The sequence below is a fragment of the Pseudorasbora parva genome, chromosome 5 (genome assembly GCF_024679245.1).
Source record: "Pseudorasbora parva isolate DD20220531a chromosome 5, ASM2467924v1, whole genome shotgun sequence".
Taxonomy (NCBI): domain Eukaryota; kingdom Metazoa; phylum Chordata; class Actinopteri; order Cypriniformes; family Gobionidae; genus Pseudorasbora; species Pseudorasbora parva.
In genome coordinates, this window is record NC_090176.1 from 35,723,231 (window position 1) to 35,840,543 (window position 117,313).

At 38.3% G+C, this 117,313-nt stretch overlaps 6 protein-coding genes and 1 long non-coding RNA gene across 14 annotated transcripts; 2 read left to right on the plus strand and 5 right to left on the minus strand.

The window, feature by feature from the left end:
- Positions 1 to 10,193: 10,193 nt before the first annotated feature.
- Positions 10,194 to 36,617, minus strand: olig2 (oligodendrocyte lineage transcription factor 2). 5 transcript variants are annotated; one of them, XM_067444050.1, is made up of 8 exons: positions 36,349 to 36,617; positions 29,523 to 29,603; positions 28,428 to 28,579; positions 22,520 to 22,664; positions 19,745 to 19,764; positions 17,522 to 17,640; positions 12,394 to 12,611; positions 10,194 to 11,971 (listed from the first exon to the last, which is right to left on the minus strand). In XM_067444050.1, exon 8 carries the CDS (start codon positions 11,927 to 11,929, stop codon positions 11,111 to 11,113), a length of 819 nt encoding a protein of 272 aa, XP_067300151.1. In that variant the 5' UTR covers positions 11,930 to 11,971; positions 12,394 to 12,611; positions 17,522 to 17,640; positions 19,745 to 19,764; positions 22,520 to 22,664; positions 28,428 to 28,579; positions 29,523 to 29,603; positions 36,349 to 36,617; the 3' UTR covers positions 10,194 to 11,110. The 5 variants fall into 5 exon arrangements, with proteins under 5 accessions (XP_067300151.1, XP_067300149.1, XP_067300152.1 ...); XM_067444048.1 differs by having other exon boundaries at positions 19,419 to 19,764; XM_067444051.1 differs by lacking the exon at positions 22,520 to 22,664 and having other exon boundaries at positions 19,419 to 19,764.
- Positions 36,618 to 37,072: 455 nt separating this feature from the next.
- gatd3 (glutamine amidotransferase class 1 domain containing 3) lies at positions 37,073 to 41,020 on the minus strand. The gene is made up of 7 exons (XM_067444053.1): positions 40,840 to 41,020; positions 40,152 to 40,204; positions 39,599 to 39,712; positions 39,353 to 39,472; positions 39,064 to 39,156; positions 38,029 to 38,185; positions 37,073 to 37,664 (listed from the first exon to the last, which is right to left on the minus strand). Exons 1-7 carry the CDS (start codon positions 40,942 to 40,944, stop codon positions 37,536 to 37,538), a joined length of 771 nt encoding a protein of 256 aa, XP_067300154.1. The 5' UTR covers positions 40,945 to 41,020; the 3' UTR covers positions 37,073 to 37,535.
- A 189-nt stretch (positions 41,021 to 41,209) lies between these two features.
- LOC137075472 (interferon-induced GTP-binding protein Mx) lies at positions 41,210 to 48,865 on the minus strand. Its single transcript, XM_067444047.1, has 12 exons — positions 48,674 to 48,865; positions 47,975 to 48,200; positions 47,742 to 47,879; positions 47,457 to 47,611; positions 47,038 to 47,176; positions 46,723 to 46,921; positions 46,361 to 46,439; positions 45,743 to 45,865; positions 45,515 to 45,656; positions 42,892 to 43,050; positions 42,467 to 42,762; positions 41,210 to 42,134 (listed from the first exon to the last, which is right to left on the minus strand). The coding sequence occupies exons 1-11, from the start codon at positions 48,686 to 48,688 to the stop codon at positions 42,548 to 42,550; spliced, it is 1,590 nt and encodes a 529-aa protein (XP_067300148.1). The 5' UTR covers positions 48,689 to 48,865; the 3' UTR covers positions 41,210 to 42,134; positions 42,467 to 42,547.
- Positions 48,866 to 50,439: 1,574 nt separating this feature from the next.
- On the minus strand, positions 50,440 to 80,137 carry LOC137075477 (interferon-induced GTP-binding protein Mx-like). Of its 3 annotated transcripts, none has more exons than XM_067444058.1 (13): positions 79,844 to 80,137; positions 66,302 to 66,362; positions 64,864 to 65,089; positions 63,214 to 63,360; positions 62,948 to 63,102; positions 59,853 to 59,991; positions 59,537 to 59,735; positions 58,973 to 59,051; positions 58,691 to 58,813; positions 58,339 to 58,480; positions 53,221 to 53,379; positions 52,733 to 52,935; positions 50,440 to 51,235 (listed from the first exon to the last, which is right to left on the minus strand). In XM_067444058.1, exons 3-13 carry the CDS (start codon positions 65,078 to 65,080, stop codon positions 51,002 to 51,004), a joined length of 1,797 nt encoding a protein of 598 aa, XP_067300159.1. In that variant the 5' UTR covers positions 65,081 to 65,089; positions 66,302 to 66,362; positions 79,844 to 80,137; the 3' UTR covers positions 50,440 to 51,001. The 3 variants fall into 3 exon arrangements, with proteins under 3 accessions (XP_067300159.1, XP_067300157.1, XP_067300158.1); XM_067444056.1 differs by having other exon boundaries at positions 50,441 to 51,235; positions 52,733 to 53,013; positions 79,844 to 80,136; XM_067444057.1 differs by lacking the exon at positions 66,302 to 66,362 and having other exon boundaries at positions 50,441 to 51,235; positions 52,733 to 53,013; positions 79,844 to 80,136.
- On the plus strand, positions 66,932 to 70,723 carry LOC137076121 (uncharacterized). Its single transcript, XR_010905204.1, has 5 exons — positions 66,932 to 67,847; positions 68,253 to 68,325; positions 68,665 to 68,759; positions 69,282 to 69,360; positions 69,623 to 70,723. It is a non-coding gene; the product is annotated as an uncharacterized lncRNA (long non-coding RNA).
- Positions 80,138 to 81,483: 1,346 nt separating the features above from the next.
- hpxa (hemopexin a) lies at positions 81,484 to 86,714 on the minus strand. Its single transcript, XM_067444059.1, has 10 exons — positions 86,573 to 86,714; positions 85,957 to 85,985; positions 85,426 to 85,548; positions 85,163 to 85,320; positions 84,903 to 85,056; positions 84,593 to 84,805; positions 84,396 to 84,497; positions 82,404 to 82,528; positions 82,159 to 82,306; positions 81,484 to 82,056 (listed from the first exon to the last, which is right to left on the minus strand). The coding sequence occupies exons 1-10, from the start codon at positions 86,632 to 86,634 to the stop codon at positions 81,827 to 81,829; spliced, it is 1,344 nt and encodes a 447-aa protein (XP_067300160.1). The 5' UTR covers positions 86,635 to 86,714; the 3' UTR covers positions 81,484 to 81,826.
- Positions 86,715 to 92,984: 6,270 nt separating this feature from the next.
- On the plus strand, positions 92,985 to 107,208 carry ankrd50l (ankyrin repeat domain 50-like). Of its 2 annotated transcripts, none has more exons than XM_067444061.1 (6): positions 92,985 to 93,387; positions 95,528 to 95,790; positions 96,654 to 97,363; positions 100,778 to 101,025; positions 102,298 to 105,903; positions 106,141 to 107,208. In XM_067444061.1, exons 3-5 carry the CDS (start codon positions 96,894 to 96,896, stop codon positions 105,900 to 105,902), a joined length of 4,323 nt encoding a protein of 1,440 aa, XP_067300162.1. In that variant the 5' UTR covers positions 92,985 to 93,387; positions 95,528 to 95,790; positions 96,654 to 96,893; the 3' UTR covers position 105,903; positions 106,141 to 107,208. The 2 variants fall into 2 exon arrangements, with proteins under 2 accessions (XP_067300162.1, XP_067300163.1); XM_067444062.1 differs by having other exon boundaries at positions 95,532 to 95,790.
- Positions 107,209 to 117,313: the final 10,105 nt, after the last annotated feature.

Genomic DNA, 117,313 nt, shown 5'->3' on the forward strand with positions numbered 1-117,313 from the left:
ATGCAATCATGTTAAAATGTTTTTCATCTGCCCTCGTGCAAATTAAAATGGAAAGCAAATGTTTTTTTCATTAAAATATCTCTATATAACAAGGATTAGATTGGATTGCTGTAGATTACCACTGTAATACCATTACAGTGGTATTACAGTTGTTCTGCTTATATATATATATATATATATATATATATATATATATATATATATATATATATATATATATATATATATATATATAGTATATAAGCAGAGTTGTTCTATATATATATATATATATATATATATGTAAGCAGCTCCAGAGACCCAGATCAGGGACTGATCACCTTTTCGGTCCTCTCTTCTAGCCCTCCCTCTTTTGGTCGCCGTTTCTTTTCACACACACGTTCACAAACATACAGCTGATGAATATATATACAGGGACAAGAAATGGTGGAGCCATATATGTGGTACAGTAATTACAGTATATACACTGTAAAAAAAAAAAAAAAATGTCTCCAATTGAACATTTTCTAGTGACTGGTCACATCAAAAATTTTCAGTTGACCAAACTGAATTCCTGTGAATTGATGCAATTTAGTTCACAGAAATTCAATTTGACCAACTGGAAAATTTAGATGTGATCAGTCACTAGAACATTTTCAATTGGAGACCTGATTTTTTTACAGTGTATATACACTCACCGGCCACTTTATTTGGTGCACCTTGCTTTTGCCTTCAGAACTGTCTTAATTCTTCAGGCAGAGCTTCAACAAGGTGTTCAGTGGAGATTTTTGTCCATATTAACGTAGCATCACGCAGTTACATCAAATTTGGAGGCTGCACAGCCATGATGTGAATCTCCTGTTCCATCACACCCCTTCTCTGGAATAATGGAGTTGAAGTATAGTGAAATAATTGTTATGTTCAAGAAACCAGCTTGAGCGTTGTGACATGATGCGTTATACTACTGGAAGTAGCCATCAGAAGATGAGTACACTGTGTTTATAAACGGATGGACATGATCAGCAACAATACTGCGTTTAATAATGCTCGGTGCATGGGTACTAAGGGGCCCGAAGTGTGCCAAGAAAATATCCCACACACCATCATACCACCAGCACCAGCACCATCCTGAACTGTTGATACAAGGTCGGATGGATTCATGCTTTCATGTTTTTCATGCCAAATTCTGAACCTTCCATTGAAATGTTGCAGCAGAAATCAAAACTCATCAGACCCACTTTTCCAATCTTCTATTGTCCAATTTTGGTGAGCCATGTGAGAATTGTTTCCTGTTCTTATAACAGGAGTGGCATCGGTGTGGTCTTCGGTGCGGATTAATGTGTTGTTTGTTTAGAGATGCTCTTCTGCAGACCTCGGTTGGGTCTGGCTATTCTCCTCTGACCTCTGGCATCATCAAGGTATTTTCGCCTACAGAACTACTGCTCACTGGATATATTCTCGTTTTATGAACTTTCCCTGTATATGGTTGTGCAGGAAAATCCCATTGATCAAAAATTTCTGAAATATTTAGACCAGCAACAACGCTATGTTCAAAGTCACTTAACTCACCTTTCTTCCCCATTCCAGTGCTCTGTTTGAATATCAGAAGATCGCCTCAACCATGTGCACAAGCCTAAATGCAATTTTTGTTTTTTTGATTCGCTGATTGGATATTTGCATTAATGAGCAGTTGAACAGATATATACACACACTTTAATTACCTAACCCTAATTATTTTTTTTACTGATAAAAACTGAAAACTATTAAATATGAATTGTTAAAATGGTGTTAAATTATTTTTAATGATCTATTCATTATTTACATTAAAAAGTAAAAAACAAAAGTTGTAATTTAAATTTTTCACTTAAACATATTCGCTGTGGCAACCCCTGAAGGGAACAGCCGAAAGAAGAAGAAGACTTAAACATATATATACCCTCTGAAGTCATATGAGCTACAGCATTATTCACTTCACTTTCTTTGAAAAGAGATGACAGGACAATTCTGAACATTCTCCCCTTTATGATTTACAGAACAGATGAGAATTGGTAGGAATGACAGATATCATTTAAATTGTAAATCATTCTGAATACTCATTTAATCTTCTGGACTTTCTGTAATTAATTTCCAAGTTTCCATGTTATCGGCATTTCATTTTGTAAAAAATTCCCCTATTCTTGTCTATATTTCTTGTGTTTATGTGAAGGGAAACAAGGATCGGGCAGCACAAAGGCAGTCTAGGAGACCAAGAACAAATCTGTGCACCAGCAGAAACATCACAATACCTCTGTGAAAGACACCTGCACTCAACTGCCCCGAAACAAAACCACAAACAACAGGGAAACATTGGGCATAAAAGAAGTTGGACTACCTGTGCTAACTTTGACAGCTTGCACTGCTAACTGTTTTTCGTGATGTGGAAGGTCACAACACAAGCTGATGCAAAAAATCAGCAACATTGAAATGGAGAAGGCCTGCTTCCATATTCATTACCAGACCATGGACGCCGAGAAACGTCTGCTAAATGCCGAGCGTGATATTTCAACCGCCGGCTGGCCAGCCCTTCGCCAGCTTGTGTCCGTACTGCACGTACTGCGGAGCTGTCTCGCACACCAACAAACCTGCATAAAGAAAAGTTCTAATGAGAAATTAACAGATGTCACAACTTTATTCTCTCTTTCTCTCCCCTGGAGGGAAGCAGGTGTGGAGGGCGAGACTGAAGGGCCTCAACCTCCTTCAGATGATTTGCGTTCTTCACAAAGTAGCTTCTAAAAACGAGTGCGTATCTGGTGGATATGCTGTAAAACAGTTGACATGGGGGAGGTGAGCTGTCTAGAGCTTCAGAGCACTGCGAACCCTGCTTGACGTGTTGCTCTGGGCCGACGGCCATGGATATGAGAAGATTACAAGCTGTTAATAGGGCGGAACCAATGAGCTGAAGGCTGGGTATTGTGACTCCCAGCATGCTCTGGGAAAGGTTGGCCTGGACAGAACGGTTGGCTTCTCAGATGGATGAAGCCAGGCGAAGAGTCACCCCATGGGCCTTTTGTCAAGTTGCCCGAAGAACAGTTGACACTGTTTCAAAATCATACACAGTCACTGACGTCCAGAGAGTGTTGGGATCGTTCTTTAAACACACGCTCCGAAGCGGTCCTGCTGAGGACACACTGATTATAGCTGTCACGGGCTACTCAGTGCCAGCTGCCATGTGTGTCACATTTCACTAATAAGAGCACTCTCTCTGACACGTCACATTGAACATATGCATTGCAGAACGCCGTGCCAAAAGGCCTCATGCAACAAAACAAAAAAGTAAACCTTTTGTGAGGCAGATTTCCATTTCATGGTTTTTAAAGTTTTTATTCATTTATAGTAAATGCAAAGACCGTTGAGTCTGTCAGTTCGCTTCATCATTTGCTTCTTTATTGATTTTGACATGTAAATTGAGGGGTGAGGTAACAATTTCTAGATCAACTCACACCACAAGTCCTTTCTGAGCTTTCTACGAACCCTGCTGTTGCTTCAGTCCACCATTATAACTGTGTGTTGCAAAGCTTCATATAGATTGATATTCTCATTCATACTCAGGTATTATTAGTTTCTGTGTTTTACAGATGAACAAAATTCAGAATTGAAGAATTGCCATTATGTTAATTTGAGTTGAATTGGCCAGGGCTGTAGACTTTTGAGGGGGTCCTCTCGAATAATCCCATATGGCACATACTTCTTGTCTCCGCAATATTTAATATTTTTGAAGCTGCTCTTCTACACTGCACACACACTCTAATTCTTAGTTATTTTTTTAGGATGGTCTGTATCTGCAATAGTCGGATGCACTCAACAAAATGATTGAGATTGAGAAGGTGGGCTTTACTCACGGAAGCCAAAGATGAAGTCCAGCATGATGATTCAGTTTTAATAGTGAAAGAGTGCAATAAGTACATTTAATATTTGTCCTAATGTTTCAGGACAGAAATGTTAAATGACCCTAAATAGTATTCAATAATGCAAACTCCATATTTTGCCACTTTGTAATTGAACATTCTTTTAGCTTATTCATAATTTCATCTGACAAGACAACAAACATTAACTGAGCCATCTTCATATTTTAAAATAAAAATATTATTTACAAATAATTAAAATGAATGACACCGTACAAAAAATGGCCAGGAATTAAAGAGTATTATTTTTATAATAAATAACTTGAGTACTGTAAATTTACAATGAAATCACTGTCATAACTGCTCTTGTTTATTGTAAATTCACATTACATGCCACTATAAAAAATGAGATTGTTTAGTACTGTAATTGTAAGTGTGTTTCAATAGCTTGGGCTCTTGGATCTTGTATATTCATATTCAAATTTCTGTCAGATTAGTCAAGTCAGAAGTATGACAAATGAAAACATTTGTTAAAACAATGACATGCTAGAATATAAAATAAGCTAATTGGTTGATTTTCATTTTAATTTAGAAACGATACTATTATTAGCATTAATTCCGCATAAAGATTTACCGATATCTTATTTAAAATGAATAATTACAATGGTAAAGCTGCTGCTCAGATTTCTCTTTGAAAGGTGTGACAGCATCTTTCAACACATTTTTTTCTTCTATTACCTTATGCACAGACATCAAGACTCAGCAAAACACAACAATGGTGACACTCAACAAATATTATTATTACAATTCTGAACATTACAAAATAAGTCAACCAAAATACGTTCAGCAGCACAAATTCAAGAATCTTGAATCTTGAGTGCATTGGCTTTAAATCATAGACGTATAGAATTCAAGAACAAGAATCAAGAAATTCCACATCATAATCTCTTCATGCCGCACTGGATACCTTCATAGTACATGCACTGTAGAAATCTGATTTTACAATAAATTTACAAGAGTGTAAATAGATACAAGAGAAGTCCTACTGTGGAATTACTGTGAAAGTCATGCACTTGTTAATAGGAATATACTCTAATTTCACACAGAAAAATGTAACAGTACAATGAATTTTCTTTTACTCTTTATTCCCCTTTATCCTTTAAAATCCACACCAAAAACTGATTTGGTCATCAATTGTTGATTCGGTGCTATTGAAACTTAAGCATTATTACTTTTGGAAGAATTTCCTTCTTTTTCTATGCAAGTCAATGTCTAGCCAGGGCCATTACCAAGACGGCTGACAAGATGAGCTCATTTGCTTTAAAAAAGACTTTGAATTGAACATCCCTTCCATAAGGGAACGTGAAGGCTCATGGGATATGATAGATGAGTTGACATCACATTAGCTTCCAAGAGAGGACTCCGTGACTAGCTGAACAGACGACAGACAACATGAAAAGCAATAAGCCAGAGAGACAAAAAAGAAAAAACGGAAGCACACACACACCCACTGTCAAGACCATAGGCTAAAGGGCAGAAAGTCACAGGTGGTAAAAGTTTATAGGAGAAAAAGATTTATCCGATCAAAATTATCAATATAAGCAACAAAGCTTTTGTGATGTTCCATTGTTTGATAATGAACATAGCATTCGTACAGAGTAAATTTCACAGCTAATTTGGCTTTTCAGTGTTGAAACTTAACTATAGTGCTGGTCTGCCGTCCATTCAGGCCTGATGAAGGATGGATTCTCAGATGCTTGTCAAGGCGGCTGAAAACGAGTGAAGATAAATGAGAGAAAAGAAGAGTCAGGCGACCCATGCAAACTGAGAGCGGAACACCTCTATCACCCAACCATCCATCAACCGCCCTGACACATGCACACACAACACACACCATCTTAACCCAGCGATACGAGACAGAGCACGTACTTGAAAGCGTGTGTGTGGCGACAGAAGTGGGCAGTGAAAGTTTCTCACTCCATAAAGTTACTAATATGATTTTGCAGAAGGAGAGAGAACAAGAGTGTGTTCCCAGTGGATTGAAACGGAGAGACATATGCCCGGACAGGATCAGATTGCAGGACCAAGTCATTTAGAGTTTTTCGGGTACACACACACACACACACACACACACACAGTTTTTCTGAAAGGAGGAACACTGCTCATAAGATCATGTCTCTGAAAGGATTCAGCTGGACAGCAACAAAGCCACAAACAAAAGGTCCAACAGCCACAAACAGCTCCCATGGTGCTCTTTGATGTTAAGTTGTCCTGGCCCTGTCCTCTTTTCAGAGCGCATCCACACTCGGCCAGTCATGAATATCCAAGAGTTCAGCCCCTTACAGGATTATCCCCTCTTTCTTTAACGGCTCAAACAATCCTAATGCACATCTTTCTATCTATCTTACACTCCTTTGACTCTCTTTTCTTTCTCTCTGTTTCTCTGCTCCATCTGTCTTAGTCTCTTTCAGTAAACACATTGACTCTTTCAGTAAACACATTGATTCACGCTGTATGAGAGTGCATTGGCTTTAAATCATAGACTTATAGGTGCACACAGCACCCCAGCTCATGACCTGCAAACAAACACACAGTCGCACCGCATACATACTGGCTGTCTCGCTCCCGGAGGCACAATAGCACTAGTTGCAACAGAGATAACTTGACAAACTGGCAACACTTTATTTTACAGTGTCCTTGTTACATATGTACTTACCATATAGTACTTACCATGTTACATGTACTTACCATAGCAAATGTGGGTCAAAAATGGACAAACCCAACAAAAATTTTATGAAAATGTAATTTTTAAAAACCAACCCAATGACTGGGGTTGTCCATATTTGACACAAATCTGGATTGAAACAACCCAGCATTTTTTAGAGTGTAGTGGTTAATTATACATAATTACAAGTAACTAAATCCAAAACAAACCCTAACCATAACTCTATAGTCAGTACATTATTATTACTCAGCACTTAAATATATAATTACACTGTAACCATGACACCTTAAAATAAAGGGTAACACTTTATATTACACTGTCCTTGTTACATATGTTACATCTACTTACCATAGTAATACCAGTAAATTATGCATAATTACATACCAAACCCTAATCCTACACTAACCCTATAGTTAATTAATATTACTCAGTACTTAAATATGTAAATACACTGTAACAATGGCATCTTAAAATAAAGTGTAAGGGTGTTTGTTTTTTGTTTGTTTTTTTGTTGCCCAAAAGCTGGATTTAGTCTGTTGAGTTATTTTGCTGGGTTCTTTTTTATGTTTACCCAGATGCTGGGTATATAATCTTAAAAATATAAATATAAAAACTATGTTATTTTGATGTTGATGTATATATTCTATAGCAAATCTAAATTAAATTAACATATAAATGAATTAATTTCCCCAAGCCAAAAATGAATAACCTAAATACATTACACCAAAGCAACAAACAAAACGGTAAAAGTCACACAGCTCATAAAGGTCACAGTTGCAGGCTGCCATTGCCACAGTTTTGATAAATGCTTTGGATTTCTACTGTCAGTTTTGACGAAAAGGGGGAGGTGAATCACAAGTATTGATGCAGCAGAATGTATTCAGTATAGTCCCAATATATATATATATAAATGTTTACTAATCAGACTGATTAATTATGTAATGATCAGATGACTTTCCTAATGAATTCAATGAACTAAAATAAAAATCACAGCGATGTCCTCGGCTCCATGGGGCGTGTTACATAAGGAAGAACAGATGATGGAGGGCGAGATAAACACTTGTCCCCGGGGAAGTGTGGTCTCATATGGCCACTGTACAGGTCCTCAAATCATCCGTCTGCTCCTCCTCTAAAATGCACTTCTTGGAATGATTATGTGATAAATGACTGACACTTGCTATAACGATGATGGATCAATGAAACTGAGAGGCTGAAAAGCACATTTTAGGATTGAAGGATAACTTTACTTCTCTCCGCGTCTCTCGTTCTTGTTACTTTCTATTGTCCCACTATGCTACAGATGTACTTCGTTTATTTGTTTATTTGGCTGTTTTTTCTACATTATTTGTCTTTTTCCACCACCTTTGATGCATCTCTTCAATCCTCTCCGTCTAATCCTTTGGGCTAACAAGGCCCAGTGTTTGCGTCTGAATAGCCCCACATCTGTGCTGAATCAGAGGATTTGAGAATAGTTTAAAGATCTGAGTTTAAAACCCACCACACGCACACATAAATATTAAACACTAAGGACAATCTGTGAAAATGCTATGCATGAGGCTGCTGTAGTTTGGCATGGATAAATGTTATAGCTATCTATTCAAAAAGTTTAATTTATATAACTTTTTCTAGCAGTTGCAAACATTTTGTTTGAGTGAACAGATCTGTTAATCAGTATTCAATTATATTGGCACTTTAGGTAGAGTTGCTTTGCTTACCGGTAGTTTATTAATGAGTGAGGTCTATTAGGATCTATAAATACAGTATGTGTCAGTGAGTATGAATAGACCTTCGTTAAGGTGTTCTCTGTTCGGTGGCTCCACGGGGGAGGTGCTGCTCTGATTAATTTGGAAACGTGATAGCGTGTAATTCTCATTACCTTTCAGAGTAATTGCATTTTACGCGGAGCAAATGGGCGAGGCGGCTGAAGATTACTAACAAGCAGATGTTAGTGAAGGAAGACAAGACATCAGCAGCCTGTTTGCTTTCATGGACCTCAATCTGGGGTCGAAATTACTATTACACTGACTGCTACTGCATGGTGGATGTAATACTGAAACTTCTTTCCCATTGAAACTTCGAAACTTACATAAAGATTTGTTGATGTTCATGAGCCCTTTTTTTGTTGAATTAGACTATTTAGTTGTGACATGAAGATGTTATTGAAATTTCCCAAAATGCAAATCAAATGCTAATTAAGCAGTATATAAATAAATTATCTTATAAAATAATCAGTTTGAAAAAAGTTGCCTATTTTGTTGTACGGAATTAATACGATGAATTATAATAATAAAATATAATGAATTTTAAAGCAAATAAACAAGCAAATATGAATATTCAAAACCAGCTTCCTCCGTATCGTTCCAGCTCAAAAATCCCTCGGAAAACATTGCAACAGAAAGAGCAATCTGCCATCCAGCTGCTGGCGTTTAGTTATGTATTCCACATAATACTCCTTTATTTATTCCCTCCATCTCGCATCTCCTTCTTTTTCTGCATATTTTGTGTAATGCAAGACTGCAAATGCGTTTTTTTTTTGTTTTGTTTTTTGCATTCTAAATAAATGATCCCCCCCCCTGGAGGCTTAAAAACATGAAGCAATTTTATTTTCATAAAAGTTAAAAAGGTCTCATTTGGAAAGCTGCCCAAAGCAGCAGAATCATTGGCTTTGACAGGTAAGGGTGTTCATAGGTAAGGGTCTTTACATAGATGTGCCAAATTTTGACACATTCATCATTCTATCACGATCAACCTGTTTTCTATCTGACTATAGCCTGGAATTATTTTTCTTTTTTCTCGATTATTGCTTTTCTCCGTTACTGGGTTAATACATACATTTGTAATTTTAACCAAGATGGACAGTGGCAAAGGCTATTTGCGCAAAAGTTGAGCATGCATTCGTTTAATTTCGTTAATTGGAATGAACAATAGCCTACATTTAATTTATTACTGTTATTTGTTTTTAAAGAAAAAGAAACTCAGTATTCAGTTTAGTTTAATTTGCCTGTATACTTTCTGATAGGATAATGCTTAAATCATACAGGTGCACGGGTTTAATAAAAACTAAAAAAGTATAGAACTTATCAAGCATTAGTCGTCACCATACTAAATGTAACTATATAAAAGAAAAGATAAACTTTTAAACCGTAAACTATGCTAATTCAAATAAAATCTGTCTCACAGAGACAGCGTCTCTCAGAGTCAGTAATCTCGGGTCAAGTTATTAAACATCCTCACTCTTTTTAGGCCATCTTTGTTCCAGTTTACAATAAATAAATGGTGTCGGTCTGAGCACTCTGTTCTCATAACAAGCGAATAGAATAGTTTCAGAAAGCAACTTATTTAAAAATGTTAAAAAAAATTGGTCAAATTTATTTATTTTCTTATATGTTTAAAGGTTTAGACTATTAGATAGATAGATAGATAGATAGATAGATAGATAGATAGATAGATAGATAGATAGATAGATAGATAGATAGATAGATAGATAGATAGATAGATAGATAGATGTGTTGTTTTTCCTTCATGTTTCCTTTCATTTTGAAAGTACTTTTTGTATGTCAGCTTGCATACTGAAAAAAGAAACGTGGGTTAATTGATCAACAAATGCATCATTTTAAAACATTTATTTTACAATTATGACTCAAACATTCACCGCACATTAATTTGAAAATACCATCAAAATAAGTAAATAAATATCATTTTGCACTTTATTATAAAAAATAAAAATTGATCATTCTTCGCATCGGCAATGACGGGTAAGCTTGTGCAGAAAGAAGTAAATGACAAATTAAAGATGGGAAGCCCGAAAACTAAAGGGAGAGGGAGAGAGAGAGAGAGAGAGAGAGAGAGAGAGAGAGAGAGAGAGAGAGAGAGAGAGAGAGAGAGAGAGAGAGAGAGAGAGAGAGAGAGAGAGAGAGAGAGAGAGAGAGAGAGAGAGAGAGAGAGAGAGAGAGAGAGAGAGAGAGAGAGAGAGAGAGAGAGAGAGAGAGAGAGAAAATCTTTTCTGTTACAGACAGCGCTTCGCTTGGCAGATGAATTCTGACCCCAAATATAAACTGGGGAAGGTAATATAAAATCTCTCAAACTGTACAAACGCTATCTACATATTTACACCGTATACAGTCCTATTATATTTTTTCAAAATCATAGGACTTTTTAATGTATCATTTCGTCTAATAATAATGAAACTGTTCAGCTCTCTTTGACTAAATCATGAATTGGCCGGATTGATTTTATTCTTAACTCTATTTCACATTAAACTTGTTCAGAATTTGAGGCTATAAAGGTATGCCATTTTCACAAACTTTATACACAGAAATGCACATGGATAGTTAATCCTAATATCTCTAAAGTGTTAGAAAACTCTATGTTAGTGGCTTTGATCCATTCTCCTTCGCTTCAGATCTATTTGTGCTTTCCAAATTTTTCAGCCATAAACTGATAAACACAAGATGATAGTTTTTTTTTTTAATATATAAAAGTCTATGGTTCCTTCTCAGAGTTCTTTTTAACAAAGTTCAGTACTTTATTTTGAGTCACTGGTCAGTCGTGACATGGTGACGGTGCTCATACCGGACACATGAGGCGGAGGCACCTGGCACATGCTACAGGGACACGGGATCCCGGCACCCCAGTGCTGGAAACTAGCGCCGAGTGGCCCTGAGGTCGATGGTGCCTTGAGGAGTCCATGATGCGGCCTGACGGCTGAGAGACCCGGGCCGGAGAGAGATGCGGCAGTGGAGACTGCTGGTGGTAGCAGAGGATGATGTACCGGGTGAGAGGAATGCGAGACAGCCGCAGGATGACCCGATAATGGAGCGGCCGCCGCGTGCGCAAGGGTGCCACAACCGGGCGGGTGGAAACCGGCGTGATGGGCCCCGCTCCCTCCGCCGTAGATCTCACTCACGAGCCGTTTCATCTCCTCCAGCGAGTTGCTCAGCATAAGGATGTAGTTGCGCGCGAGCAGCAGGGTGGCTATTTTGGAGAGCTTGCGCACGGATGGCCCGTGGGCGTAGGGCATGACCTCCCGGAGCCCGTCCATGGCGATGTTGAGATCGTGCATTCGCTTCCTCTCGCGGCTGTTGATCTTGAGGCGCATACTCTGCAGTTCGGTCTCGGATAGAAGTTTACGGTCCTTTTTGGAGAGCATCTTCAGAGCCAGTGAGTCCTCGTCGGCGCTGGAGAGGCCATGCAGATCTGAGCCTCTTAACTCCGGAGGAGAATCGCTCTGCGTGGAGGAGACGGCGCCGGAGAAACCCACGGACTTCTTGACTGCGGACAGGAAGAGATCATCGCCTTCAGGAGAAGAGGGTCGACTGGACACTCGGCTCGTGTCGGAATCCATGATGTTCAGTGCGCGCTCAACTTCTCGCAGATGTCAATATTCCTTTAAAAGAAGGTAGGCTAATGATTAAAAATAGGCTATAGGGATTTTTCCTCCCACAAGTAGGCTATAATAAATATAACAAGAAATGATAATGTGTTTATTTAAATGCAATACAGCAAATTGAGAGTAGCCTAGCCTATAGGTTATGTTCTAGAAATTCAACTCAACTCCATAAGTTTCCAAAAGGCAAAGCTGTTGAAGGTTGTTACACAGAAAAATCACACTATAGCAATATATTTATGAAAACAGTTAAGAGATCATCTACTAGTAAAATCATATAGTAGACTTTAAAATTGCTAAATCATTGAAAGGAGAAAATGTAATCTTTAAATAGTGCGTGGCGTTTAATTGTTAATTGAAATATACTCTTATAGAAAGTAATGAAATAATTTAATGTATTTTTTATATATTTTCAAGCTTACCGGTAGCAGGTGCAAGTTGGTGTAGCTTTGCAGAATTCCCTCGTTATTCCAGTTCACTCGTGCACTGTTTGTGTTTGGCACGCCTGAGAGTGACGAGGGGTATTTTATAGTAGGTCCCTCCTCCCCATCACCCGGGGGCAAGTCACCGGGACAATGTCAACGCTTTTCCGACAGCCCGTCAAGAACCAATGAGCTCCAGTGGGTGGGGGTCCGAAAATCTGATGTCATTGCAAAAAAAAAAAAAAAAAAAAAAAAAAACCGGGCTTCATTAACTGCATTAGACACACTTCACATATGGTGCATCCTCACAGAACATCGTTGGGTTTAGATTACAGCGAGTCGGTTGAACAAACTTGTGCAATCTGTACTTAAGCTTGTTAGCCTAGTCAGGTGGTGCATGGGTCCAAAAGTAGATGAAACACTTCAGAGAAATGTAATTTTGTAGGCTAATTAACTGTTTTAACTCTAAATGCACTGCATATTTGTTGGAAAATTAAATTGCAATAAAAAAGGCTGCACTCAACAAATCAATATTCACATTAGACTATTGTAATCAAGATGCATTGGTATAAAGAAGAGCTTTTTTCTAAAGATCTATGGTAACTTAATTATGTGGTGTGAGGATGGATGCCGATGCAAATTTTTCCTCCGTGATCATATTTCCCGCAGGCTTGAGCGCGGTCTGTTGCAGACACTGTTTCGCGGTTTGAATGCGCTCATATTGTTTTAACCCGGTGACCCCATGCGGGCGCCTGACAGCTGACTGATTTCAACCGTTAAACGCATTTAAAACGTTAGGAAACGAGGCGTGCAAAATGTTTTCAACGGTTATGATCTGAAACATTTCAATTAGGCCAATATGGACAAACAAAAGTTTTTGTTTGGGTTAGAGGAGGAGGACATAAACATGTATAGCTGGCTACAGCTAGAGCACATTATGAGACGTAGCCTACGTTTCTCTATAGGCTTGAACATGGCCTACATAAACATTTTTTTGACACTAGGCTATGATAGATAGATAGATAGATAGATAGATAGATAGATAGATAGATAGATAGATAGATAGATAGACAGACAGACAGACAGACAGACAGACAGACAGACAATGTTCAATGTCTGCCACGTCCATGTCAGTTGGTGTCTCCTCTGAATTTGCCTCACCGGCAGGTCATCCTCAATAAACACATTTCCAGCGCAATATAACTCCGGTCTTTCAAGTAGCCTATTCTTGTGTAATCGAATCCTATATGAACCCGTCTCTTGCGTGATACCCAAAATTTAGAATATTCCTATCTAATATGATTTATGCCTTGCAGGGTTGGCAGAATAATAATTATACGCTGTTTAATAGGCCAGAGGAGAACTGGCACCCCGACTGAGTCTGGTTTCTCCCAAGGTTTATTTTTCTCCATCATGTCCTGATGGAGTTTTGGTTCCTTGCCTGTCGCCTTTGGCTTGGCTTGCTCAGTTGGGGACACAGTTATGATCAAAGTTAGGCCTATTCCACTAAATATACAAATTAAATGTATTAATTAGGTCATATTTAATTCTATAAACTATTCGAATCAAACTAGCCACATAATTTTTTTTTTGCAATATTGTCCTGTTTAACACTGTGAAGCTGCTTTGAAACAATAGTCATTGTAAAAGCGCTAAATAAAGTTGATTGATTGACTGACTGACTGACAGACAGACAGACAGACAGACAGACAGACAGACAGACAGACAGACAGACAGACAGATAGATAGACAGATAGATAGATAGATAGATAGATAGATAGATAGATAGATAGATAGATAGATAGATAGATAGATAGATAGATAGATAGATAGATAGATAGATAGATCTTCAAAAGAGTCTGTTCATGAGTTTGTTCATCTGACTCCACAGGTGTAGATTTAACAGAAGCATCAGTGAGTTTAGGAGAGACATCACCAGATCAAGGTCTTTAACATATTTTCACTGAAGCATCTATGAGCTCTTGTTGTTTGGTTGTTTTCCCCGTGCGGACAGTCCCGTCTGTCTGTTTGCTTGTTTACTCTCGTTAAATACGCTTATGCAAATGAGTTGGTTTAAACCGGCAGTGTCGGAGAGAAGTTGTAGTTCAGTTCCTTCATTATGAATTCCGGTAATCTCACTTGTTAAGTGTACCAAAATGGTAATATATGCCGCGACTGTCTGGATTAGAAACGAGGGGACAGAAAGAGCCCTATTGTCAGAGCTGCAGTTTATTCCTCGCGCATATAATTATCTGAAATGTCACCCGGGGAAGAACGCAATGCACACAAATTCACACACACCCACACAACACACACTGACTGACAACTGTCTTGGGAGCAATTACACAGAGAGAAAGACAGGGGTTGGTCTGCCCTCGATTCATCCCAACTTTGGTAACTGTAGTCCGCTGAGAATGTTGCCAATTAAGGCTAATTAAGAGCATGCATGACTGACGTCATTACCTCTTGATTTAGATTACATTGAGCCAATGACAAAGATGTACACTCATTCTGCTTAAAAAAGACTTAAGGCATAAACACAGGCCATATTACAGAGTGATTACATAAGTACAAGCCTAATGAGCAATGTTCTTAATTGTACGTTTCTGTGGAGCAGTTCATAATGCACACTGTCATTGTTGCAATTGTAATTATTTAAATGGACACTGATGCAGTGATACTTTATAATTTTTTTGCATGTCTTTTTTATATTTTTTTATATTGCAAAACATTTCAATTAACCATTTCCCCGAGTTTTGACATATTTGCATCAGTGCCAGTTTCCAGACAGCATTTTACAGCTTGTTCAAACTTCACAGTTCAGGTGCAGAGAATTAAATCAACTGAAATGACAGAAATAGAGAACTGGCTACATTTTTTTGTCGTTCAGTCGTTTAATTAAAAGCTATTTGTTTAACAAGGGCCTGCCTCAGAGAAAGAGGGGAAGAGAGAGAAATGTTAGATGAGAGCTTTTGCCACCTCAGGGTGAATGAATGTTAGCCTGGCGGTTGAGTGTGGAGGGAGACTGAGTGCTAATTTCCGCCTGTTGGCAAAGCCAGACTCTTCTTTTCTCATTACCTTTATGAGATAATGATGTGTTTGTGTGTGCATTCCAATAATGAGGTGGGCAGAGGTGTGTATATGTGTAAGAACTGTTAACCCCAAGAGCTAAATTAGCCAGTGCTGTAACTGCAGTCATACTTAAGTTAATGAATCCAGCTGGAGTTCACTTTCAGCTTTTTCTGCAAAACCCAAAACTCATCATAAGCACAGTACAACACTTTTTACATCTTAAACATTCTCTGCAGTACAGTTAAACAGAGGTTCTTTTAGATCTATTTTTTATAGTGTTTATTTTATTGTTCATTTTCATAAAAATTACAATGCCTAGTGAAACCACTTGTGAAATGCTTCTATTTGCATATTTAAAGGGTCCTTTTCGCATTTCTGGGGTTCTTAGACATGAAAGTCGTCATAGTTGTTTAGTGGTGGAAATTACAACAACCCCCATTTGCTCACAAGAGCAAATTAATAAATCTACAATTGTGTTTCTATGAGTTTTCAAAAGAGGAACAACAACATCAAAAAAGATTGATTACGGTGGTCATAAGTGTCAAATTTGCTGTCACTCTCTCTGCCATTGTGTTAAAAACATCCACATAGTGGTGATAATAGTTTAGTCCCAGACTAAAATGCATGTTTTAACTGAAAGCAACTTTCACTGACATATCCTAAAATATGTAAGTGCTGTCGTTTCGTCTCAGTTTGCACAACAGCCTAATGTTTTTTTTTCTTTCTCAGACATATTTATAAACCCTTAAGGTCAAAATAATTAGTTGGTTTGAGTAGATCCAACTCAAATTAAACAAACTAGTTCAAACAAATTAACTTTTATGAGTATTTAGAGATGTATTTCTTTTGAGTTCACAAAACTGACAGATTGTAAGTCATCTGAACTGTTTCATTGTTTTGAGTTTCTTTTAATTTAGACTAACTTACATTTAACTGAATCTGGGCTGGGATTTCTATTTCCCAGCATGGTGCATGATACTCAAAAGGGACAGTAAATGTCCAAATTAAGCGTTATATTATGTTGTTGTTTTTCCCCCAAGATCTACGTTAAAGGGAGTCTGTACAGAAAAATAATGCTGGAACTAGATTTTCTTTAAGTTATAAAGGAAGTTATAAATGTTTATTAATAATCATATGACAGACCCCAACCATACAATTATGACACACAACATAGGGACAGGCCAGGATTAGAGAGATCAACGATTAGAGGAGACAAATTGAGTTGTTTGAGGAGAACCAGCGAACAGAGCAGGTGTCTTGGTGAGAGAGCAGTGTTGGCTTATACACATTAGCTAATGATATGAACACTTTGCTCAGATCACAGAACTGTACAGATTATTATTATGTATCAGGCAATAGCAAAGCTGGTATTGGTCCTCTAGGAGTATTGATACTTACCAATAACAGACACTAATAAGCTTTAGTTATTTAGGCAACTGATTGCATCAATTATTTTGAGTTATTACCTAAATGTCCTAATTGAATTAAAGCCTAATCCTGGCTAAATCTTAGCCCTGTTTGTGAAAACCAGGCCATAGTTTTATAAATGTACATTACATTTTTAAAATAAAAATATATATAAAAAAATGATAGAATTGCAATAGTAATAACTTTAAATGCACTGAAAGGGTCCATTAAAACATTTTGTTAGCCTGAAAGTGAAAAATTTATTAGAAAAATACATTTAATAATTTAATAGTATTTGGTACTTTTACAGTCAAGCTGCATAAACTCCTACGTTAAAGCTGATCCTGAAAGAAGTTAACATGATCAATGTCACAAATTTGCTTAAATTTAACTCTTATCCTAAAACAGTTTACTTGCAGTTTATTTATTTATTCACTATCTACTGAGGTCTAAGACTTCCTGCATCTCTTTAGCTATTTTCCATCATAAACATTTCTTCCGCACCCTCATCCATCCTGATTTCTTCCTCTTACCATCCAACAGTTTCTCTCATTAAGTAGACTTTTTTCTTCCACAATTATTCCAAACAGTTTAGATTCAGTGTAGCAATGCTTTAAAATCAGAAGAAAACTTTCACTTTCAGTCTCACCCTCTACATCTCTCTTTCTCTCTCCGTCTGGGTGGCAGTTGGGCTTATGTTGTGTTGAATGCCAATAGTGAAGAGCAGCATATGTGAGCCAGTTTTAATCCTGCTAATCTTCCCTCCAACTGAAAAAGAAAGAGAATGTGAAAAGAAAAAAGAATGAAAAAAGAAAACCTTTTCTCTCAGGTTTCTGAGCCCAAATGGCTTTCTAAAGAAAATCAAAGTACATGCATCTTCTTTCCTTTCTATCTTCTCATCCACACACTTCATATACATAGTGAATATATGTGTGGATGACATTTTTAACATATGGACATCACAAATTTCTGGCCAAAAAACTCAATAAACAGTTCCCCCCACCTTTTCCTCTCCCTGCCTTTCTCCTCTATTACAGGAGTGTAAGTTGTTGGGGTCTACACAAGTCTTTTGTCCCTACAACAGCCATTAGTAGGTAATTAAGTCTTAACATAGCCTCTGCTCCCCTGGCTACTATTACACCCTGCTCAAATGGAACGGCTTACAAGCTCCTTTACACGGCTGGACAAATTGAATGGTGCTCATCAGGCTCTGCCTATTATTCCTGCCACCCCATCTGGCTGCCAGCGGATAAAGGGGGATTTGCAAGCGATGGTGAGGGGCATGCAGACCGCTGTGCACAGACTGAGAGCAGGAGAAAGACCAGGGGCTTCACTGGAGAGGAACACCCCCCACCCCCGCCCCCCTTAAGGTGGCTGCTTCTTTTCAGGAAAAAAGCTGTGGGATTTGCTGCAGCCAAATGCTACAAATGTTACCACAACCTGCTCCCCTGATCCTGCAAGTGGGAAAGATAAAAAGGAGGGATGTTTGACTCGTGTGAAGGAGAGGGGATGCCGAGATGGACCCTGAAAATGAGATGATGTCAATATGGATATTAATCAAGAAAATCTCATTTGATGAAATCTGCACCTAAAGGAACCATCCACTTCAAATTTTAATTCGTTTCAGCAGTTCAGTTTTCCCATAAGTACTCACTCATGTTTATGCTTATGCTCATAAGTTTTTTACATTTTTAATATCCATAAAATTAAATGGATGGTGTACAGTGTTGTTTTATATATAACATATATATTATTTTGTGTTGCACAGAAAAAAATTCACACAAGTTTGGCAAGACATGAAAGTGAGTATGATGGCAAAATGGTTGACCTATCCATTTAAGTCAATATTACAAAGATTTAATTGCATTTTTTTTGGAGTTTTAAAGTGCAATTGAAACTTGCAAAATAAAATAGTGCATTATAATATTGTGTTACTCCCTTTAAAAAAAAAAAAAGTATTGGTTGCATTACTTTTTCTTACCTGGGCTGGGTTTGTAAAGGTGCTTTCACACCAAAATGTAATGAATGAGGCTAAAGGAAATGCAAATTCACACATGTACTGTATAGCGGGTGCAGCTCAAACAAACCTTTTAGCTGTGCTGCCAGCCTGGATTGCAAAAGAAAAGGATGCAGAAGAAACAAAAAAATCAAGTTATTTTTGCTTATGGTTTAACTGAATCATCGAAGGTCAGCAGCAAGTACATTGGTCAATAAAGTGAGACGAAATGTATAAAAGTAATTTTTTATTTGTTTTAACAGAACACCTCTGCATTTCCTTCTGATTTCTCTCAACATGGGGACATGAGAGATGTCAGTCAATAAATGGGAAAAAGTGACTTGTGTTACTTTGAAAAGTAACTAGTTACTTGAAAAAAGTAATCTGATTACGTAACGCGAGTTACTTGTAATGCGTTACACCAACACAGTTACCACCTGTATTATGATGATGGTTATCACTAATAAACAGCTTAGAACCAAACATCACTTGAAAGAGAGCATTCCTGTACTATTGGTTCCTGGTCCTTCACTCAAACACATGCACTTACCCTCGTGATGTCTAACGAGGGGGCTGGCAGCTTTATTACGAGCATCCCCTCCCACAGGCAGGCTGAAGCAGTAACAGGTTGGGGTTTTGTTTTCAAACGAGGAGAGTTGTTGTGGGTGAGAGCTGCCCTCTGTGTCACCCTTCTGTTCCCCAAGTGTCTGTGCGCTGTTCTATTGTCTCTGCTTAGATTCTTTAGGAGGTATGCATCTCTACATCCCTCCTCTACATCCCAAACTTTCACAGCAGCCAGGGGTCGAGATCTACGTCAGTCTCACACAAAATGTTCACCAAAAACCTGAACACCTTCAAATAATTGGTGGAACTTACTGTGGATATTCTAATGGAAGCTGAAAGAGAGAAAGAAAGAAAGGTGGTCAAAGATTGTGTAGGACAGTCTGAACCTTTACATCACTTACATTTTTAATGACAAGCTCCACACTGAAACTGAATGACAATCTACATTAACTTTTAAAGACTTTATGTCTAAGACTTTACCAGGCCTGGAAATGACCTGTTTGAAATGACCTGATATTTATTATAAATTTGTTCCTGCAACAGCACATTCATGGGTTCAGTTCCAAGGAATATATATATATTAAAAATAATGAGGTAACATCTATATTCAAATCTAACAGTATTTTACAACACAGAATCAATATAAATGCCATTACTAACCCTAACATAAAATATTTTCTCTGAAGTATTACCTGGAATTTTAAATTAATACTATAGTTCAAGTGTTTTATTATCACTTTTTATTTTCTAAAAATGATACCTTTTCATGATTTAATTAATTATAAGCTTATAAACTCGCGAACCCTGCAGTTCCCCCAGGAGTTAACAAACCGTTTATTTGGAAAACTTTTCCATACCCATAGGTTATGCCAACAAAATATAATTTGTGACTTATAATGTAGAAACAGCCATATACTAATAAAGTGCATCTGTTTAATGAAATTAAAATGAAATAAAAATTCAATATAAAAATGGATTACAATCCATCTGATTATGGAAAAGATTTGTAATGGCATCTGTGGCATCTTTTGGCTGAGGTCAGTGATCATAATAGTGTTTTTGATGCGTCTGTGTGCGGATATGAAGGAATGCCGTTGAGTTCTCTCCCCTCTGGCAGCGTCGCTCATTCAATTCTTTTGCCATTACGTTGTCATCAAGCCATTTGGCTGCTCTGGCCTCACAAGTGCGGCACAAGAAAAGAGCTAGTTGATTCAATTAAAGCCATACCAATTCAACTCCACTGAGAGCCAGCCAAGAAGGTTCTTTCAGAGAGAAAGGAGAGGGAGAAAGCGAGCAAGGTAGAGGAAAGCCTTTTATTTCCTCTTGTGTCGGATTTGAGTGCACATATTTAATGCCGTCTAAATGTGTCTTCTATTGTGCGTTTTGTAGTAGTGTTTTTTGCTAAAATGGTTTAGCAAAGTCACACACCATGAAGCAAAAATTGTGTTTATGTGATGGTCTGTCTGTGCATGTGTTTGTCGTAGGGGCCAGCAGTGGCCGTTTGTCACCGTGAATAGGCTCAGGGTGGTTCACATCATTGGGGCATTGAAGGTGTCTCCTCCCCTGTTGTAAAACAAGGGTGTGTGTCACACGGGGACACAGGAGGCATTGTACTCGTTGCAGAGGCTACCGTACCACCCAGAGTGTTCCCTAAATCTAATCCCCCCAACACCTCCCCACGACCCTGTCCGGCCCATGGCCACAACCCCATCCTGACCACTAACCGCACAGGAGAGCGGGATGGACTGCGAAGGTATAAGTCAGAGATGGACACTGGGGCTCCGATGCATACATATATAGAAAGAAAGAAAGAAAGCGTGGGATGAGATTGAGGCCTGGAAGAGGCGAGGGGGCGTGACTGTGAGTTTCCCCTAACAAGATAGGTCAATGGGATGATTGATGGCTGCAGAAGTAGGAACAAAACAAGGGGAGGTGATAAAAATCAGAAAAGAGGGGAAAGAATGGAGAGGGAACGAGGGTCTTGTATCCGAGTTAGGGACGTCTGTGCGAGTGTGAGAGTGTGTGGGAATATTTACTGCCCCGCAGAAGTGGGCGGCTCTGACTTGTTGCTAATTAGCGGGGAGGCATCTGAGCTCAGTGTACTGTGGGTGTATGGAAATGGCAAGTATGCAGGGGTAGAAGGAATACGACAGGATATTTGGGCGAAAAGAATGGCTGCACTGACCACCAAAGATGACCCCCCCAAACACTTGCATATACATATCTACAGATACACACCCCTCACTACTTTCACCCGCCCTCTACAAATTGATGTAAATGAGCAGTGTTTTTAAAATAAAGGGAAATAATTTACGGTCAACTGTCAGTTTCCGGAGTCAGAAACACACACAGACACACACACAGACACAGGCGACCAGCAGGGCTCTTAAACTGAAGAGTTAGGCTTGTGTTTTTAAGAGGGGTCCCTTGTCATCTGAAGTACTCTGAAGAGGATCTGCAAACTATCGCAAGCAGGGACACGGGAAAACAATTAGGACATGCACTCATAGGTACAGTATGCCCAACACACAAGCTGTTCCTTATTTACCAGAAATTATTAGAATTAGTTTCTTGGTGCATTTAACTGGCAACACAGTCTTTGACTTCAGAGTCAGAACTCTAAAAATCTGACACTTTTTATATCAAAATAAAGGCATTCTCTTTCTTGTATTTTTGAAAAAAATAAAAATAAACAATTTTAAAAGACCACTTGAAGATAAATATCACCGATTACTTTGGACTGATATCCCTTTCTTACATTCTTTCAAGCATCCATGCTTCCAACTTTCTTCCATATTTTAAATTGCTCTTCTTTTCTTTCAATTCCTTCGAGATCAAACAAAAATGTTGGACATCAATAATCTTCAAGAACTTAGAGAATAACTTTTTTCATTTGAAAAAGATCAAACAAAAATGACACCATTAATAACAGTAAAGTTTCTGGTCTTTCAAGGGAATGATGCATAAATTATCACCAGTGTCCGTAAAACACTTGATCCCAGGTTATTCTAAGGGGTATTGTGCCTGTAATAAAAGTAATAAGTTACTTTGCATAAAAATATCTGATAATATAACAAACTTTCTTACCCTTTACACAAAGATAGATCTAAAACATATATTCTGGTACATCCAAAATTATACTCCTCTCAGGGCTCTTTTGCAGCAACTTTTCTTTTATTCTCTTCTCTCACCAACCCATCTGCTCTTCTTGGCACATTCAATTACATTTCACCTTGAGAAAGAGAGTGAGAAAGCATCAGGCTCTAGTGAATTGCAACAATTTACGATAAACAAACCCCCATTGCTAAAGGCTGCACATTACTCCACTGCGGAGAATAACAGGTACAAAGGATGGCGATATGGAGGGATGAGGATTATTAAAAATAAAAACATGATTATGAGGTTGGAAGAAGTTGAGAAGTTGATACATAAACACAATTTTTTTTTCCACAACACACACAGACACATAAGGTCAACACGTCTAACAGTTTTCTACCATGTTTTGGATTGGCTTACAGAGCCAACAGCTCACACAATGTCATCAGCGAGTTAACACCCAACTCTCAGTGGTCACGCTTGCCAGGTTGAGTGTTTAACTGACAGGTGGGAATGAGGGAATTGTATATGTGTGTGTGTTTAGCAAGCAATCTGTAATGAGGGGGCAGTGTGTGTTTAGGCCTGTAATGAGGTGTGAGAGAGAAGCGAAGACCTTAATAGGCAGCAATTACTGAGTGTGTTGTCATTGAGCGAGTCTATTTGTGTTTCGGTATGTGTGTGTGTTTGTCGTGTTGCAAAGGTTACTTTAACACCTACTCTCTAGCAATTCCAGCAGAGAACATTTGACTGACAGCATATCAAAGACATACATCCTATTTCAAAACAAACCTTTGCATGTATGGTTGTGTGCATAAGGGAGGAAAAATGTTTTTTGATATAATTCGTTATAATCTGTTAATTGAGAAACAGGAGCTAGAGCTGTGTAACAGTTGGTCATATTAGAGTCAGAATTTATAAATGTCTGTTGTGCTGCAAAATGTCTGTATTTTTCCTGATCCCACTTCCTCTCTCTTTCTTTCCACGTAAATGTATTTCTTTTTAAAAGGCCATAAACAAAGAAAAAACAACAACGTCAAAAACATGAAGAAAAGTTACACTACGTCATCTCTCTCTGATGCTCTTTGACTTTTAGATGACCGGGTGATGACCTCCTGGGGACACGCTGGTTTTGGGATAGTCCCCAGGATGACCTCATCAATTAAGATGACTGAGTTCAACAGCAGTAAGCCACCCCATCACCATCTTTCTCCCTCTCTTGCTGACTCTGTACATCCTTTGTCTCCATTAGTTTCCATCTCTCTGTGTGCATTCCTTCATTAGACACATCTCTCGTGATCTCTGTCCCTATTGTCCCTTCTTTGACATTGTCTCACCCTTTCAACTCATTTGAACTTCCTTTGCCCTCCATTACAGTAGTTCCTCCATTATATTCCTTCTGTAATTTTTTCAAAAATAAAATGATAATTATTTCTCTCCATGTCCGGGTGATACATTTATTTGTGGAGACACAGGTTCAAAAGTCCACACTGAAAATATGATCAAACATTTTAACCAGGAGATAAACTAATAACTCATCAAACAAATACATTTCTGACCTGACCATATTAACTTTTTACAAAAGGTCATGTTCTTGCTTCAAGCTCAAGATGCTCTTTTGATCATTCTCAAATCATGCTAGAGAACATGATCATCATATTATATATATATTATATATAGACACACACACACACACACACACACACACACACACACACACACACACACACACACACACACACACACACACACACACACACAGACACACACACACACACACACACACACACACACACACACACACAACAATAAAACACCACACATATATAACACACATCACACATATCATATAAGCAATTTAACACACCACATAACATCACACATATAACACCTCTCACGTATATCACGTATAACAATGCTATCTCACGAACAATTTGTACGAGGTGGCCAATTCGTACAAATTCATAAAACCTCACTCGATTTGTCTATACTGCAGTGGTGGGTAGTTTAAGGGGTCGGGTTTAAGATGAATGTATGATTTAGCAATAATCTTACCAATTTGTACGAGTGAGGTCATACAAATTTGTACGAATTAGCCACCTCGTAAAATATGTACAAATTGCCGTGAAATTGGGTTGTATATATTATATATCAGAAAACAACACAGCCAAACAGGGCCTATCTAACTCAGACAGTTAAGTAAGACATCTCAGCATGTGTATGCAAGACAGAAAGAAAAAGAAGAGAGAAACACGAGAGAAAGAGAACATAGCTCTGATCTCTGATGAATATGTAAATCCTGATAGCGGCCCGCTCTCCAGGGGACCCCCTTCACCCCTGCTTTCCCACCCCACACAAGAGACGAGGGACCGGGCCGCACTGAAGCTTAGCAGCCCGAGATCTTCACTCCCCGGATGGTAATCCCACTGTCCAAAGGCACGGATAACGAGAAGAGGACCATAATCCTATTGTCCCTCTGTGTCACATATGTCGCTTAACACACTGTCTCTCCATCACAAGACTTCATCCAGAGCTGCAACAGATTGGCACCCTCCAAAAAAGTGCTTGTCTTTCTTACGGTCCCCCCTTCTACCTCCAAAAATGTCTCGTGCACGAAAACGTAACCTAAACAAACTAAGACCTTTCAAAAAAATCACATAACACAGCATCGTCATCAGCAACTCCTCAGGCTGGGTTTGGATCAATGTCGCATCTCCATATTGCTGTGTGGGTGGCATGCGGTGGGGTGTGTGTGAGAATATATGCGTGTGTGTGGACATCCCAAGTTAAAATGCACCCCTCGTCTCGCCCGACTACCTCAGCCCCACGGCGCTTTGTGTCCGAGAGGACCTGTTGGTATCCGCCTTTGTCATTGAGTGTGTATGTCTATGGGCATATGGTTGATCCACCTCCAATAGGTTCATGTAGGCAGAAAACAGCCATTCATACGCCTATTCAGTCAAGCTGCTAGAGACACAGATTACTATGTCATAACACAGAGGGAGGGAGAGAGGGAGGGGTTTGAGTGATAGCGAGAGAGAAGAGCGAGAGAAAGAGAGATTACTTCATAAACTTACTCTGATCTCTATGTGTGTGGCGCTGCTGTAGCGATTGAAAGATAGAGCCATTGTCACTCTTTCAGGCCTCGACTTCAAACACCTACATTTGTTGCACCAACTATGCCGAACTTGAGGAAAAAAGGATGCCGTTTGAATGCAAGTCTGTTTTTTTCTGTTGTGAATCAAACACCTTAAGGCTTGATGGATTTGCACAAAAATGCTGAAGGGTCGCTAGTGAACGCCATTCACATTTCAGATTTGAGGAACAAAAATGGCAAATATTGTAAGATCGAGATATCCATTCACGAAACCTAGCATCATAATTCAGCCTTCGATTTAAGAGTTTATCGTGTACAAGAGTTTTGCTGTCGGAAAGAGTGGGAAATATGTTCATGCCCAATTTCCAACTAGGAAACTTATGTTGACGATAATTCCGACAGCATGTGAAGGTAGCATTACTAATTGATGCATTTTTAGAGACAATTTAAAGTAGCATATCTGTAGACTAATTTTCCTAAACAGTGTAAACTTTAGAGTTAAAGCATTAAAAGCATTCCAAAACCTGACTGACTTAATCTCTTCCGTGGAACATATAAAAAAAGAGAGCGAGAGATCAGGAGAGATCAGGCAGGTTAAGTGTTCGGGAAACCTGTTTGAAACCAATCTATTATTTTAGCATTTGTGTTTGCTGCTGTTAAAGGCACAGACATCACGCACAGTGACAAAGAACGACACGGAAAAGTTTCTGATTACTCAGCGAATATCCTTCAAGTGTCCGGTTTTCTCTTTCCAAACCAGTATTTATATAAAGTTCACTTGTCATGACCTCTGCACTGTCTACTTGTCTAACCGGCTTGTTTGTCTCTCTCTCACAGCTCAGTACTGTCTGGGTTATTCTCTGCGTGTCCATCCTCGATCACCTTTTCTGCCCTCCTAGGACAGAAAGCCTCTCCTTCTGACAGTAACGGCCATCACTGTCTCACTTCCTATTATTCTGATGACCTCTCGTTCTCAGGCCCAATCACTTGCTCGCCAACAGTGTCAACACTGTCATTAAAGGCACATTGTCCTTATTAATTAATGAGTGCTGTTGTTTTTTCCCCGCTCTCCTTCTCTACATACTTATTCGGGCAAATGTGGATTAACATATTCATGAGTCGGCCAGCTTTGCAGCAGCTTGCCCGCGAATGGGGCGGCTCTGTTTAGCCTCTGTGTTTTTGTCTTTCTCCATACCTAACCTCGTTTGCTGGGCAGATCTCTGAACCATTAAAGCTCATGATCCCTTTATGCCAGCGAGACTCAGACAGGAGGGTCGGGTTATGAACCCAAACGCTGCTGTTTCACGCACCAGTGAACACACCCCGGATAATAAGGCTCAAATGCTAAGTGTTACAAACTGATTAAAATGTCTGTGTAACAACTTTATCTAGCCACAATAAACAATGCTCCTCCACGAGAAACTGCGGAGCTTTTGATATTGTCCCAGCTGTTCAAATGTTCCCAGCTCTGGTTATTTTTCACTTGTTTATTTGTTTATCATATATGCTGGAAGGTAACATGCACTTAAACATTTAATCATTAAAACTGAATGTTCAAAATGATTATTACAAATATAAACTAATTATTCACTATGAACATAACCTAGGAATCCTTTTTTGCAGTTTAATTTTAGTATGCAAGGTCACTGTATGAGTATGTTTGATTGAGGGATACACAATATATCAGTACCGGCCCATATCAAAAGTTTTCAATTTATTTATCAGTATTGGTTGATGTTGGATATGTAATCGTACATGCTGATTTGCTCCGTTACATTTATTTAAATGACATTTGCCATCATGTAATGTTAATCTTTAAAAACAATTTAATATTAAATTTATCTTAAAATAAACATTATTAAGTAATTTTTTTTGAATGAACAGTAAGACAAACAGGGCCCTAGCTTGGGTATCCGGGGCCACAGTGCAGGTTTTTGCTGTGGGCCCCATTGAAAACGCGTTCCAGTTGAAATCGCAGGGCACCCCTATAAGGCCGGCCCCTAAAATAGGCACTGCTTTTCAACCCACTTTCGACAGTCCTGAAGATAAATTACTATGGAATAAGCAAATAATTATCCGCTTACAAGTATCAGCCAGAATTTACCGTTGGTGAATCCCTAATTTGATTTATATACAACAGTCAATAACCTCAAACAAAAGTTTACACTTTTCTGTAACATGATTAAAAAGTATTAGCAATTAACATGTACATTAATATTGAGGATACACAAGATATTAGTGACCATATCGTCCAATAACGTTTTCTTTCATTTATTGAGGCTGATCTTGGGAGATGGTAAGATCAGGGCTTATTTATTTTATTTATTTATAGATTAAATGTTTTCTTTAAACATTTAAGTTTATTTTTCATATAAAAGCTTTCATTTTAATTTAGCCATAATGTCAGAATGCTGCAATTCAATAAATTAAATAAACTAATTAATTGAATAAAAATGTCAGTAGAAAATGTAAAACAAAAACTGAAAATAGTGAAAGGGTCTGTTTATTACAAAGTGTTTTGTAAGGAAATTATTTAAAAAAAACGGCAAGGTTTGTCTGCAAGGTCCATTTTTTTAATCTTCCTTGTAATTTCCTGAGAAGCGAAAGCAAAAACCCCTCTTATTAGCCATTATTGGTTGTATCCACCACAAAGCCCTGTTAACTGCTAAACATTTACCTTACACACACACATACTGAATTTCTCTCCCTTCAACTCACTGCCCCTGCTTATACATTCACTCTCACACACTAAAAAACAGCCACTATCTCCAACTCTCTCTACACACACACACAACTAGCACTCACCAATTTGTAGCCTGCACAGTCACATTGTTTGTTGAGGCTTGCAGTGCAGGCCGCTTCGTTAGCTTGGCCTTTAACGAGCTGCTTAATTGAGCTGTCTAGCGGGCCACCTGTCGCCCTGCACCTCATTAGCATACTAATGCTCCTACATTGTGCTGTAGTGACAGCCAGAGAGAGAGAGAGAGAGAGAGAGAGAGAGAGAGAGAGAGAGAGAGAGAGAGAGAGAGAGAGAGAGAGAGAGAGAGAGAGAGAGAGAGAGAGAGAGAGAGAGAGAGAGAGAGAGAGAGAGAGAGAGAGAGAGAGAGAGAGAGAGAGAGAATGAGAAAGAGATGTTATGATTACCCAATTTTTTACTAAAAAAGGATATTTAGGTTTGTTGACCAGAGAAAATTCGGCATATTATCAAACATAAGAAATCATAATGGTCTTTGCCAGAGAAGATTTACTGATATTATATCAGGTCTTGCTGAATATTAAAACTTAAAACGTAAATAAGGCAAATGAAATGACATGAAAACCATCTGTAACTCTTCCTTTTTTTACAGTGTCGTTGTTACACGTTATATGCAGTAACTATAGTAATAAATATACATTATGCATAACTACATAGCCCTAAACCAAATGGTTAGACTTTATTTTAAAAGTGTATTTTTACTGTGAAAATACTGAGTAATATTAATTAACTATTTGTATTTACTATAGGGTTAGGGTAGGATTAGTTTGAGGGTTTGTGCATGTAATTATTTATAATTTACTGTTATTACTATGGTAAGTACATGTGACATGTAACAAGGGAACTGTAAAATAAAGTGTTACCAACAAGTTAATGTAGTAACTTAATATTACTCTGTACACATTACAATGTATGGAGTACAGTGTACAATAAAGTAAAACCAAAGCATCTTTACAATGTCTGAAATTGTTACCACAATTTTTTATATATAAATATACTGTTTACAATGTGCCGTGTGTTGAGCAAATGATATGGCTTTTAAGAGCCAACATTAATTGAATAATCACAGATTCATTTTATTCTTGAGCTGGATGCAATTGGGCAATGCTGCAATGATCGTGGAAAGGATTAATAGGCTTTTTCACCTTTTTACTGGCTGCACACAGTTGCTCAAGTGCCTGCTTTCATTCAATTCATGACATGCAGCTGCAGCACCAAAGATCTACCTGCCAGAGAGAGAGAGAGAGAGAGAGAGAGAGAGAGAGAGAGAGAGAGAGAGAGAGAGAGAGAGAGAAGTGCAGCGTTTTTGTGAATGGTCAAATGGCTTGACAGGTATTGTTGTGTGTGATTGGAGCATTCAGTACAGCCTTGGGCTAAACTCGCCTCTAAACACTGTAAACCGAAGAGGCCTTTAGACCTCACACAGGACACACATGGACATGTGATTCACACACTTGTTCTGTCAAACACGGACGAAACTTTTGAAGACAAGCTCCACACTTACAGACAGGTTTTAGCCCTGACCCTCAGAGGCCGAGTCCCCACCAGATGGAGAGCCGTCCACCTCAACCAGATGACCATGAACTTTGACCTGCAACAGGCTGACCACTCACACTGATCGTCTGACAGATACCCACAAAATACACATCGTACACAGTTCATACGATATTCTGGCTATTCCTCTGGCTAGGGTCTGCCAACGGTTCATTAGATTGCTTCCACTTACCCATTGCAGCAGGTGTGAATAATTGCTCCAAAACATCCCAAAGAGACACTCAGAAAAGCAAGACAAACATGATGACACTTACCAAATCTGTTTGAAAGACCCAAAACAAAAAAATACTTCCTGTTTGCAAAGGAAGCAAAAAGAAAGCTAAAAGTCTAAGAGTACCTTTGCATGAGCTCGTGCATTTGACATGCACTAATGCGACAGTAGAAAGCTGGCACGGGGAAACCAGCACACAAAAGATCAGAGGCACCACACTGGGTGACCTGCTCTGCTCTTTTTCAGTCCCAGAGAAAAGTGAAAAATACTTTACCTTACTGCGAGAAGACAGAGGCACAGATGCCTGATCAAGTAAAACAAATACAATTTAAAGTAAAAATATTTTAAATATAGATCAAAGATTATAATTGAAATTATAAATAAAAACATAATTAACACTTTATTAAACTATTGCCAATACCAAAATGACAAAAAAAATGTTTTGCAAGATTTTATAATTTATTTTTAAATTATAGATTTTAAATTATCTTATTCAGTTGTCATAATTTTTTTTAAGTAAATAGGTTTTCTAGTGGACCTATTAAAAAAAATGTTTTCATTAGCGGCCTATTTGTCGAGATTAAAAGTGTCAGCTAATCACATCATTCATCGCTGGACAAGACTGATTTTAAGAAAGAAAAAAAATCCGGCCTGGCAGTTGATAACAACCTTTTTATTCTACATTCACACAATTGAGAAAGAAGGCAGAAAAAGGCAATGGCCATAGAAAAGAGGTAAGAAAAGAGATTGAAAGGTGAGGGGGTCTTTCAGAATGGGGGAAGGCCATATCTGAAAAGGTGGCTGTGGAAATTTAGGGGGGGCAAAGTCACATCCATGCCGCACACGCATTCAATTCTACTGGTAAATACTGGGTCTGGACAAACCACCATATGCTAATCACCACAGCATTTACACGTCAAAATCAGCATCCCTGTCCCTCTTTCTTACAAACTCATTCTTCCTGCGCTTTCTTTCCTCTTTTACCCCCCGCCCCCCTCACCCCTCGTTAATTACCGTATGTCTTTCGCTTTGATAAAGAGTCTCTTGCACAAATTAGTACAATATTGCAGTCCCCTTTAAATCCCAACCCCCCAGCCTCCCCTTCTTCCCCCCCATCTTGTTGGATTGGGCCACCTTGTGCACGTATTGGTACCGGGTTTCTCAGTAGAACACTTGTCAGTGGCATGCATATGGAAATGTGAGTCTCCATTTTAGTTGCTAACTCTGCATCCTCTATGGCCCCTTGCTGTGTGCCCCCCACCATCACAACTAGGGGATACTGGGACCTCATGCTGGGGGCAACAAGGCGTTGTACTATTGAGGGATGGACAGGGGTCAGTGCAGGGGTACACTAACAGACAAGACACGCTTCTCTGGTCAAACACCAGCCCACCCCTATGTTCTGGAGCTGGAACGGTTCGGCCAGACACTGAACAGCTGTCATATTTATAAAGCAGTTGTGGTTAAAGTATGAAGTAGAACTGAGAGTTAATATCTGAAATAAGAATAAATGTATTACTGGAGAACAGACTAAATAAATGTTATGATTTATTAATAAATTCTAATTTTTACATTTTAAACCTTTAACAACTAACTCTTTCATGGATCAAACAATTATTTCCAACAAATGTATTGTGATCTTTAATGCAAGTGGTATGAAACTTAACGATTATCCTTCTTATGTCCTAAAAATGACAAAAACATCATTTAAATGGCGTAGGACAGGGGAATATGATGTCATGAGAAAAAAATCCCCTTTCATTGTATGGACTAGTACGACCTCACTGTAGTAAAAAAAACCTCTCAAGAACATAAGCCAATCAGAATAAGAATAAAAGAGAACACAGAACCTAATCCGCAGCCTGCTATCAAACAGGCCTCTTCTGCACAAGTGTGAGTGGTTGAGAAATGCTCTCTCCGGGCGTACGTGTGTGAAAGCGAAGGTGTTTGTGACAGAAAGCGAAATTACAAGTGTGGGTGTGTGTGTGTGACGGGCATGCTCTTGACCTGCGGCTGTATGCTGCTAATCCTCTGATCAGGATGCCAGGAGGACTGCGGGGCCTCAGGCCTTAGGCCGGCCCCTGATAGGCTGCCCCACTCACAATAATACACTGAGACCTCAGCCCATTTACATCCCACAGGCTGTCAGAACCGCTCACACGGTCAACACATTTTATCTCAGGACAGATGGAGCCCAAACAACTACTGGAGGAAAGTTGCTTATTTCTGTACTATTCCACATAATTGTGTAGTACAAGTAGTGGGTTTCCACTAATGCAACTATATGTAGCAAAAAACGACCATTCAGATGAATAGCCAAAATGAGGACAAGACCACAACCCGAACTTTACAAATGTCAGCTGAATGCTTTACATCACATCATGTGTGATTTAGGCCTTAAATAGTCAAACTCGCGTGTTAAAACAAATGGCAACAAAAACACAAAAAATAAGCATATGAAAAACAATTTCACTCTGTAGATTAGTTCCATGTAGACCAAAAACAAACTACCCTACTACAGCTTAAGAACGGGAGGAAAGGTAGAAAGATAGAACAATTATGATTAAGGAAAAATTGCAGAGAATGAAACTAAGCCCAAGTGAAAGTATATTTTTGATGCCTTTGGATGATCTGCTGGAATGCTATTACTGGCACAAATGGGTAAAACTGGTTGTCCTAACTGAACAGCATAGCCATGATGAAAAACCTGTAAAAACCAACATCAAATTGCTAAAAACTTTTATATACTGGTCAATGAAACCTTCTTATCAAGTCAAGGCCATTTTTTCACAGTCAGCATGAAAAACCAATCGTCCGAGAGAGTAGAAAAAGCAAGCCAGTGTGTGTTTATGCGTAGAAGGGGGTGGGGGTAAGGAATCTCAGACTGCCAGGCAAATACTTGCCATTTGTCTGTATAAGAGTGTCTGCAGGCCCCCAAATCCCCACGTTTTGTACGAACAAATTGGCAGAACGCGGGGTCTTGTTTGCCCAGCCTCTTTGGATGGCTGTGGGAAGTGAGTAAGCTGATGAGAGGCGGGTGGGAGAAATCTTCATCAAAGAGTGCCGTTGCTGGGAACAGAAAAACTAGATGCCCTGGTCTGAGAACTGGCCTACGTCAGAAAGAGTAAAGTAACCAGTGGGGAGACTTATCTGCCTGGCCTGACCTGACCTGACCCGAATACAATTTAAAAAATTGTCACATCACAACAGCAGCGGAGACAGTGAGAAAGGAAAGGAACATTATATTATAATTAAATAATTTATATGAAAAATTATATAATTTGTCATACACATTAAATTGATCAAAAGTGACTGTAAAGCCCTTTATGTTACAAAAGATTTCTGTTTCAAATAAATGTTCTTTTGGACCTTCTATTCAACATATAATCCTGAAAAGAAAATCAGTTTCCACAAAAATATTAAGCAGCACAATGGTTTCCATCATGTGACACTAAGGACTGGCATATATATACATATACATACAGGTCCTTCTCAAAAAATTAGCATATTGTGATAAAGTTCATTATTTTCAATAATGTAATGATAAAAATTAAACTTTCATATATTTTAGATTCATTGCACACCAACTGAAATATTTCAGGTCTTTTATTGTTTTAATACTGATGATTTTGGCATACAGCTCATGAAAACCCAAAATTCCCATCTCAAAAAATTAGCATATCATGAAAAGGTTCTCTAAACGAGCTATTAACCTAATCATCTGAATCAACAAATTAACTCTAAACACCTGCAAAAGATTCCTGAGGCTTTTAAAAACTCCCAGCCTGGTTCATTACTCAAAACTGCAATCATGGGTAAGACTGTCGACCTGACTGCTGTACAGAAGGCCATCATTGACACCCCCAAGCGAGAGGGTAAGACACAGAAAGAAATTTCTGAACGAATAGGCTGTTCGAATAGTGAACGAATAGTGCTGTATCAAAGCACCTCAGTGATAGGTCTGTGGGAAGGAAAAAGTGTGGCAAAAAATGCTGCATAACGAGAAGAGGTGACCGGACCCTGAGGAAGATTGTGGAGAAGGACCAATTCCAGACCTTGGGGGACCTGCGGAAGCAGTGGACTGAGTCTGGAGTAGAAACATCCAGAGCCACCGTGCACAGGCTATCAGGAGATTTTGGAGCACTTCATGCTTCCATCTGCTGAAAAGCTTTATGGAGATGAAGATTTCGTTTTTTCAGCACGACCTGGCACCTGCTCACACTGCCAAAACCACTGGTGAATGGTTTACTGACCATGGTATTACTGTGCTCAATTGACCTGCCAACTCTCATGACCTGAACCCCATAGAGAATCTGTGGGATATTGTGAAGAGAAAGTTGAGAGACGCAAGACCCAACACTCTGGATGAGCTTAAGACCGCTATCGAAGCATCCTGGGCCTCCATAACACCTCAGCTCTGCCACAGGCTGATTGCCTCCATCCCACGCCGCATTGAAGCGGCCATTTCTGCAAAAGGATTCCCGACCAAGTATTGAGTGCATAACTGAACATAATTATTTGATGGTTGACTTTTTTTGTATTAAAACACTTTTCTTTTATTGGTCGGATGAAATATGCTATGGAGGGGTCTGAAATTGTCATTGTAGGTTCATGTCCACTGTGAAAGACATAATCTAAAAATAATTTAAATAAATCCCGAAATCATAATATTTGATTCTTTAACTATTTATTTGTATGATACAGCTGCAAATAAGTATTTGAACACCTGTCTATCAGCTAGAATTCTGATCCTCAAAGACCTGTTAGTCTGCCTTTAAAATGTCCACCTCCACTCTATTTATTATCCTAAATTAGATGCACCTGTTTGAGGTCATTAGCTGCATAAAGACACCTGTCCATCCCATACAATCAGTAAGAATCCAACTACTAACATGTCCAAGACCAAAGAGCTGTCCAAAGACACTAGAGACAAAATTGTACACCTCCACAAGGAAAGGGCTACAGGGACATTGCCAAGCAGCTTGGTGAAAAAGTCCACTGTTGGAGCAATCATTAGAAAATGGAAGCTAAACATGACTCTGAATCTCCCTCGGACTGGGGCTCCATGCAAGATCTCACCTTGTGGGGTCTCACTGATCCTAAGAAAGGTGAGAAATCAGCCCAGAACTACACGGGAGGAGCTGGTCAATGACCTGAAAGAGCTGGACCACCGTTTCCAAGGTTACTGTTGGTAATACACTAAGATGTCATGGTTTGAAATCATGCATAGCACTGAAGGTTCCCCTGCTTAAACCAGCACATGTCCAGGCCCGTCTTAAGTTTGCCAATGACAATTTGGATGATCCAGAGGAGTCATGGGAGAAAGTCATGTGGTCAGATGAGACCAAAATAGAACTTTATGGTCATAATTCCACTAAACGTGTGAATGATGAGTACCATCCCAAGAACACCATCCCAACTTTGAAGCATGGGGGTGGTAGCATCATGCTTTGGGGGTGTTTTTCTGCACATGGGACAGGGCGACTGCATTGTATTAAGGAGAGGATGACCGGGGCCATGTATTGCAAGATTTTGGGGAACAACCTTCTTCCCTCAGTTAGAGCATTGAAGATCGGTCGAGGCTGGGTCTTCCAACATGACCATGACCCGAAGAACACAGCCAGGAAAACAAAGGAGTGGCTCTGTAAGAAGCATATCAATGTTCTGGTGTGGCCTAGCCAGTCTCCAGACCTAAACCAGAGAATCTTTGGAGGGAGCTCAAACTCTGTGTTTCCCAGCGACAGGCGAGAATATATATATGTGTGTGTGTGTGTGTATTACCATAAATTGTTTCTTATATAAATGAGACATCTTTGAAAAAATATCAGCAACACTTGCAGCCTTTATATAATGTACCGTATATTAAAATGAATGCATTCATTATGCCTTGTAATGCACTTTTAATGCATTGTATGGTCTCATGAATAGTTGTAAACAGTTGGAATAGATTACACTTTTCAAAGTATAATGCATTAAAACAGGACAAAAAAACAACTTCAAGGAATCTACAAATATTATAATGAATTATAAAATTTGACATTCGACAAGCCTTGAGTAACGTGTTACCAATCCCAATTTTTTTGAACAATACAGAACAGTGTTAAGTGTTACAGCTTAAGCGTATATACACATATTTTAAGTCATGACCAAATACAAGCGGTTATATAATAGGATTGTGTTTGTGTGCACTGCCTATAAAGCCATACCTCAATAAGATGTGGGTGGGTGCTCAGGAAATGAGTCTGTGTGGGCAGACCACAGTCTCTTTGAGGTGTGTGTAGCCTTGCGTGATGCCATATGATCAGTGCCTGTAGCTAGTCGTGTGACTAATCCTGTTAGTCTAAACACACCCGTTTCCTTTTTTCCTCGCTGTCTTTCTGCCTCTCTTCAGTTTCCAGGGCACACTTCTCCCACCACCTGATTTCCTAACCATAGACAAACACTTTACAAATTAACATGAACATTTAAACAGCTGTATGTCTGATGAAGCAATGTAATAACGTTTAGTTTCTTCTCTTTAGGCTATGAGAGAATGGGTTAAGCTGTGACACTTTTGACATCATACTATAGGCAAAGAAAAATAAGACTATTATGGATCGCCTTCCATTAAATTTAGCATCAAACTCAATGAACAAGAAATGTTCAAAAACATTTTTTAAACATCGCACTGATCTCAAACTTGTGAACGCTAGTGTATATTCACATTTGAATTGCAATTCTGCATCCTGTTTGTTAATTCAAATCATATTTAGAATTGAAGTTTCATTTAAAATGTCTTCTCAACTCAATTCTGAATGACACACAACCCTGTCATAGTTATAGGGCACTTTGGCAACTATTGAAGAAAACCTTGAGTTTGAAATAATTTGAATTACACTACATGACATTACTGCTTTTAAGTGGTGATTAATAAATGACTAGCCACTGATCTTTTTTATAGAAAATGATTTACTTTATTTTCCAACACACACCAAGTCTAACACATTTAAAGAACACAATGACACATCAAGCTTTTATTAGTGCACTGTATTAAGTTAATACTATGAAATCTCAAGGTCAATTTCAGTTTTTTTTTTTTTAAAGATAAGTTTTCCTTTACATGGGAAATTCAATTGAAGTTTTAAAAATTGAAAAATCATAGTGCTACATTTAGTTCACATTTACTTTTTCAAGACATAGAGTGCCCTCTGCTGGATATTCCCCAGAATACCATTTAACACTATCAGGCAGATACATGATTGATTAGTAATGTCTGTCAGTTCTTTCACAGACTTTTGCAAATCACAGCAATATATAGCCTACTAATTTTTAATTTATGCAGTCTGATACAGATACTATTTGAGTAATGAGCTCTATGTAGTGAACATGAAGATACTGATGTACTGGTGTACTTTTACTTCTTGCTGAGCTTTAGGACGTCTTTCACCATAGCACCAATCCCATCAAAAATGAAGTGCAACTTTGTTTCGCACATGAATGCAGGTGTAGTCACCACCTTATTCTTCTGGTCCACATGTGATTCGTAAGGATGGAAGGTCAAGGTTAATTCAGAAAAACAAAGCTTTCATAACATTAATGAGACATAAATTAACAAGAAAAGTCAAAATTGACATTAAAATATTCTACTTTTTAATCTCAATTATGAGATAGACTTAGTATGATTTATCATCTCATTATGAATTAGCATGTAATTATTATGACTTATCTCATGATTACGAATTGATGTCATGAATTACTTTTTAATCTCAATTAAGGAGAGGAGAGGAGAGGAGAGGAGAGGAGAGGAGAGGAGAGGAGAGGAGAGGAGAGGAGAGGAGAGGAGAGGAGAGGAGAGGAGAGGAGAGGAGAGGAGAGGAGAGGAGAGGAGAGCTGTACAGGTAGGATATGGTGACTTCTTTAACAGTATGTTTGGCTCCCAGTGCAGTGATGGCTTGTGTAGTACCAGCATATGGCCACTTCCCACCTTCCTCTTCCTCATGACCTACTGTCACATCCACACCAGGGAGAACCTTTGCTGCCAACACTGGAGATATACAGCACAACCTGGTGATCAGAAGACAGAGTCAATGCTTTATAATAAAACAAATCCCTATAAAGTCTGATTTGATTGACAAATATTTTTTGTATTTATTTCAAAGCACTTCATAAATCTAAGGACCTGTCTAAAATAGAACACTAAGATCTTTCAGTCTCTGGTCTATACTTAATGTGACATTATTCCACATTGACTGTCCGGAAGAAGTTTGCTGTGGAGCTCATGTCAGCAAAAGTGTTCAACAAGGGTGTGTATCAGGGGGCACTCGCAAAACCCTTCTAAAAACTAAAATGAAAAAGTGACACCATATAGTCTTGTGGACTTAAATATGTGCACGGCACGCAGTGGCCATTGTAAGCTCACAACACCACAAGTGCACAAAGTGTGCCATTTGGGACAGGACCTTACTCCAGGGCACTTGAAGTTACTGACTAGAGCACTAGTTGCTTTTTAACATAAGGTTATAACACTTTTTAAATAAGGTTATAAATCAAATTTGACACAGTGCACTTTAAGCAAATGTTAGGCCTTCTTATGGTCCAAATCTCAGGAACATACATTTTATTTAAATGACTTTAAATGATTGAAATACCTACATTAAAATACCTTTCTGTATAGCAATATATTTAACACATACAAGCACAAAAAGACCCCAAATAAAATAAAAGCACACAGCCATATGTAAATTGATTGCTTCTGGCCATTGGTGAATGGGTTGATGAATGGGAAAAACATGAATGGGTTTACTGTTTACACCACTGTTATTCTTCTAGTTATTTATATATAGTGGCTAATGGATCAGAAGAAAAAGAAACATTCAGAGAAAATAGCTTACTTCGCCATCATTAATTAATGTGAATATAGGTAGTAATTTAAAACCACTTACCCGATTGGTTTTCCTGCTTTATGGAAGTCCTTTAAAACCCGCTCCACTTCCTTATTTACTTTGCAGTCCTTCCCATCAACAGCAAATGATGACCTGATGATGGTAAAGATACAGAAGATAATATACAGAGAGATGAGGATTACAACAAAAATATGTCAGTGGCTATTTAAAATATATCTAAATGCAAACAATGCTTATCAAAAAGTGTAGCATTGGTCTAATGTTTAATATTTTCTTTAAAAGACTTTCTTTAAAAGTCCAGTTTATCACATTTAGTCACAGCACTCACAGGTTTTTAGCTGCACCGAAACCACCTGGGAAGATGACAGCATCATGATTACTGGCACTCAGTTGTGCCAGGTCAGTGATGTTGCCCCTTGCGATACGTGCTGATTCTGATAAGACGTTCCTATATAAAAAGAAAAGTTGAGCAAGTTGGATTATTAATGTTTATGGCATTTCATAACACTTCAACTCCTAAGGTAACAAAAAACACAAGTGCCCAGTTTTGCTAAGGTATACAATGGACCTTCACCTTGACTCTGTCTCCGCAGGCTGACCTTTGCCGTGGTCTATCACATGCATCTGAGAAACATCGGGAGCAAACATCTGAACCTCTGCTCCTCCCCGACTCAGATGCACAAGGATTCTACATACACAAACAAACAGCATAAACATTCACGCAAAAGAAAATAGTTCAAGCAATAGCTCTGATGCAGAAACACATTTGCTACTGAAAAATGTCCTAAATTGTGACATTTACAGTAGTAGAGAAGTCCTAAAGTAGGGGTGTCCAATCCTGGTTCCAGCTTCTCCAACCCACATTAAACACAACAGAACCAACTAAGGTTTTACTATAGGCAAACTAGAAACTTCCAGGTTTGTTGAGGGCTAAACTCTTCAGGACTGCCCTCCTCGACCAAGTTTGGACACTAAAGTCTCGCATGAAACCCATGCAAGAAGAGCCCTTCTATGCAATTACCCTGTTGGTTGTCTGTCCTTTATAGAACTAGAGCTTTTTGTGAATCCACTGAATAACTCAAGAAAAAAAAATAGTAAAGAGACATATAAATGTTTAAGTTACTCACGCAGACGCCTCATGGATTTCAGTGCCATCATAAACACCACATCCAGAAAGCACCTAATGAATAAAAGTTAGAACTCAGAACTCTTGTCGGCATGTGTTTTGGGACGAGCTAGAAAGCAGTAAACAAAAACACATTAAACGCCTTACGAATTACATAAACTGATAAATCGCTCACCAGCGTTAATGATACTGACGGCTCGCTGTACTGTCATGTCACCGCGGACCCTAATCGTTCGCTTTTATTGCCTGTATTATAAACGCAACTGGCGCCATCTTGCGTCTCGTTTATCGATTAGTGAAGGTTAAATTACAACTTTATATTCCTGTAATAGTGTTGCTGTGTTCGCCCTGCTTTATTCTATATAATAACCGCCTGACAGTGACTATTTTCTGGTAACGTTAGCCTGTATTGTAAAAGTATCACTGATTTCTACTGTTTTATACAAATTAACTTAGACTTACACAGGTGACATGACACCAGAACCGAGAATGAACTTTCAGTAGCTACACAGTTAAACTCCCACTAAAAATGCAGAACATTTTTTGAAATCATGAACTCTATTTAATTTCACACAATACACAGTCAGCTCTAATATGACACTGAAACGTGTAAGTTAAGGTATTTTGACATAGAGCGCCAACAAAACTCACGTGCAACACCAGTTTGGGTCTGCATAACTACTACTTACAACAGCGACTTTTGCGCCACTTAAATTTGAAGATGCATGAAACTGGGCAGCAGCCGCATATCTGAAGTACCCAGTACTGCGAAACACCGAGCGAAGAGCAAACATGGTGCGGAGTGACGGTGTGTTCACACGGTTCACACCGAGGACATGGAGAACCGCTGCCTTCTTCGGAGTTACTGAGTACTGACGGATGGAAAACAGAGAAACATACCGCCACCTGCAGTTTACTGTGCCAATCCACCACGGTCTAGGTCTTGCTCATAGACCAGAGTATAATGAATAGCAATGACCTGGCAATATAACTATACAATTTACTAACAAGTTAAAAGTTAGTTGAAACTAGTTTTAAAAACGACCATAAAAACCTTTCACCATTTTTATTTTTAAGTACATTCTTAGATTATAAATCTCACATGGCAAAATATTACAAATACCAAGAGTAATCTAAATCTTTTGCCTAGTGACAATTTCTCTTTAAATGTGTAAAAGTGACTTAATTTCCATTTATCAAAGAACAGTATCATAACATTTTGAGTAAATGTTTGACGTTATTACTAGATCTATATAGTTCTTTTTAACTTAATATTGAATCAGGGATCCCTACATTAACAGTAAGAAAACTGGATACACACATAATATAGAAGAAAATATAGTCTAAAACAAACTGTGGGACAGTTTCCAAAAGACATGAAAAAAAGTCACACTCAAGTGGTTCCAAACCTGTATAAGTTTTTTTGTTCTGCTGAACACAAAAGAATATATGGAAGAATGTTTGTAACCAAGCAAGTCTTAGAAATATATAGTAATCAGTGGCTGCCGAGATCTGCTTGGCTATAAACCATCTTCCGAATATCATCCTTTGTTTTCAGCAGAACAAAGAAACACAGGTTTGGAACAATTTGAGTGTGAGTAAATGATGACTTTTTTTTTTGTGAACTATCCCTTTAAATGTTGTGTGGTAAACTACCCATACATGTACAAAATAAACTCCAATAACACCCCATTGCAAAACATCTGGGATTGGTGCAGCAAAAATACACTAATGAACAACAGAGACTTAATTATACAGAATACACAAACTTGGACAAAACTTTGCCTGCACTCTTCAGACGCTCAAGGCGCTCTTTTAATTCTGTCCTTTTACGTGCAACACTAGAATCTTCTCGGAGCAGCATTCCTGGATTGTTCCCTCCAATCATGGCAAGCATTGCATTCTGAAGCTGAGAGATGTACTGGTCCAGCATGTGGTACTGGACTATCAGTGGAACTTGATTAGCCAGACGGTCAGAAGTAATCTACAAATACATACAAAATACATTCAAATTCATTCTAAACCATAACAAGCAAATTCAATATTTCTTTTAAGACTCTGCCACAAATAATTTAACGTCTCCTTGCATGTGACAGAAGAAGGTGTTGTGGTTTTAATGTTAAAATATTTCTGCTATCCTAAGATTGAAGCCAACAACAAAAAAAACAATCATATGCTTTTGGAGAACAATTATTGTTTTTGCAACTGCCAAGTGTAAATAGTGGCAAAAAAAAAAAACATTCAGAGGGATTAAACAACAAAGATTTCTAAATCTTCAGGTATGTGGACAGATGCCTAAATATTTCTAATAATTACCGTAAAATAGGCAGTGAGATGCTGTGCCATCTCACGTACATCTGCATTGACGAACAGCCTTTGCCCATAAGCTGTAACACTTTAATTTTGTTTTACTGTGTCAAGCTGATTGCTGTAGAGACTGTCTTGGGAGTAGACAATCTTCTCCATCTTAAACTGAGAATGTATTTTCGCCTCAGCTTTCTGAAACTGCTCATCAAGAAAATCCTCAACTGGATCTTTGGTGGCCCTTAATAGGTGAGAGAATGCCTTGAAATGAGAGCTTACAATGCGGTTCACACAGGAGTGAACAATGTCTGTAAATCAAGGACACAAGAAAGCAGAGCAGCAAATTAAAGGAGGACACAGCAATTTTATGCATTTTATTTTTTTTATTTTTTTTTTGCATGCAACACTTCAAACCATCTTGAAATACTGCCATTTACCTGTGACATTTTTGTGCAGCTTTAAAGCAGGTTCCTCCAGCTCTTCAATGTGTTTCTTGACAATGTTTTCGAAAGTTCTATAGTTCACAAATCCAGGAAGCTCCTTTCCTCTTCGAGTCCTAACATACTCTTCTACCTCATCTCTGAGGGATTCCTCAGCTTGAGAGGAAAGACAGAAAAAAATATAGAAAAGAATAAAAATCATTGATTGAGTAGGTTTGCATATTACCAAAAAAGGATACAATTCTGAAAATTATCTGCCTTATTTTTTACTTTACCATTGGCTAAAAGGAACACTCCACCTTTCTTAGAAATAGGGCTTATTCAACTTTTTTCCTACATTTAGATATGTGGGCAAATGCATTTTTGTCTCGGTGCATGCATTGTTTTATTTTGGCAGGGTTGCCGCTAGCTTAGCTTAGCATAATGAATGGAATCCTATGTTGCCAGCTAGCATGTCCCGAGTAAAAGTGATCCAAAAAACAAACCAAACAAACCACCTAATTACTTCTTGTGCCCTGCATATTCACAAAATAGCGATTCAGATTAAGATTTGGCGATTTCCTAGGCAGATATTGTGGAGAAGCACAGGCGAAGCACTGATACTTGGGCGCAGATATATCACACAACACATGAAATCCCACAATTTCCAACAACATACCGGCGTGAATGGTAGCTGACTATTTTTCATACAGTACATGAATGGCGATGAACATGGCTGATTTTGTGAGAGACGAAGAGGGTTATTTCTTAGACAGTCAAGATCCAGAACCATACCTCTATGAACCAGTTTTCAGAAGAGGAGCTACGCCTGCGTGCTTTGGAAATAGAACATCAGGAGGAGGTTGCAAATTGCTCAACAGCGGAGGACGTGAGGATAAGTGCCAACACTGGTGGTGTGAGTGTGGTGGAAAATGTCACTCTATGCCAACTGAAATAGAGTGTCTGTGCTGTGAAGAGTAGGACAAGTTACTGCCATCGAGGACCAGGTTCAATGCATCAGATCAAGATGAGCTTGTCTGCAGTTGTGTCACAGCTACCAAGGATTTCATGGCGTTGATCCATCCTGCAGTACTCGCAAAACACACAGCAACACACAATGGCTCTCATCCTAACTTCCACCGGCTGTTGAGCGATCGCAATGTGTTGTGTGATATCTCTGCGCCCAAGTAGCAGTGCTTCGCCTGTGCTTCCCCATATTATTGTCAAAAGTCAATATCTGCTTAGGACAACGCCTAGTCTTAATCTGCATCACTAATTGTACTCGTTGTGAATACGCAGGCCACAAGAAGTAATTAGGTGTTTTTTGGATCACTTTTACTCGGGACATGCTAGCTGGCAACATAGAATTTCATTCATTATGCTAAGCTAAGTGAGCGGCGACCCTGCCAAACTAAAACAATGCATGCACGGAGAAATGCATTTGCTCACATCTAAATGTAGGAAAGAATTTGAGTAAGCCCCATTTCTAAAAATGGTGGAGTGTTCCTTTAAGCAGTACGCCAGTAATAAAATCGTGACATAGACAGCCCTGCAGCACAGAGGGCTAAACTGAAACCAGTATGTATATTGCATGCCCACACAGACGTTTTGCTTCTGCACAGAAGTGGCTTAAATGCATTCGAAGGAACTCAAGAAACAATATCACAAGCTTGATGGTTGATTCACATTAATTGTGGTAAGATGTCATTTAATTAACTTGGTGAAAAATGAACCTAGGGGTAATTAACAGATGGTTACCGAGTAGATCAGTCTCTGGGATGCGTTTTCATGAAAATCGAATGTAAAGAGTTTTATCTCTAAAAACAGATTAGCTTATAACGCTTGTCCATGGGGCACAGGGTAAGTGAAATTAAATCGCTAGTTAATACCACTAACAAGGCTCAAAATAGCCTCACACTAACACGGAGTCTAGACTGTTTTCCAAGATGGCGCCTGTCCGTGAACGCGTAATGCACTGTGTTTATAAAGTATCTTCTTTTTAAACTGTTTGTACACTTACAAAGTTCTCAATGCTTCGGTTTGCATGTAGGGACCCTTATTATACTACCGTGTTAGTGTGAGGCTATTTTTTTTTTTAGCCTTGTTAGTGGTATTAACTAGCGATTTAATTTCACTTACCCTGTGCCCCATAGACAAGCGTTATAAGATAATCTGTTTTAGAGATAAAACTCTTTACATTCGATTTCCATGAAAACGCATCCCAGAGAACTATGTACTCTGTAACCATCTTTTAATTCAACCTAGGTTCATTTCTCACCGGAGTTGTCCTTTAAAGGCTACATTGCCTTGGTAAGGATCCTTAAATAGGTGAACTGCTTTCTAGTAATGAGAATATTCTAGAACAGAGCTTAATTCAAGAATCCAATCTTCCTTCTCATTTGTCATGGTTAAATGTTCACCGATTTATTAATTTTAATTTCCATCTCTAACCCACTATTACCTGTGGCGTGCCAGATTTAAACTTTCTGTAAATGTAAGATATAAATCGTAACATTTTTAGAAAGTGCAAAATAAGAACAAATTATAGCAATATAAACTTGCACAACATTGTCACTGATCATTTAAAATTTATGCTGCAATGTTATAATTTTATATAAACAAATTATATTATTAAACACACTTTTTATGGTTTTGTCATCTAGAATGCGTTTCCATCTTCCAAATTCCTGCCTGATTTTGGTGAAGACACTCATGTCTGAGCTTCTTAGATCTTCTTCTGCCCTTTTTACTCCTTCAAGGGCATTATTGAACTGACAAATTTTCTGCAGAGCGCAAGCATCAACAGGTTATTAGATTAAAGAAAAATGCCAAGTAAAAACACATTTAGTTTATAATCAGATAATTTTACCATAATCAGATAATTGCTCTTCTCATGTTCATCAGTAGGAACTCCATCTCCCAGTGCTCTAAGATCCCCAGTCGTCTTCTCTAATTTAATCTCAAGTTGTTTCTGCAACTGTGGCAGCGTTTTCTAAAAGTAAAGAAATTACTTGGAAATGGAGACATTATAATGCCAAAGACGATCAAAATTCCTGTCCTATTCCTATTCTATTTTAGTCTTCTAAACCTAATCTGTTCTTTGCCATTGTGCATGATGAATGTTATTCTTTGTCTGAGTGATTCATCAGATCTATTTTATTAGTCCTTGTAATTGGCTTCTGTTTTCATTGTAATACTGACTGTTTACATGTTTTCAACAATTGCTTGAGGATTTGCATTAAAATTTGCATTAGTTTAATACTAGTCTAGTATTAGTACTTTTTGCTGTGGTATCAAATTTGGTAACAAACTGTAAGATTCAGTGGCGGTAATCAAAATTTCCTTGATGTATTGCTATTGTAAAAAAGGAGGAAAACAAAACAACTCAAATAGGATTTATCTCCCTATCCTAATCTTGATAACCTTAATTGCAATATTGATCAAAATAATCATGACTGTGATTTTTGCCATAATCGAGCATACGTACAGTAATATGTTCAACTAATTCTTTTGTCAGTCTTTCTGCGAGAAGGGGTATTGTAGCTTTTCCTTCCTCAAAAAGAGACCTGAAGGGAAAAAATTTATTTGAATGAAAAGCAAGTTGACGACTGCAGCATAACTACAGCATTTTGCATACTTTTTATCAGTGGGTTATGCGAAACAAGTATAAATATATAAACAGTGTCATTGCAACAAACATTACTAAAATATAACATGTGATGAATGTCATGAGCATTCATTTATATCTCACAAACATCTTGCCTGCATATTTAAAAAATAATTATTCACACAATTGTTTTTCCTCCACAGACATGAGCTCATGCTTCAATTGTGAAAGAACACACTTGCCTGAAATGAGCGTGTTCGTCAAAAAAACATCTTTCTTTTTCCAGCGCTTTGATCAGATCAAGCTTCTCATTGATGTCTTGCTGGCCTCTGCACTTCACCATCATGTAGCCCTTCTTCAGTTGTATCACTTGATTATTGACTGTTCTGACCACCGTATCCTCCATGCCTTTGTCCACTAAATCTGGTTTAGTCAGAATACCTGCAGAAATGAATATTTGTCTATACTCTTATCAGTGTTTTATTTTACAATTTTTCACCAATCAGGAACAGGAACAATGTATATGTACGTCACTTTTTCAGTAAAATGCTACATACCCAGGGTCCTTTGTCCGGTTGAATCTACTTTGGATGCCATCTGCAGTGCCTCAGTGGTTGCGATGTCAATGTTTGCAGGCACCACAACCAAGCTGATGGTTTCTTGTCTTTTAATGAACTTTTCAATTAGATCTTTTATCTGTTACAGGAATCTCTTACATTAGTAATGTTGAAGGGGTAGACTTTATTCCTGAATTAAACTATTGACTTTTTTTTTTTTTTTTGTATTGTGACACACATTCATTATAAATAGCGCAGTCCAACCGGAAATATAATTTGAGATTCCGATTAATATAATAACCACCCACACCAGCATTTACATTTACAGGTCTGAGAAATTGTGTGTAAAGGAGCTGCTATCCAAAAATATTGGAATGCTATAAACATTTCTACATATTTCCATATGCAAATTGTCTTACTTGTTTCTCGATGTCTTTTGGCTGGTTGCCAGTGGCAACTCTAGCAATGCCTGGCAGATCAATGAGAGTGAGGTCAGGGACATCACTGGACTGGATCTCCAGAGTGATCATTTCATGACTGATTCCTTCTCCCTTTCCAGCCAATACTATCTGAGCTACAAAACAATACCATGCCACAATTATCACACAGATCACAAAACAGTTTATTCAACTATTCTAAAGACGCACAGGAAATTAAAGTTCTCAAACTGTTATTCATAAAATTAAATGTTTGATAATACAGACCATTTAAGACAGCATTCTCTATTTCAGCTGGGTCCTTCAGTTGCTGTCTTTGATCCTTATACGACAGCAATCCATGCCAGTTTTTGTCCTTTGTAATTTTTTTTAGTTTCAGCACCAGAGGACAACGTGTCACAATACCTGTGTTTAATATACTTGATGGTCACAACTGTAGTGTTCTTTAGTAATATATAGATAGATATACTTGTAATGTATTGTATTTGTGGTGAAAGTACCTGTTCCCCTAGGCAGCGCCACTCCAGATAGGGCTTCCAACACAGAACTCTTTCCTGAGCTCTGGTCACCTATGACAGCAATAGCCGGCAGGTTTAGGTCCTTTTCAACACCCAATGACCTGAGAGAGTCCACTAGATCAATGCATGGGCGCACTTTCTCTTCATAGTGCTGGTTCAGACCACTAATTTCTACCTTTGAAGAAACTCGTGGAGACATGTCTAAAGTCTGCCTGAAGAAAAAAAACTTTTTTTTAAAGAAATGACAGCAAGTAAGTTAGTTCAGCCAGAGATGTTATTGTCTGGTCAACGTTTTTATCAAAAAAATATAGTAAATATGGATAAAGGACATAAGGGCGCCGCCGTCAATAGAGTTATTTGAATTTTGAATAACCCGAGTTCCATGGATTTACCAGTCGGGACAGACTTATCCATTTTAGCACTATTTCCAAACCAAATTCAACGTGAAAGTCGACAAAAAATAAACATTCAACGTTTTCCGTAAAACTTGCTTCATAACTTTTACAAATTACTGAACGACTGGATAACGTTAGTTACGCACTAGATTCATCAACGGCTCCGCGGCCTCCGCCGCGAGAAACGCGTCACGCCACGCGCCGACACGAAGATCGTGATAACCCTGTGATAAATGCATAAATATCCGTTGAATTTAAAACGTCACAACGTGGAGTGAATATTTACCGTTTTGTGGTGCATTTAACAAACACACTATTGGTCGATGTCAGTTGACAAGTGTCTTCAATTTCGCTCGGAATAGAATTTCTCTCATCAAACTCATAGACATGCAAAGTATATATCGCGACGCTGCAGCCCGGAGACCTGCAGGTAGGAGGAGCTTACGCCGCAAACAGGTGGAGCTTATTCCGCAAGTAGGAGGGATTTGACAAATGTGCAAGTGGAAGGGGCTTACGCCACGAGTAGGCGGGATTTCACGTTTAAAGGGATAGTTCACTTTAAAATGGAAATTCTGTCATCCTTTACTCAGCCTCAAGTTGTTTCAAACCTGTATGAATTTCTTTCTTTAACTGAACACAAGGGGAGATATTTTGAAGAATGTCAGTAACCCAAACAGTTAACTGGAGCCATTGACTTCCATAGTATTTTTTTTTTCCTACTATGGAAGTCAATGGCTCCAGTTAACTGTTTGGTTACTGACATTATTCAAAATATCTCCCCTTGTGTTCAACTGAAGAAAGAAATTCATACAGGTTTGAAACAACTTGAGGCTGAGTAAAGGATGACAGAATTTCCATTTTAAAGTGAACTGTCCCTTTAAAATAAATTAGTTGGAATGTGTTAATAAATTATATATACGTTTAGCTTCTTTCATTTTGGTTTGTTGACAGCCTTTTATGTAGTTAGGCATTCCTGCCTCCAGTCACGCAGAGGCCTGTTTTTTATAATTAATTTTATTTTTGTTTTGAAAGTGTAGCATCACGTTTTGTCCTTTCATCAAAAACGGTAAAAGTGCCTTATAGTAGCCTACATAGGTTTCTGCTGCTCTTTAAAGTGAACGGCACTTTGTTTTATACAATTGTGTGAAATAGGAACATTACAGGTTCTGTGATATAACTAGCTGAAAACAGCCGAGCGTGGAAATACATGACGAGGTAAAGTGGTAAACGGCAATATAGGCTAACTAAACTTGTCTCTTTAGCACAACCACAATTTACCTTGCAACTACTGACAGTGAAAAAATCAGGTGTTTTGGAAAAAAACATATTTATTAAAAATGTTGCTATTATTACCTACATTAAATATTGAGGATTAGGAATCACTTTTATAGAGGCTGTTTTCATATTTTCTACATTTGTGTTTACAGTATTATTTTTTTTAGGCTACAAAATCAATAGTTTATTATATATGGTTTATATACTATTTTACAAACCATATACTAATGGTAATGTTAACTCTTGAAAAATATGATTCAACCCAAAAATGTGATCCCCCTAATGTCATTCCAAACCTACATTATTTTTTTTAATTTTTTTTGTAATATAAAAGAAAAGGATTTGAGTCTGTTTTTTGTTTAGATAATATTCAAATGGTAGCCTAACCAAAAGGGCTTTGGTTGCAAAGTATTCAAAATACCTTCTTTTGGGTGTCATGGACGAGAGAAAGTCAGAGATTTGGAATTCATGATGATGAGTAAATGATGACAGAATTTAATAGCCGTAAATTTACTGCATCCATAGCTTACAATCAGTGCTTTACTGTCAAGTGCATTTCTGTGTGACAAAAGTGCAATATTAAGTTGTTTGTCTGCATTTGCAGTAAATTCGATAATATCCAATATTCTTTTTTTCTTGTCCTAGATTTATTTATTTACTCCAATTTAAGGCCCTAACCCCAGCAAAAACATTCACAGCGAACTCATGGGCCAGATGGGCTGGGTTTGCCAGGGCCGAATTTTAGCCCCAGTCCAGCCCTGGTTGCCACTTGTTAAAGATGGTAAAACAATTGCCTTCTGAAGGGTCATGGGGATGCTGGGGCCTATTCCGGTGTTTTGGACCAGGCGGGAGAAAGCCACTGGACAGATTGTCCATCAAAGGTAAAGAGATCAAAAAAGTACATTTGTTAGAGGCCTGTCCATACCACAAGTCTATATTTCTAGATATGAATGTCTTGCATGAAAACACACCACAAATATCAAAGGAAAGTTAAATATAAATCAAACAAAACTGATCGTTTCTCTATAGGGACAAAGGTGTCTTTAATTTCCAATCGTCAAAAAACACAGCATCATGACTGCATCAAACTACAACAAAAACAATATATTCACAAACTATGAATCATTCACAATAAGACCATAAACATGAAATAAAAAAATGATTAAGTAAATTATTAATTAATGCTGACTTTAAAATAAAGGAACAGCCAGGAAATTGTATTGATTCAAAAGGAAAAGGTTTTTTGCATGTAACTAATTGATGTAACTTTCCACTATAATGCTCAGCCAGAACTTGAATCAAAAAGCTTCTTTCTATGAGGTGACAGTGCTACCCTTAATTATACAGAATACACAAACTTGGACAGAACTTTGCCTGCATTTTTCAGACGCTCAAGGCGCTCTTTTAATTCTCTCCTTTTACGTGCAACACTAGAATCTTCTCGGAGTAGCATTCCTGGATTGTTCCCTCCAATCATGGCAAGCATTGCATTCTGAAGCTGAGAGATGTACTGGTCCAGCATGTGGTACTGGACTATCAGTGGAACTTGATTAGCCAGACGGTTACAGGTAATCTACAAATCCATACAAAGTATACATTCAAATAAAAATAAAAATTCTAACACAAAATATAACTAGCACACATCAATATGTCATAAGACTTTGCCACACATTCTTGATAATGTAAAAGATTAACTAAAATTGTTTATTCTTTTAAGATTTTTTTTTTCTTCTATCCCACATTTAAATGAAGGATCAGTTAAAGGGGGGGTGAAATGCTGTTTCATGCATACTGAGCTTTTTACACTGTTAAAGACTTGGATTCCCATCCTAAACATAGTCAAAGTTTCAAAAACTAATGTTGGACGTTTGATGGAGTATTTCTGTGTCAAAAATACTCCTTCCGGTTTCTCACAAGTTTCGGAGAGTTTTTTTGAGTATGGGTCTACTTGACGTTAAAAGATCGGAAGGTCCTTGTATGGGCCGTACGGGCTCTTCTCCCGGTAGGGTGCGCGCGCGCGTCACTAGCGCGAGAGAGGAAATGCACGCTGTAAACAGTAAACTGCTCTCAGCTGCAGATCCAGTCGTCCGTGAACACTAATGTCGGTAATAGTCCGCGCCGCGCTCCACTTCATTCCTCCACTTTGACATTAAGCGACTTCAAAGCTTCAGCACAGCATTCCGGGAAGGCAGCGCTGCATTTGAACCGATTTGAACACAGAAATGCTTCAGTCGCATCGCAAAGTGGATCTCCACTTGTTTTTGACGGAGCCGTCCCAGCGATAAAGGTTCGGTCCTGCTTTGGAAGCAGCCGGTGAGTAAAACTGCTTCAAATGTCTGTGCTGTTGCTTATCGTCCCGTAGGTAAACATCAGTAAACGACACGATCGCGTGCTTCGTCATTCAAATGCACTAACGGACTTTATTGCTGTTCTATGTAACTTGTTACACTACTCTGACGTGCAAAACCGTTTTGCTTGCTACTAAGGTTTGGTCGCATACAATAGTCCATAAACCGAATCATGTCATGTTGACAGGCCTCTAAATACAGTACATACCACAGAGACGGACGTCCTGCTGTTGCTGTTTCTATTTCAGCCTCCGAATTAGATTCTGGATCATATCTATTAGCTGAGATAGCGATGGGTTTCTATTTTTTTACAGTCTATGGTTTCTCCACGCTTGAGGACGTCACCGCTTTGCGCATATGTCATTCTTTAGCTCCGCCCACACGATACGCCTCCAGGCGCTCGTTTTTTTCCGGAAAGACTCGGTACAGCCCATATTTCTTTTACAAATATAATAAAACGAAAGACTTTTCGGAGATATGAAGGATGCAATACTACTCTATAGGTACTCAAGATTGACATGAGATTGACTGAAACTGAGTGTTTCACCCCCCCCTTTAAATGTAAACAATGCAAGCTGTGCTAGTATGCTGTTTAGAAGGAATTTAACTAGTTTGCAGAGTAATGAATAGTTGGTTATTCTTTGCAGTTCTGTTAGTGGTACAGAGACTACACAATTCACCCTTTACAGATCAAATATTACTTACTTATAAGGTATACAAACCGTTAAATAGGAGGTGAGATGGTGTGCCATCTCACGTACATCTGCACTGATAAACAGCCTTTGCCCACTCTTTTGTTTTACAATGTCAAGCTGATTGCTGTATAGACTGTCTTGGGAGTAGACAATTTTCTCCATCTTAAACTGAGAATGTATTTTCTTCTCAGCTTTCTGAAACTGCTCATTCAGAAAATCTTCAATTGGATCTTTAGAAGCCCTCAACAGGTGATAGAAGGCATTAAAATGAGAGTTAACAATACAGTCCACACTTGAGTGAACAATGTCTGTAAATAAAATAGATGAGACAACAGAGGAGTTTATCAGATAAGGTAAAAAAATGTATTATATGCTTAATTGCCACTAATTTTATGCATTTGTATGATTCTTTCAATCTTTAAAAGAAAGTTGTTTCTTGTACAGCAGTAATAAATAATTTATGTATATTAAAACTGAGGGCATTGTAAACCATCAAACATTATGGTGCCATTCACCTGTGACATCTTTGAGCAACTTTAAAGCAGGTTCCTCCAGCTCTTCAATGTGTTTCTTGACAATGTTTTCGAAAGTTCTATAGTTCACAAATCCAGGAAGCTCCTTTCCTCTTCGAGTCCTAACATACTCTTCTACCTCATCTCTGAGGGTTTCCTCCGCTTGAAAGAAAAGACAGAAGAAATAGAAAGGATATTAAAGGGGTGATGAATTGAGGAATCAACTTTTCCTTGAGCTTTTGATATATAAAAGGTCATGGTAATTAAGAATAACCTCTAAGTTTAAAAGCTGTAAACTTCCTTGTTAGTCAAAGAAAAGCTTTTATAGACACCAGGCTCAACAAACGGTCCTGTGCTTCTACTGACGTCAGTGTGCGACGAAACACTGCCTCTACGGAATAATGAGCAAATGTAGTTCAGTAGCCCTGCCCACCGACTCATGGAGGGCTCGTGCTAGCTGGTCAACAACAATACATCGAGGAAGATTAAGATATTGGGCTATTGCTGGTTGTGGAAGAACACAGTCCCTGCATAAGATTCCTTCTGATTCTAATATTAGGAATGAGTGGTTGAACTTTATTTTAATGAAGTTCCAGCTCACATGGGAAAGACATATCACTTCAGTTCACTGCGGGATTGTTTGTAAACAAATCTCCGGTCGATGCTGGATTTGGATCCGACAGGAATGGTGCAACACACCATGTGAGTAAAACGTGTTTTCATATGTGGTATTGTATTGTTATAGATCATTTTCCTTATGTTTACGTGTCTAACAGAACATACCTTTCACACGCTGGACTCAGACACGTATGGGCCAGGGCTCGCAAAGTCCGAATCTCTTATTCCGTTCTTATTCTGCTGTTCTCTCTCTCTCTCTCTTGTTGACATCTGAAGGGCGGCGCGCGCGGCGAATGTGTATGTGTGTGCGCGCAGTTCGCGCTTATATCGTCCGATCTTGCAGGCTATTTGTAATATAAAAATAATAGTCCAATCAATCGCGGGTCGATGAGAAATAAAACATTGTGTTTGTTTGATAAAGACGTTCACGAGCCCTATGATCGAGATAATCATTCTGGTTGCTTCTCCCTCATTCTCTCCTCTCCCTGAACTGACAGGAGAGCTGAAGCTCATTGAATATGCAAATCTTATCCGCCGTGGGCGTTTACTTCCAAGTCTTCAGTGCTGCACGCCCACCAAAACCCAGCGTTTTGGAGAGAGCCTCAAAACCAGTGTAGAAAATAGCTTATTAGTTATGATGTTTTTGAATGTAAAAACCACACAAACTAAATAAAATAACGAAAATAAAAAAGCCAGTTCATGACACCTTTAAAGCGCACCCGTAGACCAGAGCGAGAGAGCAAAAGAATGGCCTTCAAAGCGCTTTCCTCTGCTTTAGGGAAGTCGGCGGCGATGCTGCGCAGGTCACAGGACTTCAAGAAATAAACAATGTCACTAAAGAAGTGTGTTTTTAGTTGCCAGGGAAAGACAACCCTGCACACATTCCCAAAGAACCGAGCGTTAAGGGACCAGAGCATCGAGGGAGTTGTGAAAGTGTTTTTGTTTGTTCCCTACATTTTGGCGATGATTGTTTAACAGGGCCCAGTTCGATGCCGGATTTGAAATCGCAGGCGGTGAGTAAATTAGTTTAAATGCAACTACCATATTTTCCGGAAGTCGCTCCTGAGAATATATATCGCGTCAGTCAAAAAATGCGTCATGAAGAGGAAAAAAAACATATATAAGTCGCACTGGACTATAAGTCGCATTAGGGCAGAAGCAGAGCGGGAGCCGCACGCGCATGCATTGACCCGCTCGCGCCCGCTCACTGTGCATAACCAAGCAGAAGAAAGAAAGTTTGAAGTGAGTGAGAAACTTATGAGGGACTGGCGAAAGGCAGACGTTACTTTAATTGTAATAAAGAAAACAAAAGCAAGATGGCCAGAGCTGAAGGAACGAGTCCACAGATGCTTGAACTCAGGGAGAGGCTCAGCCGCACGTGACGAAAGCTGTGTGAATCCTTCTCGGCTGCATATTTTACATGCAGTTTGTAATTTGCAGAATAAGATTTTCTTTATTGGGGCATTTTGTTTGTGTTCAGTCTTTCTAAGTTTTTTTCTGTTTTCAGTATTTTTTTTCAGGGGTAGGCTACAGGAGCAGCATAGAGCGCCCTCTCGCGGCTATATGTTTATTCTTGTCAGTTAGTATGAATTAAATTGAATGTATAAGTCGCACCTGACTATAAGTCGCAGGACCAGCCAAACTATGAAATAAAGTGCGACTTATAGTCCGGAAAATACGGTAGTTACTTTTTAGGGAGTACGGTAGCCTAGAAATCTAGACGCAACCTAGCGGCAGAAAATCTAATCTGCCGCGAGTGTCGTCTAGCAACTCTCAATACACTTCTGAGCTAGCCTAGAAATCTAGACGCACCCTAGTGGCAGCAAATTTAATTTGCCCGCAAGTGTGGTCTAGCAACTCTCAATTCCTATCTGAGCTGTATTCCTCAGAATCTGGACGGCCCAATCACATCGTGTAGGTAGTAGGGATGGGACGATACACTTAAACTCACGATACGATGCACCTCGATATGCCAGGGTTACGATACGATACGTCACGATACGATATCAAATTTTATTTTTATTTTTTTCAAATCTGTGATTTTTTTACCACCAAAGTAATGTACTTAAACGAAAGGTAGGATTTTTCTCTTTTTTTGCATTTTGGTTCTATGTTGTTTAAAAAAAAAGAAGAATTTTTAGAAGTCCACGACCACATCTTAAACAGGGGTGCCAATAATTGTGGAGGGCACTGTAGGGATGTCAATCGATTAAAATATTGAATCGCAATTAACTGCATGATTGTCATGAGTTAACTCGATTTTAAATCGCACCTTTTTAGCAATTGTAAATGTATCTTAATTTAAGTTTAAATTAAGTTTGTAATACTCTAATCAACATAGGTATGGACAAATATGCATGCTTTATGGAAATGTACATTTATTATTAGTGAAACCATACTTATTCAATAATAATCAATACAGTATGAAGACTAGACATATCAAAGGTCATAGATATGTTTATCTAAGAAATTGTTCTCTTAAGCCTAAACTTAAAAATAATGAGTAAGTAACTGTTAGTGATTTCTCTCATTTTAAGAATATAAAGGGAGTTTTTACACTGGCAGTTTAATTCAGAACAGGGCAAAGTTCGTATGAAAAATTGTTAATGTGTACCAGTGAGCGAACCAGAACCACACCATACCTGGAGGAGGTCCATATTACACGAGTAGGAATATAGTGCGGCCCCTTTAAGAGATCCGCATTTCCTGTTGAACTGCCGGTATTTTGCGCGTGCGCGCCGAACTGGGCCGCGATTCACGTGGACAGTGTGAAGAACACAGACTCGGGAGCGCGCTTGTTCAGGAAAGTAACCTGTGCATTCGTTTTAGCCGATTGTAATGTATTTAGTTCAATAAAACAGGTGTACTGTAAGTGGTGATGGTGTTAATGATTTACCTCAGACATGAGCGAGAGTAAGCTGCAGTGCATCGCGCTCAGACTGCAGAGAATGTGCTCAGTGAAAAAACGCCCTTTTCTTTCTGGAGTCTAATAAAAGTTAAACAGAAAATATGGTAGTTTATGTAGGCAATAACTGCATTTTTGGTTTAGAATATTAATGCTAATGTCAACCCTTTTCTTTCCCTATTAATGTTTGCTGCTGCACCCCACCCTCATTCTACGCAAATCATGCAGCAGTGCCATCTATCTTTATTTCGCGATACATTTTTTTCTACCTCGATGCGTTTCGTCACGTTTTGTATCGCGATATTTTGTCAAACGATATTTCGTCCCATCCCTAGTAGGTAGGCTATAGAGTCGGCGGGCGGGGCCATAATGACGACGGCCGAGTTGCGTTTGCGTGCTTCTAGTAACACAGTCTTCTAGTAAACACAGAAACTGGCGAACGGCGGCGGTCTTTCGAATCAGCTCTGCCCGTGCCTCCGGAAGACTTGGAGTTAAGCTTTTCTCTGAGAAAAGAACAAAGAGCGGCACTGAAGTCATTCTTAAAAAGGGAAGATGTGTTCGTAGTTTAGCCGACCGGATACGGCGAATGTTTAATCAGTCAGCGAGCTCCCCTTCACCGTCGTTACTCTGGTTGGTGTAGCGCTATCCTATCGCGTGCAGAGGGAGTTTGAAAGACAACCGTTTATCCCGCCCCTCGGACTGAGCCCTGTCTATGGTGAGTTTCCAGACCAAACATCTTGATGTGGGTCTGGCTTGTCAGGCTACTTCTGAGCTGTAAAAACCAAACTCTGGTCGGGCCAATCACATCGTGTATAGAGTCGGTGGGCGGGGCTTAACAAAGTGATGGCAGAGTTGCGCTTGCATGCTTCTAGTAAACACAGAATCTGGTGAATGGCGGTCTTTCGAATCAGCTTTGACCGCGACTCTGGAAGACTTGGAGTTAAGCTTTTCTCTGAGAAAATTTAGAACAAAGAACGGCACTGAAGTCATTCTTAACGCTACACTGTGTGATATTTTCCCCCATCTAGCGGTGAAAAGGTATATGACCATCCAGTAAATATTAGTTTCTGATCCTCTCAATTCTGATTTTGTTTTAACTCCTATGGTGGCAGATTTAGTCCAAGATTAACATGGCTTCCAGTTCGACCTCCTCCATGAGTGTCATCGAGTGTTAAAATGCGAAAGGCAAAGCTTGAATTTACGGGTATTACGAGAAAACTAAATTACAATGCAATAATTTATTACACTTTCCCCAATGCTGATGGTGCAAAGGACAGGACTATTCAGAGCTGGGCAAAGATCACTGAAATTATGTTGGATAAATTAAAGCCCTGATTTCCTTTTTTTCCTCCTTTTTTTCAATTTGACTTATCCATTTACATGTATTTCAAAGTGGACAGTTCTCATGGAATCTAACTGTATATAGGCCTAATTCATTGGAGTTTTGATTATGTTCCTTATATGGTTGAATTTTTAATAAAAATGTGATTAAAAATCTGAGAAAGTAGTTTTAAAAGGGGCCATCAGTAATTCTATCTCATCCCAGAAACAAAAGTTAATGCTTTAATACTAATGCAACAGTTCTATTATAAACTCACTTTTAATGTATTTGGCATCCAGGACAATTTTCCATTTTCCAAATTCCTCCCTGATTTTGGTAAAGACCCTTTTGTCTGACTTGTTTAGATCTTCTTCTGCCCTCTTTACTCCTTCAATGACATCATTGAACTGGCGAATTTTCTGAAGAGCACAAAAATAACATGAAATATTTCAAATTAAATCCAGATAAAAACATTCCTGGGGTGGAATATATGCAATTAATATGTCCAGCGTAGGGTGAAGTCATTAGCAATAATGTAGGGTAAATATCATCAAATTTCATAGAAAACTCAGAAGTCTAGCCAGATGTTGCCGGTATTGTAGGATGTGTCTGTGACTTTTTTTTTTTACTGTAATAAAAAAATGTATCTTCTCTTGTTCATCCGTAGGAACTCCATCTCCCAGTTCTCTGAGATCCTCAGTTGTTTTCTCTAATTTGTCCTCAAGTTGTTTCTGCAACTGTGGCAGTGTTTTCTAAACGTGAAGGAATAAGATGGAAATTGAAACATTAGAGTGCAAACAAATCTAGAATGTTGTACCCAAAATTGACTTTAATTTGCTTCAGTCTTTTGTTTTTTAAGGTATATAATCTATACTGTTTCTGCTGTATGTGATGTAACTTTGCATACGCACAGTAATGTGCTCGACCAATTCTTTTGTGAGTCTTTCTGCAAGAAGGGGTATTGTAGCTTTTCCTTCTTCAAGAAGTGACCTGAAGGGAAAGAATGACTTTCAAAAGTAACAAGGAATTTAAGGGCAACTAGAGAATTTGCATAATTCATTTGTGTATATATTATAAATATTAACAACTAAATGTTTGGCCAGTGCCCTAAACATTGTAAATTGCAAAACAAAAGTTCACCTCTGAGGATGCACAATAGTGTGTTATTGTTGCTAAACAACAGCATTTTAATTTGAACAAAAGAAATACCAACATTTGACTGGTATTAATTTCCCCGGTTTATAAATTAGTTTCAGACTGCATTCTGAGAATAGATGAAAAATGGCAAATGGTGCTATAGGCAACTAAAATAAAAAATGATGAATTACAGATACGCAGTACATATTAGATTAGACCTCACAAACATCTTACTCTAAATATTTTCAGGCAACCCTTATTCTTACATTGACATGATTTGGTTTCTGCTACACATTCTGAGAGAACTGCAAATTCTAATTATCAAATAAATTCCTTGCCTGAAATGAGTATGTTCATCAAAAAAACGTCTTTCTTTTTCCAGCGCTTTGATCAGATCAAGCTTCTCATTGATGTCTTGCTGGCCTCTGCACTTCACGATCATGTAGCCCTTCTTCAGTTGTATCACTTGATTATTGACTGTTCTGACCACCGTATCCTCCATGCCTTTGTCCACTAAATCTGGTTTAGTCAGAATACCTGCAAATACAAAGATGCAGCTTTTGTATGATTTATATTATTTCAAAAGCGAGATAAACTATAAATTATACAGATGCTACTTCACATATTCAGTGAGTAGCCTATTTGAAGTATTACCCAGGGTCCTTTGTCCGGTTGAATCTACTTTGGATGCCATCTGCAGTGCCTCAGTGGTGGCGATGTCAATGTTTGCAGGCACCACAACCAAGCTGATGGTTTCTTGTCTTTTAATGAACGTTTCAATTAGATCTTTTATCTGTTATAGAAAACCAAAATTACTGAATGCAGTACAGTAAGAGCAAGGATCAATGCTGCTAGAATATATATAATTATGAAATAATTATTTTAAAGGGATAGTTCATCCAAAAAATGAACATTCTGTCATCATTTACTCACCCTTTTGTTGTTCCAACCCTGTATGAGTTTCTTTCTTCTGCTGAACTCATAATAAGATATTTTGAAGAATGTTTGTAGCAAGCAGATATAACAACTATTCACAACCATAGTAGGGAAAACAATCCTATGGTACTGAATGGTTGCTACATCTGCTTGGTTACAAACATTCTTCAAAATATTTTCTTTTGTGTTCAGCAGAAGAAAGAAAATCATTCAGGTTTGGAACAACATGAGGGTGAGTAAATGATTATAGAATTTTCCTTTTTGGGTGAATTATCCCAACTGAAGATTTGTTAACCCTTGTTTGTGATCTGTTTGGTACTTGTTTAATGTTTCCTTCATTAAAAAACATTGTTGCCTTCTTCTCAGTGCCATGAGAGACTTTTGCTACATTCCCAAATCAAGAAAAGTTGAGACATTTTGTAAGTAAAATCAAGAATCTGTTATTAGGTTATTTTCTTTCAACTTTATTTAACTGACAAAATTAAAAAGAACATATTTCCAATGTTTCCACTAAACAACTTAATTGTATTTTGTAAATATATATATATATAAATACAAAAATACAACTTTACTAAAAGTAAAGTGGTAAAGATTATTAAATTTACTAAAGCATAAAAATACCATATGGATATGTAGGAAACGTCTTAAATTCACCTACTTGTTTCTCATAAAACCAGTGCTACAGCTTGTTATTCCACTTTGAAATGTTATGTGTCGGAATGTCTGTTTTTGTTTTAGTCTGAGAGTGAAACCGCACGCCGCCAGTTTACCCAATATATTTGAACACCCCAGGTTGTCAATTGGTGGAAAACACAGCATATTGCAGCAGCCATGGAAGCCAGCAAACAAACTGGGTCAGAGATTGCAGATTCTAAAAGCCTTGTCATCCATCTAAAAATATCTATGAACGAAAGCATATTAAACGAGAGCATTATTTTTTTACCCCATGTCCAGACAATCTCATCTAGTGTTCCCGTCCATCATTACTTCTGTATGGTAAGGTCAAACTAGTGCGATCATAGATATTATGTACACTAGATGAGATTTGTCTGGATATGAGGTTAAAAAACAAACAAATACTGTTCGGTTTCTCACAGAAACCAATCAGTTTGTGTCTTAAGACCTCAATGTGTCGTCACGAGCAGCAGGGTTTTTGTGCGTATTGTCTAAGCATTTTTTTTTTTACTCTCGTAGAGTTGTTACGCATTCACATGCTTTATGACTAGCAGACTGCAGCGGTTGAAGTTAAAAATCTTAATTTGTGTTCTACTGAAGAAACAAAGACACCTTCATCTTGGATGCACTAGGGTTAAGCAGATAAACATCACATTTAGATTTTTGGGTCAACTATCCCTTTAAAGGATCATAAACTGGCTTTTGTTATTGTTTAATACTGTTGTTTGAGGTCAACTTATGACGTTTAGTGGTTTTACATTTAAAAACATCATAATGAATAAATAATAGGCAATTTTCTACACTGGTTTTGAGGCTCTCTCCCACAATGCTCGGTTTTTATGGGCGTCCTGCACTGAAGAGTTGGAAGTAAACACCCAAGGCTAGGATTGGATAATAAGCTTCGGCTTCCTTGAGTTTATGCGAGGGATTGTTTTGAAAGTGTGTGGGGAAACTGCGACAAGAATGAATCACCCACAGGGCTTGCAAAACTTCTTTATCAAAATGCACATAATTATTTATCTCTCATTCACCCACGATTGATTGTATTGCTATTTTTTTATTACTTGGCCCATCTGATAGGTGGACATAAGCGTGAACAGCACACAGATACACATAGGCCCTGTCCCAAATGGTACCCTAAACCCTCACGGTCTTCCTCTGAGTCCGCACTTTCACAACGTAATGCCGCTTTGACTGCTGGGGAGAAGTCCGCTGCGTAGCTCGCACCAGTGTGGGCTTGGCTGAAGTGCGCATCGAGGGCGCGTAATGGCTGCAAAGGGCTGCTTGTGAGCACCCTTCTGAGACCTAAAATGACAAATGGGACACCCTGTGGTCTCGTGGACTTAAAGGTAAACTCCGGCGAATTTTTAAGTATATCTTGATCGTCATATCTTTGTGAGTACAGTCTATAGAAAGAAAGAAAAAACGGATTGGTGCTTGCAACATGGAGTTATTACAGTTAATGCCCAGAGCCCCCATTTAGCTAAAACGGCAGCTATGGGGGCATAGACGTAAAGGGTATGTCTTTGTGCTTTTTAACAGACACAAAATGCAATTAAAATGTCTGTTCAACATGAACAGGGCCCTTACATGACAACGAGATGCGTTTTTATGGCTAATATAAGAATATCCTGTAAGTTTCAGAGCTGAAAACGTTCTTTTTAGTCAAAGAAAAGTTTTTTTTGACATCAGTTCCAGAAAACAATCGATCTCTGAATATGCCACACCTTGATGTCATCATATGGTGAAACACCGCCTCAACATAAGATCGAACTTCTAAGCAATAAACATACCGAATAAGCTTTGGATTTTTGAACTTTTATACATCAAAAGCACAAGGAAGAGTTAATTTCTCAATTCATGACCCCTTTAATGGAGTCAGAGTGACAAGACCTCTGGTGTTGAGCGGGAGGAATTACCATTGTAATTTAACCTAGTTCTATTCCTATAATAACCTGCACCATGTTTCCTGTTTGTTAGTATTTATATATACAATAGCATTTATATTTTTTCTAAGGAACCGTGTTTATAGTATTTTTTGTATAATTATTTAAGGAGCTGTGTTTAAAGGAGCTGCTATCCAAAATGTTTGAGTGCTATAAACATTTCTACATATTTCCATATGCAAATTGTCTTACTTGTTTCTCGATGTCTTTTGGCTGGTTGCCAGTGGCAACTCTAGCAATGCCTGGCAGATCAATGAGAGTGAGGTCAGGGACATCACTGGACTGGATCTCCAGAGTGATCATTTCATGACTGATTCCTTCTCCCTTTCCAGCCAATACTATCTGAGCTACAAAACAATACAATGTCACAATTATCACACAGATCACAAAACAATTCAAGTCAAAATACAAAGCAGACAATTTCTTAAACTGTTTAATAAAACACTTAAAATACAGACCATGTAAGACAGCTTTCTCTATTTCTGATGGGTCTTTCAAAGTCTTTGTTTGGCTCTGATATGACAGCAATCCATGCCACTGATGCCAGTTATTGTCCTTTGAAAGTTTCTTCAATTTCAGTACCAAAGGACAGCGTGTCACAATACCTGTGTTGAAAATACTAGATGGTCAGCTTAAAGGTAGGGTAGGCAATTTTCTGAGAATTTAGCAATCCATAGTTTTCAGTCACGTGGCTTTCACGGAGCCTTGGAGGGCACAGAACTCCACAGAACTGCAGCAACAGCGTGTCAAATATCCATCTTAAAACAAAAATATGTGAACAAGATACACGTTTTGGGCACTTGTGATCTATATAGAGCACCTGAAGCAGTATTTCAATCACTAAAAACAGCGGGTCTTTCGAAATGCTTAATGTGAAAAACACTAGGGTGAGTTGCACCAATAATGATTAAATTAAGCAAAGTTTAACGTTAATCTATGAGTTTTTGATATGGGTTTTATTTTAAAGCGAGTTGGTGCACCACTTTATTTTAAACACAGATTAATCACGCAGTAAAACCATTATCAAGCTGATCAAGCAGCAGGAGGATGGTGAACTGACTCGAGGCTAAAGAACCCTTATCAGTGCAACCCACTCTTAAAGTGCCTTAATGTACTGTAACATTGATATTTAAACATCAATTTCAGTTTACATCTTTTTAAAGATGCATACTATATACACGCGTGTAGATGAGCCAAGAATATGCACAACATGTTTTCTTTATAATGGATTTTGATGGGGAAAAAACCTAACGAGAAACCTGGTGTTGCACTAATATTCTGTGTTCATCTGCTTTCCTGTACAACTATGCAACATCAATACAGTGTATATTGAATTTGTTATTTTAATATCACTGTCTTACTGCATTAATACTGACTACAAATCTGGTAAAAATGACTGGCGGGCAATGGAGGAGAGCTTTGTTTTGCCCTCCAGGTGGGTGTTCCTCTAAGTGTGTGATGACATGTGAAAACTATGAATAGCGATCACCAAAGCCACGCCTCCTTCAAAAAACATGAACACGCACAGCCAGTCTGCAAAGCATCCCGAGACACGTTAAATTACCTCATATATTAAAGCACATAACATTACAATATTAATGAACGCAAACAATTTACAGAGCTCTTACATGTACCAACTGTTTATAGTGTTGACATAGAAACGGCTAAAGCAGAGTCTGAGGACGTAAACCGAGTAGAACTTCACGGGTTGCCATCTCGTAATTATGGTTACGACATGGCGTTAACGCAGAATAAGTTAGTTGTTTTGGTTCAGAATCAACTGTAAAAGTTGCTGCTGTTTGTTTGTGGAGCTCTGCGACTGTCAACAGTTCTGCATAGCCTTACAGAACTGACCTAATGCAATGATTGGACAAACTTTTTTTGGTCCTGAGACTTCCACAGAAAATAAATATATACATGTCTTTATATTTAGACCACTTCTGTTATTGATTGGTATCAGGTTGTGAAGAGAGTTTTAACCAGTATAACATTAAGTGTTTATAAAAATAAAAAAACCTTTAACAACACATTATTCAGACTAATAAATAAAGAAAAAGCAAACAGGTGTTTCCAGTCTGCTGTAATGGATTGTATTGTGGTGTACGTACCTGTTCCCCTAGGCAGCGCCACTCCAGACAGGGCTTCCAACACAGAACTCTTTCCTGAGCTCTGGTCACCTATGACAGCAATAGCCGGCAGGTTCAGGTCCTTTTCAACACCCAATGACCTGAGAGAGTCCACTAGATCAATGCATGGGCGCACTTTCTCTTCATAGTGCTGGTTCAGACCACTACACTTTCCCTTCAAAGAACGGTTTGGAAACATGTCTGAACTCTGCAAAATATGACAAAAAGAGCCAGATCTCAATTATAGAGAAGTGGTATTGATCAATTGGCAACCAATCAGCCTACTGACAGTTTGGAACTTCAAAGAAAGTTCAACAAAGTCAACAAAACTAAACATAGATGACATTGTTTTTCAAATTTTATAGTCTTATTAAAACCATGACATTACAATTTCTTCACATTACACTGGCGCCTAGACATAAATCTAGGTAGGGTAGATTCTGGGTCTTAGCGCTAGTTACATGGGCGTCGGAACCATTGTGCGTGGGTGGGACAAGACCGACCCACTTTTTAAGAACAATGAATTGGACCCACTCACTTTTATCGTCTCTAATTCAGCACGTCCGTTTACCTTGACTACTAATTAACCGGGAAGCTTAAGAAACTTATTATTAAACACATGTTAACGCTTTTGTAATATTTTCTCTTTTTTATTGAAAATAAATACCTTTCCGATCTGATATGTGATGGATCTTTCCGATCTGATATGTGAGTGTGGCTAAAGCCGGATTCGAACCTGCGCTCGATTTGTGTCAAAACTTGATGCCATGCATCCTACCCCTACTCTAGACATGGTAAATATTTTAGTGATTTCTGTAATTTTGTCTGGCCCAATCAATCGTTTAGTAAACAGCACTTTTTCTGTCTGGACACGGAGCATAAAAACATGCAACTTGTTCATTATCATTATCTGTGAAACTGTTGATTATGGCAGTTAAATGAATATAGCCTTTTTATTAGACTATTGGTATTGACTGGTTTGAGGTCTTTTTTGGTATAGGAAAGGGAGAGAACCCCCAGACCCCCCCGCAAAACAATTTCTCCACCTATCATATTTTGCCTTAGCTGCTACTGACCCACCCACTTTTTATTTGCTTCCGACCCCCATGGCTAGTTATGATAACATTTTTAAGCTTATTCTTGTCAATGACCACATCAGGCACTTTTGACAGAATTAGACCATGTAGTATTTATTGCATCCGCACGATATTTTAGTATGTTCCGAATTTCAGTGAGGAGAAAAAGTTATGTCTATTCTCAGAACAAACAAACAACAGAGCTAACTTAGTTCATATAAAAGGTATTGGCATGAGCACGTTTAAATGAAAGGGTTTAACGTTAGTGTCATTAATTTGATACAATAAGTTAACTTACTCCACATATGAATAACAGACACGCTAACTAACGTTACTGAGCTCACCTGATGCAGACACAAATCTGAAGCGGACTGATATCGTCTTGGTCTGGTGGGAGGACTCGGACTGACGGAGAGGAAACGTCACGTTAAAATAATAGACTGTAAAAAAAATCATAGACTTATTGTGCCCCAACGGCTGTGGGCGCGCTATGTGCAGTTTCATTTTTCACCACAGATTTGTATAGGAAAATAGTGGGGCGCTGTAGACCTGTGGAGGGCGGGAGGGCTCAGAGACCAGCAGCAGACCCATTACCACTACCCACCCAGCACCAGACGTCTTTTAGACGTTGTTTTTTGGGCTAATTCAAGTCGGCCCGTCATGGCCTTCATTTGGCCCAAAAAAAGACGTTGAAAATTGGGCTCTGTTTGGTCCGTCGGAGTTGGTCCAAATTTAGCCCAAAAAAAGACGTTGAAAATTGGGCTCTGTTTGGTCCGTCGGAGTTGGTCCAAATTTAGCCCAAAAAAGACGTTGAAAATTGGGCTCTGTTTGGTCCGTCTGATTTGGTCCAAATTTAGCCCAAAAAAAGACGTTGAAAATTGGGCTCGGTTTGGTCCGTCTGATTTGGTCCAAATTTAGCCCAAAAAAGACGTTGCACATTGGGCTCTGTTTGGTCCGTCTTATTTGGTCCAAATTTAGCCCAAAAAAAGACGTTGAAAATTGGGCTCGGTTTGGTCCGTCTGATTTGGTCCAAATTTAGCCCAAAAAAAGACGTTGAACACTGGGCTCTGTTTGGTCCAAATTTAGCCCAAGTAAATGCGCGTCTGTTTCGACCACATAGCCATAAACATAATTAATCAGTCTACTAAAGCAAGTGAAAAAATAGACTGTTGTATATTATAGGCTACATCTATTTCTGAACTTTTGTTAACAATCACTACATTCAGCCTTTAATATAATGCATCCATAAAAACATATTAGCCTACATATCAGTTTAGACTGCAATAAACCACACTTATAGCCTATTAATAAAATAATTTTAATTGCACCCGTAATTTATTCACATAGGTTATATTTGAAGTGCACTGTTAAATATATTGAAATCCATTTCAAAATATATAATTAAAAAGTACATAAAAGTTGTTCTACTAGGCTACATCTGCAACAGTAGGCTGTATGTCTTATGTATAGATTTTAATCAGCATTTTTGCTATTTTATTTCTACACGTAGCCTATACATTTCAAAAGCTATATTATATTAGCTATATTATAAACTGACTTATATTATAAACTGATCGTTTTTCATTCTCAATACAGCTTTATTCTCTTTCCATTTACAGGTTGATGCTAGAATTAGGCCTGCTATCCACTTAATAATGTATCAAGTTTCAGGACATTTTATCTGGTTATCAAATTATTAACTTTATTAATTCGACATTTATGCATTTATGTAAATGCTTCGTGACTTTTGCGTGTTTTAATGGGCGCGCGCGCTGAACATTCGCGTCACATTTGAACTGGAGCAGAGGGCGTTACCATAGAAACGGAGCTACGCAACTCAACTGACAAGCAGCAAAACTCCGTCTCTCATTGTTGTTTGCATAATTTCAGGTAAGTTTAGTGCCTACAATTACACAAATAGTACATACAAATGTTCCTTACACTTTTCATGTGTATGACACGCTTCCGTTGAATATTACGTTATAGAAATGGTTTAAGTTAACGTTAGTATCTTTGGAAAAAGTCCGTTAGCATCTTAACCGTTAGGCTAACGTTAACTACAGGCAGGTTAAAGCTCTTGTTAATGGAAGTTGGGGCTTTTAAAATCACATCTTGTGTGTAGATGAGATATTTTGATAGTTTTGTTTGGAAGTAAGCTAATTAATTTAACCTAAAATATGAACTGTACGGTTAATCGGTGACGTCATTTAAACAGCATGAAAATGAGCTGATTTCATACACGTTATGATCTTAAGTTGTACACTAATACTGATACAATTTGTTCTGTGATTCCAGAAGAAGAAAAAACCCTCTACCTACCGCATATATTTTATAATTTCCAATGGGAAGTACAGACAGAAGGAAACAGGTGATCTGAGAAAGCACTTTGAACTTCATGCATTTTTTCACAATATAACGTTATATCAAATATGAATATACATCATATTTCATCTATATCACCATGCATCTGTAAATTTCTTTTGCAAATATATATATAGTTATTTAAAAAAAGGCTTTAATGTACAAACATAAGTGACACTGTGTTAGTATTATTAAATAAGTAAACCAAAACATTTTAATTCTATTTTTTTTTTTTTTTTTTATATCTGTAAATTACTTTTTCTATTCTGCGTTTGTGCTGCTATAATTTATTTATAAATAAACCTTACATTGAATAGGCTACTAAATATTTTTGTCTCTGTGACAGATGTTCGTAGATTCTTCCTTGCTGATGGCCGTGCACTAGAGTTGGAGCATACTCCTGTCGAAGAACATCTCTAGACATTATGTTCCATATGACTGGTAAGTTATACCAAAGTCCCTTTAAGACAAGTCCTTTCGCACAGTGGTCATCTTTAAAACGCTTCTCGGGTATGCAAGAGCAGCTCCTATCTCTTTGAATAAAGGGAAGGTTTTTATGTAACAGTATTCATTATTATGTACTGTAAATAGCATTAGAAATACATCATTAATATCTATGTATATATGTATATTAATATCTATCTATCTATCTATCTATCTATCTTGTTCATTAATATCAGTAGTTTGTATATATAGTCAACGATCTGTAGTGAGCCACTGTTCTTACCAGTGCCCGAATTCATAAACACAATATACTAATTCACAACCTAGGGAACTATGAAGCTGATTGAGACGTATCCTTTATGACACTGGACCTTGAGGGTCAAGAGTTGAGAACCCCTCACATACTAATTAGTCAATAATCACTGATGAAGAATGAGTACACTTTAATTTGCACAGAAATATGAAATATTTTGGAATAATCAGTGATGTTGTCATCTTGTTTCTCTTTTATTTGTACAGCTAAATAAAACCAAAGGCCACTGCATCTTTTTACAGTGTGTGCAGGTTCCCAGTTTCAATTTTTGATGATGACATGAGGGTGAGTACAAGATGACCATATTTCCAGTGTACCATCCTTTTCAGTAGTTTACTTTTTTGTAGTACTTGCATAGTTATTTTAATTGTACAACATTTGCAATGTAGAGAAAGTAACAAAACTGTGTTGAAAATTTTAGTAAATTATTCTCATGCTATTAATCATGTTCAGTCTTTTGTGCCCTCAGGTGGAAACTAACAGACAACCATTGTTTTGTTTTGTGTTAACATTTACATTTGGGTTATTGTTTTCTTTCTCTCTTCAGATGCTGGAGAAAAACAGCCAGGCTAAAGTATTCAAAGTGGAAGCTTCTGTCGTGGTTCAATAATCCGGATTGGGATGGTGGAAGGAGCAGAAGAACAAGCGGTTTATTGATATATTGACTGATTTACCTAATGTATAACATTTAACCAAAACATTTCATCACCCACCTTTATGCTGTTCCAAACTGTGAGAATTTTATTCATCTTCTTTTTAATTAAATCTGAGAGATTTCTGTCCTTCCATTTCACAGTTTATCCCAGAAAGGTAGTAAAGACATCAAAGTAACCCACATGCCTTCATTGGTTTAACCTCGATTTTATGAAGCAACGTGAATGCTTTGTGTGTGCAAAAATAATCAGCATATTTTTTCACAAAATATATATATCCGATGCATGTTCATGAGAGCACCACAATGCATCCGTGTTGTGTTGGCTTGAGGCATGCTTGTGAACATGCTTCGGAGATACATCATTTGTGAACAAAAATGTTTTGTTTTTTGTGCACAGAAGGCATCTGCTAAAACTTCATTTGTGTTCTGCACAAAAGTCTTACGGGTTTGGAGCTACACAGGGGTAATTAATGACAATCTTAATTGTTGAGTGAACAATCTTTAATGAGTTCTTTGTGTTTATAATTGGTCATTGTTCTGTTTTATAAAGTTTTAATATTTTGAAAGAAAAAAAATTCAGAGAAGATGGATTAATTTGATCAAAAGTTACAGTAAATGCTTAAACTGTGTGTGTGTGTGTATAAATGCTGCTCTTTTGAAAGTTTTATTTAAAGAATGTTGAAAAACTATCATGGTTTCCACAAAAATATGCAGAAGCACAACTGTTTTCAGCATTGATACTAATCATAAATTATTCTTAAGGCATCAAATCAAGAATGATTTTTGAAGGATCATGTGACACTGAAGAGTTCAGCTTTGATAACAGTTATAAATTAGATTTTACATATAGAAAAGTTATTTTTTGTAATAATAGTTCACACAATTATTGTTTTTACACTGTTTGATGAAAATTGTTTTTGATGTGTCAATAAACACATAGTTTGTGTACTCTTGTGTATTGTCTTATTTTGACATTAATTAAAATATTATATAATCGTCTTTTTCAGGCCTAATTTTATCCGTTAATATGCGGTTGAAATTAGGCCTGAAAAAGACGTCTTTTCAACTTTCACTTTACAACCAGATTTAGACGCAAGTGGGACGTCCTTGTATAGACGGTTTCAACGGTAACAACATAAACAAACGCTACTGCGCATGCGCGCTTTTGTGGCCCAAACTTAACTTCCGGTAGACATCAATAACACCAGAGGATGCGTTATCTTTCTTATGCGTTAGCATCTTTAATTTTGATTGTGCACCATTATCTTAATGTATAGATTTTTGTTTGTTTCAGCATATTTATTATAAATAATCTCCCATTTATGTCTTTAATATAGAGTGGGAAAACGCCCCACTTAAAGGGTAGGTCACCCAAAACTGAAAATCCTGTCATTCATTACCACCGTCACGTTGATCCCAGAGTTTCCGCTAGAAAACAATGGTGCCGGTCAAAGTGACCGGCAGAGGTTTCGTTTTCCGGACATTTTGATGATATGCCGGTCAAAAACTCCTGAAAGCAGTTTATGTAACTTTAAAAAAAAACATAATCAGGCCGTATATGCAACATGTTTATTAGCCGAACTTTCAAATAGACGGAAAAAAACATGAACGTCCGACTGGCGTCAATCAACCAATTTTTTTAACTCATAGGCGTAATTTGCGGGTGGGACAGGTGGGACATGTCCCTACCACTTTTTTAAAACATCTTGCTTCACGGATTAACCTAACTAATACAAACAATGCAGTTCAATGCAGCAAACGCGGCTCCTGCAGTCTTCACACAGACGAGCGCTGTAATCTAACGCTTAACGCCGTTGCAGAGACTTTCTGTTTGTTCCGGTCAGATCGCGAAACAAAACGCACAAAAACTGTTCCTGCTCTTGATGTACAACCACTGATGGTATTCGGTTTTGATGAGAGAAAAAATAGACCAAGAGGGCAGATTAGAAACGAGAACTTCTGACAAGTTTAACAGACTAGACCAGTGATTTAGCAAAGTGTGCAAATCTATTTGCCTTTATTCACGTGAAAAATCTTTAGATGCAATAATTAAACGCAATTAATAAATTTAATTATAAACTCAGTATGTCTCATTTAGTTGGTAACATTTAAATTGGCCACAGTGTGAAATGACAAAATCATATAATAGAATATAACAGTATACTGATACAAGCAGATAAGCACTACAAGAAGTTTTTGAAATCATTAGAGAAAACGACAAAATTACTAATTCACAAAATTACGTGTGTGAATAAGTGCTACCTGTTTAAAATGTGCTTGAACCCGATCATATTCAGTAGAAGGTAAAAAAAAAAAAAACCTTAAACTTCACCATCCCGCTCATGCCCATCGCCGTGATCATCTGTATCCAGCTGGTTGTTTTCCGTGTGAGTTCTGAACATTGCACCATGTGCTTATTTAAATCTTTTCGTTTCTACACATATTAGGCTACATATTCCTCATGTCTGAGGCAAGCCTGCCGAGTTTCAGTTTGAGACGCGCTTCGGTTCATGATGAAAGCGATGGCTTCCGCGACCTAGTCTACTTATTTATTTCTTATTAATTAAATACATGCAATTAACCGAAGAACCCTTTATTAAAATTAAGAGACAATTTGTACAAAACGAAAGAAAGGCTTTTTACAAAACAAAACTTAATATTAAACTAAATATAACCACCAAAATCATTTCTGACCCACTTGCATCTTTGCACTTATAGCCTATCATAATCAGATGAAATCTAAAAATAATATTATAATATTTAAACATAAATATGAAGAAAAAAAAAACATTGTTTGATGGCTACAACAAGTATAGTAAGCTACAGATTTATGTCATGTCTGAGCTGGATTTGAACGAACATCATTTTACCGGTGGGTTCACAGTAGCCTATATAAATGCATGCGCACTCGCCTTTCAATTATGCAATGCGTTGGCATAACATGTTTCTTTGTTTCATAATATAAGATTAATGTTGGATTTTTAATATTTATATCATGTTAACCAAGAATAGTACGTCAAAATGTATTTCTACTGAGTAGTGCGCCATACAAACAGACACAGACCGGAAGTTAACTTCGGGCCAGGCGCGTAACCGTAGCAACGCGCGTGCGTTCGATGAAACCGTCTATAGACGTCTTTTCAACGACCTGAAAAAGACGTCTTTTCACCTTTCACTTTTCAACCAAATTTTAACGTTGTTTAAACGTCTGGCAATGTCGTCTTTTCGACGTCTTTTCAACGAGTTTTTGCTGGGTGGGTAGTCCATGCAAAGTAAAGTAACGACAGACTAATTGTAAAATAATTTTTTTCAGCTTAGATATTTTCTATGAGGTGTCCAGAACAACATACTAAAACTCCTAAGAAATCCTAGTTGAGGAAATATGTTAAATTCTCATCAATCCGAGATGTGTGCCTATAAGGCCAGACAAAAATAGACCCCAGGGGCTATTTTTTTTTACCTTTACTCTTATCAAAATGAAACTTTACACAATGAAAGTACACATGAAAAGAATTTTTTTTTGTTTTAAAAGTTTCTTTGAAAATGAATTTTACTATGCAAATGAGTAAAAAAAATGCCCAAAATACTCAATAGGCTTATTTTTTCCTTTATCCTACCACAATAAAACTTTACACTATAAAAGTCTACATGAAAAGTAAAACATTTTGTATTAGAAGTTTATTTAAAAATGAATTTGTTGAAATCTATTGTCTGGCCTTACTGGCACAGATCTCGGATTGATGAGAATCTAACATATTTCCTCAACTAGGATTTCTTAGGACTTATGTTGTTCTGGACACCTCATAGAAAAGATCTAAGCTGAAAAAAAATCTTTTACAATTACTTCTATTTTTGGCTCCAAAATGAGTTACTTTGCCTGGACTATAGGACATGCCTGACGAACCCATGCGCTACCGCTACATGCCAATATCGGAGTGTCTATTCACACCAAGTGCAAATAACGTGCCTTTACCTTCTTGGCTTTTTGCACTAGATCCGCCTAACAATAACTAGGAGTGCCAAACAACATTTCAAAAGAGTAAAAGACTCTACATTTAAGACGCCAATTATTCAAAGTCTTCAGTGGCGTAGCCTAATCAAAAAGTGTATGAAGCGATCAACATGGTGTCGAATCCGTCTTTGCAGTTCGCTCTTTTCTCATCACAAATCACACAGTGTGCATTTACTTTCAATAAAAAATAAGAAAATGTTCTAAATGTGGAAATTGTATTGGCTATATTAGAGTTAAATGTGATAAGGATTATTTTTTTGCAAGAACTTTATTAAACAAAAATAATTTAACAACCATAAATGGCATGGTAGCCTACAAAACGTACAATTCCTTAAACAGACAAAAGGCACAAATTAAAGAGAGAGAGGAGAGAGAAGAAAAAAAAATACAAAAATTAAAAATAAATGTTGTAGGGTGGTGTAATAATGGCCAACCTGGATATCACCAATAGGGGGCAGTAAACCCGCTCAAGTCTCTCAATTAAATGAAAACTTGGCCTCTGGTGCAGTACATGGTCTTTATTTCTTAAAAAGAACAAGTAACAAACTGAAATAAATCAACATAAAATACAATCAAAGAATAAATGCTAATAAAATACAAAAAAAATAACAGTAACAAGGGGGGCTGGATGGACTCATTTAGATTAATATCTAAATTTGAAAGTAACAGTCTCAGCTATTTCTAATATCACCATAAAGACCTGTACGGTCCACACGTGCTAGGCAATATGCAACCATAAAATCAATCAACTGATAGTGTTAGTGTTATCACTGCATCACACCACATAGCCATGATGCTATATGGGTGTGGTTCTCCTCCAAGCTGAAGCCCCCCTAAAGCAACTGAATAAAAAGAAACGAAACAAAATCGATTAAATTATACCACATTCACATAACCAAAGCAATGAAATAAAAATAAACAACCAAAACAAATTATAAATAAACATTCAATACTGGGAAAAACAGTGGTCTAGTTACAATCAGCTCCCAGGTAAATCTTCACAATGTTTCCTGCATTAACCTGAACACATCATTATCAATCAAGTTCAGCAACCATACTGCAGTGTGTTACAGAGTCTCATCAGCAACATAGACAGGGAAAAGCAACAACACGGAGATGTACAGCCCAAAATCAATGACCGCGCTGGCAGGTGGCCGGGTATTATCAGCCGCATGAACAGGAAACAGCAACAACCGATTTGCGCTTTACGCGGTGTGCTGAAACTCTCCGCGCTCCCACTAATATCACGGCAAACACACGAGCGTGGCGTGCCTCCCACCGAGTCGCGCCCTGCACATCTGGCCGGAAATCATGTGTTCCGCATTTCACCTTGACGTCACCCAAACAAACCCACTACATAAATAAATAAAATAAAAAACACCTAGGGGTTCTCCGCAAGATTGAGTAATGTGTACTCATTACTTTCAAAGATAAGAAGAAATGAGAATTCCTTATGAAATATGAAAAAGTTTGGTATGTTTTCAAGAATCTGTTTTTATGTAAGAAAAATTTCCAAGGAAAAATAAACAATCCGATATTGGCATGTAGCGCATGAATTCGTCAGGCATGTATTCAATAGCTAATTAATATGATTCTTCTTTCATAAACATCCCAAAATATTTTCTTTTGTTAATACGGATACATTTTCAGTTTTAGGAAATAACCAGTAATGCATATGCTCCCAAAAGGCACAGGCATAGTTACAGTCATAGAAAATATGTTCTGTTGTTTCAATCTGATCAACACAGAAAGAGCAGTTGTTCACATCAAGACCAAACCCAGCAAACATTGGTCCGACGGCAACGTCGTGTCCCTGGCCAAAAATAGTCGCGGTAGGACGGCATGAATCAGTAAAAATGTGTAATACAGAAACATTTCTTAAAAATGTTTTCAGATACGTTTGTTCATGTCTACAGTTCTCTGGACTTGTATGTATAATTATTACTTTGACTTTTAGCTCCGTGTAGTTCAATATATACCCTGTTGTGATTCGGTTGTGAGAGGACGTCACCTGGCGACGTCTTTTACACGTGCAATTATAGTCCATCCTGACCCTTATGTTATGAAATCCTTGTGAAATATGCAAAAGCTGTGCTTACCTTACACATTGGTTAATGCTGCAATAATTAACTTAAGTGCACCAAGTAGTTTTTAAGAGGTTGTGAATAAGACGTCCACTGACGTCAAGCGAGAAAAAAACAGGAATTATCTTTATGAAATACACAATTTGCATGCAAAATAAATATATTTACTTGATCTCATTTAATAAATTATAATCACAAAGTGCCCATGTGGTTAAGTGATTGTAAAGCTGCATTTAGTAATTTTTTTCATGTTTTATGTATTCGTTATTATTTTTATGTAAAACAGATACATTTCCATTCACCATTTAGGTCTGAGTTGGATGAAGATAGCCAAAACTGTGCTGCCAAGATGTAGTAACAATATATAGTAATAGTGCGTTATAAATAAAATCTATTATTAATAATACAGCTTGCGATATTACAAAATCCCGCGATAGGATATACTCTGGCGAGATATGCTCTCCCGGAAACCGGACGGGACCGTTGAACAACCACGAGGAGAGGAATTGGGGAGTTGTATCGATATATTATTAAAAATCTACTGTTGGGTAAGTACATTTTGTATTATTTGATTAACATGCTTGAGTTTTACTTGTTTGACACGAATGAAATGGAAGAAATGATGCTACATTGTCAACTGAAATGTACTGAGTTTGGCCAAGTAGAAAAGTTATTTCGAACATATAAATAGAAAGTATGTTAAATGATACCGTCAAAATTATTACTGTAACTTATTAATGTATCCTTTATATGATGTAATTTGGGTCATATGCCAATCAAAAAATATATATTGTTCCTTAATATACTTTTTATTGGTACCATTTATCTATTTAGGGGACATCTCAGCCCACCTGTCTTTCACTTTCTCACAGACACACACCTAGTTAAGGGTCCTTCAGACACACACCTAGTTAAGGGTCTTTCTCACAGTCACACACCTAGTTAAGGGTCCTTCTCACAGACACACACCTAGTTAAGGGTCCTTCTCACAGACACACACCTAGTTAAGGGTCCTTCTCACAGACACACACCTAGTTAAGGGTCCTTCTCACAGACACACACCTAGTTAAGGGTCTTTCTCACAGTCACACACCTAGTTAAGGGTCCTTCTCACAGACACACACCTAGTTAAGGGTCCTTCTCACAGACACACACCTAGTTAAGGGTCCTTCTCACAGACACACACCTAGTTAAGGGTCTTTCTCACAGACACACACCTAGTTAAGGATCCTTCTCACAGACACACACCTAGTTAAGGGTCTTTCTCACAGACACAAACCTAGTTAAGGGTCCTTCTCACAGACACACACCTAGTTAAGGGTCCTTCTCACAGACACACACCTAGTTAAGGGTCTTTCTCACAGACACACACCTAGTTAAGGGTCTTTCTCACAGACACACACCTAGTTAAGGGTCTTTCTCACAGACACACACCTAGTTAAGGGTCCTTCTCACAGACACACACCTAAGTTTTTTTTTTAGGGCAGCACAGTGGTATTGAAGAGGGAGGGGACAGATGCTGATCCCCCAACTGATGGACCCATCTAACACCAATTTAAAGCAGAACATCTTTTATACAATAAAATAAAATGTAATGCTTTTATGTGTTGATTGTTTTTATTATTATATCATTTTACTTATTTTTATTGATTTTTGTCATTTTCCCATGTAGCACTTTTGAGATTCTTCGGAATGAAGTGCGTTATAAATAAAATGTATTATTATTATTATTATCATTATTATTATTATTATTATTATTATTATACATGTTGTTCCATTGTTTTTTATTTAGCTGTACTCCATTAAGCTATTTTGAGAATAAATGCATGTAATTTACCTCACATTTTCCCTTTTATTTATTAATAAATATATATATATATATATATATATATATATATATATATATATATATATATATATATATATATATATATATATATATATATATATATTTATATTCCCTTCCCTCAGATGCTGTGGCTGTGAAGAGGTGGAACCCGAATGCTCCAGACTCTGAGATTGATGCAGCGATGGAGGAACACCTGAAGCCCTGTACAGGAAGAGCTGGGCTGGTGCTTACAAAAATGAGCCAAAAAACTTTAATGTGTTTAAGCCAGGGATAGTTCTCCCAAAAATGAAAATTCATTGTTATCCCTTTCAATGTTCTGCTGTACACAAATATATTTGGAAGCCAGTTTGTAACCAAGCAGATATAACCTCCCATTAACTAACATTATATTTTCTGCCTACTTTAGTAGTTAATGTGTTTTGAGATCTGTTCGGTTACAAATGTTCTTCCAAATATCTTTGTGTTCAGCAGAACATAGAAAGGTATACAGGTTTGAAACATGACAGAATTTTCATTTTTGGGTGAACTATCCCTTTATATAGGCAGTAACACTTTACAATAAGGTTGTATCAGTTAACATTAGTTAATGCATTAGTTAACATGAAACGAGCAATACGTTTGTTACTGTGTATTTGTTAATCTTTGTTAATGTTAGCTAATAAAAATACAGCTGTTCATGTTAGTTCACAGTGCATTAACTAATGTTAACAAGATTTTAATAATGCATTAGTAAATGCTGAAATTAACATTAACAAAAATAAATAAATGCTTTATAAGTGCAGTTCATTATTAGTTAATGTTAACTTTGAACCTTATTGTAAAATGTTATCTAAAAGACTAATTATTCAGTATTTTGAATTTGGTATTTTAGTTTAGTTAACAGATGTTAAACAATGATGCAAAATAAATAAAGAGGAAAAGTTGTGGCTGTTCAAAACAATAAAAAGTTGTGGTAAATCAGAACATGCTTTTTTTTTGCTTATGTCCACAATGTGTTCTTGTTTGTGATGCACGTGATTAAAACGTTGTATGGAGGTTCAGGTCTGACTGGACCCATTTTGGACCTTTTTTGAACCTTTGTCAAGATGTGTTAAACCTCACGCCATAACTGATTGCCTTTCACGATGTTACACAATGGGTGTGTAATTATTTTATATATGCAGGCTTATAAATACACGTAAATTATGTAGCAACACATTTAAACAGCCAGAAGACGTCGCATTTAGACGTCCAGGGACGCGCAGAAGAGACGTGCAGTTCACGGCCAGATGACGTCAAAGACGTCGGTTCAACTTTCATTTTGGAACTATTTTTCAACCGTGACGGGACGTGTCGGATTGACGTCTTTTCAACGGTCTTTAAACGTCCAAATGTTTGCTGGGAATCGATATCTTAACAACTCTCTAGAAGGATACTTTCCATTAATAATTTTAAAGTGGACTTCCTTTGCTTTTGGTGAAACTGGGTACACTCTAAAAAATGCTGGGTTGTTGTAACCCAATGTTGGGTCAAATATGGACTAACCCAGCAATTGGGTTGTTTTAACCCAGTGATTGGGTTGTTTTAAAGCTGCAGTTGGGTTAAATATTTGCTTAAAACAACCCCAACGCTGGGTTAAAACAACCCAATTGCTGGGTTAGTCCATATTTGACCCAACATTGGGTTGTTTTTTACCCCAAATTTTTTAGAGTGTAGCCTATTTAAGGTAGGCTATTTTGTTCTTAAAATCTTAACTTCTAACTAGGTTTAGAAAAGTATTGAAAAATTGAAATTTTATTTGAAGAAAATGTATACAATTCCTTAACAAATGCTTTTCGAGTTGCGATGTTAGGTAGCCTATATTTAAATTAGTGAGAGAAATTCCGTTCACCAAAAGCTTAGGAAGAGAAGGAGTTACATTTACTTTGATGTGAATTGAGAGTCAACTGAATTATCGATTGTGGATTTGCTTTGATTATGACATCATATTGTTTCCTGTCAGTTAACATAAATCTTGAACAAATAATCTCAAAAGATATAATTTCAGTATTGTCTAAAATATGCATTCACAGACCATAATTCCTTTCTCACACCATTTTTTGTAAAATAAAGACTTATTCCTAAAAGTTACATATCTACAATTCCACAATGGGATATTATGGAATGAAGCAAGTATAAGTTCTACTCACAGTTCACCAGGGGCCGCTTTGTGATGTGATATGAGCAGATGCTGATCGTGTTTTAAACGCTAAGTTTCGCTTTCATTTCATCTGAAGCTGCAGATGGACGGCATTCTGGTGCGCCCGATGAAACTCGGTTTGTAAAAGAGTGGTTATTTTAGCTTTCATTTCATGGTATCGTGGGGCTGCTTCTTCAATTATAAATTTGTTAATATGCAAACTTTGCAGAGATCATGCCTAATATAAGTTTCACATTCCTCAATAAGTTTCAATTTACTCGATCCTTGAGCGCCCCTGCAGGTGATTGTAATTAGTCTGTTGTTATCACATTCACAGTGTTGGCTACTAGTTATCACATGCTATACTGTAGGCTATATGACACACAACAGTATATATTTATACACAAACAACTATATTTTTGTCAAACAAATAAAATGGCAAAATTAAAATTAAAGTAGGCATATCCTATTGCAATGTAATATTTTTTATGTGGTCCTCCTCTGTACCTTTCCCCATTAAACTGAAAAAAATAATTTCAGTATTGAAGTTTTTTAGTTTAAGACAGTAAAGAAACAATATATTCAGTGTCTTCGTGTTTTTAACATGCGTAAAGGATTATATCATGCTATTTTTTTGCTCATGCATGACATTCATACACTCACCTAAAGGATTATTAGGAACCCCATACCAATACTGTGTTTGACCCCCTTTCGCCTTCAGAACTGCCTTAATTCTATGTGGCATTGATTCAACAAGGTGCTGAAAGTAATCTTTAGAAATTTTGGCCCATATTGATAGGATAGCAGTTGATGGAAATTTGTGGGATGCGCATCTAGGACACAAAGCTCCCGTTCCTCCACATCCCAAAGATGCTCTATTGGGTTGAGATCTGGTGACTGTGGGGGCCATTTTAGTACAGTAAACTCATTGTCATGTTCAAGAAACCAATTTGAAATGATTCGCGCTTTGTGACATGGTGCATTATCCTGCTGGAAGTAGGCACCAGAGGATGGATACATGGTGGTCATAAAGGAGTATGGGGAGTGCAGGATTTTAAGTACTTAGGGTCAACAGTCCAGAGCAATTGAGAGTGTGGAAAAGAGGTGAAGAAGCATGGGCAGGCAGGTTGGAATGGGTGGAGAAAAGTGTCAGGTCTGTTGTGTGATAAAAATGTACCAGCAAGAATGAAAGGAAAGCTGTACAGGACAGTAGTGAGACCAGCGATGTTGTATGGTTTGGAGACAGTTGCACTGAGGAAAAGACAGAAAGGAAGAGCTAGAGGTAGCAGAGCTGAAGATGTTGGATGGATAGGATCAGGAATGAGTATATCAGAGGGACAGCACATGTGAGATGTTTTGGAGACAATGTTAGAGAGGCCAGGTTGAGATGGTTTGGACATGTTCAGAGGAGGGAGAGTGAATCTATCGGTAAAAGGATGATGAGGTTAGAGCTGCCAGGCAGGAGGTCAATAGGAAGACCAAAGAGGTTTATGGATGTAGTGAAGGAGGACATGATGTCCTCCTTCACTACACCCATAAACAACATGAAGGTAGTCTGAGAGAAGAGGATACAGAGAATAGATGGAGGCAGATGATTCGCTGTTCGGACTCCTGAAGGGAACAGCCGAAAGAAGATTAAACAGACATATATGAAAGATAAGATTTATTAACCACACAGTGCACAGATCAAGGAGAAATAATCAGGTCTTCTGATGGAGCTTCAAATAATATATTACAGGCTCAGTGGTAATAGACAAATATACATCAGACAGCACGCTGTGCTTTGGCAGTAAACGCCATATAGACTTTCACATGTTTGAAGAATGATAGATTATTTAAAAAGAACATTATAGAGGCAGGAATTTTATTTTGAGATCAGAGTGATACAAGTTTTGTTGTTTGCTTGTTAGCCTGTGCAGTTTCTCTGTCTGTTTTAAGAGATTTTTTAGTCACTTGCACAGCAGTCCCCGTCTCTTTCTCTGTAATTCACCCGTTAGTGGTCACAGCCAAACAGCTCCTGAGAAACCTTTTTCTGTGCAGGCAGACCTTTGGCCATCATCATAACCATGGGACTTTCAAAAATGTAGTAATGGTTACCAATGACAACCGTCAGACCCTTGGGTCCGCACATTGCAGCATCGATCCTTTTGAATTGAGTTATGCTTCCTTCCTTTACTGGCACACGTGGGGTGGCTTTTAAGTCAACATCATAGATTGTTTGACCTATAGTAGAAAAGACAGTGAGCTTTCTGTCACTAGATGACAGTAAGGATCAACAGTAGGCCTACTTTGAATGTGATATAAAAAGCATTCCAGTGATTATACCTTTGATGACATGAGCAATGTGTTTGTCTGCACACACAAAGGCAGCATCTATTGGACCCTCAATTCCCAGCTCCTCCTTCAGGGGTTTGGGGTAACCCTCTAGGTGTGTGTGTGGCTCTCCAACTTTGTACACATACACTTGATTATCCTGAGCATGGAATATTATATTTGAGAAGACATTTTCACAACAGAATAAAAGACACTTATAATAAAGCCTAGTAAAACAACTTCTGCATAAAAAACACCTTGATCATGTAGAGATGGTCTTCATAAGAGAAGACGGCATCCACTTCACTGTGCAACTCTTTAAAAGCACTCTCAATTGTGCCTGAATGAAACTTATCACCAGTTATGCTGAGGAAGTGGTGGCCTAGGGAAGAGAAACAAAGATTATTATTAGGTTCACTCTAAATAATGCTGGGTTATTTTTTAACCCAAAATGCTGGGTTAAGACTGTTGGGTAATTTTTGTTGGTTTATTTGATCACATTTTAAACACCTTTGGGTAGTTTCAAATTTCCAGTCGTTGGGTTAAACCTGCTGGGTCGCAATGCTTGGTTGATTCTACTCAGCACTTTGTTTCACGTGCTTCCCGCCTTGATTCATTTAAATTCGCTCCCAAACTGTCATTTTGAAAGGACAATGCAAAAGGCAAAACCACTTGCAGATGTTTTAAGATAAGTTCATATATTTTCATTAATAATCATTTTAATTAGCATAATTATATATATTTTTTCTTCTTCGCGGCAACAATTCTTAAGCTTACATTTGGGACGACAAAAGTTTTACCTCAGTCAGAATTCGATGCAATGTACTGACTCTGTTAGTTTAGGTAACGTTAGGCATGTGTGACGATAGATTAATACAGTTTGTGATTACACAGAACCTTTTCGAAAATTAAACATGGTTGTATGTAGGGATGTCACAAGTATCGGTACTTCGGTAAGTAAAGTTACATACTGAAATGTTAAAAATGTGACGATATCTGTATAGCATCGACTCACAAGTAGACTAACGTTATATTCAGTCCCGCACTGGTCCCGCAGCTGCGTTCAGTTGCGTCACGCAGGGCTCCAGACTGTAACGTTAGCCGAAACGAGTGTCTGTAACTGTAATATTAAATACTATTTAAATATTTCTCTTCCATGTTTTCCGTCTCTGTGTGAATGACGGGCCGCGTGTCATATCATGAACACAGAGACTCAAAAGTCACGGCAACCCGTCAAAATAAAAGTTCAATTTAAACGTGAATAAATTGACAGAAAATAGTAGGTTTGTAGTTGTCATTGTTATCAATTTTAACACAGTTGTGTATTTTACCATTTGTCAAGCGATAAAAAAAGATTGTTTTAACAGTCTAAACATTCTTCATTTGTTCTTTCATGATTGTCTAGTTTTACAGTATGCTAATGCACAGGAGATTTTTTTAAGAACAACCCAGCAAGAATAACCCAGAACAGCAAATCCATTAATGTTAAAAAATTTACTACATTTTGGGTTTTCTCAACAGCCCAGCCTGCTGGGTTAAAATGCCACTGGGTTAATTTAACCCAGCATGTGTTCTGTCCAATATTTTGAGAGCTTTTTCAAAAAGTAATCTTCACTCTAAAACATGCTGGGTTAAAAACAACCCAAGTTGTGTTGAAAATGGGCAAACCCAGAAATTGGGTTGTTTGAATGGGTCCATTTACTAGGGTTCAAACAACCCAATTTCTGTGTTTGTCCATTTCCAACCCAAGTTGGGTTGTTTTTAACCCAGCATTTTTTTTAGTGTTCTTGCTAAAAACTTTTAACTGGATTAAAAGGATAGTTCAACCAAAAATGAAAATTAGCCCATGATTTATCTTCAAGTCACCCTAGGTGTATATGACATTATTCTTTCAAAAGAATAAAATCATTTAAGTTATAGTAAAAAGTCCTCGCTCTTCCAAGCTTTATAATGGCAATTACTTGTTGCTTTGTTTAAGAAGTCTATAAAAGTGCATCTATCTATCATATAACTGCACCACAAGTCTCTGGGGAGTTAATTAAGGCCTTCTTAAGTGAAGTGGTGTGTTTGAGTCAGAAAAATATCAGTATTTAATACTTTATAGACTAAAATAACTAGATTCCGGTGGTCAGTGGTACACAAGTCGACTTACGGCATAATAACCTCTCACTAAAAATCTGTAAAATCCCTAGACAAAAAAATTACAAAAAAAATTCCCTGTCTCGACAAAATAACAATAGGAAACTCACCTCTGAAAGCATATACACTGCCATCGTCATCAGATGTAATAGCATCCAAATGCACACGACTGCACTGTTCTCTCTCAATGTGGTCATCAGTGCTCTTGTCTCCTGAGGGAGACACCAATAGAGACATTCTGTAAGACTCCAAGTTCTGCTTTTTTAATGCTTCTCAAGCCTTATACTTTTCCACACGTGACACTTACCAAAATGTGAGCATCTCATAAAGTAATCACGGCTTTCCTTTGGATATTTTCCATGAACTTCTCCTGTAATGGGGTCAAACTTGGAGAACTGATGTCCATGGAAGCAGTAATAATGATCCATGTAACGGAAGGCTCCTGTGCAGTTGGGCATGCCCTTGAATTCCTTTTCATCGACCTTCTTTGTCTTCATATTGAAGTGGTAGATCTCGTCACCTTTGGTGGATTATGAAGAAGTTGAAACCTACAAAATCTCCTCAACATACTGTCCTTGCATGGTTTCTGTGATATTTTAACTACAATATTTCAATACCTTTGAAAAACACTATGGTGTCATCAGTACAGTCTGGCTTCGGACACTCCACTGCAGCATCCAAGTGGTCAGGAATTCCAGGGAAAACTTCAGAGATATCTTTGGGATAGCCCTTCTCCAGTTTATGCTTGTAGTAGCTGAAGACCTTGGTGTCCTTAAATGGTGTTAAAGAAGACGTTAGATTACTTTTGTTGCTACATAAAGCAAACATTACAGGGGTTTCAACAAATAAATTGCACTTCAGGCCATGTTAAATGTACCAGGAAGAAGAACTGGTGGTCATGGTGGTCTGGGCTATCTTCAGAGTGCATGCGGAATGCAGCATCCACATGTCCCAGGTGATGATGGTCGTCCAGCTCAGGGAAAGTGTTATTAGACAGCTCAGCCTGGCCATGGAAACCCTTGAACAGGTGGTCACCTTTGTTCAAAAGTCAAAGAGAAATGTCAGTTAAAGGGCCGCTCATTATGTATGTAAGATGATGATGCAATCCCACATTCTATCATTTTTTTTTTTAAATCTCACCCTTGAAGAAATAAGGAACTCCCTCCTCGTTCACAGCGACTGCATCGAACTCCATTCCTGCACAGCGGTCAAGCTTAGCGCCATGGTGCAATTCATGCTTATGCTCTTCAGCATGAGGTTTGTCTGAACCAACAAAAAAATAAATAAATATCATATGTCATGAAATATGTGTCTTGGTGAAATCAGGATGTGATAGTTTTCCTTTACTGCCCAAGAGTAGTTCCCTTGAAAATGAAAATTAGCCCATGATTTACTTATTGTCAAGCAATTAGGTGTATATGACTTTCTTATTTCAGATGAACACATTCAGGGCTATATTAATACATATTCTGGCTCTTCCAAGCTTTATAATAGCTCAAACAAGTGCTTAATTTATTAATAACACTTTTTTTTCATCACATTTGTGTCCATCACAAAGAAGAAAGTCATATACTTTGGATGGCTCGAGGGTGAGTAAATCATTGGGTAATTTTCATTTTACAGTAAACTACTCCTTTAAGGGTTTTATTTTTATTTTTTATCAAGACCCACCTTTTTTATCATGACCCTCCTGATGATGCCTGAACACAAAGGAACAAATAGGTCTACGTTAAAATGAACCATTACAACACACTGTAACAAGGGCCTTTAGAATTCCCCTAATCATGCACAATATCCATATGTTACCAAAATAGTGGTGTGTCTAATTCAGCTATTAGACCATTAGGTTTATTTAGAGAACAATGTTTTATTATTTATTTGATAAAAAAAAAATCAAGCAGTTAAGGCAACTTTCTGAGATTTAAAAAAATGACTACGAAACTGTACAACTACTGTACTAATCTACCTTATACTTGAAGATTGCCATTGTGGCATATTGAAAAATTAGTTGGCTAGTATTGCTTGTTATGTTTCTTATTTATAAGTCACTTTTGATGAAAGCTTCTACTAAATTAATTCAAGAAATATTGAGTTAGAGACCAAGCAATTCAAAGATGAAGAAATCAAATGTTGGTGCACACATGAACACATAAAACCCCACTTAAAACAACTTGTTTGCAAAAAAAAAAGTAGTTATTATTAGTGGTTAAAGTAATATTCTTATGTTTGATTCATTTTTTAACCTTGTACATATACTGTGTTGACAAGTGTCTGTGTGTATACTCACGAGGGAGCAGCAAGGCTCAGTGAGAGAGCCAGGCACAGAGTAAGCGTTTGAACGAGCCTCATGGTCAGCAGGGTCCTATGGTGAGACGGAGCTCAGCTGGATAAGGTGAAGAGCCACCTGATGTCCCCAATTTATACACTCCACCAGGGACTGTCTTGCAAGCACGCTGGAGACGACACGTACGCCCCCGTTTACACAGAGTGTAGGAAGGGACATTTAGTTACCGGCCCACACATAACAACACACGCAGAAATGCACGTTTGCACGCTTGCCCTGACTCCCCCATCCAGAAGCTGGTCAAGGTACATATGTTTTTTTCAAGGAATTTCAAGTGGGGTACTGGGGGTGGTACAGGTAATATGAGTTGTGCAATGCAAATATCGATGCATAGTGAATTAGTAAATTATTAGAGACCCCATTGCAAGTCAGCAGTCAATGATAGTTCATATACAGTATTAGCATGCATTTTTAAACTTTCCTACTTAGAAATATAACAGTAAGCTGTACTTAATGTCATATATACTTCCATGCATTTTGTTTCCTCTTTCTGACAATATTTGACAAATTGTTTTGACAACTTTTTAATTTTGTTTTTTTATTTGAAGTAGTTTGACATTTTTGAAATGGGTAAGACATGTCAATAGCTGCTTTTCATGTTTTGAATGGCTGTGGATGACATGGAGGAATGTGCATAACCCCAAATAAGGTTCAAATATTGGTTCTATTGTAAACAGAGTAAAATTCATGTATGATCAACAGCTGAAGCATAGAAATTACAAAGCTGTCACTACAAAAATGGCCTCAAGTAATTAAACCAGTGCAAGTAGAGATTCGTATTGACAAGCTTGAAAAGTTGTCTAATGTAGCCATAATACTGATGTTAACAATACTTTGCAGCTCAGCTAAACAGATTGGAATGTTTTAACCTGTAGAAAATGAATTAATGAAAAGATAATGAAAACAAGTAATCGAAATTCAATGTGTGCTCAAATTTATGCTTTGTCACTTTAAGTACATGCACAGGATCGAATTTTCTGGAAGACCTAGTGAAATGCTGTGTTACCTTTTTCCCTGGTAAACCAGGCAAATAACATAGGTAATCAATATGAAGCGCTGACCTCTGCAAGTTTAGTTTGATATGGTGATCATTAACAGAGATTGTTTTTGTCAAAATACTCATGACAAATAAAAGAGTGTTTTGCGGAATTCATATTAATGTAGACTGTGAGAGAGAGAGACCTAAAACACATTTTATATTATTTAGTTGAGGTTTTTTCCCCAAGCATATTGAATGCCACCCAGACCCTCAAATATGCTGATATATTTGTGAGTGACCCCTTTCTACAATATAAAGGCAGCTACAGTATATCATTTAAAGTATTTATACAATAAATGTTGTAAATGTGTTAATTAAATGTGCAAGAGTGTAAGTAAACACTTCTTGTGGCACATGAAAATATTGGGCTCATATCCAAGCCAACAAGTTTTTGTTGTTGTTGTTGTTGTTTTTAATGCTTTTTGTAATCCTTGGTCATTTGTATTATTTATTTTCATTTACTTATCTTCAATTCACTGTTTTGGAAGATAAAAATATATGAAATTTGATATGTTAGCAAATTGCTGCAGGCAAAAAATAACAATATACATCTCATTATAAAATAAATATTTTTTTAAAATAAAAAAATAAGTTTTTTTTTATTTTTTATTCAGCACTTTTTGCAACATCCTTTTGCCAAGATAACAGCTCTGATCATGTCAGGCATTAGGAGAGGACTCATAGAGACAATTCCTCCATACAGAATATTTAGAATCTTTTAGAATCTCTCCAGATCTTTTAAAATCAATGTTGATATACTCTCCTCTTCAGTTTTCTAGGATTCAGGTCAGGGGACTGAAATTGCCATGGCAGAACATTAATTTGGTGCTCAGTGAAACATATTTGTGTTCATTTCTGGTTGTGTTTGTTTTGGATAGTTTTGCATTGTCCTGATTCAGCAGTATATTTAAATGTACCTAATGGGGTACTTTTAAAAAAATCTTTGTGTCATGTGCACCAAACATCCATCGTATGCCATCTTGTGGGTTTGCTACCAAAAAGCTCTTTTTTTAGTTCCATCTGACATCAGAAGTTCCAGTGACAGCTGCAAGCTGGAGTTAGTTTTTGGATGAGAGCTTGAATTTTGGATTTTTCTTGAAACAATCCCTGATTGCAAAAAATTTTGATTTCCAACGATTTGGCTATTTTCTTATAGCCACTTTCTATTTTATGAACTCAACAATCTTTTGATGAACACCAGAACTATATTTTTTGGTTTAACATATTGTGATAATTTCATGTTCCTAGTCATTTTTACATACAGTAAGATGTCGAAGCACCTGACAATGCTGCAGCAATTGTTGACCTCAATGCATTACATAAGTGTGACCATAACATGACACGTAGCCTTTGTACGTGCTTCAAAAATTATTAAAAATAGGATATCTCCCGTTCAGAGAAATGAAGGAAAATGGGCAATACAATATAACATGTTTATTTATCCTACACATAAATTTTATTTAAAGGATTATAAACTATCTGGCAAGGGCCAGTATAATGTTTGTAATGGATAGGACACGTGAGTAATTTTTATTTTCATGGTTTTTTTATTATTATTTTATGTTACCATTACACAGAACTGCTTAAACACTGGTCACCACTTCTGATCGATCAATCACTTACGCTCATTACACATCTCTCACTCTCCCTATTGGTGACATTGCACGAAGAAGCACATGAAGTAGTTTTGGGAATGTTTTGGGGCAGTTGCCCACCACAGAACCAGTAACTGGGTGTAAATAAGTAAAGTAAGGAAACAATAGCAATGCCTCAACCAACGAAATGCTGTGCAAAACAATGGTTAAAAGACTGTTGCTTCCCCCTGCTGGACATAGACAGGTTCGGCATTCCTGTCAATTGCATATCATATCTATTTTAACAATGAATAAAAGCAAGTGAATGCCCTCAAAAGAGTCAGATTGCATACGATAATATTTTCATCTTGACACATTTTGTGCAGTGTGAGGTTCTCAATCCAGAACGCAAAAGGCAAGTAATATAAGTAAAGAGCATTATAATGCCCACTGCAAGCAGTCAAGTTACATGCAGGGTCAAGGTTTAAAAAAGCAAACCTAAGGTTGTGAAAAGAAAAAAATGCTATCCTGCTGCTATTGATTATTGCTGCTGCTGATGCAGAGCAAGTACAGGAACTTGCTACTGCCAATATGTCAATCTATCACGTCAATACTAAAATCAATTTACTGCAAAATTGCATATATCAATAACCCATAGCAGATCTATACAGGTGGAGCTGGGGAAGGCGGAGGTTTTAGAGGAACTCTGAAGCGCGCTGCAAACTGCTATAGTGAATGTAACTAGCCATTTAAGTGTGTTGAGCAACAAGTTCATTGCACCATGGAACAATCAGCTTGTGCCAAGTAGATAACCTTGTAATTACTATCATCTTGCATTAGAACCTGCTCCATCTAGAGTTTCATTACAGGAGTATCGCTGAATCCGAAATCAATCGCCCTTATACCCTCTATAGGGCATTATTTGAGGGGACAGCCATTTGTAGTGGTGTCCGAAACCATAGTGGACATTATTGAGTGCCCTCATTCAATCCCATATTGCACCACAATAACGAGTGTATAGCCGATGTCTGCTCAACGGCTGTCCGACTTCACGCACTCGTTTTCATTCACTCCTTCAAGTGTACTATATTAGTAGACTAACATATAGGGAATAGTGAATGAGGGATTTTGGATTTAGCCCATGTGTTTGACATAGGGCCTATTCAGTAAGTTAATTCCAGGATTTGAAACATATAGCTGCAAACACTGTGCCCCATACAATTCAAGATGTTGGGGCATAAATGTGTGTTTTTTTCTCATATTTAGTTAACCTTTTAATCTGCACCCCTATTTTTGAAAATTTTCTGAAAACGACATACCTAAATAAAAAGATCTGCATCTCTTAAACCCTATGGTCTGTATTCATAAATCTGATCTTATTTAGACACTTTAAATATCGTTACCCAAGAATCATAATAACTCAAAATAGTATAGGAACGAAGTAAAACAAGGGGAAATATGCCTGTAAGTTAGCCTGGCAAGCCAGAACCACATTAAGATGTTTGGTCTGGAAACTCACCATTGACAGGGCTCAATCCGAGTGGCGGTTGTCTTAAACTGCCTCTGCACGCAATTGGATAGCGCTACAACCAACCAGAGCAATGAAGGTGAAGCAGAGCTCGTTGACAGATTAAACTTTCACCGTATCCGGTCGGCAAAACTCAGAACACATCGTCCCTTCTCAAGAATGACTTCAGTGCCGTTCTTTGTTCTTTTCTCAGAGAAAAGCTTAACTCCAAGTCTTCCAGAGTTGCGGTCAAAGCTGATTCAAAAGACTGCCATTTGCCAGTTTCTGTGTTTACTAGAAGCACGCAGCGGAACTCAGCCGTCATTATGTTAAGCCCCGCCCACTGACTCTATACACATTGTGATTGGCCTGACCAGAGTTTGGCTTTTACAGCTCAGAAGGGTATTGAGAGTTGCTAGACGACACTCGCAGCAGATTAGATTTGCTGCTGCTAGGGTGCGTCTAGATTTCTAAGCTACCTGTAAATTCCTTAGGGAAAAATGTATGTCTGAGATTTTAATTTTGAGGTCCTGAAAATAATCTAAATATAAAGCTGATGTCTGATCATGTTTTGATACAAACCTGTATGACTTTCTTTCTTTTGCTGAACATAAAAGAAGATATTTTGCAGAATGTTGGCAACATGATATTGTAATACCAATTCAGATGCAGCCTCTGAAAATAACCATATACCATCAAAGTTTATGTAAAATAAATTATATGTTGAAACAAATAAAATATTTCTTTCTAAAGCCCTAATCTCAATATAACAACAAAAACCCTGTCAGTTCAATGATCATCCCCTGAAGCCTTGTACTTGCCTCAGCGTTCAATCACAGCATCCAGAAACTGTTAATACCCAATCTGATATCTGGCATGTCTGGACTTTGTCTGCTCAATGTTTACACAGCCTTGTGTTACACAGTATGGTCACAGATTTGATCATTTGTGAGTCGAACCATCTCTGCTCTGTTTTCTTAAAGAAATATAGGCTATCTGTTCTAGTTGCAATATTGAGCAGAGCTCAAGGCAACAAATGCAAATGCAAAGTTATAGGCTTGTGTGGGAGGGAAAATTGATTCATGTAAGAGGAAAAAAGCTGAATGCTTTGCTCAAACCCAGATGCAATCATTTCAACATCTCAGATCAATTTCAATCTATGTTTAGCCCCCTTAGTCTTGCCAATTAATTAAAGTGGAATCTGCCGTAGCCCATCTAGAAAATATAATAATTATAATCAGACTGAAGGATCATTATAATGACTGAAAATTGTACAGACATTTCAGACGGTTTGCCTGTGAAATGAAAGAGGAAAAAAACTTTAAGCTCTGGTACAGATGTGTACTGTAGTCAAGAAGCTGGCTGTGAATTTACTCAAGCATTATTCTCTGAATTTCATTCCTGCATTGCATATGCAAAAATCACAACAGAGGATTTCCAGTGCGTCCCAGAAACAGGAAACAGGATCCTATTGTTGGATCTTAAATGTTGTGCCAGAAAGGTAAAAACATCAAGGAGTTTTTAAACATTCTCAGCAGGTGACAAAAAGGCAAAAATGTCACAATCTGTGTGAGTAATAGCTAGGGGATAACCATAAAATGATTACAACAAATATTTATGGGTCTTATTTTACCCCAAAACCAAAATAAAGTAAATTATCCCCTGGTTTCACAGACAAGGCTTAAGCCTGGTCTATACCTAAATGCACGTTTGAGCTGTTTTAATTGAAAGCACTGATATAAATCTTAAATATGGTTTGCCATTAACGTTAGTTTTTTGTTTGTTTTTGTAAGGCACATTTATAAAAGCTACTTAAATGTCCTGAACAAAGGTATAATCCTTGTTTAATGTAAACCAGACCTATATTTTGCTAAACAAAAAATGAAGCCTATTATGGGATTATTAAGATTGTTTTTAGCATTATGGTATTTCCATGGCACTCCACACTACTGTGAAAGTGACACACACACACACACACACACACACACACACACACACACACACACACACACACACACACACACACACACACACACACACACACACACACACACACACACACACACACATATTTTACATATTTCAATATTTGTTTCCATTTGCTCATTAGGGAATATGTCCTGAAGCTTAACCATTTTGAATTACTGCTGCATTAAACTGTCCTCTCACACTACTTGACACACGCGCCCCCTCGTGGACCACTACGGTCGCGTCCGAATAAACCAATCAAGACGCATGAAAACTTAGAGCTGCTTCTGACTTCCGTGGTGGGTGCCGTGCGCGAGATGCTCCATTTTTCCAGACACATTAAGTGATTTGCATTTGTGCAAAACTACAGGAATTATCGACGGACACGACGCACAATAACACTACGCTTAATGTAACCAAACATCTACACTGTACAAAACACAACGCGTCGGAGTCGATCGGAGTGCGTGGAGCGACACTGTTGACACGCGTGGATCTGTTGCCATGCTGACGAAAACGAGATTATCATTGAACCGTTGCATCTTAAAGGATTCAAAGGCTTCGGGTTTCTGCTGCCCAAGTGTGGTGTGGTGAGCGTCAGGTGGGCGTTAGAATGATGAAGATGCGGCACCTGTAACCTGCCGAGTCTCCAGTTCCAGTCAATTAAACGGTAGGCGATTCAGAACGCTGGAACCCGAGTTTAGAGGCAAGGGTTGTAAATCTTTTTATTCTGATCCACCGTTTTCTTATGTTGACTTCCTGTGTCATTTATTTCAACATGGTGTAGCTAATTGTTAATGGCAACTGAAAGTAGATATTTTCAACTGTAGAGACCAACTAGGCGTGGGTTTAATTTTCAAGATATAAGTATATCTTTGGGTAACTTGACGCTTTGATAAAAGCTTATAGTAGCATTATTAAATGCTATTGTCAACTGTTACCGTAAACTACCTTCTCTGTATTTGGGTAACGTTAGTTGACATAAAATAACATGGACGTGAACTTTAAAATATATATATATATATATATATATATATATATATATATATATATATATATATATATATATATATATATATATATATATTATTGAACTGGCCCTGACCGGTAAAATAGCCTTGTCCTTAGACATTTCAGGCATTCAGTTTTCAAAAAATGTGCACTTAAAAAAAAAAAGCCATGCTCAAATATTCCATGTTGTTTTATAATTTAGGCGGTTATAAAACCAGCTTGGAAGTATTTAATAAGATGTATTAAATGTACTGTTTTACATGTACTGTGTCACTAGAGCATTGCAGTCCCTAGATTTTCATGTCAACTACCTATTCTAACACAGGAAAATATATGAAGCAAAGGGTCATTTGTCACAACTGTAATTATAGGCAGGTGAGAGATAAGTAATAGCTACCATGAGCTTTATGAGAAGTGTCCAGTTTGGCTGTCTTGGCTGTGAATCTTTGAAGCCACCATGAAATCAAAATATGGAATATTGAAATATTTATTATAAATGATTCACCCATGCACCTCATTTTTTAATATAATTCATGTGTCCTGATAATCTCAGAATCGCTTCCCTCCATCTTGCAATATCTTGTTTCTGATGATGTGTTTAATGGCTCCGGGGTGGGACAACCCGTCCGTCACACACATCTAACCACATCAATAGCAAACCACAACCATCAAATCAATTCCCAATGGACCAAATCAAGTACCATCCCAAAAAAATGTGTCTTGTGCAAGAAGCCGTTTCACTCGCATACACATCCCAATAGAGAAAAAGACTTGCAACTTCTGATTCATACCTACTTTAAATAGGCTACTTTATATAAGGTGGTAAATGTGTGATGTGATCTGCTAATAAAATATATTTTGTCAGTCATCACTGAGTCATATTCGGAAATTATGGAAGTGAATATTTCTATAGAATAGAAAAATCTAAAGTCTATAAAGCTAGCAAATACATTTTAGGGTGATTTATATATATATATATATATATATATATATATATATATATATATATATATATATATATATATATATATATATATATATATATATATATTTCTCCTTTTTTTATGTTTTGAAACCTACGTACTCGCACATGCTGACAATGACATAATTTTAAAAAAATGCATATATTACTTGTTATTCATCTAACTATCCAAATAACCCACAGTACAGTAATTACAGGGAGAGCCCCCCCTGGAGCAGTCCTGGGTTGGCCGCTTCCCTCGAGGGTGCAATGGTTAGAGGATTCATGGATCATCTGTAACAATTTGATCCTGCGACCTCTGGGGAGACAGCCTGTATCTTTAACCACTTCCCCACCACCACCCCCACCCCCACCACCACCACATGTTGTTTTTCAGTTAGTTGTTGATTTAGGCATTGTGTAAAAAAAATACACTGTCAGCACTGTATTTGTTGTAATGAGGTTGCTGGCTGTTCAGTAAATACTTCTGTTTTGTTTTATGGCTTCAAATAAATTGCAGACATGTGAGGTGTATTTAGGGCAACAATCTGGATCCTGTCCATGAGTTCTCACTCCCTTAAGAGAATGTGTATGGACAAAGGAAGAGAGACATTATATATTATATGTCATCATGCATCTGTGTTTAAACTTTGACCCCAAACCCTAACTCCTCCCTAATTCATCTCTCTCTCTCTCTCTCTCTCTCTCTCTCTCTCTCTCTCTCTCTCTCTCTCTCTCTCTCTCTCTCTCTCTCTCTCTCTCTCTCTCTCTCTCTCTCTCTCTCTCTCTCTCTCTCGTGCTCTCTCTCTCTCTCGTGCTCTCGCTCTCTTTCTTGCAGTCAGCTATTTCACTTCATGCCCTGACATGTTGAGGAGCAAGAGGGGAGGAGATAAAGGACCAGAAAAACCGGTAAGCAGCTGGGAGCCGGGGAGAAAATGCGAAAGGAGGAGCAGATTTCAGTCTGGCCAGCAAAACCATATGACCTGTGAGCTGGAAGATAGGAGCAACAAAAGACGTGAAGAGAGGAAATACATTTGAGACGAGACCGAAGACTGCCATGGAGAAAACATAAGGGAAATCCATGAACGGTGTTTATCAAAGGTGAGATTTTGTGTTGTGTTTCTCTTTCACTAACTGTGTTTCATTATATCTATATAGCTTTAATTTTATTTCTTTATTGCTTAGGACAATTTAACTTGAGGGTTGGGTCAGCACCTTAACTTGCTTGCATGTCCAAGCTCTCGTTTTCATGGGAGTTTGACAGACAGGTTCTAACCCTCTTTCTATTTCTGTTTCTCTCTCAACGTTTCCTTCTCACATGTCACGGGCGAGTTAAATGCTTTCATTTAAAGGTGAAGGGTTTCATTTCTGTGCCGCTAGCATCACCAAATGGAATTGCAAATATAATAACTGTATTCAATCAGTAAAATGTTCCACATTTTTTGAAAGTAATGGCTTAAAATAGCAACACCAGGATTGCATGGGATTTACATTACAGGATGCCAGAAGTCATTGATAAAGAAACCACCTCAAATATGAATTTCCCTGAAATTTTAAACACTGTGGTATTATCAAAACATTCATACTGGATCAACCAATAGTTGGGGATGGCATATTCTGTTTATCTCACCATTGACAGACAGGGGAGTGCTAAAAATTAGACTACCGGTATTTAAGTTTAGGTCATTATTTCGAATAGTACTATAATTGTTATTATTTTTATCATTATTATTTATATAATTTTATAATACTTTCCTTCGTAAGTGTTTCACTTTCATTTTTCTATATTTTTTAAATGCTGAACTGTGAAGCATTTTGTTGTATTTTATGTATAAAAGGTGCTATACAAGTAAAAATCGTTTGAGAGAATGTTTCTGCATAATAAAGTGGGTTAGGAGAAAGTATTTAAACATCGACAGAATTACACCCTTCTCCTCCAGCTTTATGTTTGTTTTGTCTTACAGGTCTTCTGACTAGCAGCATAACTTGGACCTATGGGATTGCAAAATACAAACACACCTGCAGCCAACAGTTATCTGAGGACACTCTCTGACTCTTCAATCCGGAAACCCTTTTAATTTGCATATAGCCCAACGTAGCCCTCTGCTCTTTCTGTGTTAACTTGCAGTACACGCATTGAAGTACGTTCCAAGAGCACCTGCTTCGCTTGTTCTGTGAAGGACTATGGAAGAAGGTACATCCTCATGGTTCGTCCCTGTTCATCTCCTGAGAGCCAGATGAGGAGCATGTTACCCAGCTTGTTACGGGGCCGGCGGTTCTACTGCCGTGAATGGGCCCTCGAGAAGATAAAAAGATGCCTCGAGGCGCGAGATGCCGCCAAGGCCGTAGAGGGAGTGGTACATGTCTCTCCAGGGGTCTTAGTGACTGGAGGCCCGGGCACGGGTAAGACGGCCCTTTGCACAGAACTGGTTTGGCCCCAGTCGGAAGTATGCAGGGCTGCAGGGTTGGCGTCACGGTGTTTGGCCTGGCACTATTGCCAGCGAGAGGATGCGGGCAGTATTGAAGTGTGGAGATTTGTACTGGGATTGGTTGAACAGCTGAAGGAAAGTCCAATTTTGGGACCGAATTATAGGAAAGTGATTAGCAGTGCTGCTATTGCCGCCGTCCTGGAGCCCCTCCACTGCCAAAGAGCACCTGATGACACTTTTAAAAGGTTGGTGTATAAATATCACAATTTATACATTGCAATGTCACAATAATGTTTTCAAATTAACAGTTTCTTCGGAACTGTATTGTATACAATTGTATGAATGAACACATCAGTTTACTTCTTGATTCTCCGTAGCTATTACATTTCTTTTTGAAAATCAGGTTTTTATATAATGTCTTTAAAACTGCAAAATTTTAATAGAGATTTGAAACATTCGCTTTTTCAGCAACTCTGATAACCACCTTTTCTTTACTCAGAATTTCTCACATTTTTCTGTTGCTTTTGCTCTGCAACAAATGACTCACTGTTCAAGATCTCTTTGAACTCATTTCTGTCTGCCTTTAGTTCTCCAAGCATTTCATGTTTGCTCTCCAAGCACTACTCCTGTGAGAAATCCCAGATGTTTCACAGCTAGGCCTTTGGTGTACCTTACACACTCCCTCTGTATTTCACATTGTTTGTGCAAGGAAAGTGACACTTCAGTGGGGCCTTTAAATGACTTAGACATTTCGTTGTGTTTCTGGTCTAGCAGAGTGTCAGGCGTCAGAGCATTTCGTATTTCAACAAGGAGTTATAAGGTTAAAAAATAGTCAATTAAACCTTAAATTCAAGATGCTGTGTGTAACGGTATATCATCATCTCAGAAGACAGTTGTTTTAATAATCCACAACACTTTATGTTTTTCTGTTATTGACAAAAGGTCGTGAACTGTTTATGCACAATTCAACTGAAAAGTGTAGATGTTTGTCCGTTACCCCAATGTGCTTTGCATTTAAACAGTTCTGGAGACATGCCGAGGGCATATTTGGTGTATATGCAAACACGTTTTTCTTACATTTTCTAGTTATTTATAAAAAGCTGATGTTTTTTTCGTGTTTGTTGTGAATATAAATGCACTCAGTGGCATCTTGCTTGAACAAGGTTTCTTTTATTGTTTCCTACCAAACCCTCCCACCCCCTGTATTTTCCTCCTTCATCGTATTTTTCGTCTGGTGCCCCTCAGAAAGACTATGTCAAAGGCAGGAAAGGGGGCTATTGTTCTGCTTTTCTGCCTCATATATTTATTTATTTATTCCTCTCGTCGCAATAATGATGCCTATTCACAGTTATCACAATAGCCCAGCATTCAGTGCAGATGGATGACGCTATTTAAAACATTCAGGGGGAAAAAAAAGGGGTAAAGACTGAGAATCGTGCCACTTTGTGGAGTTGGTGAGGTCGCCATGCTGACAACAACTTACTCTATTCTCTCTCTCTCTTTTTCCTTTCAGTGTTTGCTCTTACACTAGTTCTTTCAGCTCACAAATCTGACGTACAGGCCCACATTCCACATTTGCCTTACACATGCTGACAAACTGCTGTGATGTTTTCCTCTGGTCCTGGCGAGAGATTGTAGGAAGAGTTAATTTAGAGGTGAAATGCGAGCGTCAGTCCCTGCTGTATTCAGCATGCTCTCAGATGTTCATAAGCTATCCTTCACACTGTCCTCAGAGTAGAGAGTGGTTGTTTTATAACTAAACTGCTTATTTTTTCTGGACATGAAATTTTGTCATAAGGAAATAATTTTGTCTTTTGTCGGTTTGAAGCTCTAAAATAGAGATCTAGTTGTAATAAACAGAGAATATTTCTTTAAGATTAGTGTATAGAAAATATTGTTGTGTGTCTATAGTGAAATGGAAGTGTACTAATTGTAGTAAAGCAATTGTAACCTATTCTCAGTTCCATTGTATATCCTGTAATCATCTTGCCTGACCATGACCTCAAGCCTTAAATTTATTCCCTCTGTTGAAGTAAAAAAAAAAAATTGTCACACAACCGTCCCTTTAAGCTTGATCTCTTAACCCTTCTCTGTTTGACAACTATAACTAGCATGAGAATTCTTGGGGTCAAGACAAGCCCATAGTTAGTCTGTGTGGACAGAATGAGTCAGGAAGTACATTTATTAGGTTGTTCAACTCAAGCTGTGATCTGTGAGCATGTTAAAAGGGCATTAGCTCAACAAATGATGTGAGCCCACGTGTTGGAGATAAGGAACCGATAAACGCAGCCTGCTTGTGATTATACATTTTATTGCGGGAGTATGAGAGAGAAACATCAATACTGATCCGTTCACCCATGATAGACAGAATAAGGTGTGCTGTTTAAAACACTTTGTTTGCTAAAAAAAAAAGAAAGTGTGGATATGAATTATTAGAATATGAGCTATGATTATTCTAAATAGAACACAATGCTTCTGGTTTGACAATTATGCTGTTCATTGAATATTGATAGTCTAAAAGTGTAGGTTCAAATCGACAAAATCATTTGCAGTACTTCAGTAGCTCCTGTGCTCTTTGCTACAATTTACTACATTTACACACAAACAGTCCTGTTCCGAAGTCATGCCGTTGATTTAGGTAGCAGCATGCTTTAATCTGTATGAGTATGCTCAGACTAACAGCACCTCAGTGTTTTGTGAAACCAACAGTTTGTAGCTGTCTCTGCATATTAGGCTGGAAAAGATGAATGGATTTTATCATATACCGCATCACATTTAAGCGTTTGATTAAAAGGGCAATCATACAGTGAGTGAAGTGGGTCAGTAATAAAAGTAAGATGGATAGGTAATTATGAGTGATAAGAAAGCACCTTCTCACTGTCTATTGGTATGCCTTGGAAGCAACAGGAAATCACTGAGCTTCCATAACACTGAGTCACAATGCCTCCGCACCACACCTTAAGTCAGAAGAAGTGGCCAAAAAGAAAGGCTGATGAATAAGAAAGTTTAAAAATAAAACATCCAAAGAACTTCCAGCATTTTAAAGGATGTTGTATTTGAAAGGCTGATGAATAAGAAAGCTTTAAAATAAAACATCCAAAGAACTCTGCTGCATTTTAAAGGATGATGTATTTTATTACATACATTTGTCGCAAAATTCCATTCTATACAAAACAATGCCACATTTCTGTACTCTTGCTTCCTTTTTAGATAAGCTCTTAAATCTGTTATAGTTCTGAATTGACTTTCATTCATATGTGATGACATCTCTTTCCTATTTCTCGTTCTTAAAATGATTGAATTTGTCATTTGCTCACTGTTGTTTAGAGAAATGTGTCTGTCGTTGCTTCTCCTTCCTCTTTTTTTATGTTTCTTCTACCAAAATAACCCCCACCCCTACCCCTCCCACCCTATTCTTGGTAACAGATTAAATTAAGACTATATCAGTGTCTTGCAGGTAAGGTCGAGTGAGTTTAAAAGTCATATGTCTAAGTGGTTAACGACAATGTGGTACTAGCAGTGGTCACATGCTATCATTGTTCTGACTGCATACTATCAATTGTTTGTGCTGCTGTATACAGCCGTTAAGTACAATATAGTCTTTATAATGCCGTTATGTACAATATAGTCTAAACTCCTCTTTTTTGTTTTTCTTTTAGGGCAGTATTAGAGCCTCTCATGTCCTTGACACCACCAGCTCACAGTGTATTCATTGTGGTGGATTCATTGGACTCAGGGTGTTGTGGTGGTAATGGAGTTGTAGAACGGGCAATATCAGGATCTACAGCCAATCAGAGTTCCTCTATTGCAGAGCTCCTGCTCCGATACATACAGCTCTTGCCTCCCTGGATTTTGCTGGTCTGCTCTGCACGCAGACAGAACAAAGCCATTTTTAAGATGTTCTCAGGTACACACTTGAAAGATTTTTAAACCACTTTACAAGCACTGAAATGTGAGATGATTAGCTATATTAGCTATAGCTATATACTCCTCTCTGTTGTGAATGGCTCATCTTAGTTCAAATCATGCACAGGGACTTTGCTCTCTCTGTAGAAAAATATTTTGTAACAACTAATTATGTTCTTCAAAATTGTATGTCCACTCAAACATTCAGTATTGCCAAACATACAACTTATGACTTTTTTTTACCAAAATATTATGGCTTTGTAGTGCTTTGTTTTACTTGATGAAAATGACCGGGTCTTATGATACAATGATCCCACGCACTCATTAGCTCTTAGTGGATGACATCTGAAGTGTAGCGTTAAGAGACTACAATCTATTGTACAGTAGTTGTGTGCATATTTCAGCCTTTATAATTCCTCGAGGACCATCATATTTTACCTCTACCCACGAGATGTTGTTGCTCTACACAACTTGCTAAAAGCATATTCCATTTATTCTGACAAATGCGACAATTCTAGTTAGGACTGCAATATGATAAACATATCTCGTACTACTGCTGCTTAGAGACCAAAAACAGTAGTAACAGATACTTTTTAAGGGCGTTCACACCTGAGTTCTCTTTGAAAGAACGTGTGCTGTAGTGTCGTTGTTAATTTGTATAGTAACTTAAAGCAGCAAAAATGTTTGGAATTAGACATGTAAAAAAATACAGTGAAACTATACAGACGTCTTACTCTTATAGGGTTGCCCATCTGGAGGCAAAACAAGGCTTTCCTCCTTTCCCTGCTAGTCATTTTTAACAGGTTTGTACCAAGTACTAATGTAGTAAGACCAAATTCATTTAACACATTATTGATGCTGCAGACTATGTACAGGTGAGCAGATTAATCCATAATATAAACACAACTTCATGTTTCTCGTGAAGCAGCTTTCCATAGAAAACTGTTATAAAGAAAATGCTTACCATGTTGCATTCATATTTTGAGTTCATTTGCTCACCTGTAAATAGTATGCATCATCAATAATTTGTATACTGAAACTGAATTTGATCTTTTGACCATTGGTTTAGTACATTAAGGTACTTTTTTCACATTAAGCATTTTAGTGTTGCTGTTTTTAGTGATTGAAATCCTGCAGCAGGTTCTGCGTATGGATCACTTGCGTTTTGTGCATTCTCCCATCATGAAGCTTTAATCATTATTGTATTTAAATTTGTCTCTGATTTTGTTGTGTACACCGCTCTGATTTTATCTCTTGCCTCTCTATCCTGCAGGTTTTAGGAGGTTGTGTCTGGATGACTTAAGAAAGCCTGCAACTGTACGAGATGTACAGCAATATATCCTGCGGAGGCTTGACCAGGACGGGGCTTTGAGAAGACAACTTACACCAGAGACAGCTGAAATGCTTAATCTTTTGCACATCAAAAGTGGTGGCTGTTTCTTGTTTCTTGAACGAGTACTAGATGGTGTTGCACATGGTCTAGTAGGACTTCGAGAAATTAGGGACATTCCTGGCACACTGAATGGCCTTTATCTATGGCTCTGTCAGCGACTCTTTCCTCGAAGTCTATTTGCCCATATTAGGCTTTTGCTGAATATCCTTTTGGCATCCCCACAACCACTAACTTCTGAGCAACTCTACACTATTGCTAGAAGCCGTGACTCCTACCTTGTGATTGGTGACTTCCAAGCACAGATGGGTGCTCTGGCATCTCTGCTTGTAGATGGCCCTGAGGGCAGTAAACTCCTCTTTCACAGCAGCTTTGCAGAATGGTTAACTGATGTCAAATACTGCACACAGAAGTTTTTGTGTTGTGTGAAGGATGGTCACCTTTCTCTGGCCATGTCCCTCTCTTTTCGAGCCAGTAGTTTGGGTACAGAGGAGACTTGCCAGCTGACCCACCACCTTCTCAACAGTGGAGTTCATCAAGAGGAACCATCTCTCTTGGCACTGTGGTTGCTATGGACTGGAGTTCCATCTCTTAATGGTTCCAGAAAAGACTGTTCTTCTAATATACGATCAGCTCCTCATACACCTGTATTAGTTCAGCAAGATGTACTACAGCTTTTAATGAAAAGTGGAATTTACCCTGCAAGCTGTTCCCCTGAAAATAGCTCCAGTGTGGGGGTTCACTGCGTTGGGGGAGGAAGCAGGATAGTTCGACGAGCATTACAGAGGGAAGACTCTGTGAGAGCTCTTCTTGACAGTGGTATCAGTGTGAACCGTACAGACCCATCTGATGGACGTACTTTATTAGCAGCTGCAGCCCATGCTGGACTTGTAGATGTAGCTGTATTGCTGTTATGCCGTGGAGCAGATCCTTCAGTGAATGACAACCAGGGCCAAACTGCACTGACACTTGCTGCCAGACAAGGCCATGCTGGTGTACTGCAGGTGTTGCTAGAGTGGATGCAGGAGCAAGGGAGCAAGAGTCCTGCAGTACAGGCCCTGCTGGAACATGTGGACAGTGAGGGATGGACTGCTCTTCGCTCTGCTGCATGGGGTGGCCACAAGGAAGCTGTGCGTCTACTTCTGGAAGCTGGGGCAGAGATTGATGGGTGCGATTCAGATGGCCGGACAGCCTTGCGAGCAGCAGCTTGGGGTGGACATGAGGAAATTTTATTGACCCTCCTTAAACATGGTGCTGAAGTTGACCGTTCAGACCGTGAGGGACGTACTCCACTAATAGCTGCAGCCTACATGGGCCACAAAGAGGCAGTGGAGATCCTTTTGGGTGCAGGGGCTGATTTGAATCTTGCAGATGGGGATGGACGCACTGCTCTTTCTGTTGCTGCATTGTGTGTGCCGTCAGCAGCTGGAGGACGAGGTCATGGAGAGGTTGTAAATCTTCTTTTGGAGCGAGGTGCTGATCCAGAACATAAGGACAAAGATGGACTGACCCCTTTACTACTGGCCTCTTATGAAGGGCACGAGGAAGTGGTTGAACTCCTCCTAGAAGCTGGAGCTGACGTAGATGAAAGTTCTGGAGCTCATTCCTCTGCTGTCACTCCTCTTCTTGCGGCTGCAGCTATGGGACATGCTGGCACAGTTAATCGTATGCTGTTTTGGGGGGCAGCAGTGGATGGGATCGATGGAGAAGGCCGCACCGCTCTTTGCTTGGCTGCAGCAAAGGGTAGCATTGAAGTTGTAAGAGCACTGCTGGACAGGGGTTTGGATGAAAATCACAAGGATGACCTAGGCTGGACTCCATTGCATGCTGCAGCCTGTGAAGGTCACAAAAGTGTGTGTGCAATATTAACAGAGCGAGGTAGCATGGCACGTGTGGGTGAGATTGATGTAGAGGGACGGAGCCCTCTAATTCTGGCTGCACAAGAAGGGCACTGTAGTACAGTCAGGCTGCTTCTTGACCGAAAGTCACCTATTGATCACCGTGCATATGATGGACACTCTGCACTCAGTGCGGCTGCTCTGCAGGGACATCGTGAGATTGTGGAGTTATTGATGCGTAGAGGGGCTGACACTGATGTCCGTGATGCTGAAGGAAGACCTCTTCTTTATTTGCTGGTCCTAGAGGGCCGTTTAGACATGGCCACCCTACTCATAGAAAAAGGTGGTGTCCCTCTGGAGTCAAAAGATGCAGAAGGGCGAACTGCACTCCATGTAGCAGCTTGGCAAGGAGACTTGGAAGGTATTGAACTGTTGCTGAAACATGGAGCTGACCCAAATGCAAGAGACCTTGATGGTCGGCCTCCTTTGCACTCTGTGGCATGGAGGGGTCATGCAGCTGCTGGCAGGCTGCTCCTTAGGGCTAAAGGTCTCAATGTAGACCTGAGTTGCAAACAGCAGGGTGCCACAGCCCTTAGCATTGCTGCTCAGGAGGGACATGCTGAAATTGTGGCCATGCTCTTAGAAAAAGGTGCAGAACCAGACAATGTGGACCGGTATGGTCGCACCCCAGTAAAGGTAGCTGGAAAACAAGGTCATTTTACGATTGTGCGACTTCTGGAGAGCTATGGTGCAAAGCCCTTTTCAGGTCTCATACCATTTTCACCAAGTGGTGCTCCCAACACCTCTTACCTTTCAGCCATATTTAAGACTTGTGCGTCCCTTAGTTCAGGAGAGGTGGGTGTTGATGGAGTCCCAGCCACATCTTCTCCATCTTCATCCTCAGTTTCTGCCTCCTGTTCCCCAGCTTCGACTGCAGAGCGTTTCCACTCCATACCTGCCTCACAGACCTCCTCCTCCACCTGCCACTCCCAAGCCACAGTACAGACAGTGCCTGCTGACAGCCTAAATTTCATCCAGCAGATCCAACAACATTCACTTCCTCGTTCACGCAGTCGGCCATCCACCTTGCCTCTTCCAGGCTCCAATCCTGCCAGTCTTCAGGGAAGAGCATCTAGGCATAATCAAAAGACTGTACCCAAGAGCAGTCCCACACATGAACAGTGCACCTTTACTGAACTGCCTGACAAACCTTTAAAAGGGCTCGGGTCATTGGGGGATGGTAACTACCTCTTAAAACCTAAAACTCCTTACATCATTGAGGATGTGATGGAGAAAAGCCATAAACAAGCTGGAGGAGTTGATCTAAAGTGGAACTCCATTATGGCTTCCTTAGGGGTGATGCCAAACCAAGAGGGCCCAATTAGACAGACAAAAATTAGGGAAAGCCCCCCTTTGGGGTATCCACCTTTTCTCATCCAATCCCATGCACAAAATAATGACTGGGGGGCAGTTCAGAAGACATCCATGTCTCCAATCATTGACCTTTCAGCTATTTCCCCACATAGTGCCTTACCTAATGAGTTTAACATGACAACTACAGACCCCCAGCTAAATCTCAAACAGGCAATTAAGCTGCAGTTTGAAGGGCCGACCAGTGCAGCACTTTACAAGCGGGAAACCCCTCTCTGAGGTAAGGCATTGACAAGAACATTACATTTGTCTTGTCATTTCTAATTTTCTAATAAATGTAAATTTGATTAATTGATTTAATATCGGCCTATTTGTATGTAGTATGCCCAAAATCTGTCTTATCAAGCAGTTTTCTATTATGCCAGATTGAAGTGAACTACACTGTACTTTGAGCGGTAGTCTTTATGATTGTGACTTGGAATGTCTGGAATTCTAATGACAACTCTGTCTGTTGTAGGCAAACCTGGACATTTAGGAGTTCAAGGAGGTGAGGGTTGTGTGGGTAATCACTGCACTGTGTGTGGGAGATGTTAAGAGTAGAAGAGGATGGCAGATGAGAGCGTTATAACACACTGACCTCCAACCCATTAACCCCCAAGCACAAAAGAAGAGGGAAAGACATAGGGAGCCTAGAGGATCCTGAGTTAAAAGCCTCAAGCTGTGTACATTCCAGAGCTTTTCCTCCTTATACCGTCACAATGGAGAGCAGCTGGCACTCTCTCATACTCTGACACACAATTACAGGAAAATGTATTTACATTCAAGGGACACTTATGAATATTTCCTCTACTGGTGTTGTGCATTTACAAAAGCTGACATATGAACCCCAGGGGATTTTGTGCACAACTCAACATGGCATAAATGAAAACTTTTCATAGACTGAACAGCCATTCACTCTTTTATCTTCATAGACACTCATTGTGCTCAGAAGTGCTACCTTCATTTTATGTTGGACAAAATTGAAAAGTATCTTCATTCAAATTTTAAATTGTGATTTTCTGTACATTGCTTAGACTCACTGGTTTACACCCAGGCTTGGACTTGCTGGGACAAAAAAAGGGCTTTTCAAAACGCCACTGTCACTTAGTGGCTTTGTATGCTAGACTAAGTCATTAGCAATGTTTGTGTCCTTTAAAGATGCTTCAGGACATAGATGTGTTACTAATTATTTACCTGAGCTTTTAATTTTCAAGTATTGTCATTATTTTCAAAGCCAGTTGATCCCTAAGCAAGGCAAATTAATATTTTAAAGCTTCATTCCAATTGAATTATATAGAGACAGTAAAATGAAAGTGAGAATGTATTGTTCTAAAATCAGACAGACGTAGTTAGGGAAGAAATAAGTAATCTCATATACATGCTCATCAGAGGATGACTATATTCAAATGGAAGGTCATAAAAACCTTAGGAGGTGTGACAGGAAGAGAGAGTGATGTGAATTTTACACTTTGCCATGGGTAATTTATAATGTTTATACTGTTTTGTATGTAAGAATTTATTGCGATGCACTAATTAAAACATTGTAAATGCTTTTGTGTGTGTGTGTCTGTTTGCAAAGTTATATGGGAAAGAAACAAGCAAACCCCTTTGTTTTGCATGCAGCAGATCAATTAGCATTTCTCTCTCTTCTCACATTTATATAGTACTCATATGGACACCATCAAAAATATCTAGTTTGTATACGAGTTCATTTGACCCATGATTAATACACTGTAAAAAAAATAGTTCTCCAATTGAAAATATTCTAGTGACTGATTACATCTAAATTTTTCAGTTGGCTGAATTGAATTGCATCAATTCACAGAATTTTAATTTACTTTATAAAGACAGGAACAAATGTGGACATGGACATTCATGTTCAACAGAAAAAAGAGAATGTTTTCTGTTCTTTTGAGCTGGAGTGTGGCCCATATTTCTCCCATGCTCTAAATGTGAAAATGTCACATTCTTCAATGAGGTTTTCCTTATTTGTACATCCTCGTAATGGTTAACAATTCTCTCTCTCTCTCTCTGACACACACAAACGCACGCACGCACACCCTTGTGAGCACCTGTAAAGTTGACTTGCTACTTTCATAATCCCCTCAAAGCAAACAACTGGCCGCGCACACAGCCAACAATATAGACACAATAGTTATAACCAAAAATAGCAACCCATATTCAAGAAACTTACACACAACCAAAATGTTTTACTCTTACATAGACCAATGGTACATTTCATTAAGACATGCACAAAACAAAAACAGTGACTCTCAGCAACTCTTTGTCTCAAGTTTGTCATCTAGAGAAAAGCTCCATATTAATAATTATCCATAAGCTCATTATTATAGGTTGCGTGAGGATCTCAAATATGCAGCTGCACACTGAGACTTGTGGTAAAATTGTTACTGTTACAACAAGCGAGGCCTCATAAACGCAATATCAAACGGTTCACTATGTCATTATCATCCATTTAAAAATCTCTGAGACATTTTAATTTCTCAGACTACTGAGACATTTTAAAGCATGTTATTTCCTTTTTGAAAGTTGGTTATCGGTGTTCTAAAATATATATATTCTTTTTTTTATTATTATTCCAAGACAGTCTTTACTCTATTGTGGCTGATGTGGTTTGGGGTTGGCAAACTGTAAACTCAGGCATTCCTCTATAATGAAGGACACCCTGCATCCAGTTCTTTTATAGGTGGGATTTTTTCTCTCTCTCTCTCTTGTAGACACTGCAGGATACATTTTTATTTGAGACACTTTAAGGGCCATCTAACATTCCTTTCTAAATAACATTCTTTACTATATGCCTTATTCATTGCAACCATTATATTGGATCTCTCAGACAATGGTGGTGTAAAACATGTTTTCTATTCTTCCTTTTAGCTACAGTAAGTCGTAATAAAACACAAATATTATATTATATTATATTATATAATAAAATAAAAGAATCGGAAGGGAGGTTCATCTACCCATTTTGTCTAAACCGTATCCGACACTGATAAATATAAACAAATTATCTGCTATGAAAGTGTGTCTTAAACCACTGTTAAAGGTCATTCATTGCACATGAGGGGGAAAGGGAGGTGTGGACTTGTGATGAGAACCTTAGTCGAATTAATTCCGGCTTCAGTCACACAAAGTTGAAGACAAGGCTCTGCTTCCTGACAAGAAGACACCACATCCTCTGAGATCGTAAACAAGGGAGAGGAAAACATTTCTATTGAATAACAATCCATTTTTAGGACAGAGGAAGGATATCAAAAAGCATGAAACATAGCCTATTTCTATTAATTTATTTCTACTAATAATGCCATTTTGATTGGAGTATCCTGCTCTTTGGGAATAAACCAAAAGAATGCGTTTAGTCTAAATTCAAACTCTAAGCAGACGGGGTGTGTTTGTTAGTCAACATGCCTTGTTGAGCTTCGAGAGGTTGTCATTGACCATTGTTGTGAGTCATTATAGAAATCTAGTAGGAAAGAAGTCTTAAATAAAACATTCCAGTGGTTATGGGTCATTTTTTAAGATTTCAGAATCTTACCAAAAATATTTCACATTCGTTTGTTACATTCCTGTTGCCATTCCAAAAACAGATTAATGATGAACAGAAATGCTCAAACAGAAAATCTTCTTTAATGTTATATCTTAAGAACAGTAAAAGACATTAACACATAATGTATACATTTCAGAAAGCAGAACGTTTATATTTGAACAGGAGCCTTGTCCATTATATGCATTTGCGTTGTGAATGGTTTAATTAAGTAGTTTTATTTTTAATCCCTTCATTCATGAAAATTCCTTTCCAAAGAATGTATCATTACTGCCTCCTGCTGGTAATGGCTTTCTGTGTCACTAGTAGCCTATAGTATTATCAATGCTTCATGTATTGTGAAAGAAATCACAATATATAGGCTAAGCAATAGAAGTAACCAGGGATTCAAAACAAATGTCAATGCACAAACACGCCCTATGAATCTACATTTCGACATGCCAAGGTCAGTCAACCTACTACATTCTATATGAGATTTATATGAGAAATATTTAAAGTGACACACAAAAATGAAAATTATCCCATGAGTTATTCACCCTAAAGCCATCCTAAGGGTATATGACTATCTTCTTTCAGACTAATAGAGATATATTTAAACATATACTGGCTCTTCCATGCTTTATAATGGTAGAGAATGGGGTCACGATTTTGAAGCCCCCAAAAAATCCATCCATCCATCCATCCATCCTAAAAGTAATCCATATGGCTCCAGGGGTTTAATAAAGGTCTTTTGAAGCTAAGCAAAGCGATGGATTTTGAAGAAAAAAATATTCATATTTAAAACTAAAAATAACTAGCTTTTGGAAGACGGTCATACGCATACTGTGCAAATGACTGGCCCGATAAATGGCATAGGATATAGCAGCATCATAAGCTTAGAAACCTCTTACGGTTTAAACAAATAGGGCTCCACTGCTCTTATATCGAAATCCTCCCACATTTCTCTTTAACGTTTCACATTTTAGAACTCTAAAGCCCCTTTCACACTGCACGTCGGACCCGCAATATTCCCGGAACATTGCCGGGTCACCTTCTGTGTGAAAGCAACGACGTCCCGGGATTGATTACCGAATTCGACCCGGGTCGGGGACCTAGTAATATTGCGGGATTCGACCCGGGACGAGCGCTGTGTGAACAAAAGCCGAAACTAATACCGCAACGTGTACGTAGTTATCGTGCGACTCCTAGAGCTTGTTTTTTCAATAATACAACCCTGCAGTGCCAGAAGAGCTAGTCGGTGTTTTAAACGCAGAGAGTGTTCGTATACAAAAGAAACTAAAATTAAACAAGTAGAAATGTGTGCAAACTGGACACAAGTCGAGACCACGGAGCTCCTTACTATCCGCGCTGAAAGCTGAGATCGCTCGCCATTATACGTCACATCAGGATGTCAACGTGTCAACTCGACCCGGGACTGTTAAGCGTTGTGTGTGAAAGCGCACATATTACGGCATTTCGCTGGCAGTGTGAATGGACCAAATCTAGCGGCCCGGGAACAAATGCCGGGTCGCATTATCCGTGTATTTGCCGGAATCGCAGCGTGAAAGGGGCTTAATTGTGACCGGTATTTTGTTTTGCTCTGTCTTCTGTGATTGGATGCATTTTTGGGGGCAAAATCGTGACCCCCATTCACTACCATTATAAAGCTTGGAAGAGCCAGTTTTATAAAAAAATATATATATATATCTCTGATTTGATTTGTTTGTTTGAAAAAAGAATGGGTCAAATTGGTCGTGCTGCACAGTGCATGGTTAATTAGTATGTAGATATGAGGGATTTCAACATTTTGTAAATAAACAGCAAACTAAATATAGTATTCATCTCTACTGTTGTTGCTTATTGTAGATTGTCTACCCCTGCTAAATACCACGCAATATGATAATGCACTGGCAGCAAATAGTAAATTAAATACATGATGTCAAATCCTCATCTCATTCAGTGACATCATTACAGACATCTTTCTTTTGAGTTTTGTGGTAACTACTCATTTGTACTGATAAATTTTAATGCAGTGGTGCATGCTATCTGACACAGCCAGGAGATCATGTGGTAAAAGTGCCAGTCCACGAGGGCTGCTCAATCCATCAGACACAATCACTCGCCCTGCCCCTTCAGAAGGATAAAGAAGCACCCTATGTTTTTCTCCCCAGTCCGCCACCAACACAGCCCCATCCTTATCAATGCAGAGGCCCCAGGGACAGGAGAGTACGGGGCCTAAGCTGGAACACACACCCAGGATACGTAGGGTGTCCCATCCAGGTCCTAATATCTTCACACAAGGCTCCTGCCCCGTTTCACTTCCTCGTTCAGACACTGCGACCAGGCCAGAGTGAAGGCATGCCGCAACCAGATAAGGCCTGTGAAAACCAGTCACCACAGTGCGTTCCAATCTGGAACCGGTTTTAGGTTCAAGTTTCAGTGCAGTAAGAGTACCCTTTCTTATATCTGCAACTAGGAATTCATCTCTCTGGGTGACTGTCACCCCCCTTGGTGCTTCCAACTCATCTCGAGGCACTCCTGCAATGTAGGGTCCCCCTCCAAATGTTTGGAGGAGACGCCCATGCCGACTTAGGATCAGGAGAGCCCTCTCAGCTGCACAGCTCAGAGCAATCAGACCTTTGGCATTAACGGCCACATCAAAGTAATTACGGCAGCGTCGTGAGGAGCCTCCTAAGTCGTTACTTGGAGAAGTCACTTGTTGTAGAACGTTGCCATGGGCATCAGTTACCTGGACACGAGCATTCCCACAATCCACAAGGAACAGCTGACCTTGTGGAGTTGCATGGACACCACTCGGCAGTGTGAGATCTGCACGTCCTGAACCTTGTTTACCAAACTGCCGGACAAGGCGCACCTCCTCTGGTACCAATAATTCTTCATCCTCCTCTAACACTAGGAGGGCTGGCTCACTCCTCTCTCCCCGCAGTCTGTTCTCATTTAGATAATTCTGCCGTCCTGCTGTGTGGTTCAGTCCTTTCTGAGATGAATTATCGATAACAGACATAGAAAGCGAACGAGACACTCTACTGGAGCAAGTAGCATGTTGTTGGGTGTTCTTTTGAGAGAAGTTACCATGACTGGGACAGGATGTAGTACGGGACACCTCTCTTCTTTTTTGGAAGGTGGAGCTTGTGGACACATGACTCTTAGAAACAGTCCATATGCTTGATTGTGGTGTTCTGGTTTCACTGAGGGGTCTGTTACAGTAGGAAAGGTCAGCAGCTGATCTGGAGAGGCGAGCAGTAGGACGCAGGGTGTTGGAGAAATCTCTGGGGGAGCTGACAATGAAAGTGTACCCAGAATCTACACTGTCTGCAGGGGATGAAGCACGGTTTTGTGGGTGGTCATCTGAGGATGCACTTAATTGGGAGCAAGACCTGCCACGAAAGTTGTTGTTGCTGCCTTGACTAGAGATGATCTCTCTGGGGCTTTGTGGTGATGAATGTGTGTCATATCGTGTTGTTTCTCTTGAAGATCCGGTCCTTCTTGCATTATTTTTATGGTCAAATTGATTTGAGAACCAGCCACCTTGTTCTTGGTGACCTTGCTCTGGAGATGAAGAGAGATCTTTTTGCCTTCTTGATCTCTGTGAAGCAAACTGTGTTATCGGTTCATTTTGTATACAAGCAAAATCCTCACCCTCTAACTCACCATGACTAAGTGATGGTACAGCCAAAAAGAGCTCATCTCCTTTACATTCAGATGAAGGTGATTCACACTCATCCTCCTGTGATGAATCACGTTCACATGGGACTTGTTCAGGGGACCTGCGACGCAGTTGTGGGGACTGGTGTTTTACCTCTTCTCCTGATTCATCGTCACTTCGGGCTGACAAACGGAGCTTTCGGACAACCCTCAGTTTCTCACTACTAGTTGATGTCCCAGGAGATAGGACTTGGTTCTGCCTAGGACTTGTTCCATCAGGTGTGTTCTGGCCTTCACCACCAACATGAGCCCCGCTGCGTGCTTCAGTGGCATGGAGGGAACACATTTGCCCCTGCTGTCCACAGCCTCCAACAGGAAAATGAACATTATGATCTTGCACTTTGACCTCACCAAAGGTTATGGCGTTTGGTTGGGCACTTGGTTTAAAAGATACACGTTTGAGTGTAAGTGAGACTTCCCAAGGCTGGACCAGTTCTGCAACGCCCTTAAGAAGCTGGTCCCGCTTAAGATCCCCCTCTCGATCTTTACTGCCATCACCACCACAACTTTTCCTTATTAGCTCTCGAAGTTTAATTACTTTATATAATCGCTGGTCCACTAATCTTTGTCCAACCCTAATGGCTGCTCCATTCTCCCTCTGCACCTGTTCCAGTCGGAGTTGTAGATCCCGGTGATCCTGTTCTACCCTTTCCAGTAGACGTTGCTCCTCCCTTTGTGCTCCAAGCAGTGCACGCTCCACACCTCGACCTACTGTCTGTGCATCAGTCAATTGTTGCTCCCGCAGTCGCCTGAGGTCTGTCTCACATCTTGCCAAATCACATAGGGCCTGGGTAGCCCAACATGGTAAGGAAAACGAAGATCCTACTGAAGTAGGCTTTGAGTCCTCATTACCTTCTAAGTCTGACTGTGCTGATGGGCTTAGAGGAAGCTGTGGAGATGTACTACGGGAAGTCTTGTTGCTCACTGGAGAACCAGCAGACATCTTTGCAGAAGGCTATTTGCAGAGGCTTGTATCAAGGCCTATTTTGGAACTGTTAAGGAAAAAAGGAATTAATATTGAGGCCATTAGAAAAATGAGCTTCATACCACTAAATTTTATGTAATATTATGGTAATTATCACTAAAGATTATCATGGTAATCACATTCATTACATTTAATTTTTGAACAATTGTCTGTATAATAACTTAATATAACATTCAAGCACAAAACAAACTTAGGGCAATCAATCAATCTTCTCTCAGGTAAAAGATTTTATCTACATTTTTTGGACATTCATTTTACTGTCAACCAGGTTTTGCATCAACACTCAAATTTTACATACACTCAAATTAGCATATAATTCTCAATCTTTTAAGGAAAAAAAGTGGAGAGAAAAAAATCTAGCTTGTGACACAAAATCAACATTTCATGAAACATGCCTCGTATTGTTTTTAATCTCAGAGTGAAAATTAAAAATGCAGTGACCAGTGATCGAAATAAATAAATAATTTCATTGCTAAAGGAGACCAGGTCTTCAACTGAAAATTTTCAAGTGACTGATCGCATCTAAATGTGTTCAATTCAGCCAACCGAAAAATGTATCAATTCACAGAATTTCAATTCAGCAAACTGAAAAATTTAGATGTGATCAGTCATTAGAAAATGTTCAATTGGAGTTCAATTAAATACATCAATTAATTCAATGAATTAATTATAATTAGTGCAGGAAAGAATGTGCTGAAATACAACTATTATCTCAATTATTGCGATGTTATGCATTTAATCTTGTAAAGATTGTTAAGGCTGTGATGTCAACTTGGATTATAACTTGAGAAATATTAAAAACTTTTAAACAAGCTAAGCAAAAAAGCAAACAAACAAAAGGCATTAAGAATTTTTTTTTCTTCATCTTACCCTTTTTAAGTTATAATTATCTAATATGTTTCTTGGAGATAAAAACAACACTCAGCCCATTGTTTTAGACTCTTGTACTGACTGAAAGTAGGAAGCCTTAAGCAGCTTACTTTGGGAATTTGATATCTCACGGAACAGTTGCTGAACACATTTGAGGGCAAACAGTGAAACAAAGGATGCAATTTATTTTGTCTTTTCTGACTGTCTTTATATTATCGATGGAGCAGCTATATATGGGAACGGACCATTTAGATGATTATGCTACATTTAGATGAGTATTTCTTTGCCGTTTTCATAATTACTTCTATCTTTTATTTTGCCTATTTAAGAGTTGCAAAGAAAATATTTCTTCCCCACTGACTGTACTGATGTGCATGTGATAAAAAAATATATAATTTTTTGACCTTGACTGACAGATGGAAATCTGACAAACTCTGAGACAGAACTGAGAAATTGAGGAAACCAAGGAATGGCTAGCGAGAAAACACACAGAAAGTGTGGCAGACAGACAAATGCGAGCAAAGGAGAGGGAGAGACAGATAGAAGAAAGAGAGTCAGAATATTTCTAGCACTGAGGAGATAATTAGCATTTCAAATTCAGGGAGGCAGGCAGTGAACGAAAGAGGACAGCATATATGTGGGAGGCAAAAGACTGACTAAAACGAGAAAATGTCATCACAAAACTGAGAAGTGCACTTGCTCTCCATTGCTCACTTGAATTCTCACTCTGCAGTCTTCTTTCTCAGCTCTTCAGGCCCAGTGTGACATCAGGCCCAACACTAGTCTAATACTTAATTCATGATGAGGTATAAAGCAGTCGAGTCCGACATGTGCATTTGTAGTGGGAGGAAGAGATACTGCAAGTAAAGAAAATGAGGTTATTATCAGAGGACATGAATATTCATGCTGTGAATACACCGTTTGATAGCAGTTATGATGCATGATAAACATAATGCAGTTGCTCTAAGATAAATAAAAAAAACACATCTTACAAACTATAAGTGGGATAAACGGGAATGAACTAAAGCTAAGTTTATCAACAAGATTTCCCCTTGTGTAATCTAGAAAAATTGAAAACAATAGAAAACGAATGGCTGCTTCAAGTTTGTTCTGTGTTGGACTAACTTTAACTGATGCAATTAACTGAACTGTTTTTGAATGTTACTATGACTAGGCATTGGAATCAATAGCAAACACTAAATAGATGATCAAGAATAATATATAAAATGTTCTAATGCCACTTTTCCTGATTGGTTCTGATCCAGAGACAGTAGCCTACTATAAAAAGACTGTGGACAAGGTAGAAATATATATGTCAGCAAGAAATGTCAGTCAAGAAAATATCTAAAATAATGAAATAAGGGACTGTTCACCGTCATTGCCAAATCAGCAAAGCCATCTCTACACAGCAAAGTGTGTAGTTTTGTGTAAAAATAAATAAAAAAATTAAGTCTGACAAACAAAAGCTAGAGCCTTTGAAGCAGTGATGATATTCAAATGATTTATTTTCTTTTTTTACAATTTAGGTGATGTGTAAATCTTTGATGGTCAAGGTAAATTTAAATCTTGATTTATGTGTAATTTAGGAAACAGGAGATTACACAAATTCATTACAAATGTGAACATTCATTTGCATAACTGCAACAATGCATTCAAAGTCATCTGATATGGTGCATGTGTTTGTGTGTTCTCCAGTGTCTTTTCTGTAGGCATCATCTCATATTACTTCTTACATTATCTATGAGGGGTTGGTGCAGATGAACTCTGCGCATTGGCTTTGCACAAGAATGACAGCAAACGCAAGTATTTTAGTGCACAAATAACAGTTAACAAACTAAATCTATATCTTTAGTCAAAAGCAACCAAACTAGTGCACTAAACAAACTGCAGACTGTCACCTTAGCCAGAAAAAAAATAAACATTTCCAACTTATTTATAACCAAATAAACATACCATAAGGAACTCAATTATAGTCTACACTTTAAAAGCATTGTGAAACATTTAATTCCGGTGTATTTCTTTAAGACAATCCATTAAAAGAAAAAGTCAAAGGTGCTGTTCAATTCAGAAAAAAACGTGATATTTGACTGTTTTACTATTCATCAAAAAACAAAACGGTCTTCAATTCTAAAGAATGAAATAAAGTTGAAAGTCTTACCTGTGCGTCGTTCACCTACTCCCTACGCCACTGCCCTCCTGTCTCTCAAGCAGTTTTTTCCCTCTTGCTCGTTGTCCCACTGTTGCTAGGAAACGCTACAAAACTAATTCAATTAACCTACCAGTAATCTTGGTGTCTGAGATGAGTAACCCACACCTTTTGCAAAGAATTAAAAGGAAAATTAAAACTATATTCAAAATTTAAAGGATCCATCACATTTGAATGGCCATCACTTCGTTCATTTCAATACAGCAAACAATATAAATACAGTGCCAATCAAGCACCGTTATGAAATATTTTCAACATAATTTTCTGCAGTTATTTCAATTGAAATGTAAAACTAACTTCTAAAGTATGCCAAGGTATTTATTTGG

Excerpts from the sequence above, each read along its gene's own strand:
- olig2 (XM_067444051.1), bottom strand. The coding sequence starts at position 11,929 with ATGGATTCCGACACGAGCCGAGTGTCCAGTCGACCCTCTTCTCCTGAA.
- gatd3 (XM_067444053.1), bottom strand. The coding sequence starts at position 40,944 with ATGTTTGCTCTTCGCTCGGTGTTTCGCAGTACTGGGTACTTCAGATAT. Across the intron at positions 38,186-39,063 it reads AAAGCAGGAAAACCAATCGG|GTTGTGCTGTATATCTCCAG; the intron begins GTAAGTGGTTTT and ends TCTGATCACCAG. Across the intron at positions 37,665-38,028 it reads ATACTGTTAAAGAAGTCACC|GAATCACATGTGGACCAGAA; the intron begins ATATCCTACCTG and ends TTCCATCCTTAC.
- LOC137075472 (XM_067444047.1), bottom strand. Across the intron at positions 45,866-46,360 it reads AATTAGTTGAACATATTACT|AAAACGCTGCCACAGTTGCA; the intron begins GTACGTATGCTC and ends CTTTACTTTTAG. Across the intron at positions 45,657-45,742 it reads AGAGCAATTATCTGATTATG|AAAATTTGTCAGTTCAATAA; the intron begins GTAAAATTATCT and ends TGCGCTCTGCAG.
- LOC137075477 (XM_067444057.1), bottom strand. The coding sequence starts at position 65,080 with ATGTTTCCAAACCGTTCTTTGAAGGGAAAGTGTAGTGGTCTGAACCAG. Across the intron at positions 59,052-59,536 it reads GATGAACATACTCATTTCAG|GTCACTTCTTGAAGAAGGAA; the intron begins GCAAGGAATTTA and ends CTTTCCCTTCAG. Across the intron at positions 51,236-52,732 it reads ATCTCACCTCCTATTTAACG|ATTACCTGTAACCGTCTGGC; the intron begins GTTTGTATACCT and ends ATGGATTTGTAG.
- hpxa (XM_067444059.1), bottom strand. The coding sequence starts at position 86,634 with ATGAGGCTCGTTCAAACGCTTACTCTGTGCCTGGCTCTCTCACTGAGC. Across the intron at positions 85,057-85,162 it reads ACCACCAGTTCTTCTTCCTG|GACACCAAGGTCTTCAGCTA; the intron begins GTACATTTAACA and ends ACACCATTTAAG. Across the intron at positions 82,057-82,158 it reads CATTGCTCATGTCATCAAAG|GTCAAACAATCTATGATGTT; the intron begins GTATAATCACTG and ends TTTCTACTATAG.
- ankrd50l (XM_067444061.1), top strand. The coding sequence starts at position 96,894 with ATGGTTCGTCCCTGTTCATCTCCTGAGAGCCAGATGAGGAGCATGTTA. Across the intron at positions 97,364-100,777 it reads CCTGATGACACTTTTAAAAG|GGCAGTATTAGAGCCTCTCA; the intron begins GTTGGTGTATAA and ends TTTTTCTTTTAG. Across the intron at positions 101,026-102,297 it reads CATTTTTAAGATGTTCTCAG|GTTTTAGGAGGTTGTGTCTG; the intron begins GTACACACTTGA and ends TCTATCCTGCAG.